The sequence below is a fragment of the Panicum hallii genome, chromosome 1 (assembly GCF_002211085.1).
Source record: "Panicum hallii strain FIL2 chromosome 1, PHallii_v3.1, whole genome shotgun sequence".
Taxonomy (NCBI): Eukaryota; Viridiplantae; Streptophyta; class Magnoliopsida; order Poales; family Poaceae; genus Panicum; species Panicum hallii.
The window spans coordinates 24,734,363-24,876,601 of record NC_038042.1 but is presented as its reverse complement, the minus strand read 5'-3'; the positions used below and the strand labels follow the sequence as shown (position 1 = coordinate 24,876,601).

Here is a 142,239-nt window from a genome sequence, read left to right as displayed (position 1 = left end):
GGCCCCCTTCTCCCGCGCGTCGCCGCCATCCGCCATTGCGCTGCCGTTCGGCCTCGCCGTCGGCAGCTCGATCCCGAGCCTCCCCTCCCCGACTTCTTGCTCCACCAGCACCACATCACCCTCCTGAAGCTCATAGTGCCGGCCATTTTCCATTTCCCCCACCGGAACGCCCTGCCCACGAGCACGCCGCCGTTCCTCCGCCACCGCAGCTCGGCCTCGTCGCCGTCCCACTGCTCCGCCGTCCCCCAGCCCCTGCCAAGTAGAGCAATAGCACCACATCAACCTCACGAAGTTCTCCAGGCACTTGTCGTCCACTCCCCAACCCTCCGGCCACCGGAACGCCGTTCCCAAGCTCCCAGCCGCCGCCGCCGCCGCCTCTGTCCGCCGTCGCGCCGCCGCCACAGTGCCTACCCAGCCCAACTCCGGTCACCCCTGAGTCCGCCGTAAGCTCCTGAGCATTTCCCCTCCCTTTGTCCTCGCCACCGACGAGCTATCTCGCCAGAATTGGTCGCCGGTGATCTACCCCGAGAGGAAAACCGGCCAGGGACCTGATTGCTTTGTTTTAGAACTTTCCAGGGGCCTTTTTGTGAAGAATTAGTACCTTTTTCCAATGCAAATTCAGCCAGCTTTGAAAATTCATAGGGAATTGTAGAAAAATCCAAAAATGGCAAAACCAGTTCTGTTGTGTTCATAAAAATGAGATCTGCAACTTTTGTTAATAAAGTGTAGTTTGAAATCAATTATTTTTGAAGTTATTTAAATGTTTTCAAAAAGGGATCTTTTGTGTATAACTTGTGTGATTTAATTTTATTTCCTGTAATTCTTGGTTACTAGTTAGCTTAACTAGTGTTCAGTTTTGTGTGAAAAATTCAAGACCAGTACAAATTTGTAATTTGAATAATTTCAAATTTGGTCAAATTAAGTTCAAATCAAGATATATCTTTATGTTAGAATCTTATGGCCATAATATGATTGCTAAAAATATTTGAAGAATTTTTATCCATGTTTGAATCAAGTTTTAAATTTAAACTTTAAATTTGAATGCAATTCTTTCTGCTTTAGGAAATATTAGCCAAAAATTAGGAAAAATTTATGGTAGGCTTATTTATTATTAATAAACCCACTTAGATAAATTTTGAGGTTACTTTCCATATAAGTTCAAATAACTAAGCTTTGGGTATAATTAATGCTAAATGTGTTTAAACCTATGATTAGGAATAACTTGCCTTAGCTTTGTGATACTTACTTAAGGACAAATACTTAGCTGCTTAATGAGTCTGTCAATTTGTTGTTGATGATGGGTGTGTGTTGATTTGTTGAATTACAACTTTATCGTGAAGGAAAGGCTTAACATGTTTGTCACTAAGCACCAATCCTTGCATATCATGTAGACTCGCCGATACTTGAAGACGGAGACTATGAGTTGATCTTGGAACCCGAACCCGGGTTATCTGAAGACTCCGTCCAAGTTACTGAGGAAGTGACTGAAGCCCCGAACCAAGGTTCGGAAGTTTTTAACTCGTCTGACCCTAGCTTCGCTTCCGAAGGCAAGCCCCGTGGCATAACCCAGTTTTCAAATTATGCACTTACTTATTATTTCAGTATTGTGCATTTAAGTTCTAGGAATTGAAGTGAAACCCTAGATGCATGTATCCTAGAACCTTTGTAATGCTTATCCCGAGTCCTATCGCATAGATGCCTTGCTAATAGGACCGGTAGAAGTCGAGTGATTTCCTATCGCTCGCGCGATATAGGAGTTGATTGTTTATCAATTCTGTCAATCATTATAAGGATGACAGACGGGGTTATGGTTATGGTAGAAATGATAACAACATACCCGTCTGTGTTGATGAAATTTGTTAAGGTCGGAAAGTGTGGTAGTGGTAGTCAAGTGTTTAAAAGTACTAGCCGCATGCCGTAAAATATGGTACACGGTAAGCCTATTACCTGATTGGCCCGGCAAGTGGACTTACCCCACCACTCGACGTTGACTTTCGTTGCACGCACCGACGGGCGGGAATACGTTCTGCATGGCAGATGGGAGTATGGTCCTACAGTCGCGCTGTAAGAATACGTCCCGCACAGTGATGTGCGTATGGTCCTGCAGTCGCTTGTGGTGGCCCTGTTCCACGACCCGGAATATGATGGAAACGGTTGCCCGAAAAATTGAAGTTTCTGAGCGTGTGAGTTAGGATCCCTTGCAAGGTATTGAAATTCGATTTAGAATCGTCCGTTTCTCGCGGATATTGAGACTACTTGACACTTTTGCAACACGGAGTAACAAGTGTAACATGAGGGATACAACTTGTTGTTTGATGAAGATCTACCTTGCTTGATTAGAAGTAATGCTCACCTAGAATGGATAAAACTACTAGAATTCGATGGCTAAAATATGAAAAGTTAGTTCATACTCTTTGTTGCTTTTCAGCAAAAGAAACTTAGAGCTTCCAACCAAGCATGGTCTAGTTTCTGGGACTTTTCCTAGAACCCGGTTAAGTCTTGCTGAGTATCATTATACTTAGTCTTGCTAGAACTGCTTTCAGGTATGCCGGTTGAGAACCAGGCCGATAGTGCGTCCTGCCCCTTTGCTGTTCCGCCTGGTTGGTCCGTGGAATGGAATCCGTCCCCGGCCAGCATTAACTCCTCGGAGTGACACCATCGACTGGGCTACGCATGGTGCTGCTGATGGCGACGTTGTTAGTCGCGTTGTCTTTCCGCTGTGACTTTGGTCAACGGGTGTTTACCCGTTGCTTTTAAACAACCCTTTGTTAATTTGCTCCAGTCAGGGCTGGAGAAAACTGGTTTGTAATAATGCTACTTACTCTGTGGTAAAGGCTTGCACTGTTATGTACCTGGAGCTCATCTTGTATGAGTATAACCTACTTTGATCCTGTGTAACCGTGGTTGCATCGGGCGGTGACCCGACAGACCCATGGGTTGTTCCGTTTGAAGTGCATTTGAGATCATCTTGCCTTTGTAGCGATGCTTAGTGCGCTTGAACCGGAATAATTCAGGCGGTTCTGCCACATAAAATTTTTATTAAGTTGTAATTTGTTTTTATAAATGCAAATATGAAATGAGTTAATTATAATTAGAAATATTTCTCTTTTATATTTTTTATATTAGTTTTCTAAATTAAAATAAATGAAAGCATATAGTTCTTTTATTTCTTTTATAATATAAATCTTCCGATAGATGTTTCTTTTCAACCCTAGCTCCGATTTCATGTTTCTTGCGTTCTTTTGACCGTAGCAACAAGCCCTATCCTTTTGTACGCCCTTTTAAAACTTTATTTTGTTTGGTGTACCTTTTCTTAGTCACTCTTGTTTTTTTGCTTGCTTGTATGCTTGGGCCCGATGCTTGTGTGATGTTAGGAGTGTGGTCCAAGAGCTTTGAAGATTTAGAGTTTCAAGAATAGGAGTTGAAGACTCTGAACAGCTATTCTCTAAAAGAAAGGCAAGTGTTTCCTTGATCATGCTTTTGTCCTAATAATCACAATAAATATAACTTTTACTTTATATGCATGCATGTGACCTAATTTTGATGGATCTTAATTAAGGATATGCCTAGTCTTTATGATCATTCCTTATCAACATGGATTTTACCTTTATGTTGGGTAGCTATTGCTTAGTTGCTATAACTGGTTATGGTTCGGGAATAATATATAATACTGATGATAACGATGAAGATGCTACACCTGTTTTATCCATGTTCATGCTTTATGTGTTGTTAATCACAAGATTATATGTTTTAATCGGAACATGGAGAACCACCCAGGAAAATAGTACAACCACAATACTATATGACTCTGGTCTTGGCTCATTAATTAGAGAATCTAGCTTATGACGATCTTACCAAAAGGGCAAGAGGGGTTGCATCATCGGGATATAGCTCGGTCCTCTTGAGGCATATTGATATATGTGGTCCTTGGCTAAGGCGTTTCCTCATTAGGGAGAGTTATGACCGCTTTAACTTGAAACCTTAGCAGATTGTCATAAGTTAGGAAATCTTTGTAAAGGCCTCGTACTGAATCCCTTGCCACTCACCTCGAAAGTGTTTAAGAGGTTAGCTACCTCGGACAAATCGGGAGACACGAATTGTGGGTAAAGTGTACAACCTCTGCAGAGTAAAAATAGATATATCAGCCGTGCTCACGATTAAGAGTGGCTTGGACCCTCACATGATTAATTGAACTTGAAGATGAATTAAATCGTGGACCATGGTTATGGTTATGGTTATTGTGGCAGAACTAACCTGAATTACACCGGTTCAAGTGCATTGGTCCTTTCTCGGAAGTCAGTAAAGGCTCGACTGCACTTCAAACGGTATAATCCCGTGGTCTGTCAGGTAAAGTCCCGATAAAACCACCTAACTCAGGATCAAAACAAGGTACCTCGCACGAAGGCGAGACCAGAGGTACAAGCGCCAACAATTTTTACATCATAAGCATAATATTACATAAGTATTTTAACTTTTAAAGTAGCGAAACCTAACTAGTACGAATTTATACAAACTGTTCAAAGTTTTGGGAATCTGCAGCGGAATTTAAGATGCGACACTACCAGACGTCACGGAACGGATGTGGAGCTAAGCCCAAGCTCAACATCATTTGAAGGGACCTGTGTTGGCCGGGGACGGATCCCACTCCACGGACCAACCATCAGGAAGAGTATAGGGCCATGGCAAACGTATGGTAGAGTCCTCAGGGGGATTACCTGGAACAAAAGTTACATTGCAAGACTGAGTATGCTAATACTCAGCAAGGCTTACCCGTTTCATGGTATACTTAGCCATGTAACTAGACTATGAAGGTTTGTAATAGTTCTGGGTATAGTTTCAGCTGAAAAGCAACAAAGAGTAGATCCTTAATTTCCAATTTTAGCTTTCAGGTTCTAGTTGATTATCCATTCTAGGTAAGCAACTATAACTATTCAAGCATGGTATAATCCTTTAAACAAACATCATCTTTGATAACCATAAGGTTTCTCTTGTTACTCTATGTGACAAAGGGATCAAGCAGTCTCAATCTCCGCGAGAAACGGATGATTCTGAATCGAATTTCACAACCTTGCAAGGCAAATCTGACTCACACGCTTGGAACATCTCATGATAGTTCCGAAGCAACCATTTGCCTTTCATTCCGACTCGTGGATCAGTGCCACCACAAGCGACTGTAGGACCATACGCACATCCAATATGCAGGACATACGTCTGTAGCGCGACTACATGATCGTACTCCTATCCGCCTATGCGAAACATACTCCTACAGTGTGCGTGACTGTAGGATGTACTCTCATCCGCTGCGGAACGTACTCCCGCACGTCGGTGCGTGTGCGAAAAACCAAATTACGAGTGGTGGGGGGTATGTCCACTCCTCGGGCCAATCGGGTACTAGGCTTACCGCTTACCATATTTCGCGGCATGTGGCTAGTACTTTCAAACGCTTAACCACCGCTACCACACAGTGCGACCTTATCAATTTTTCATCAACATAGACGAGGTTCTTACCAAGGTCATGAATCATAATCACAACCCTGTCCGTCATCCTTATAGTGGTTGCAGGAATGTAAATATTGCAACTCCTATAAAGCTCACGAGTGACAGAAAATCACTCGACTTCTACCGGTCCTATTAGCTTAGCAACTAGTCGGACTCAGGTTCTAGTATTCAATACATAGGTTCCTAGGATTATGCAACTAGGGTTTCATTGCAATTCCTAGAAATTTAAATGCAAAAGTAGATATATATATATATAGATATATAAATTGCAGTGTAGTAAATAGCGGTTTATGTCCGGAGCTTGCCTTCGTTGGTGGGGTTGGGGTCAGAGATGTTAATATTAAAACTTCCCGAACCGGGATTCAGGGCTTCAGTTATATCTCCGATAATGTTCCCGGGGTCTTCAGAATTATCCCCTTCTGCTTCCGGGATCAATTGGTAATCTCCGTCAGCGAGAGTGGTCGAGTCTATATGATATGCAAACATTATAATTGAGGAATGTTCATGCTTTTATTTCACGATAAAGTTGCAATCCAACCAATTGACAAACATAATTTCATAAAGCAGGAAGTTTGAAGTCAAACTTACCATGTGTACTTTGATTTAATTATCAAATGAATTGATTTAATTGAATTAAGTTAACAAGTTTGATTTTTATTTTGAAATCCACAAAGGCAATGGCCTTGAATTTTTGTGGGTAGGCTTACTTCTAGCAGGTAAGTTTACTATGAATTTTTCATAATTTTCTCTAAACAGAAACTAAAGTATTTGAATTAAGCTCACACTTCAAGTTTAAATCTAAACCTTAGGCAAATCAGTGCTATAAATCTTGAAAATTTTACTATGAACTATTCAACTACAAAACCTCATATGGTAAAAAGATTTAAGCATAAAAACCTTAGTAGCATGTTTGAATGAATTTAAACCATTTCAAGCTTGATTTGTATAAGTTTAATTCAATTCAAACTAGAGTTCAGTATTGTATTTGAAATTTGCACACAAGCTTATTCATACCTTAAATAGGCTACATACCAAAAATCACAAACACTAAAGCTAGCATACACAAGTTATGCTTAAAATACCCTTTTGTTAAGTTTTAAAATAACTCAAAAAGTATTTGGTTTCAAACCAAACTTTATTAACAATAGTGGTAGAATTTACTTTAAGGATTCAAACAAAACTGGTTTGACATTTTTCTGAATTTTCTACAAATTTCTAAAGATCACTGATTTTGAAATGAGGGGAGGGACTGAAATCTTGCAGCCAGCCCTCCGGAAGATTCAAATCAACACAATTGGGTCCTTGCTCATCGGGACAGAGAGGCTGAGATGTGCCGGCCAAATTCCGACAACGGCGGTCGGCGGCTGTAACACCCTAATGTAATTTTCCCAAATTTTAATGAATTTATTTTGGCTTAAATAAAATTTCCAGGGCTTTCTCTAATTTATCTTGCATTTAAAGTAATTTTATAACACAAGAAAATAAAATTTATTATAGGATCAACTTGTTTGTGCATTCATGCTGGAGCATTGTTTTATTTGTGTTGAGTGTATAGGGTTTGAATTCAAATTTATTTGAATTCAAATAGAATTGTTTGAATAGTTTGAGTGTGGAAAAGAAAAAGAAAAGAAGAAGAAAAGGAAAGAGCCCAGCAGCCGGCCCAAAACCACCTCTCCCTCTCCTCTCTCTCTTTTCCCTGGCCCAAGCTGACCCCGAGGCCCCTCTCTCCTTCTTCCCGCATGGGCCACGGCCGGCCCATTCTCTTCTCATCCCGAGCGCGCTCTCCTCTCTCTTCCTCTCGCTGCCACCCGGGCCCGCATGTCGGTGCCACTTCTCTCCCCGCCCACGCGCTCGCTCTCCCTCCTTTCTCTCTCTGGCTCCTTGGCCCCACTTGCCAGCTGCCCCGTCTTCCCCCTTCTTTCTTTCTTCCCCGACGTGCACCAGCCACCCGTGATCTCCGGTGAGGCTTCCGCGCTGGGCCCGCACGCCAAGGGTGCTCCGCCTCCCTACAAGTAGGATCCCCAACCCCCTCTGCCTCCTACCCTCGCCGCTACAGCCGCCACCGAAGCCCTAGCGCTGCCGCCCGCTTGCTCCGTCGTGCAGCGCCTCTGCTCCGTCGTGGGCCGGCCGCTCCGGTGCATCCCAGCCTCGGCTGAGGCTCGCAACAGCTTTGCCGTCCCGCCAAGAAGCAACTCGAGTCTTCCCCCCTCGACCCCGAGCCCTGCCGTGCGGGAATCGAGCCGAGGACCGCCACCGGTATCCCACTCCGCCCCCGCAATTCTTCGCCGCCGGTGGTACCCGAACCTCCCTAACCCCTGTAGAACCTTCGCAGGATCTCCACGCGTCGATCCTCAGTGACCAAGAGCCCGGGGACCCTCGGCAGCAGCCCTCCCCACGAACCCCGACCGCCTCCGCCGCCTGCCGTTGTCGACGATCACACGCCGTCGTGTCTAAGCCCACCTCAAGCCCTCGGTGAGCACCACCCCTTTCCCCTGGTCGTCTTACGCTAGATGTCGTGGACCCAAACCCGCCCCTGCGGCCAGAACGCGAGCGCCGTGACACGCCGCCGTGCCGAACCGCCCCGTCGCCATGCGGTCCGCCTGAGGCCTCCCCGAACCCCGCTTTAGCCCTAGGTGAATTACCCGTGTCGCGCTCTACCTCCAGGGCCTGATCTCGTCCAAAATGGGACCCGTACGGCCGAGATCGGCCATCTCCGGCGAGCCGCCGCCACGGGAGAGACCTCCGGCGAGCCATCGCCGCCGCCCAGACCCCCTACCCCCATTCCCTTTGATCAGAGCCACCCGATTGAGATCCAGCGGTTCTGATTAGAAGATACCGCTTCAGCCTGGTATTCTTGCTAAAGAGCCCCTGCCCTTTTGAGAAAACAACCCGCAGTCCACCTGTAGTTCAAAAATATTTGCGGATAAGTCCTGTTTTTATCTTTTTGCCCCTGAGCTTCCTGGAATTAGTGCCCGCCATCCTAGCCTTGAGTTTTAGCAAGTTAGCCCCTGTGTCTATAGTTTAATTAGGTTTAGGCCCTTAGTTTTTGCACAGAACCCCCTGGTTTTCCTTTTTTCTTACAGAAAGGCCCCTGGACCTTGTTTTTGCCCTAGATTTCACGTCTTAGCTCCGTTTTAGACGGTTTTCGCGTTCACGCGATCGTTGTAACGCGTAGAATAGTTCTATCATAGTTTTGTGTGCTATTTTTACGTAATGTTGTACTGTTTCTTATCTTTTGTCTTTGTTTGTATGTATGTGTATGTGCTGGACCATGTTTTGGCGTTGCGATCGTGAGTAGACGCTGAGCCTTTGGACGAGTACTAGGAGCCCCTCTCTGCAGAGCAGTTTGAGCAGCAGCAGGAGAACTTTGAGGAAGGCAAGTATAACATGAATATCCTATCACTTTTAAATACAAGTTCATACTGCATTTTAATATTGTATGCCTATAAGGATTTCCTAGCCACTGTTATCCTTTATATAATGCCTTGGGTTGCATTTTGGTTAGTTGTGCTAGGTGCTGCACTCACACACATCTTGGTCCTTTTTAATTAATTTGATTAATGGTTATATGCAACTTAATTCTGAGAGTGGCCCTGCTTGAGTGGCTCAAGTCTCCTTAAAATATGTTTTTGTTAGAAACATGGTTTAGGGGGCCAGCACGGTGCTTAGTGCTTGGTTGGCCACTCTCCATAAGGACCGGTTCATAGAGCGATAACCTGGGACAACCGCGCAACCACAAGACTGGATTGGGACGGTCTTGACTTACTAATTAGGTCATTTTGGTTCGGGAGTAACTTACCTACGGGGCAAGAGGGGTGGTACGCTTCAATGGTCCCTGCTCCTCCGGCTTGGTCTGTGCTGTGTGCTTGTACCCCTGTGAGGTGGGCCCCATCATAGCTGATCCAGAAACCTTAGCGGTTACACCTTACTAACGTGATCCTTTGTAACGGTCTCATAGTATGCTTGCTAGTCATCTCACCTAATGAAGTGTGATGAACAACTAGCGTAGCTCACGACTTGTGGGTAAAGTTGTGCAACCTCTCGAGAGTGTAAAACTGATATATCAGCTGTGCTCACAGTCATGAGCGGCCCAGATCCTCCGTCTGATTAGTGGGTTGTACCTTGGTGGTTTGGCTTGGTTTCTCAGTAGTCTTATGCTTAATCTTGATTAATTATTATGTAACTTGGGTTATGGTAATTCATCCACTTGTAATAATTAGCTTTAATAAAATTTGCCAAGATTAAAAGCTAATGCAGTTGAGTCAGCTAACCCTAGAGCCTCATAATTCGTGTTATACTTGTTGAGTACAAATTGTGTACTCACACTTGCCTTCTCTACTATCCTGTTCTTTCTGGGATATCTTCGACTGCTGCTCAGTACCAGGCGACGTGGAGGACTACATCAGCGGACTCGACGATTTCTAGGCGTTGTCTCCCAGCCGACGTCCCTGTGGTGCCCTACTTTTCATGTATTTATTTTATGCTTCCGCATTCCTTGAACTGATTCTTGATTCAGTTGTAATAAAGATATTCATTATTAATTTATACATCTTTTTATTTCGAGATACATGTTGTGATATCTTGATGATTCTGTTGTATATATGCGTGACTTGATCCTGGCGCATATATGATTGCTCGATTTATGTTCTTATAAATCAGGTGTGACAGCGGCAGCGAGGGGGAACCGGCCAGGAAGGTTCAAGGAACTAGGGCGAACCTTGCTGGGGGTAATGTGCAGGTTAGGCGTGACCGGAGGGGGTGGAACGGTGGTGAACCGAGGCGGCGGCGATGGAGCTTGATCCCGGCGGCGGTGTTCCGGCGTGGCGGCTCACCGGCGGTGGATCAGAGGTAGGGGGAAAGCTTCAGGGGGTCGAGGCGGTTCTCCTAAGCGGCTTGTCGGGAGCTAGGACGGTCGGAAAGACGCGTTCCCACGGCGACCTGAAACGGCAGCAAAGGGGGAGCTCGTCGGCGAGGTGGATGCAGTGCTTAAGGGCGGCGATGGAGGTGCTGGTGAGCTTCACTGGATCACAGCAAAGCTAGAGGAGGGGCTGTCGTGGATCAGGAGGAGCTGGGGTGGTCTGCCCACGGTGAGCAGAGAGGTCGCCGGAGAAGAACTCGAGTGGCGACAGTGGATTCAAAGCTCGGTGTGGAATGCGAGTGCCAGAGAGAGCAAAATGGAGGGAGGAGAAGCTACTAAGTGTTTTATACCAGCAAGGAAGGGTGGAGAAGCATGCACGGGGGCTAGGTACGACGACGGCAAGGTGGCGGCCGGGCAGAACTCGAGCAGAGGCGGGGCGGCGTGGCACGCGCAGGGAAGAGCTAGAGGGGAGGAGCTAGAGTGGCGGCCGGCCTAGAGGCGACGCAGGGGAGCTACCAGAGTAGAAAATGGCGCCGACAGAGTGGCAGCAACGGTGAGCGGCGGCGGCGACGGCAAGCTGCTGCTGGCGGCTCGGGCGGCGGCGTGGCGCGCTCGGGAGAAGCCAGCAGGAAGGAGAGGAGGCGGTGGGCGGGCTCGGGGGCGACGCGTGGGGGTCAGGGGTGGCAGGTGGGAGCCTCGGGCAGCGCGGCACGATGACCTGCGGTGGCGCAGTCGCGCAATAGACGGGAAGCAGAGGCGGAAGAAGAAAAGGGGCGGGCGCCAGGGGCTGTTGTGAGATTTTAAAAATTCTAGGGACCTCATTGTAAATCAAAATTTCCCACTGTTCTAAATCTTAAATAGGAAAATGGTCAAAATAAAAGTTGTAGAACTTTTCAAACCCTACAACTTCTATTTAAGGTTCAACCACAAAAACTCAAGGGTTGGAGCTTTATTTTAAAACTTTGGACTCAACTTAAATTTTTCAAAGTTTTTGTCCTAAGTTAGATAAATTTCATGAATTTTTGGACTTAATTGCAAGTTTAGTAATGTAATGATGACAAACATTTTTACACTTTGACCCCTAGTGAAATTTAAGAGTTACCTTTGTAATTCAAACATTTTACACAAAAGGACTCATATTTTTGAAATAATTACACACAAGTCCTTATTTTCACATATACACTCAAATTTCACACATTTTAATATATATACATTTTACATCCTTTCCTAATATTTTACGATTTTACACCTAGAGTGTCACAACCTTCCCCCCTAAAAGGAATCTCGTCCCGAGATTACAGGAATGGTAGATATGGAATGTGATTACCTAAGGATTCTTAAGAAACTCGGGAAAGTTTCTCTGAAGATAATCTTCAGTCTCCCAGGTAGCTTCATCAATGGTATGGTGGTCCCACAAGATTTTATACATCTTAATCTTCTTTCTCCTAGTGACTCTTTCTTTGGTATCTAGAATTTGAATGGGCCGTTCGACATAAGATAGATCAGGCTCGATCTCTATGGTTTGTTGTTCAATGATCTCAGTAGGCACTTTGATGCATTTCTTGAGTTGAGATAGATGAAATACATCATGAATGGCGGCCAACTGAGAAGGAAGATGAAGTCTGTAAGCCACTGGGCCATAGGCTTCAGTAATTTCGAAAGGTCTGACATATCAGGGCGCTAATTTTCCCTTTATGCCGAAACGTTGAACACCCCTAGTAGGAGATACCCGAAGATAGACATGATCTCCTATTTGGAATTGTAAGGGTTTTCTTCTTTGGTCTGCATAACTTTTCTGTCTAGATTGGGCTGTCTTAAGGTTGGCTTGGATAATCTTGACCTTATTTTTGGCTTCGGTAACTAAGTCTGGTCCGAAGATTTGGCGTCCACCGGTCTCAGACCAACTCAAAGGAGTTCGACATCTTCGACTGTACAACGCCTCAAATGGAGCCATTTGGATACTGGACTGATAGCTTTTGTTGTAAGAAAATTCAGCCATGGCGAGACATTTGTCCCAGTTTGTACCATAATGAATGATACAAGCTCCGAGCATGTCTTCAAGAATATAATTAACTCGCTCAGTCTGTCCTTTAGTTTGTGGATGGTATGCAGAGCCTCGAATCAGCTTGGTTCCGAGAGAAGACTGCAATTGTGCCCCTCGATCAGAAATGATTGTATTAGGGACACCATGCAGACGAATAATTTGATCGAGATAGACTTCGGCATACTTCTTAGCAGTATAAGTTGTATGCACGGGAAGAAAATGAGCAATTTTGGTAAGTCTATCAACGATTACCCAGATACAGTCATGTTTCTGAGATGTGTTGGGAAGACCAACGATGAAATCCATATTGATGTCTTTCCACTTCCACGATGGAATGGGTAGTGGTTGGAGTGTACCAGATATCTTTAGATGACTGGCTTTGACTCTCTGGCATGTATCACATTCGGATACATACTTAGCAATTTCTCTTTTCATCCTGGTCCACCAAAAGTTTTGCCTAAGATCTTGATACATTTTGGTACTACCAGGATGAATAGAAAATTTGGACAGATGTGCTTCATCAAGAATTTGCTTATGAAGTTGATGATTCTTAGGTACAACAATACGATTGTTGAACCATAGAACTCCTTCATGATTTATGTGAAAACACCTATACTTTGCTTCTCCTTGAGATAGTTTCTATTTGATAATTTTGATACCTTCATCATGCATTTGCGATATGATGATTCTATCTTGAAGGGTAGGTTCAATAGATATGAGATTCAGACTACCTTGAGGAATAATCTCCAGATTGAGTTTTCTCATTTGATAACAGAGAGTTTCACTAAAAATTTCTATGGATAAGCAATGACAATGTGCCTTGCGGCTTAGTGCATCCGCAACCACATTAGCTTTGCCGGGATGGTAGTGCACCTCAAGATCGTAGTCCTTGATTAGTTCTAACCAACGCCTTTGCCTCATATTTAGGTCAGCTTGAGTAAAGATGTATTTGAGGCTCTTATGGCCAGTGTAAATGTTACACTTGGCACCCATAAGATGATGTCTTCAAATCTTGAGAGCATGAATAACAGCTGCTAACTCAAGATAATGGGTTGGATAATTTTGTTCATGATTCCGGAGTGCTCTGGAAGCATAAGCAATAACCCGGTTGTTTTGCATAAGCACATAACCAAGTCCGGTTCCGGAAGCATCACAATAGACATCGAAAGGCTTGGTACTAGCTGGTTGAGCTAACACTGGAGTAGTGGTTAAAAGCTTTCTCAGTGTGTGAAATGCTTCTTCACACTTATCATCCCAATGAAATTTAATTTCTTTCTTGAGTAGCTCAGTCATGGGTTTGGCTATTTTGGAGAAGTCTGGAATGAATCGACGATAATATCCTGCCAATCCAAGGAAACTACGGATTTGATGGACTGAAGTTGGAGGTTTCCAATCCATAACTTCTTGAACTTTAGTGGGATCAACCGATATGCCTTCACTGGAGATAGTATATCCCAAAAATTTCACACTATCAAGCCAGAACTCACATTTAGAGAATTTGGCATAAAGGCGATGATCACGTAGTCGTTGAAGAACGACACGTAAATGATTAGCGTGATCTTCTTCAGTCTTGGAGTATATCAAAATATGGTCGATGAAAACCACGATAAATTTTTCAAGCTCCGGCATGAAGACTGAATTCATAAGATACATGAAGTATGCCGGTGCATTAGTGAGTCCAAAAGACATAAACAGATATTCATAAAGGCCATATCTGGTCGAGAAAGCTGTTTTTGGAATATCGCTAGGCTTGATTTTGATCTGATGGTAACCAGAGTGTAGATCAATCTTAGAGAAGACTTTGGCTCCAGCTAGTTGGTCAAATAAGATATCAATGCGGGGAAGAGTGTACTTATTTTTAATAGTGATCGCATTGAGTGGACGATAGTCGACACATAGCCTTAAGCTATTATCCTTTTTCTTTACAAAGAGAGCAGGGCATCCCCAAGGTGAAGCACTTGGGCGTATGAAACCCTTGTCCAGAAGATCTTGAAGTTGGATTTTTAGCTCGGCCAATTCAGTGGCGGCATTCAACTTGGTCTCTTGGAAATAGGAGTTGTGCTAGGTTGGAGCTCAATAATGAACTCGATATCCCGATCTGGTGGCATTCCAGGCAAATCGTCTGGAAAGACATTGGGATACTCACAGACTATAGGTATATCTTCTAATTTGATGTCTGTGGTTGCATAAACGCAAGAGTGAAAATACTCTTGTTGGGGTAGATAGAGGGTAGTGGCTCCATCATATGGTGAATCAATCTCAATAACTCGGGAGGCGATATCTAACAACACCTTATGTTTGTCATCCAATCCATCCCAAGTATGATATCCATACCCTCTAAAGGGAGTAAAACCAAATCAGTTTTTATCACCATACTACCCAACTGTATTGGCATATATCTAATCAGTTGATTGGAATCAATCTTTCCCCCTAGGGTAGAAATCATGTACGACCCCTTGGCTTGACAAGAATCAAGTCCCACTCGGGCACCACATTTGTTGCTAATAAAACTATGGGTTGCACCGGAATCAAATAGGATAATAACGGGTTTATAGTCGATAGAAAATGTACCCGTCATTATGGGGGCTCCTTCTGGAAGTTCTGCAAGGGTGGTGAAGTTGACTCGCCCTTGCCGGACTTGCATTACTCGCTTCTTTCCCTTGCCCTGGTTGTTCTGATTAGAACTCTGCCCTTGATTAGGCTTCCTGGGCTAAGGACAATCTTTGATGAAGTGGTCCGCACTACCGCAATTGAAACAGCGATTGGTGCTGCTCCTCTGCTGAAACGGTTGATTATTTGGCCATAGGCCAAATGTTGCGGAGGCATGGGAAGTCTATATCCTCCTTGCTGTTGGGGCGGCTGGAAGACAAATCTGCCAGGTGGGGCATTCCGCTACGGTGCTCTGATCTGTACGTTGGGAACCACACGATGTGCACTCGAGGGTCCAGTGGGGGTCTTCCGTTTCTTCTCGGCACGATATGCCGTGATGCAATCCTCTTGAGTTAAGGCCATATTAACCAGCTCACCGAAAGTATTAGCCTTCACAAGGTTCAGGCGTTCCTTGAGTTTGGTACTTAGGCCATGACGGAAACGATCCTGTTTCTTGGCATCATTGTCCACATAATAGACTGCATATTGGCACAGATGATTAAAAGTCTGTGCATACTGCAGTACCATGCGAGTGCCTTGGGTGAGTGCCAAGAATTCATTCAACTTTCATTCCAGCAGTCCTTCCAGAATGTAATGTGCCCTGAAGGCAGTCCAAAATTCTTCCCAGGAGATAACATGTCCCGCGGGCTGCATGGCGCAAAAATTATCCCACCATATGCGGGCAGCACCGCGTAGTTGCTGGGCGGCGAAGTGAGCTTTGCTCGAGTCCGCACATGGTATAGTAAGAAGGGCGAACTTCGATTCCATGGTATGAAGCCAGGCGTCGGCATCCAAAGGTTCTTCAGCCTTACTGAAAAATGGGGGCTGAGTACTAAGGAAATCCTGATAACTTGCTACTTGGGGATTAAGATCATCACGGCCTCCTCGTGATTGCTGATGATGCTGGTTCTGTTGCACCTGTACTAGCAGATTGAGAAGCTCAGTCTGCCGAGCCATAACCTCGATGAGATTTGGGGGTGGTGGTGGCGGCTGTTGGGAATTGCTAGCCTGGTCTGGCCTGAAACCTTCAGGAGTTCCACGCGTAGTGCCAACCATCTGAAAAACATGGAAGATGTCCATCACATCAGATTATCCTTACTTCCATTTTCAGAATATACCGCATAGAGAGAAAACATATGAAGATAGCATAACAGATTGACAGATCGATAGATAGTTGAACAGAAACTCGAATTTATAGATCATAACTGGTGGTCTGTATATTACAACTTGGTAATCTACCCATTACCATTCAACCATACCTACTCTTGCCACATATAGTACAACAAGTGGCCCTTAGGTCAAGCTAGTTTACTCACTTCCTATGTCACACCATGGTACACTAAACACATCTAAGATATCGACGACAAAGAGGAACTAGAATTCATTGAGGTTGCCCACAGAAGACTGGCTACCAGATGAAGAATGGCTGCCAGATGAAGAATGATTGAGCTGAGGATTGGGTTCTGGATCTCCATGTTCGGAATCTATCTCCAACACGCCTTCTATTTCCTCAGGTTCTTCTTCTGAATCTTCTTCTTCTTCTAACTCATTTGGCACAAGAGGAGGCATTTGTTGTTCTTGGAGCATCTCAATATGTCCAAGGGCATCACCTAATTCTTGGTTCAAGTTATGGACTTGTTCCTACAAAAAGTCAATTACGGTGTTGCGCTGGAGAATCTGAGCATCACCCTCCAAGATCTGCACCTCCAAATGTCCAATGGGAGTATCCCTTCCGGCAATCCCTTGACCAAGCGAATGAATCTGGTCATCTTTCAGAGTAAGACTCCTATGAAAATCCTGGGCCAGATTCACCACATCGTCCATACACTGTTGCTTAAGTGACTGAAAACGGTACTGAGCGTTCATATATCGGATCACCGTCTTGAGGGTCTCTTCGGCGAGACTTCCAACTAAATGTTCGAAATGATTTGCTCTGTAGTTCCACTCAGCATCATGTGCAAAGACTGCTGGAAATAGTCCAATAGGATATGCTGTGACTTCCTCCGGATGTTGTTCACAAAAGGTAGTAATAGCCTTGAGGGCTGCTGGTTCAAAAGCATCCACAAGATGATATCCGACAACCTCTATCTCAAGAGATTGCCACCCAAGGATAGGATGTTGGGGAACAGTAACAGTAGCGTGGCATCGAGGGACTCCGACCCCCGTAAACTCACGACCCTTATATTGGGGTGGGTACCGATAGTGAAATATACGAAGTGTATCCCACAAAATTTTCGGAAACCCTTCCCAATGTAGGCAAGCGGTGTGAGCATATCCCTCAGCATCCCAATAAATCCTCTAAGCATCTGCCATCTGAATCAAAAGGATTCCAATGTTAGATAGGATGTAAATTTCCTGAAGTTTGATAAAGGTTGTGGAAAGATGTGAATCAGACTTATGGAAATGTTGGAATGCACCAAGATAGACATCCAATTGAGAACTCTCAAGGTAACTAAAACAAGATATTTGATCCTGGTTATAGCAAGGACTGGAGATCAGATAATTATGATAGATTTGGCGGATGAAACAAGGATACCGAGATACTAAACCCTATCGCTGTGTGATCATTTCGATACTGCACGTATGGATCACTACACCCTAAACATCCTCATCACAACATAGACATGAGTTTAATTTACATTCAATTCAAAGATGTATGCACGCACTAACGTCCTCACAAACCAAAATAACTGCCAAATATCTTTGGACTTACGCCGTTAGTTACGGTGGCACAATACAGATACGTCTCTCCCTATAATATCTAGTCAACAAATCCTAACCGTTCAGAACCTATCGATTCGTGGTTAGCGTACCTGCAGAAAACCACAATATATATCATGAACCTTTCATGCCAGCATATCATGAAAGCGTTCCCAAATATTACTGTTCACTATAGAAACAGCATCTGTACAATTACCGCCGTACAAACAACATTAACATACGTTATCGAAACAACGTATTCACGGGGGTACCGCAAAATACGGGGGTATGAACAGCGATCACCATACCCTGCGCCGAACCATATACTCCCAATATATTCAACCTAAGTTGATATATTGGCAGCATCTCAAGTAGGCCACTGCTTGAGAAACAGCGTTCGGTTCGCACCACCGACGGAAAGGCTAACTCCCCAGTTAGTTGAGGATCCTTACCTTCTTACCTCACCATCGAAAGTGTCGTTACAGAAAGTAAAGTTGGGTTGTCCATGAATTTAAGTTTTGACAGGAAGGTAATGCTGGTAGTTAGAGTTATATACTATAGCCACCTCTAATTCTCTTAACAAACATTACCCTAGGCTATACGTACTAAGCACAATCCTTAACGAACCCAACGTAGTTTTGCCAAATACTTTGTTGGTCAAATTTTATACTAAAAACATTTCTAAGGCAATTTATATCTCCAGTCTACACTTGCTAGCTCTGATACTAGCTGTGGCAGAACCAACCTGAATTACACCGGTTCAAGTGTATTGGTCCTTTCTCGGAAGTCAGTAAAGGCTCGACTGCACTTCAAACAGTATTATTCCATAGTCTGTCGGGTAAAGTCCCGATAAAACCATCTAACTCAGGATCAAAACAAGATACCTCACATGAAGGCAAGTCCAGAGATACAAGCGCCAACAATTTTTACATCATAAGCATAATATTACATAAGTATTTTGACTTTTAAAGTAGCGAAACCTAACTAGTACGAATTTATACCAACTGTTCAAAGTTTTGGGAATCTACAGTAGAATTTAAGACGTGACACTACCAGACGTCGTGGAACAGATGTGGAGCTAACCCCAAGCTCAACATCATTCGGAGGGACCTGTGTTGGCCGGGGACGGATCCCACTCCACGGACCAACCATCGGGAAGAGTATAGGGCCATGGCAAACGTATGGTAGAGTCCTCAGGGGGATTACCTGGAACAAAAGTCACATTGCAAGACTGAGTCTGCTAATACTCAGCAAGGCTTACCTGTTTCATCGTATACTTAGCTATGTAACTAGACTATGAAGGTTTGTAATAGTTCTGGGTATAGTTTCAGCTGAAAAGCAACAAAGAGTAGATCCTTAATTTCCAATTTTAGCTTTCAGGTTCTAGTTGATTATCCATCCTAGGTAAGCAACTATAACTATTCAAGCATGGTATAATCCTTTAAACAAACATCATCTTTGATAACCATAAGGTTTCTCTTGTTACTCTATGTGGCAAAGGGATCAAGCAGTCTCAATCTCCGCGAGAAACGGACGATTCTGAATCGAATTTCACAACCTTGCAAGGCAAACCTAACTCACACACTTGGAACATCTAATAATAGTTCCGAAGCAACCATTTGCCTTTCATTCCAACTCGTGGATCAGTGCCACCACTGTGGCAGAACCGCCTGAATTTTTCCGGCTCAAGTGCGTTAATGATTACTATGCAGCTGTCATCAACTTAACGCACTTCAAACGGAACAATCCATTGGTCTGTCGGGTCTCCGCCCGATACAACCATGGTTCAACAGGATCGAAGCAGGCTTACCTCGCACGAAGGCGAGTTTACAATCATAGAATAGCTCATCAACTTTTAATCTACATATATCCAAACATTATTACAAACTAGATTCAAACTCAATTATACTTATACAAACCATGTTTAGACTGACAAGCCGAACAGCTTGTCCCAAACTCACAGCGGAAAGAAAAGATTACACGACTACACACGTCGCGAAAATGGACCCCAAGCTCAGCCCAAAGCCTGGGGTCACTCAGGAGGGTCACTGCCAGCCGGGGACGGGTCCCATTCCACGGACCAGCCAAAAGGTACAGAAGTTGGCCATGCAGGGTTGTCCATGGAATTCTCGAAAGTTATACCTGCAATAGACACCAGCAAGGCTGAGCATTCTAATACTCAGCAAGACTTACCCGTGATTGGGTATACTTTAACCCGTAGCTAGACTCATGAAGGCATTGCAAAGGTTCTGGGTTATTTTTAGCTAAAAAGCAACTAAGAGTATAACCTACTTTCAAGTTTTAGCTTTTAGATTCTAGCTTGATTAAACATTCTAGGTAAGCACCTATACTAAACAAGCAAGGTAGATATTGGCATTCATCAAGATTAATCCATCAATAATTACATTCTTACTCGGTGTGGCAGAAAGAATAAGCAGTCTCAATCATCGTGAGAAGCGGACGATTCCTGAATCGAATTCAACCTTGCAAGGTAAACCTAACTCACATGCTTGGAACGTCCAATGATTGTTCCGAAGCAACCGTTTGCCTTTCATTCCAGGTTGTGGAACAGGCCACCACAAGCGACTTGCAGGACCGTACGCACACCAATTGTGCAGGACATACGTCTGTAGCGAGACTACAAAACCCATATTCCTGTCTGCCACGCAGAACGTACTCCCACAGGTCAGTGCGTGAGAAAAACCAAATTAATCGAGTGGTGGAAGGTATGTCCACTTGCCGGCCCGATTGGTTACTAGGCTTACCGCTTTACCATATTTCGCGGCATGTGGCTAGTACTTTCAAACGCTTAGCCACCACTACCACACATTTCGACCTTAAAACTTTTATCAAAACAGACAGGGTATCTTCAGGTCATGATACAGCACATGACCCTGTCCATCATCCTTATAATGGTTGCAGAATTGTAAACAAGCAACTCCTATATCGCGCGAGTGACAGGAAATCACCCGACTTTTACCGGTCCTATTTAGCAGAGCATCTAAGCGATAAGGACTCAGGTACATTACATAGGGTTCCTAAGATCTTATGTAACTAGGGTATCATTGCAACTCCTAGACGTAATGCAAGATATATAATACATAAGTGAAATGGTAATAATTCGAAATACTGGGGTATGCATCGGGGCTTGCCTTCTTGAGCGGGGTTGGGGGCAGGAGTGTCAGGGGCTTCCGAACATTGGTTCGGGGCTTCAGTTAGTTCCTCGACGGCTTGCGTTGGGTCTTCAGAAAACCCTTGGTCTTGTCCTAAGACCAATTCGTAATCTCCGTCATCAAGCGTTGTTGATTCTATATGATATGCAATAAAATAAATGAGATGAAATTTATACTTAAGATCTTATGTTACAACAAAGTTGCAAGCTAAACAAGTCAACACACAAGAGTTCATGAAACATAGGGGTTTAGACTTGAATTACTATTTATAAACAAGTCATGATCATAATACTGAATTTATGACAAACAGAAACTAGAACATTTGGACTTGAATTTAAATTTTAAGTTTAAATTCAAAACTTAGGTAACAGGATCATAAAATTTTGTAACTCTAAATATACACTAAACATCAACACATTAGAGTATGGTAAAAGGATCTTAACCAATTAGGTTTAAAGAGTATGCTTAACTAACCTTAAAACATTTCAAATTTGAAATGTCTAAAGTTAAAAGAACTTATATAATCAAACAAAGTTAAGTGTAAAACCTTAACATAAGACCACATAGGACTCATAGCAATTGTATACCAAAAATCATAAGCAACAAAGTTAAGGTGTATAAGTTACACACAAGAATACTCTTTAACTTTAGATTTGAAAAAGACATAAAAGCATTTAGTTTCACACTAAACTTTACTAACAAAAGTTGTAGGGTTGAAAATCTAGTTTCCAACGAAACTAGTTTTGCAATTTTTCATTTTTCTACAATTTATACGGAATTAAACATATTTCAGCCAAAGAAAAGAAATCAAACAAAAGCTTTTTGCAGAAAACCCCTTAGCAACTTTCCCCTTTCACATATCCACCCCTCCCTCTCTAACCTCCCCTTACAGGTGGGACCTCCTGCTTCTTCTCCCTTTCCCCCTTCTTCTGCTCACGGCCACAGGCCAAGCGCCGGGGCAGCGCGGTGACCTGCTCCCGCCGGCGATCTTGCACACGGCCGAACCTGGCTACACGGCGTCACTCACACGCAGACCTGCACAGAGCATCCCCACTCCCCCCCCCCCTCCCTAATCCCTCTGCTGACCGGGAACATCACGACCGGCGGCGCCCCATGGCTCGGCCATGGTGGCCGGCGATGCCAGGGCCGCAGGTCTCCCAAATGGGTGGCCAGGGAGCATCACCAACGCTCCCTGAGCAAGCCCCAGCCTTAGCCACGTCTCGAGACGGCCGGAGCTCGCGGCTCGATGGCGGCGCCCCTCGGCCGCAGCTCGGCCATGGTGGTAGCGCGCGTTCCGGTCGTTCAAGACATGGAGCAGGCGTTATTCTACCTCTGCTACGATCTATCACCTGCCCTTGTCCCCCTAAACCACCCAAAACAGACCCAAGGGGTCGGGAGGAGGCTGCCCACCGGAGCCGATGGACGGCGGCACTCGAAACCGAAAAGAAGAGCCAAAATCCGGCGAGGGTAGAAGCGAGGGTGGCCTGAGAAGTGAAGGGATGGGTAGTGGATGGCGTCACACAGCTCGGGGCACAAGCAATTGAAGAGGGATTGAAGGGCGGCGACGGGAGCTCGCCGGAGGTGCGTGGCGGTCATGCGGGGGGGTGTCTGCCGACGTGGAGAAACAAGGGATGGCCAGCGAGGGGAAAGCGGGCACCAGGAGGGAGGGCCGAGCGACGCGTGGAGAAGGCGAGCAGGAGGTGGAGGAGGCGCTCTGCACGGCGGCGGCCGGGGGATGCACTGCATCGGCGGCAGAGCAGAGCAGGGGAGCAGAAGAGCTCAGAGGAAGGAGATGAGAGGGAAAACAGTCAAGGACTTAAGTCTAAATATAAAAGATCTAAGGGCCTCTCTGTAAAGTGAAAATCCCCGTTGATTTAAATCTCAAATGAAAAAGTGCCCAAAATCAAAGTTGTAGAGTTTTTCAAACTCTACAAAATATGCTTTAGGGCTCAAGTTCAAAAACTCAAAGTTTGCAGCTTTACAAGATAGGTTTTGAATAAAGGTAAAATTTGAATTACCTTGGTCCTTACCAAGGTGAATTTGATCAAATTTTGAACATATATGCAAAAACTTATGGAAGGTCATGATGACTTGCATTCTTACACATTAGTCCTCAAGTAAACCCAAAAGTTACTTTTATACAACACTTACTTTACATAAAAGCCCTATAGTTTTTATTTTACTTACACATAGATCCCTACCTTTCCACCACAAACCCATTGTTCTTAAAATTTAACCTCCCTCACACACTTCCCTTCCTATAAAGATGCAATCTAGCACTTGGTATTATTTTTCCCCTAGGTTCCAGTGCTACCTTCCATTTAACCCAAATAACACTTAAGAGCCTATATTTTATAGAAATTACAGATATACCCCTAGCTTTTTGTACTATCCCGAATATACCATAGTAAGCATACACACAAGCATACATATATCATACCAAAGCCTAGTGTCCATGTTTTCCTATTACCTGAATGTCACAGCCTTCCCCCCTAAAAAGAATCTCGTCCTGAGATTCTAGAACAGAAGAAATTGGATGATCAATGTCGAAGATTGGCTTGGAAGAAGTCTGGAAAATTATGCTGAAGATAAGACTCAGTTTCCCATGTTGCTTCTTCTTCTGTGTGATGGTTCCACTGAATCTTGTACATCCTAATAGTCTCTCTTCTAGTACTCCTTTCTTTGGTGTCTAGCACTCTGAGTGGATGTTCTGTATAGGTCAAATCAGGTTCGATTTCGATGGTTTGAGAATCGATGATTTCGGTAGGAAGCTTAACACACTTCCTGAGTTGGGACACATGGAAGATATTATGAATGGCCGCTAACTGAGAAGGAAGTTGTAGACGGTAAGCTACGGATCCACAGATTTCCAGGATTTCAAAGGGTCCGATGTATCGAGGAGCAAGTTTCCCTTTTACGCCGAACCTTTGAACACCTCGGGTAGGAGAGACTCGAAGATATACGAAGTCTCCGATTTGAAATTGTAAAGGTCTTCTTCGTATATTAGCGTAGCTTTTTTGTCGAGATTGAGCTGCCTTCAGATTCTTTTGTATAATCTTCACTTTATCTTCTGCTTCAATGACTAGATCGGGTCCAAAGATTTTACGTTCGCCGGTTTGCGACCAACTTAAAGGAGTTCGGCAGTGGCGACCGTACAATGCTTCGAATGGGGCCTTCTTGAGACTGGTCTGATAGCTATTATTGTAAGAGAATTCTGCCAGTGACAAGCATTTGTCCCAATTCTTGTCGTACTGAAGGACACAAGCTCTGAGCATATCTTCCAAAATTTGATTCACCCTTTCAGTTTGTCCATCTGTTTGAGGATGATATGCCGAGCTTCGAATTAACTTAGTTCCAAGAGCATCTTGAAGTTGCTCCCAGAACCGAGCGACAAATTGTGCTCCGCGATCAGAAATGATCGTTTTGGGTATGCCATGAAGACGCACAATTTGATCCAAGTAAATCTCGGCATACTTCTTGGCATTACATGTAGTGTGTACCAGAAGGAAATGTGTAGTTTTGGTTAATCGATCAACAATTACCCAAATAGAGTCATGTCTCAGAGAAGTATTAGGCAGACCAACGATAAAATCCATACTAATATCTTCCCATTTCCAAGAAGGAATAGGTAGAGGTTGAAGAATACCAGCAGTTTTTAGATGACTGGCTTTGACTCTTTGGCAGATATCACACTCTGAGACATATTTGGCGATTTCGCGTCTCATACGAGTCCACCAAAAGTTTTGTTTCAGATCCTGGTACATCTTTGTACTGCCAGGGTGTATAGAAAATCTAGATAGGTGGGCTTCATCCATTATTTGTTTACGGAGTTTATGATCCTTAGGTACAACAATACGTTCGTTGAACCATAAAACTCCTTCGGGATCCACTCGGAAACATTTATATTTCTTCTCTCCTTGTGTCACCTCTTGCTTAATGATTCTAACTCCTTTACTGCGCTGTTGAGCTAGAACAATGTCATCCCTAAGCGTGGCCTCAACTGAAAGATGGTTCAAGTCACCTTGGGGAATGATTTCTAGATTAAGCTTTCTCATTTCCCAACAAAGAGTTTCGTTGAAATCTTCAACAGATAAGCAAGAACAATGTGCTTTGCGATTGAGGGCATCCGCAACGACATTGGCCGTGCCTGGATGATAATGTACTTCTAGATCATAATCTTGATCAGTTCTAACCAGCGTCTTTGCCTCATATTCAAATCTGCTTGTGTAAAGATATATTTGAGGCTTTTGTGGTCGGTATATATATGACACTTTGCACCCATTAGATGATGTCTCTAAATTTTTAAGGCATGGATAACAGCTGCTAGTTCAAGATCATGAGTGGGATAGTTTTGTTCCTGAACTCTGAGTGCCCGTGATGCATATGCAATCACTCGGTGGTCTTGCATAAGTACACAACCGAGTCCAGTCCCTGATGCATCGCAATAAATGTCAAAGGGTTTCGACACATCTGGTTGAGCCAAGACTGGAGCAGTAGTGAGATGATCTCTGAGAATATGGAATGCATCATCGCATTTTTTATTCCAAGAGAATTTAACACCTTTCTTCAGTAGTTCGGTCATAGGTTTGGCTATTCTGGAGAAATCCGGGATGAACCGACGATAATAGCCTGCTAGACCAAGAAAAGTACGAATCTGATGGACTGAGGTTGGGGGTTTCCAATCCATCACTTCTTGTACTTTACTGGGATCGACGGATATTCCGTCACCAGAAATGGTATGGCCCAGGAATTTTACTGTATCCAACCAAAACTCGCACTTGGAGAATTTGCCGTACAGGTGGTGGTCTCTTAATCGCTGAAGGATAACATGGAGATGTTTGACATGATCTTCTGGGGTTTTAGAGTAGATCAAGATGTCGTCAATGAAGACCACAACAAATTTGTCGAGTTCTTGCATGAAGGCAGAATTCATGAGGTACATGAAATAGGCTGGAGCATTAGTGAGACCAAATGACATGACGAGATACTCATATAAACCATATCGGGTGGAGAAAGATGTTTTTGGAACATCACTGGGTCGGATCTTAATTTGGTGATAGCCGGAACGAAGATCAATCTTAGAGAATACCTTAGCTCCGGCTAGCTGATCGAAAAGAATGTCAATGCGGGGTAGGGGATATTTGTTTTTGATAGTTACCGCATTGAGAGGATGATAGTCCACACACAGCCTTAAGCTATTATCTTTCATTTTTACAAACAAGGCTGGACAACCCCAGGGTGATGCACTTGGACGGATAAAACCTTTGTCTAAGAGGTCCTGGAGTTGGATTTTCAACTCAGCCAACTCGTTAGGAGGCATACGATAGGATTTCTTAAAGATAGGGGCTGTGCCCGGTTGAAGTTCTATGATGAACTCGATATCTCTATCTGGGGGCATTCCAGGTAAATCATCCGGAAAGACATCTGGATATTCACAGACAATTGAAATATCCTTTAGCTTGATCCCAGATGCAGCATAGGTGCAAGAGTTGAAGTATTTTGATTGTGGGAGATAAAGAATAGTAGGCTCATTTCCGGGTGAATCCATTTCCACGGTTCAAGAAGAAATATCTAAAGATACATGGTACTGGGTCATCCAGTCCATACCTAAGAGAACATCCATTCCCTTTAGGTCCATTACTAACAGATCTGTTTTGATTGGGTAACTACCCAATTGAATGGGTACCTTTCTACAGATTTGATTGGATAAGATCTTACCACCAGGAGTTATGATTTTATAGGCTTCATTTATAGAATAGACATCCAAGCCTACTTTAGTCCCATATTCCTTACTAATAAAACTATGGGTGGCACCAGAGTCAAAAAGAACAATAACGGGGTGATGGTTGATAGAAAAGGTACCCATCATTATCGGTGTTCCTTCGGGAAGCTCGGAGAGTGTGGTGAGGTTCACCCTTCCTTGACGGACCTAGACCACTTGTCTCTTGCCCTTACTCTTGTTGATCGGATTAGATGTCTGCCCTTGGAAGGATTTTCTAGGTTGAGGGCAGTCCTTGATGAAGTGGGACGGACTTCCGCAATTGAAACAACGATAGTTGCTGTTTCCTGGAGTGGCGGGCGGAAAGCTCGGCCGTGGACCTTGTCACAGTTGCTGTTGAATTTGTGGCGGTGGTGGTCGGTTGAATTGTGCCTGTTGGGGTGGTCAGGCTACCCATCTGCCAAGCAAATTGCCTCGAGGTGGGGCTCGAGGGGCGTTACTCGAAACCAACCGATATCTTGACGATTGTGGAGTTGCAGGCCCTGTAGGTGCTTTCCGTTTCTTTTCTGCTCTGTGGGCTGAAATACAATCTTCTTCAGTAATGACCATGTTGACCAACTCATTAAAATTGTCAGCCTTTACCAAATTCAGCCACTCTTTAAGTTTGGTGTTTAGGCCTCGACGGAAGCGATCACGTTTGCGGGCATCAGTGTCCGCATGAGACCCTGCATACTGGCACAAGTGATTGAAAACTTGTGCATACTGCGTAACGGCGCGGGTACCTTGGGTCAAATTCAAAAATTCATTGAGCTTTCGCTCAATGAGTCCCTCCGGTATGTGATGCGCTCGAAACGCAGTCCGAAACTCATTCCAGGTGATGACATGATTGGCAGGTTGCATAGCATGAAACTGATCCCACCATAAACGGGCAATGCCTCGGAGTTGTTGAGCTGCAAAGAGCGCCTTATTCTCCTCTGAACATGGAGCTGGTAATAAGGCAAACTTGGACTCGATAGTTCGAAGCCAAGCGTCTGCATCCAAAGGCTCATCTGCCTTATGGAATAATGGTGGTTGAGTGCTGAGGAAGTCCTGGTAACTGGCTGACAGGGGTTCCTCTCGGCCTCGGGGTTGCTGATGGAAGTGGCCCATTTGAGCTTGTACCAGTTGGTTAAGAAGCTCTGTTTGCGGGGCCATGACCTCGGCCAAATTTGGAGGTGGCGGTGGCGGTTGCTGAGAACCACCGGGCTGACCTGCCCGGAATCCTTCCGGGGTTCCTCGAGTAGCTCCAACCATCTAAAATAAAGGAGATATCCATTATCAACCATAGTCTTACTCCAATTTCAGATAATATGCAGTTATTAGATGGTAATGTAATTCATATGCTCCATTCAATCCACTCAGAACAGATGCAAGGATATTAAGCAGAGTAACAAAACACAAGATTTAGATTGCTATATAAACACTGATAATCCTTACACCTTATATCAACACACTCAAACCACTACAAACCTTTGCCTAAAAGCACATGCCACATATACCACAAGTGGCTCTACATCTAGATAAACTACACACTAACTATGTCACATCTTTGTACACTAGTTACAACTAAATTACCACCCACTCAACCACAACTAAAAGTCATCAAAGTTGCCCACTGATGACTAACTACCCAAAGAGGAATGATGGGGGCTAATGACAGGGTCTCCGTGCTCAGAGTCAATCTCGGAGACTCCCTCAATTTCCTCAGGATCTTCCTCTTCTTCTTCAGGGGCCGGTACTGCAGGAGGCACAGGCTGCTATTGTAGTTCATTTATATGTGCATTGGCATCATCAACTTCGAGGATGAGGTCATGAATCTGCTCTTGAAGAAATTCAATGATTGTGTTGCGTTGGGTGATCGTCGCATCACTTTCATTGATTTGGTCTTCCCTGTGATGAATAGTCTCATTTTGGGTAGCAATGATTCCATCCTTCTCAATCACCAAAGCTCGAAGTTGATCCACTTGGGTGATATGTCTAGTAGCTTCCCTATGGAGACTTCGCACAGCATTAACCAATTGACCCATCTCACGACGCAGTAACGATTGGTAATGATACTGCACATTCGTGAAACGCATCATCCCTCGAAGTGCTTCTTCCGGTGACCCTTCCAGTCTGTGACTCTCAGGAATTACCTTGAGATTCCACTCTGACTCATTAGGATCTGTTGTAGCAAATAAACCAATGGGTTGGCCTGCGACTTCCCCAGGATGTTGATTACAGAAGGCATAAATAGCTTCTAATGCTGCCCCTTCAATGGTATCCACAATTCGATAGCCCATCATGTTGATTTCAATGGGCTGCCATTGCGAGCGAAAAGGATGCTGAGGAATGGTCATCCTGACTTGAGCTCTGTGAACTCCTTCTTCCAAATACTCAACAGCATCATATTGGGGGGATCCGTATAGTGGAAAGACTGAAAGGATTCCCAAAGTAAACGAGGGAAACCCTCCCAATGAAGGGCATTGGTATGAAGATGCCCTTCCGGATCCCAGAAGACATTAGAAGGGGCTGCCATCTGTGACAAGAATGCAAATGGTGAGACTTTTTACCTTGTTAAGAAAGTACAAGATAAATAGAACGGGGTAATCAATTCTGATAACAGCAAGGACTGTAAATCAGATGAAAACCTAAGATACCTTAAGATACCCAACTTAAAACCATCATCAGAACTCTACCAGCCCATTTCAAAGACAAACCACACATCATTCATCTTTAGCAACATCAAACATATATTACATTCTTTTGGGTAACAACAGATTATGCATGCACGTACTACTCATCCTCACAACCAAAACAACTGCCGAATATGTTCGGACTTACGTAGTTAATTCCGGTGGCATATCCATACGTCTCTCACTATATATAACTAATCAATAAATCCTACTCATCCTAACCTCGAAATCGTGGTTAGTGTACCTGCAGAAGAACACATATATATGTATATCCTGAACCCTTCATGGCAGCACGACATGAAAGCGTCCCCAAATAGTACTGTTTACTATAGAAATAGTATCTGTACAATTACCGCCGTACAGACAACGTTAGCATACGTTATCAAAACAACGTATTTACGGGAGTACCGCAAAATGCGGGGGTATGAACAGCGATCGCCATACCCTGCGCCGAACCATATACTCCCAATATAATCAACCTAAGTTGGTATATTGGCAGCATCTCAAGTAAGCCACTGCTTGAGAAACAGCGTTTGGTTCGCATCACCGACGGGAAGGCTAACTCCCCAGTTTGCTGAGGATCCTTACCTTCTTACCTCACGATCGTAGGTGTCGTTATGAAAAGTAAGGATGAATTGTGCAGGAATTTAAATTTCGACAGAAAGTAGTGTTGCAAGTCAGAATTATCTATACATATATAGATACCAATAGCCACCTGATACTTCCCATATAAGTCCCTAGGGCTTTACGTTCTAGGCATCGACCTTAACGGATCCAACGTACTTTGTAAACTCATCTGTTGGCAAATTTTATCCCGAAAACACTTTTTAAGAGCTTTTCCAGATGTAAGAATAAACCTACAGCTCTGATACCAGCTACGGCAGAACCGCCTGAATTTTTCCGGCTCAAGTGCGTTAATGATTACTATGCAGCTGTCATCAACTTAACGCACTTCAAACGGAACAATCCATTGGTCTGTCGGGTCTCCGCCCGATACAACCACGGTTCAACAGGATCGAAGCAGGCTTACCTCGCACCAAGGCGAGTTTACAATCATAGAATAGCTCATCAACTTTTAATCTACATATATCCAAACATTATTACAAACCAAATTCAAACTCAATTATACTTATACAAACCATGTTTAGACTGACAAGCCGAACAACTTGTCCCAAACTCACAGCGGAAAGAAAAGATTACGCGACTACACACGTTGTGAAAATGGACACCAAGCACAGCCCAAAGCCTGAGGTCACTCAGGAGGGTCACTGCCAGCCGGGTAAGGGTCCCATTCCACGGACCAGCCAAAAGGTACAGAAGTTGGCCATGCAGGGTTATCCATGGAATTCTCGAAAGTTATACCTACAACAGACACCAGCAAGGCTGAGCATTCTAATACTCAGCAAGACTTACCCGTGATTGGGTATACTTTAGCCCGTAGCTAGACTCATGAAGGCATTGCAAAGGTTCTGGGTTATTTTTAGCTGAAAAGCAACTAAGAATATAACCTACTTTCAAGTTTTAGCTTTTAGATTCTAGCTTGATTAACCATTCTAGGTAAGCACCTATACTAAATAAGCAAGGTAGATATTGGCATTCATCAAGATTAATCCATCAATAATTACATTGTTACTCGGTGTGGCAGAAGGAATAAGCAGTCTCAATCATCGTGAGAAGCGGACGATTCTTGAATCGAATTCAACCTTGCAAGGTAAACCTAACTCACACGCTTGGAACGTCCAATGATTGTTCCGAAGCAACCGTTTGCCTTTCATTCCGGGTTGTGGAACAGGCCACCACAAGCGACTTGCAGGACCGTACGCACACCAATTGTGCAGGACATACGTCTGTAGCACGACTACAAAACCCGTATTCCTGTCTGCCACGCAGAACGTACTCCCACAGGTCGGTGCATGAGAAAAACCAAATTAATCGAGTGGTGGAAGGTACATCCACTTGCCGGGCTGATTGGTTACTAGGCTTACCGCTTTACCATATTTCGCGGCATGTGGCTAGTACTTTCAAATGCTTAGCCACCACTACCACACATTCGACCTTAAAACTTTTATCAAAACAGACAGGGTATCTTCAGGTCATGATACAGCACATGACCCTATCCATCATCCTTATAATGGTTGCAGAATTGTAAACAAGCAACTCCTATATCGCGCGAGTGACAGGAAATCACCCGACTTTTACCGGTCCTATTTAGCAGAGCATCTAAGCGATAAGGACTCAGGTACATTACATAGGGTTCCTAAGATCTTATGTAACTAGGGTATCATTGCAACTCCTAGACGTAATGCAAGATATATAATACATAAGTGAAATGGTAATAATTTGAAATACTAGGGTATGCATCAGGGCTTGCCTTCTTGAGCGGGGTTGGGGGCAGGAGTGTCAGGGGCTTCCGAACTTTGGTTCGGGGCTTCAGTTAGTTCCTCGACGGCTTGCGTTGGTTCTTCAGAAAACCCTTGGTCTTGTCCTAAGACCAATTCGTAATCTCCGTCATCAAGCGTTGTTGATTCTATATGATATGCAATAAAATAAATGAGACAAAATTTATACTTAAGATCTTATGTTACAACAAAGTTGCAAGCTAAACAAGTCAACACACAAGAGTTCATGAAACATAGGGGTTTAGACTTGAATTACTATTTATAAACAAGTCATGATCATAATACTGAATTTATGACAAACAGAAACTGGAACATTTGGACTTGAATTTAAATTTTAAGTTTAAATTCAAAACTTAGGTAACAGGATCATAAAATTTTGTAACTCTAAATATACACTAAACATCAACACATTAGAGTATGGTAAAAAGATCTTAACCAATTAGGTTTAAAGAGTATGCTTAACTAACCTTAAAACATTTCAAATTTGAAATGTCTAAACTTAAAAGAACTTATATAATCAAACAAAGTTAAGTGTAAAACCTTAACATAAGACCACATAGGACTCATAGCAATTGTATACCAAAAATCATAAGCAACAAAGTTAAGGTGTATAAGTTACACACAAGAATACTCTTTAACTTTAGATTTGAAAAAGACATAAAAGCATTTAGTTTCACACTAAACTTTACTAACAAAAGTTGTAGGGTTGAAAATCTAGTTTCCAATGAAACTAGTTTTGCAATTTTTGAATTTTTCTACAATTTATACGAAATTAAACATGTTTCAGCCAAAGAAAAGAAATCAAACAAAAGCTTTTTGCAGAAAACCCCTTAGCAACTTTTCCCCTTTCACATATCCACCCCTCCCTCTCTGACCTCCCCTTACAGGTGGGACCTCCTGCTTCTTCTCCCTTTCCCCCTTCTTCTGCTCCCGGCCACAAGCCGAGCGCCGGGGCAGCGCGGTGACCTGCTCCCGCTGGCGATCTTCCACACGGCCGAACCTGGCTACACGGCGTCCCTCACACGCAGACCTGCACAGAGCATCCCCACTCCCCCCCCCCCTCTTCCCTAATCCCTCTGCTGACCGGGAACATCACGACCGGCGGCGCCCCATGGCTCGGCCATGGTGGCCGGCGACGCCAGGGCCATAGGTCTCCCAAATGGGCGGCCAGGGAGCATCACCAACGCTCCCTGAGCAAGCCCCAGCCTTAGCCACGTCTCGAGACGGCCAGAGCTCGCGGCTCGACGGCAGCGCCCCATGGCCGCGGCTCGGCCATGGTGGTAGCGCGTGTTCCGGCCGTTCAAGACATGGAGCAGGCGCTATTCTACCTCTGCTACGATCTCTCACCTGCCCTTGTCCCCCTAAACCACCCAAAACAGACCAAAGGGGTCGGGAGGAGGCTGCCCACCGGAGCCGATGGATGGTGGCACTCGGAACCAAAAAGAAGAGCCAAAATCCGGCGAGGGTAGAAGCGAGGGTGGCCTGAGAAGTGAAGGGATGGGTAGTGGATGGCGTCACACAGCTAGGGGCACAAGCAATTGAAGAGGGATTGAAGGGCGGTGACGGGAGCTCGCAGGAGGTGCGTGGCGGTCATGCGGGGGGGGTGTGTCTGCCGACGTGGAGAAACAAGGGATGGCCAGCGAGGGGAAAGCGGGCACAAGGAGGGAGGGCCGAGCGACGCGTGGAGAGGGCGAGCAGGAGGTGGAGGCGGCGCTCTGCACGGCGGCGGCCGGGGGATGCAGTGCATTGGCGGCAGAGCAGAGCAGGGGAGCAGAAGAGCTCAGAGGAAGGAGATGAGAGGGAAAACGGTCAAGGACTTAAGTGTAAATATAAAAGATCTAAGGGCCTCTCTGTAAAGTGAAAATCCCCGTTGATTTAAAGCTCAAATGAAAATGTGCCCAAAATCAAAGTTGTAGAGTTTTTCAAACTCTACAAAAATGCTTTAGGGCTCAAGTTCAAAAACTCAAAGTTTGCAGCTTTACAAGATAGGTTTTGAATAAAGGTAAAATTTGAATTACCTTGGTCCTTACCAAGGTGAATTTGATCAAATTTTGAACATATATGCAAAAACTTATGGAAGGTCATGATGACTTGCATTCTTACACATTAGTCCTCAAGTAAACCCAAAAGTTACTTTTATACAACACTTACTTTACATAAAAGCCCTATAGTTTTTATTTTACTTACACATAGATCCCTACCTTTCCACCACAAGCCCATTGTTCTTAAAATTTAACCTCCCTCACACACTTCCCTTCCTATAGTACTAGACTTACCGCTTACCATATTTTGCGGCATGTGGCTAGTACTTTCAAACGCTTAACCACCGCTACCATACACTGCGACCTTATCAATTTTTCATCAACACAGACGGGATTCTTACCAAGGTCATGAATCATAATCACAACCCCGTCCGTCATCCTTATAGTGGTTGCAGGAATGTAAACATTGCAACTCCTATAAAGCTCGCGAGTGACAGGAAATCACTCGACTTCTATCGGTCCTATTAGCTTAGCAACTAGTCGGACTCAGGTTCTAGTATTCAATACATAGGTTCCTAGGATTATGAAACTAGGGTTTCATTGCAATTCCTGGAAACTTAAATGCAAAAGCAGATATATATATATAGATATATAAATTGCAGTGTAGTAAAATAGCGGTTTTTGTCCGGGGCTTGCCTTCGTTGGTGGGGTTGGGGTCAGAGATGTTAATATTAAAACTTCCCGAACCGAGGTTCGGGGCTTCAGTTATATCTCCGATAATGTTCCCGGGGTCTTCAGAATTATCCCCTTCTGGTTCCGGGATTAATTGGTAATCTCCATCAGCGAGAGTGGTCGAGTCTATATGATATGCCAACATTATAATTGAGGAATGCTCATGCTTTTATTTCATGATAAAGTTGCAATCCAACCAATTGACAAACGTAATTTCATAAAGCAGGAAGTTTGAAGTCAAACTTACCATGTGTACTTTGATTTAATTATCAAATGAATTGATTTAATTGAATTAAGTTAACAAGTTTGATTTTTATTTTGAAATCCACAAAGGCTATGGCCTTGAATTTTTGTGGGTAGGCTTACTTCTAGCAGGTAAGTTTACTATGAATTTTTTCATAATTTTCTCTAAACAGAAACTAAAGTATTTGAATTAAGCTCACACTTCAAGTTTAAATCTAAACCTTAGGCAAATCAGTGCTATAAATCTTGAAAATTTTACTATGAACTATTCAACTACAAAACCTCATATGGTAAAAAGATTTAAGCATAAAAACCTTAGTAGCATGTTTGAATGAATTTAAACCATTACAAGCTTGATTTGTATAAGTTTAATTCAATTCAAACTAGAGTTCAGTACTGTATTTGAAATTTGCACACAAGCTTATTCATACCTTAAACAGGCTACATACCAAAAATCACAAACACTAAAGCTAGCATACACAAGTTATGCTTAAAATACCCTTTTGTTAAGTTTTAAAATAACTCAAAAAGTATTTGGTTTCAAACAAAACTTTAGTAACAAAAGTGGTAGAATTTACTTTAAGGATTCAAATAAAACTGGTTTGACATTTTTTCTGAATTTCCTACAAATTTCTACAAATTTCTAAAGATCACTGGTTTTGAAATGAGGGGAGGGACTGGAATCTTGCAGCCAGGCCCTTGGGAAGATTCAAATAAACGCAATTAGGTCCTTGCTCATCGGGACAGAGAGGCTGAGATGTGCCGGCCAAATTCCGATGATGGCGGTCACCGGCGGCGAGGCAGAACCGGCCAGGAAGGTTCAAGGAACTAGGGCGAACCTTGCTGGGGTGATGTGCAGGTTGGGGGTGACCGGAGGGGGTGGAACGGCGGTGAACCGAGGCGGCGGCGATGGAGCTTGATCCCGGCGGCGCTGTTCCAGCGTGGTGGCTCACTGGCGGTGGATCGAAGGTAGGGGAAAGCTTCAGGGGGTCGAGGCGGTTCTCCTGAGCGGCTTGTCGGGAGCTAGGACGGTCGGAAAGACACGTTCCCACGGCGACCCAGAACGGCGGCGAAGGGGGAGCTCGTCAGCGAGGTGGATGCAGTGCTTAAGGGTGGCGACGGAGGTGCTGGAGAGCTTCACGGGATCACGGCGAAGCTAGAGGAGGGGCTGTCGTGGATCGGGAGGAGCTGGGGTGGTCTGCCCACGGTGAGCAGAGAGGTCACCGGAGAAGAACTCGAGCGGCGACGGTGGATTCAAAGCTCGATGCGGAATGCGAGTGCCGGAGTGAGCAAAATGGAGGGAGGAGAAGCTATTGAGTGTTTTATACCAGCAAGGAAGGGTGGAGAAGCACGCACGGGGGCTAGGTACGATGACGGCAAGGTGGCGGCCGGGCAGAACTCGAGCAGAGGCGGGGCGGCGTGGCACGCGCGGGGAAGAGCCAGAGGGGAGGAGCTAGAGCAGCGGCCGGCCTAGAGGCGACGCAGGGGAGCTACTAGAGTAGAAAATGGCGCCGGTAGAGCGGCAGCGACGGTGAGCGGCGGCGGCAATGGCGAGCAGCTGCTGGCGGCTCGGGCGGCGGCGTGGCGCGCTCAGGAGAAGCTAGCAGGAAGGAGAGGACGCAGTGGGTGGGCTCGGGGGCGACGCGTGGGGTCAGGGGTGTCAGGTGGGAGCCTCGGGCGGCGCGGCACGACGGCTTGCGGCGGCGCAGTCGCGCGGCAGAGGGGAAGCAGAGGAGGAAGAAGAACAGGGGGCGCCAGGGGCTGTTGTGAGATTTGAAAAATTCTAGGGACCTCACTGTAAACCTAAATTTCCCACTATTCTAAAGCTTAAATAGGAAAATGGTCAAAATAAAATTTGTAGAACTTTTCAAACCCCACAACTTCTATTTAGGGTTCAACTACCAAAAACTCAAGGGATGGAGCTTTATTTTAAAACTTTGGACTCAACTTAAACTTTTCAAAGTTTTTGTCCTATGTTAGATAAATTTCATGTATTTTTGGACTTAATTGTAAGTTTAGGTAATGTAATGATGACAAATATTTTTACACTTTGACCCCTAGTGAAATTTCAGAGTTACCTTTGTAATTCAAACATTTTACACAAAAGGACTCATATTTTTGAAATAATTACACACAAGTCCTTATTTTCACATATACACTCAAATTTCACACATTTTAATATATACATTTTACATCCTTTCCTAATATTTTACGATTTTTACACCTAGGGTGTCACAGTTATCGTGGACCATGGTATTGGTTATGGTTATCGTGGATCATGTTTATGGTTATGGTTATGCTTGTGCTGTATCTATTATCTCTCTTTTAATGTGGGTTTTGGTATGAACTTATACCTTAGTAATCAGGTGCTAATAAAACTTGACCAATTAAAATTGCTTATCGCAGTAAGCCAGTCAGCCTTTCCTTGATTTTGGCCTTCATGTCATATAATTCCCAACGCTTGTTGAGTACCAATCATAAGTGTACTCACGCTTGTTATAATTGCTGCTCAGAGGAGAAAGTTATGTGAAGTCTTTTGAAGATGATGCTGACTTCTAGGCCTGCGCAACCCCCGGTCGATTGCCTGTGAAGTTTGGAGTCTTCATTTCCAGGATAAGCTATATAACTCTAATAATCTTTATAGTCTTTTAATTCTCTTTTCGTGATACCGTTGCTGATTATTCACTGATAAAGTCACTATATGTATGGAACTTGATCCTGGCATACATATAGATACGCATTCGGTTTTGTCCTTAAAAACCGGATGTGATAAGTCCCTAGGGACTCAGCTAGATTATAGCACTGCCTTTCACCCCCAAACTGATGGACGGACTGAGAGAGTGAATCAAATACTCGAGGACTTGTTGAGGGCATGTGTGTTAGCCTACGGGACTGATTGGGAAAAGAGTTTGTCCTATGCAGAGTTTACGTACAACAACAGCCATCAGGCCAGTTTGCAGTTGTCACTCTTCGAAGCACTCTATGGCAGAAAATGTAGAACCCCGCTGATGTGGTCAGAAACAGGGGAGAGATCGTATTTTGGTCCAGACTCAATCGTGGAAGTCGAGGAGAATGTCGCCAAGGTCTGGGAAAACCTGAAAATAGCATAAAGCAGACAGAAGAGCTATGCCGACAAGAGGAGGAGAGACCTCTCGTTTGACGTCGAAGATCATGTGTACCTAAAAGTGTCACCATTTTGAGGCACCAAGAGATTCCATGTTAACGGGAAGCTAGCTCTGAGGTTTGTTGGGCCGTACCCGATCATTCAAAGGATCGGCGAGTTGGCATACAAGTTGAAACTACCAGAAGAACTTGCTAGGATACACCCAGTCTTCCACGTTTCTCAACTACGCAAATGTTTGCGAGTGCCAGATGAGACAATACCGCCAGAGGCAGTGGACTTGCAAGAAACACTTGAGTATGTGGAATATTTCGTAAAGATACTCGCTCGGGCACACAAAGAGACCAGGAGGACCTCTATCCCCTACTGCAAGGTCCTTTGGAGTAATCACACAGAACGTGAAGCCACCTGGGAAAAAGAGTCCGATCTAAAGAACAAGTACCCGCACCTTTTCGAGGACCAGGTAAACCTCTAATCTCGGGGATGAGATTCTTGTGAGGGGGGGAGTCTGTAACATCCCGAATTTTTCCAGAATGTTGTCCACGTGCAAAAATGTGAATTTTTCAAAAACTTTTCTTGCAAGTGCCTTAACTAGTTCCAAATAGTGGTATAAGTTCTCTCCATTTCGAAATCGTAGCAAATTCAACGCAACTTTATTTAAACCAAGAACTATTGAGATGTTGGTGTGATTATTTGAAGTCTCTTGGTTTTAATTACGAATTATCTTGTTTGAATTTGTTGATTGGACTTTACTTGAATTGCTTCCAAATTTGTTTGATCCAACTGAGTGGAATTTGAATTTGAATGGGCCATTCAAATTTAAATTCAAACCCTAATCACCTTAACCACCATGCGCCGAAACCCAACACACACTCAGCCCACCGGCCGACTTGCGCACGGCCCAGCCCACCTCCCTATTTTCTTTCCTCTCCCACCGATGCAGCCCGCATAGCCCATAGGCCCCAGCCGGGCCCAGTCGGCCGGCCTCACCGCATCGCGACCCCTCATCTTCCGCCCGGGGCAGCTGACAAGCGAGACCCGCTTGTCAGCTTTCCCTTCTTCCTCCTCTAGCCGCTCGCCCCGCAGCGCTCCCCGCTCCGCTCCGCTCCGTGATAGGAGAGCCTAACCTTCGCGCCCCCTTTTCCTCTTCCCCTTTCGCTGCGGTCCCGCTCGCCTGTGTCACCAACCAGCCGCGCACACCACCCCCACTCCGCAACAGGAGAGCGCAACCGCCTACACTTCCCCCTTTCCACCTCACCCTGACCATCGCGCGCCCCCGCGAACCCCTAGCCGCACTGCACCGCCGCGATGCCGCCACGCGTCCCAGCACGGACGCCAAAAACCCCCGACCGTAGCCGCGCCCAAGCCCTAGCTATAAATCCCCCTCGGCCGTCGCGAGAAACCCTAGGGCCCTAGAGATCTTTCCCTTCCGCCGCCGCCGCACCAGAGGAGGAGAAGAGGGAGGAAGAGGAGGAGAAGAGGAGCGCAAGGAGGAGAAGGCCATCGCCGCAAGAGCGCCTTCACCACGCCCACGCCTATACGATGACCACGACGAGGCCGCGTGCCCTGCACAGCCCCGACCCGCCTGCACCGGCTCGTCACCATGGCAAGAACCTCGCCAGCAAGCCAACGGTGAGCATCGCCGCCGTCTCCCCCTGTCCCTTGCTGCTGGCGTGAGCCACGAGCTGCCGATGAACCCTCTTTAGCCCGGCCCTTAGGATCCCCTTTCCCCATCCGGCCTTGTGCCGCTCTTGTGCAGGAGCCCACCACGCCGCTCGTCAAGCTCGCCGCCGCCGTCGCTCTCTCCGCCATCGCGTCGTGCCACGGGCCCAGCATGCCGGTGCTCCGCGCACAGCACGGCCACGACGCGGCCCTGGGGAGCCACGACCCACGCGCGTGCATGCACACCCACACCGCGAGGCCGAGCCGTGTCCCAGCCTCGTCGTGCCACACCACGACCCCGCCACGACCTCATCGTGTGCGGCGACCACGCGATGCGGCCGCGACGTCGCATTCCAATCGCGGCCAAGCCGTTCGGGCATATCCTCAAACACACCTTGGGTGCCTATGCACACACACGCACAGCATCTACACATGCGCACACACACCACTGCCTGCCACACTGGATCTAGCAGCCACACCAGATCCGGAGTGAGACCGACACGCGGGCCCCGCCTGTCGGGGGAAAGTGCGGGGCACTGCCCCCAGGCCCGCTTGGCGCAGAGAGAGAGGGGGAGGCGGAACGCGGGCCGGCCTGTTAGGCCGAGCTGGCCTGCACGCCTAGCCAGCCCAGGACCCGAGCCGACCTGCTGAGCCGCAGGCCGAGCTGACCCATGGAGCCAAGCCGAGCCTGGTTGGGCCTTGAGCCGGTCGAGTACCTTTGTGCCCCAAAACCGAGCCAGGCCCCTTTTTTCTTTTTCTTTTTAACCGGCCTGACCGAGGGCCCCACCTGTCAGCCTCAGGGTGAGACTAACCAGTGGGACCCACTGACCCCTTGACCCGTTGACCGTTGACCGGTCAACGCTGACATTAGCTGTGACAGTTCGTGTACTTGAAATGCTAGACATATATTTTATTAGTGTGAAGTATGTGCTTGTGAGTGTAAAGCTCATGTGTGTTTGTGTGAAGTTTTTGAAAATTTAAAGTGCAAGTAAAAAGGTCATTTTTGTAATTACAGAAAAACCTAGGGTTGTTTTTGCAAAATATATTTGGATTAGGGTAATTTCAAAATAAGTGAAATGTGTTTTTCTTACTTTATGTCTTGTAAAAATATATATTTATTCAAAAGTTTAATTTGAAATGTATGTGTTGAAGTGTGTAAAAATTTTGGGTAAAGTGGTGAAAATAAGGGTATTTATGTAATTTTATAAAAGTACAAGTCCTTTTACGCAAGTATTTGATTTACAAAAGTAACTTTCAAAATTTACTCAGGGCTAAAGTGTAAAAGGTGCAAGTCATTATGACATGTCTATCCAATCATTATGACAAGTCTATCCCGTCATCATAACATGTCATAAATGCTTGCATTTAGGTCCTGAATTTTATAAAGTTACGCTCTTTAGGACAAAAGCAATTCAAATCCGACTTTTATTCAAAGATTCACGTGTAAAAATATAAGCTTTAAGTTTTTGAACTTGAGCCCTAAAGCAATGTTGTAGAGTTTGAAAAACTCTCCAACTTTCGTTTTGGGCATTTCTTCATTTGGGTTTTAAATCAACGGGAAATTTTGTTTTACAGACAGGTCCTTGCAATTTTCTGTAATTACGCATAAGTCCTTGGGAAATAACTTTTCCCCTTCTCTGTTTCTTTTCTCTGGCGCCCATTCTTTTTCTTTCACCAGCGGCAGCAGCATCCGAGTGGTTCTTTTCTTCCTCCTCCTCCCTCTGTTCTTCCTTCCGCTGAATCCCTCCTCCACTCACAGGCGCTCGGGATCCAGCAGCCAAGGGCCCGAGCGGCAGGTCAAGCGGCGCGCGCTGGTGGGCGGCCCCACGCGGGGCGCAGCGCGGCCGGCGGCACGGCTCGGCGCAGGCGCGCGCGAGCGCGCGCGGCTCGGGCGGCCGGCCGCGGGAGGAGCGGCGGCTCGCGGCGCGCGGGACGCGCGGACTGGCAGGACCAGGCGGGCGCGCGCGGCGGGCGCCGAGCCAGGTAGGCGCGCAGGCGGAGTGCGGTCCAGGCGAGCGGCGCGCGGGCTCGGGTAGCTGGCGGCCCGAGCGGCTGGGCGAGCACGAGCACACGCAGGCGCCAGGCGCACAGGAGCGAGCGGCAGTTGCTGGGCGCAGGCGGGGGCAGCGGCTGGTGCGGGCCGTGGTAGGCGCAGGAGACGTGGAGGCGCGCGGCAGGGGGCAGTGCTGGGCGCTAGCGCGTGAGCCGGGCGAGCCGGAGCGGCGAAGCGCGCGGGAGCAGGCGGCCCGGGACTGGAGCAGGCGAGGGCCGGCGCAAGCAGAAGAGGCGGCCGCGGTAGGAGCTGGGTGAGCGGCGCCTAAGAGCTGGCAGAGCGTGGATGTGGAACGGCACAGGCGGAGGCAGGCGCTGGAGGATGATGTGCGGAGCGCGCGCGGGCAGCAGGCGTGCGCGGCGCGGAGATGGCGCGCGCGGGCATTGTGCCAGGCGGCGGCGTGGGAGGCTTGTGCAGGTGAAGCGCGGCGCTGGCGGCCCCTTGCAGCGCGGAACGCGGAGGTGGAGCAGTAGCACTGGGCTAGTGTAGGTGTGCGTTTGCGGCTAGGAGTGAGCGCGCGTGACGTGGGAACAGGCGTGTGCGGGCACTGGCGTCAAGCGAGCACGGGAGTGGGAGCGACATGGTTTAGACGATGCAGGAGCTCGTGTGTTGGAGAGCCGGTGCAGGTGCTAGAGTGACAGGAACGTGAACGGCGCCGAGCGGGTCGCGCGAGCGTGCGCGCAGTGACGCGCGGAAGCTGGCAGTGTGTGCAGGTTTTGGGCGGCCGGAGCAAGCAATGGCACGCAGAGCGGATTCAGACGCGTGAGCGGCAGCGCCATGCGGGCCAAGAACGTGCGCGGTTCGAGCGTGCGCGGGAGCAATGCGGCAAGGCCGAAGCAAGCGACGCCGAGCCCCTGCGCAAGGACCGGCAGTGCGTAGCGGGGCTTCCGCGCGAGAAGCGAAAACACGGTGGCATCGACCCTGATTACGCCACAGTGATCTTTGGTAGTGCAGGGGTGGCAGTATCGAAGATACAGTTAAAGTGTTCGACGAAATGCTAGCCGCGGGAGAAGTGATGCCAACTGCGGTGATGTGCAATGCATTGATCGAAGGCCGTCAAGGAGAGGGCAATGGGAGGCACAGCCCTAATGCAAGCAGACCACGGTCCTCGCGAAGATGGAAGTATGATTATGGCGTGGCGAATCAGAAAGAGAAGCCGCGAAGCGAAGACAGTGGTCGGGCGTGACGAGCTCGGAGGAGATGCGGTGCAGTCAGGTTAAGGAGGATTTCTTCTTGTGCAAGCAGGGGTGTTCGGTCGGCCATGCTTTGGCATCGCATGTGCGTGGGCAGAGGAAGCTCCACCCGTGAGCAGGAAAACCCTGAGGTTCGTGGAGGAGTCAACATAGCAGACCAATCCGGCTATTCTTCCACCACTACAAATTCCCGGCAAGCTTCTTCGTCAACCACGGAATCTCGTCAGCGTCGAGCTCATCTTATCGCCAATCCTATTCACCGCGGGAATTCACTTTCCGCGTGTTCTCCTCCATAACCAAGGCTACCCCAAGGTTTGCCCTGATTCACTGAATCTTCTTAATGCTGGCGATTCCTTTGCCGGGATATCGTCGTTAACTTCCTGTTATCTGTTTTCCCGACCAGGGACTTAATTGCTTTGTTTTAGAAAGTTCTAGCATGTCATTTGTAAAATTTCCAAAGCTTTCTTTATTTCAAATCAGTGAACATTTACAAGTTTTATGTTGTGCTCTTGGATTGAAAGTCTTGAATTGTGGTCTAGGTTAAATCTTAGGAAATGAATGCTTTATTTGTATCTTTTGTGATATGCATGTGTTGTAACTGAGTATAGATTATAGGATATATGCTTCAAGTGGAGAAGTGTGATAATTAGTTAATCCATCACACGAACGCCCATATCCCTACGATCAAGACATTGTCCTCGTCTTGATTGCTGTTTCCTTAAGTTCCTTGTCGTATAAAGATCCTTGTTAGTTCTTGTGTATCTGCTGCTTAGCCACTACATCTCTGCAGCTATGTTTTAGCGTCGACTTTTAACTCAGCTGCTAAACATCCGTTTCCTTTGAATCTATGATGTTTCATTGTAACGGCTGTCCGCCGATACATTTCTTTCGATATGTTTCTACCATCGGCTGGTTAGTTGATACGGTCGTTACCTTTCTAGTATCGGCTACTGCCGATACAGTTCTTTTGTTCTGTTCTACATCGGCTGTACATAGTCGATGTATCGGAGATGCACACACAATCTTAGGACTTTTGCTATCGGCTGATCTAAGCTGATTCTAGTTATTTTCCGTATCGGTCAAATATGGCCGATCAATTCTTAGTTTTCCCATCCTTATCCACACCCTGCTATCAGCCGATTTATCGATAGAGAGATCGGCTATATATATATCTATCGGTCACATACCCTCAATCACACTCCAATCGGCTGTACGTCACTCAATGGTTGTGCTGACGTAGTCGAGCCGATAGAACTACACCTAGTTACCTAGGATAACACTTAAGCACATCTCAGTTAAGACATAGTTGCTTTAGGAATCATCCCTCTGCTAAAGTAATCGATGCTTTCATCGATCAATTAGGAAACTGATGCACCTTTCAATCGAATAAACGTCTGTTGTTTCCAATCGGCTCTGTTGTAATCTTCAACAAGTAGCCGATTCTAATTAGATGTCCTCTTAAAGCTCTATCTAAGTTTAGTCTCAGATCTTTTGGTTGTTTTGTGAGTAGTATGCTAAATGAGTGTTGGATTGCAACTTTATTGTGAAGTAAGATAGTTTTATGTGCACACTTTGAATGTAATATTGCATTGCATGTAGATACGACTACTTCCGCAACGGTACCTACGAGATCTCCCAGAAGTCTGCGGAGGATGTTCCTGAAAACCAAGTGAACGTCACCAAGGGATTATTGGAAGCCCCGAACCAAAGTTCGGAAGACAACAATACTAACATCCCTGACTTCAGCCCCACCAGTAAAGGCAAGCCCCGATGCATATCCCAATATTTCAAGTTATTACCATTTCACTTATATACTATATATCTTGCATTACGTCTAGGAGTTGAAATGAAACTCTAGTTGCATAAGGTCTTAGGAATCCAATGTATTGCCCCCGAGTCCTTATCGCTTAGATGCTCTGCTAAATAGGACCGGTAAAAGTCGGGTGATTTCCTGTCACTCGCGCGATATAGGAGTTGCTTGTTTACAATTCTGCAACCACTATAAGGATGATGGACAGGGTCATGTACTATATCATGACCTGAGGATTACCCTGTCTGTTTCGATAAAAGTTTTAAGGTCGAAATGTGTGGTAGTGGTGGCTAAGCGTTTGAAAGTACTAGCCACATACCGCGAAATATGGTAAGCGGTAAGCCTAGTACCCGAATGGCCCGGCAAATGGACGCGTTTCCACCACTCGACTTTTATTTTATGTTTACACGCACCGACGTGTGGGAGTACGTTCTGCATGGCAGATAGGAATACGGGTTTTGTAGTCGCGCTACAGACGTATGTCCTGCACAATTGGTGTGCGTACGGTCCTGCAGTCGCTTGTGGTGGCCCTGATCCATAACCCGGAATATGAGGGAAACGGTTGCTTCGGAACGCCCTGTTGGTATTCCAAGCGTGTGTGTTAGGTTTACCTTGCAAGGTTAAATTCGATTCGAATCGTCCGCCTCTCACGAGGATTGAGACTGCTTATCCCTTTTGCCATATCGAGTAAAAAGTGTAATTGTTGATGGAATAATCTTGATGGATGATAATCTATATCTTGCTTGTTTAGTATAGGTGCTTACCTAGAATGGCTAATCCAGCTAGAATCTGAAAGCTAAAACTTGAAAGTAGATTATACTCTTTGTTGCTTTTCGGCTGAAAATAAACCCAGAACCCTTGAAATGCCTTCATGAGTCTAGTTACGGGCTAAAGTATACCCAATCCCGGGTAAGCCTTGCTGAGTATTAGTATACTCAGCCTTGCTAGTTTTATATTTTTCAGGTAAAGCCTTTGAAGATCCTACTCTTCCCCTGCCTTGGCCCTGTGCTCTTCCAGAAGATTGGTCCGTGGAATGGGATCCGTCCCCGGCCAACACTGATGATACCGAGTGATGTCGTTCCTGGACTTAGCATGACATCCATCTTGACAGCGTGTTGTGAATCGTCACGTATGTTTTCCGCTGCTAAAAACCATAACTTTAACAGTTTGTAATGTTTTTTCTAAATTTGGAACTTTGCACTATTGTTGGAAACTCTTGTAAAGTAATTTCCTTGTGTCGGTGTTTAACCGGCTGCCCACCGTGGGATATACCCAAGGTGGTAAGTTTTGGGTGAGGGGACGCCGAGATCAGGAACTCGAAGGTGCAAGGAACACAAGACTTAGACAGGTTCGGGCCGCACGGAGCATAACACCCTACGTCCTGTATGGCTTGTATTGCCTTCTGTATAGAATGAATGACCTAATGATCTTCTGTTTCGAGGGGGTCCCTGACCTCCCTTATATATCCGAGAGGCCAGGGTTACAAAGATGCCAACCAACCTTTGCCGAGGGATCCTACCATAACATGTCTCGGATAGATCCTCTCCGTGTTGGTTAGCTCTATCTCCTATTTAAACGGGATAAATAAAAGATAAACAAAATGAATAAGAGATAAGACGAACTTAATCTCTTAAACCTCCGTAGACTACGCTACATGCCCAGCCCGGTAGCCCCGGGTCTGACAAGCCCCCGAGCTCTTCGTAGCTGAGTACTGCAGGCTTATCGAGTACTTTCAAAGCAGTCTTCGACTTCTTCTGAAGCTTCGTCTTGAAACCCTGCTTCGAGTACTTCCTTGGCCGCATCGAAGCTATGAGGTGCTCATGCCCCGAATTTTAGTTCTGTTATGGTGTGCGATTGAAAAATCGCACTCCATATGGAGTAGCCCCCGAGCCTCAGGTTGAATTGGAGAATCAGGCTGAGGGTCCCATTAATTTGTAATCCTCCTTATCCTTCAAAGAAACTTGAAAACTAAGTAGTCGATGCCACGTACCCCGCAGCCCCCGAGCCTTGAATCCAAATCCCACGAAATTGGAGATAAGGGTCCAAAAAATCGTGGCATACAGGCTAAACGATGACACAGTAAGGGGGGACCAAAGTGATGGTACAAATGATGCAATTAGACCAAAGATTCGAAAAACCCCTTCTTTCGGGCTAATTGGCCCTGAAAAAATGATTAATCAAATATTCAATCTAATCAGACCACCAAGTGACCCCTCACCTTCGGAATATTCCACAAAACGACTCTTGGTCTTCGGAACAGTAACTTTTCCCCATCCCGCAGGTTACTTAACCCCGCGGCCATAGGAGGGAAAATTGTGCTTTCAGTCCGCATTCCGCCAAAAACCACCAAAAACCCCAATCTGAGCCGAACGCCGCCGCCACTGCCCAAGGAGATCCGCCTACTCCAACTTCCCCGCCCCTCTCCCTGCAGCCCCCGAGCATCTCGTGGCGTAGCGCATTGGAGATGGCGCCTAAGAAGTTGGAGATCGAGGGGAAGAAGAAAGCGGCAGAACCATCAACCGAGGAATGGTCACACAGTAAGTGCTCCCTTAACAATCTGAACAAACTGGTTTCCGAGGGGTTGCTCCAAGAGAAAAACCTTGTTAACTGGTGCCCCTCTTTCCGTGAACCTTTCCCCATGGAGAATGTCGACGAAATCGTCACATTCTTCCATTTTGCCGAACGGGGATTGGCCCTCCCCACTTGTTCTTTCTTCCGCGGCCTTCTTTACTACTACGGGCTTGAACTCCATCACCTCAACCCGAATTCCATCTGCCACATCGCCATTTTCATCCACTTTTGTGAAGCATTTCTCGGAATTGAACCCCACTGGGATCTATTCCGCTTCCTCTTCCGTGTGAAACCCCAGCCAACCACGAAAAAACTCGCCGTGGTAGGGGGCGCCGGCATCCAACTGCGACAGCAGGCCGGCGAGAAATACCTTGCATATAGATTCCCCTCCAACCTTCCTGGGTGGAAAAACCTCTGGTTTTACATCGAGAACCATGCTCCCCCCCTGCCGACGAAGTCGAGCAAACCGCCCGTGGTGAGGGGGGAGTGGAACCTTGAACCCTCCGGCATGGAAATGATTCAAGTCAAGGAGCTGCTGGAGGCCATCGATGCACTGAAGAAGGAGGGGGTGACCGGCGCCTCCGTCATGTTCTCCTTTTACAAGCGCCGCGTCCAACCCATCCAGCAGCGCTGTAATCTGGGCTTCGAGTACACCGGCCCCGCTGACCCTTCTCGTATGTGCACAGAAGAGGTACCGACGAAGTCGCGCTCCAGCGAGTTCAGCGGGTGCTGCTAGACGTGAACGCCATGCCATACGTGCCCACTCTGTTCTCCGCACAAAATCCGCCCCCGCCGGTGAGTGTTCACTTCTTTTACTGAAGAAAATCTGTTACTGCGCCGATGGTGTACTGAGAAACTTTTCTGCAGGGGCACTCGCAGTTGTACTGCAGCTACCCGCCGCAGCCGGACCTACCCCGAGCGTATCACCTCCTCCCCTCTGCGGCCGCGGCCGCCAAGAAGGCTCGCCTTGCTGCGGCTCAAAACCGCAACGAGCCCGCCGAATGCGCAAGCCCGCGGGCGGGGGAAGAAGCCGAGAAGGACCGCGCCCGGCCGCCGCCGTTGCCACCAAAACAACTCGCCCTGCTACGGTTCGAGGCAACGGCGAGTCCTCCGAGTGCGTGGACTCGCCGGCGAGTGAAGGAACCGAGGGGGAGCGCACCAGGAGAGCTCTTCCGACCAGAGCTTGGAGTTGGCCGGCGCTTTGCCACCGGTGCCGAAGGGCCAGCGGCAGATGCGCAAACGCAAGGCCGAAGAAGTCGAGTCCTCCAGGTACGGAGTTGCTGTTTTGGCCAGTTACCAAGTTCCAATGATGCCAAACACTAACAGCACCCCCTTGCAGTCTCCTGCTCCACCACCCGGATCTGAACCCGAAAGGGTGGGGACAGGCCCCTCCGACGTCGCGGCGGTGACAATTGCCGTGGCGGAAACCCCTCCATCGGCGGCCAAGCCTCGCCATCAGCGACGAGCGTTCCTCGGCGGGCCTGGCGGGTGAAGAAGGCTGCCAAGAAGAAGTCGACACTGTAAGTTTTGCTTCAATCGCTTGAAAAGCTTGATCGCGCCTGCGTGGATAACCATGTTGTCGATGTCGCCAGGGCTGCAAGTGCGGTGCAACTCCAGCTGGGACCGGGCAGGGCTGCGGCGCCTGCCACAACTGCAGCAGCCCCCGAGCCCTCGGCGCCTGGGGGCCTGTACTCGCAGAGGTGGCCCCTGAAGCAGATGCGGAGCTCCCCGACTTGCCGCCTCCCGAGTCCCGACAAGAAGGAGCCGGACCCGGTGGCGATGAACAAGTCGTGGCCCCCGGAAGCGGATGCGGGGCTCCCCAACTTGCCGCCTCCCGGGTCCTGGCAAGAGGGAGCCGGGCCCAGTGGCGAGGAACAAGTCGTGGCCCCTGGTGCCGCTCCTACCAGTGGTACAGGTACGCGCTTACCCGCCCGCGGCTTGATGCCAGGGTCCGGGGACAATGTGGTGACTACTTCGTATGCTTGCAGGTGTCCAGCCGCCGCCGTCCGGGGATGCCGCCGGGCCCTCGGAGAGTCCTCGTGAGGTGCTGAGGACCGGGCCAGGGTACCAGAACATCATCACCACCGACCTGGTGGATGATCTTCTGCTAACGGCCGAGAACCTGAAGACCTTCAAGAGCACCTTTAAGGAGTTATACGACTTCTCCATGGTAGTACGCGCGTAAAGTTCCAGGTGTGTGCATTGGTGAGTTGTTTAGTACTCATTCTCCTCCTTTGGCGCAGCATGTGATTACCAAATCCCAGAAGAAGTCGGAGAAACTCCGCGCGGTTGTGAGTGACGCGCGAGAGTTAGATGCCCTGCACAAGCGCATCTCCGAGGAGAAGACGAAGAACTGCTATCTGCAGCGCGAGCTTGATATGCTGAAGCAGGAAAGGACTCGAGAGACCTGGCTGCTCAAGAATGACCTGAAGAACCTTGAAGAGGCCAACTCCGAGCTCCAACAACGGGTCAAGGAGCAACAAGCAGAGTACCAGGAGCAGCTCAAGGCAGAAAAGAAGGCGCACCAAGGTAGGCCCCCGCTTCCCTCGAGTACTTTTCCTTAGTGATTTCACTTGCTTGCTGAAACATCTTCACCACAGAGCTTAGGAAAGTAATAAAACACAAAGAGGAGCTGCTTACTGACGTGAAGAATATGCTGTATCGTCGTACAGATGAAGTCGAAAGGCTGCAGAAGGTGATCGACGACACCGAACGTCAGTTCGTCGACTGCCTTCAGCAAGTCAAAGCGCTGGGCGAGAGGGACGAGCAGCGGCGCAGGGAGCTGGAGGACCTCCAGGGAGCCGCCCAGGAACTGGTGGACATGGTGGACCCGCCAGAAGAAGGCGAGGCAGGCCCGCGGCCCCTGCTGGGACGGCTCCGTGAAGCCCCGAAGAAAATGCTCAAGTTCTTATCCGAAGCTCCAGTCGCTTGCGTAAGCAACGCCCTTGCATATGTAAAGTCCTTCGTGCCCAATGCGCAGTTAGGCATTTTTGCGCAGGGGATGGCGGCAGACTACTCGGACGAGCGTTTTGAAGAGTACCTGCGTGAAGCCCAACCTGTAGCAGAACAAATTGTACACAGTGTACTGCAGGATTAGGGTATGAGGAACAAGTACTCGTTCTCTTGTATATATGTTTATGTCGATGTCTCTACTTGTGTGTGTGTGTCTATGCTGAACGAATGTCCAGGCTTACAAGGCGCAAGTAGTAGACACTACCCCGGGGTGCAACGTCCCTGAAGGTAGCCGTAGCTCCGTGTAGGAACTCGTCTAACAAGTGACCCACAACCCGAAATTGTAGGCCTAAACTCGTTAGGAAGGAACGCGAGCATCGTCACGGGATTGCCGTGCGTAGGGCAAAAAGTTAGGACTAGCTCGAGTGCGGCGACTCTGAGTGTAGTCGAAAATCGCTCCTGCTTATGAGCGTGCTCCGTAAGCTGTGTAAGACCCGGGCGGACGGATCGGGCTTGTTAGGAGCAGGTGCGGTCGTTGCCGCGTTTTGGCCATTCTTTTGGCAAAAACATGACTGTTCTGAGTGCCGCCACTCAGGATGTAGTCGAGGTAGCTCTTCATGCGAGCCTGTCCAACGTGCTGTTTTTGAGCCAGTCGAGCGGATCAACTGAGTTGGACAAAGTGCGACTTCGGTCGCGTGCGACCACCCAAGGTCGCGGCGGAACTCGATATATCGAGGAGTTTTAGCCAGTGCAGATGGTTCGACAAAAAGTAAAGTCGATAAGTTGTGAATGTAGTCACAACTTTATTCACGACGAGCGGCCAGTCTACGCGAGTGTTGGTTCGTGGCCGTGGCTGTCGTGCGCCGGAGGATGAATGTTCAACCCGAATATTGTGGCTCATAGCCTCCAATATGCATCGAAGAAAGGAGATCTTCCAATCCCCTGAGGAACTCGGATATCGCCAGGTATTTGCTTATGGGTAGAACTTGCGCAGGTGTTGGACGTTCCAGGAATTTGGGATGTCCTGGCCCTCGGGGCATTGTAGTCGATACAACCCTGGCCGTGTGACCTGCTTGACGACGAACGGGCCCGCCCACCTTGAATTGAGTTTGTGTAGGCCAGATTCGTCCTGGATACGACGCAAAACCAGGTCGCCAACGCTGAATGACCGCTCCTTGACGTTGCGATCATGGTATCGGCGGATCCCCTGCAGGTACCTGGCTGACTGGACAAGGGCGGTGCAACGAGCTTCTTCCACAGAATCGAGCTCTAACTGCCTCGCTTCGTCCGCCTCGCCTTCATTGTACATTTCAACCCTTGGGGACTTCCACATGATATCGGCTGGTAAAATGGCTTCAGATCCATATACAAGGAAGAAAGGTGTTTGGCCTGTGGCTTTGGACGGCTGAGTCCGAAGCCCCCAGACTACATGCGGCAGCTCGTGTACCCATTTGCCTCCCTTCTTGCTGTTTTCATCGTATAGTCGCTTCTTGAGACCGTCGATTATCAAGCCGTTCGCCCGTTCGACTTGTCCGTTGGCCCGCGGGTGTGCAACTGTGACATATTTGACTTCGATGCAAGCGTTCTCGCAGAATTCCCAGAAATAGTTGGCCGTGAAATTTGACCCCAAGTCCGTGATGATAGTGTTGGGGAAGCCGAACCGATGCAAAATATCTGAGATGAAGTCAACAACCCGGTCTGGCGTGAGCTTGGCGATTGGCTTGTACTCGATCCACTTCGTAAACTTGTCGATAGCCACCAGAACATGAGTAAAGCCGCCTGGCGCCGTCGTGAAGGGCCCGATCATGTCGAGACTCCAACAAGCAAAAGGCCACGATGGTGGTATAGTGATGAGGCTATGAGCAGGAACATGGGTCTGTTTGCCGAAGAATTGGCAGTTTTGACACCTGCGCACGAGATCCTCCGCGTCGGTGACTGCAGTGGGCCACCAGAAGCCGGCCCTGTATGCTTTCCCAACCAGCGTTCTTGACGCCGCATGGTTGCCGCAGACGCCTTCATGGATCTCTCGTAGTATGTCGTACCCATCTTCCTTCGTGACGCACTTCATAAGAACTCCTGACCGAGCGCCACGCCTATAGAGCTTGCCGTTGACCAGGACGAAGCCCTTGCTTCTTCTTAAGACGCGCGCCGCTTCCGCACTCTTAGCGTCAATTCCTGCTGGTAGCCGTTGGTCTTGAATGAAGTCGATGAAAGCCGCTCGCCAGTCCTCCCCCAGCATCAGAACCTCTCGATCGGGTTGTTGGGAACCCGAGTCGATGGTTACTTGCGGAGAAGGCTTGATGGATGGCTGATCAAGCTCCTGGACGAAGACTCCCGGCGGGACTTGAGCGCGCGTTGACCCTAACTTGGACAGGATATCCGCGCCAACGTTGTGCTCCCGTAGCACATGGTGAACCTCCAAGCCAGAAAACTTGCCTTCCAGCTTGCACACTTCCTGGACGTATGCATCCATTGTTTCCTTGTTGCAGTCCCACTCCTTATTGACCTGCTGAACGATAAGAAGAGAATCGCCATACACAAGTAATCGCTTGATCCCTAGTGATATCGCCAAACGAAGCCCGTGAAGCAAGGCTTCATACTCGGCTTCATTATTAGATACCTTCCATAAGATCTGAAGGACGTACTTCAATTGTTCGCCTCGTGGGGAGATGAGCAAGACACCAGCGCCTCCGCCGTCGAGCTTGAGGGACCCATCAAAATACATGGTCCAGTGCTCTGGCTTGTCCACTGGGGTTGGGACTTGATTCTCCCTCCATTCAGCCATGAAGTCGACTAGAGCCTGTGACTTGATGGCAGTGCGTGGCTTGAAGTCGATTGACAAAGCCCCCAGTTCCACTGCCCACTTAGATATGCGTCCCGTGGCATCTTGATTATGGAGAATATCCGCCAGCGGGAAGTCCGTAATCACAGTGATCTTGTACTCGTCGAAGTAATGGCGCAACTTTCTTGATGTGATCAAAATTGCATATAAGAGCTTTTGAACAGCTGGGTACCGTACTTTGGACTCGGAGAGGACCTCGCTGACGAAATAGACGGGCCTCTGCACTCTGAACGCATGGCCTTCTTCGCCTCGCTCGACTACAATAGCGCTGCTGACAACATGGGTTGTTGCCGCAATGTAGAGTAGTAGATCCTCTTCCGGTAGCGGAGCGGTAAGGATCGGAGGCGACTGGAGGTGAATTTTCAAGTCTTGTAGAGCTCGCTCGGCCTCCTCCGTCCATTGAAACTTGTCTTGGCATTTTAGGAGCTTGAAGAAAGATAGTCCTCTCTCCCCGAGTCGGGAGATGAACCTGTTTAGGGCCGCCATACAACCTGTCAGCTTCTGCACATCCTTGATTGTGGCCGGAGCCTCCATATCGGTGATGGCCGTGATCTTGACAGGGTTGGCCTCGATGCCCCGGTTGCTGACGATGAACCCAAGCAATTTCCCAGAAGGTACTCCAAAGACGCACTTGGTGGGATTGAGTTTCCACCGATATCTGCGTAGACTACTAAATGTTTCTTCCAAATCTTCGATCAGGCTATCGGAATCCCTGGTCTTGATGACCACATCATCCACATAAGCCTCAACATTCCGGTGCAGCTGATCCGCGAAACACATCTGGATCGCGCGTTGGTATGTTGCTCCTGCATTCTTCAACCCAAAAGACATTGTTTTGTACGCATAAGTCCCATACAGGGTGATGAATGCAGTCTTGATTTGGTCCTCCTCCTTGAGCGCAATCTGATGATACCCTGAGTAGCAATCAAGAAAACAAAGAAGGACACACCCAGCCGTTGAATCGACGACTTGGTCAATGCGCGGTAGCCCAAAATGATCTTTTGGGCAATGCTTGTTGAGATCGGTGTAGTCGACACACATTCTCCATTCATTGTTCTTTTTCTTTACAAGCACGGGATTCGCTACCCACTCTGGATGAATTACTTCTTTAATGAATCCAGCCGCGAGGAGTTTAGCGATCTCTCGTTTAATGGCCTCATGCTTGTCGTGAGCAAACCTCCGGAGGCGTTGCTTTTTGGGCATGGCCTTCGGGTCTACATTCAAAGCATGCTCGATCAACTCCCTGGGCACCCATGGCATGTCCGCAGGTTTCCATGCGAATATGTCTCGGTTAGCCCGAAGAAAGCTGACGAGCGCGAGTTCCTATTTGTCGCCTAAGCCCGCGCCAATGACGGCGGTCTTAGATGGATCTCCCTCCTGGAGCTGGATCGACTTGAGGGCCACGCCTTCAGTCGACTGGATGCTCGACTTGCTGGCCTTCTTGGAGGGAATTTCCAGCCCAAACTGGGAAAGCTGCTGCGCGGCCGCGAGTACTTCTCCCGAAGCATCTGGCACACGAGTAGTCGAAGCATATTGGATCGCCTCCTGGTTGCAGTCGTATGACTTCTTCAAGTCGCCACGGAGGGTGAGCACTCCACCGAGTCCTGGCATCTTAAGAAGCAGATAAACATAGTGCGGCACTGCCATGAACTTAGCTAGTGCCGGACGACCCAATATTGCATGGTAAGAGGAATCAAAAGTAGCCACCTCAAACTTGATGAACTCGGTACGATAGTTCTCCCGCGTGCCAAAGGTGACTGGGAGGACCACCGTGCCAAGCGGATGCGCCGCATTACCTGGGACGATCCCGTAAAAGGGAGACCTGCTGGGCACCAGCATATCCTTGAAATCCAGACCCATCTTCTTCAGAGTACTGACGAAGATGAGATTGAGCCTGCTTCCGCCATCGATGAGGATCTTGGTAAGCTTGACCTCTGCCACCACAGGATCCAGGACCAATGGGAACTTACCGGGCTCCGAGAAGCTCGTCCACTGATCGTCGCGAGAGAATGAGATGGGGACCTCCGACCAACGGAGCGGCCGTGGTACCGCTGGCTCGACGGACAAGATCTCCCAAAGAAGCAGCTTCTGGTCCCTCCTGGAACCGAAATCCTCATCACCGCCGAAGATAACGTTGACGACCTTCGAGGCATCCTGAAACTTCAGATTACGCCCCTGGTCATCGTGATCGTCATCCTCGGGTTCTTTGTCAGCAGGCTTCTTATTCTTTTTTCCACCACCGGTGTTGCTGAACGTCCTCCGAAGGTGGTAGCAGTCAATGGCGGCATGGCTGGCGCCCAGATGCCATGGGCACTTCTTCTGCAGGAGTTTCTCGAATTCCTCCTGCGTCGTCGACTTCTTGCCCCGCGAAGGACGATCGATAGCCACGATGACATCATCTGGCTTCCGTTTCCGGGGTGGCCCGGAAAAGTCCCGCTGGCCTTTGTCGCTGCGGTTGTCGTTTGGGCGCCGCAGATTGCTGTCATGGCGCCGCGGGAACCGCTCCCGCATCTTCTCCTCCTGCTCGGACCAATCGTGCATCATATCACGAAGGCCCGCAACGGTCTTCGGCCTGTTCCGCCCGAAATCTCTGTATATGCTCGGGTCGGTGATGCCGTTGTAAAAGCAGTCGATGATGTCCTCCTCCGAGATGTTCGCGATGGTGGCGCGGACGTCGAAGAAGCGACGCGTGTAGGACCGTAGAAGCTCGTTACGTTCCTGCTTGCACTGGGCAAGATCGTGTCGAGTACCTACACGGGTAATTGCTCCCTGGAAATTATCGATGAAGACCTTCTTAAGTCGTTCCCAGGAGTCGATTGTGTTGCTGCCGAGGCTCTCCAGCCAAGTGAGCGGCGCAGGGTCCAAAGCCATCGGAAAGTAGATGACTTTGGTGATATTTGAGCCCCCCGCAACGTCAATGGCCGTGGAGTAGCAACGAAGCCACTGCTGGGGAGCCTGCTTGCCGTCGTACTTGGTGATGCCGATCGGCTTGAAGCCCTCCGGGTACTTGTAGCTGCTGAAACGAGCAGAAAAAGCAGGAAATCGATCGCTACAGTCAGTACCTTCATTCTCGACTTCTTCACGGGTCTTGCGCCTGGAAGAAATCACGGTGCGCGCATCGCAGCCTTCATTGATGTGTTGGCACAGATCCTCCGGAGGGAGTCGATGATGGGCTTGTCGTGGCTGACCCCCTTGCGGTGGCTGCTGCCTCCCGCCAAGGGTCTGGCTCCCGCAAGCGTTGTCGTTGCTGGGTTGACGTCGAAGACGGCCGCCAGCCGTTCGGCTGTGGGTCTGACTTCGACTCTCGCCCACGCGCTCCTCCCTGATGGTAGGCGTCGGGTTGTGTTGATCCAACTGGATCCAAGCCCTCTGCGCGTACAAGAGTGCTTGACGTACCTCCGGGTCATGGCTGCGCTCGAGGATGGCCGTAACCCTGGCGATGTTGGCCACCGGAGTCCGAAACCCCCGTTCGCTGACGGCGGCGAACACAGGATCAAGCTCGCGATGCATAGATCGCCTACGCTCGTTGGCCCTCCTCCGCCGGATTGTGCGGGCCCTATTTCTGGCCCTCCGCGCTTCACGATCGGCGTCGTTCTCGTCACCAACATTGGCCGTGATCTCATCCTCGGAGATCGCTTCAAAATTGTCGATGAGAAAATGTAAAATGTGATGTAAAATGTGATGGTGACTGTATCTCTGGACTCACCTTCGTGTGAGGTAACCTTATTTGATCCTGTGTATCGGTGGTTTATCGGGACGTTACCCGACAGGCCAAGAGATTATACCGTTTGAAGCACGTTGGAGCCCTCTGGAGTGGACTCGCGTACTTGAGCCGGTATAATTCAGGTTGGTTCTGCCACATTAGCAGGGCCCACTGCTGGGCCCCCAAGTGACGTCATGCTGACATCAGCATGTCACGTGGCATGCTCTGGTGCTGCCATGTATCACTGACTGAGTGATTTTCTTTTCCGAAATTCTTTTATTAATTTCAAAAATAGGTTTTCCTTAGAAAATTCATAATAAATCGACCGGACCTCCGAACATTATGAAACCAATTCCATAATTCCTCTAAAATCATGAACCACCCGTTAGAGTAGGTTTTGTGGTGATTTAGATCTTATTTGGAGAGTTTTGTATGTTTTTGCACTTTGGTCCTTGTCCTTACTCGTATTTACGAATAGAACCCGACTACGAGGAGTTGACCGACAGCCAGGACTACCCGGAAGCTCAGGAGAACTTCAAAGAGACGCCAGGTTCATGCCCATCTATGATCTGAATACCTACTAGGCATTGCTTGCTAGATGTGCTATCGCTATTTGTGTAATTCTATCGAGATGAACCTGCATAGCCTATTTTATGTACCCATACTCCTTGAAATCCTATCACACTTGATTAATATATGAAATACCTTGCCGTACCTTGAATGTGTATATGTGAGAATGGATGGATAGTCTTGGTGTGTGTGGAGATATACTATTCAGGAGTTGGTGTTTAGGGCTTTAGCCGGGAGTGGGCAAACCTAACTCGATCATGGATCGAGGGCTTGGGTGTGTATCTTGGCACACCCTACGGAGTACCTGTGGTGGGTACAACTTTTTAGTTATAAGGTTGAGGTGTTGGAGGCACCCATCAAGGGTGCAATCGCGGACCACTGTGGTGGAGACGCATATGACGAAGATACCCTCTTCGGCAGATAAGGACTGGGTGAGAGTAACTATGACTTATGGGAATATGATAAGCGCAACCCATTATGAGGGTGGGCCCGGTCCGGGGCTAGCAAGTGTGTTACCAAGCCGGTAGGAGGATCGAGTATCGGTGCAGGGGAAGGGGGTGCTGACCTCACGTTCCTCGAGACGCATGGGAGGCTTCACAGTCCCGGGGTGACCTCTTGTGGGAGGATGCGCCCAAGACCCGGGAAAGCCGAATGGTGCCGTGGCTCCTAGTCCTATTTCAGTAGACCGGTGTTTCGTCCATTAGTCGGCTGACTCCGACTGGTGTTGATTCGAGTGGGTCCAGGTGTACAACCCCTGCAGGGTGAAATCTATGCATATAGCCGCGTCCTCGGTCATGGACGTCCCTACTCTTTTGTTGCTCTTATTAGTTAGTGCTGCTCGTGATTTCTACCTCCCTCTAGAATGATTTCCTACCAGGGGGCAGCTGAGATGCGAGGAGAGGGAGTTCTCACATCGACTTGGTGGTTTTGGAAGGTATGCGTTGACCGGGAGTCCGGAATGCCGGAAGGGCCCGAGTCGAGAATGGAAGAAGATATGTGTACTTATATATATGTTGTTGCACACATAGGAAACCCCAGCTTTATCCCTTGAATTTTGTTATACCCCTAGTATAGTCCGCGATAAAGGTTACACTCGGATGGCGACGTGAACCTATCCTATATCTTGGGGATAGCCTGGTACGATGCAGGATCTGACCCGGAGTTCGACCCCAACGACGACGGTTGGTACGACTGAGGCCCGTGCTACGCTCGAGTTGCTTGTGGAGGAGGTTCCAGAAGATGAAGGACGGCCGGAGGCCTAGATACCGTTTTCCCTTTTTTGCTTGTTCGCTCTAGCCGAGAGGCTTGTAATGAATTCCGTACTACAAATCCTCTGGATTTATGTAACAATTAAACCCGTGTTTGACCTCATGCGAAGTATGACTATGATATTATGCCTGAAATGAGTTCTATATGTGATAGCGCTTGATTCAGGGACTATCACAATGATACAGGGAGTCGGATTCCTCGATTCGGAAATCCGGTTCGTTTCAGCGTTAGAGGTCAAACCTCTAGCATAAGGACAGGTGAGGGCACGCCTTGATGTGACCCTCAGAGGTGACAGGCCATTGCGGCGAGCCCCATCACCCGCCACGCTGGGGCATAGGCCGCAAGACGCGCCGGGGGCTCACGTCGCCTGTCTTGTCGGAGCGCACGTCGCCCACCAGACACGTCGGGGGCCTGCACCGCCCATCCTATTGGAGCGCACATCGCACATCGCGCCAGGGGGCGGCGCAGGGACACCCCCATTGTCATCTATAGGGCCAGTGGGGCCGACGCGCAGGGAAGTAGAGTAGCAGGATCCCGACGACCTCCTTTTTTCTGGTTCTTCTCTCTCTTTCTCTCTCTCTTGTGTATCCGACCCCTACCCCTTGGCTTATAAAAGGGAAGGGGAGGACCTCCACAAGGGGGACACTGATTTCTTGACTCCGAACTCTCAACACTCACGCACTCGCACGACACTTTGTCACCAGAGACTTGGGAGCCCGTTCCCTCTGTCGACCATTTGCAACCCCTACTGCAAACCAATGTAATAACACGAGCAACTCTAACTGGACATAGGGATGTTCCTCCTGAACCAGTATAAACCATTGTGTCTCCCTTGCACACCATCCGAACCAAACGCACAAGTACAAGTTTACTAGTCGGCGATCCGAAACACCAACAGCTGGGCAGCGAGATGGGGAGAGCCACCAGTGGGCTGCTAGGGGGGCGGCACAGCTCAAGCAGAGCGGCGACTTGGCGGCACCAGCATCAACGGCTTGATCCAATTGCTTGTTCCGACTCGCCGCACTAGTGCTAATCCTTCGTTCACTCTCTCCTCGTTTCACTTGCATCGGGCTTCAGCGAAAAATTGAGCTCGGACTGGATGTTTCTTTTCCTGCATTTTGCAAAGCGGCGGAAACCTTTCCAGAGGAACGGCGAGCTCTATTCCTCTGTTCCAAACACTTGGTGACGTCATCATAATGTGAAGTTTTTTTAGAAATTCTTTGCTCCAAACAAGCTCTTGATCTGGGCTTGACTAACAGATCTTTGGCCCAAACAACAAACAACAACACACGGGAAGTGAGCGGAGGAGCTCAAGCGATAAAAATTAGGTGCCGTTTGGATCCCGCGGATAAAAATTTTAGTGTCGTCACATCGGATGTTTGGACACCGATTAGGAATATTAAATGTAGGCTAATTACAAACCAATTGCATAAATGAAAACTAATTCACGAGATGAATCCATTAAGCCAAATTAGATCATGATTTGATAATATTGTGCTACAGTAAACATATATTAATCATGAACTAATTAGCATCAATAGATTCGCCGTGACTTATAATATTAGTTTTACTATTAGGTCTTATTTATGCCCCGTTTGGAAGCCACCGGATTTTGAGAATCCGAAATTCAAAAGGCAGGTGGCTTCCAAATAGACCAGATTCTCCGAAGGATTATTCTCGGATTTTCAAAATCCTGGAAGCCGGAGGGGACTAGCTTTCACCAGCTATTGAATGCCAAAATTACAGTTTTACCCTCGTCCTTCCAAGGAATTACATCGATTTGCCCTCGTCTCCCTCCTGTCCTACCGCAAGACGGCCGGCCTGGCGCCGCAGCTCGCCTGCTCCCGGCCGCTTCCCGCCGCGGCCGGCCCCGAGGCACGACCCCGCTGCTTCTCGCCGCAACCGGCCATGAGGCGCGGGCAGCCGGCCGGCGCCGACGCTCCCCGCCGCGGCCGGCCCGGGGCGCGCGCAGCCAGCCCGGCGCCGCCGCTCCCCGCAGCAGCCGGCCCCGAGGCACGACCCCGCCGCTTCTCGCCGCAGCCGGCCCAGCGCCGCCGCTCCCCGGCGCGGCCGGTCAGGAGGCCCGGCGGCAGGCACGGCCCCGCCGCTCCTCTCCGCGGCCGGCCGAGGGAGCGCGCGTCGGCAGCAGGAGAAGGCCGCCGTCGTCCTCGGCGACGGCGACGCCAGGTTGGTGTTCGTGGACGAGGCGGACATTGCGGCCTACACGGTGCTGGCCCGCGCGGCGAGAACAAGACGCTGCACATCAGGCTGCCGGCCAACACGCTGTCGCACAACGAGCTGCTAGCGCTGTGGGAGGGGAAGACCGGCAGGCGCGCGAGCTGGTGCACGTCCCCGAGGACGCCGTCCTCAAGCAGATCCAAGGTACGCTTCCAACGTAGAACATTGCTTCGGTCTCACTATGAAATCTGAACTGAAATAAACTATGAGTGATTCACAAATCGATCCGCAGAGGCTGCGATTCCGATGAACCTCATGCTGTCGATCGGGCACGCAACGCATATCAAGGCCGAGAGCGCAGCCGGGAGCATGAGAGCGCGGCGGCAGCGGGGGATGACCGCCGGAGCGCGAGGCCGCGGATGTGGCCGGGAGGGCCGGCGATTGCTGGCTTCACCGCGCGCGGCCCTGCGGCGAGCACGCCGGCCGGCCGCACGACGGCAACCTGGAGGCGAGGGGACAAGGGAGAAAAGATAAGGATGTGAAATGGATAAGAAAAATGAATGGAGAAGAAAAACCAAGAGCATGCAAAAATGTATGAATTTTGTTTCACAAAATCTGATTCTAGAATTCAAGAATCCAAACTCCCAAGATTTCAAAATCTACATAGGCTTCCAGGACCTTAGTCCATGTAAGATTAGTCTATGTAAGATGTAAAAGTATCTTCAAAGTTTTTCTAAATTTCACTCTCTGCTTTCTGCATAAAAATTATCTTCTATATATTTTCATCCTCCAACAGCTTTTTTATATTTTACGTTCATTTTAGAATTTTTAACTAATAAAAAATACGGAAGGGAGAATGTTAGAGAGCTTTCTATATAAAAATTATTTTTTTACTTTTCAACAACTTTTTTCTATATCTTGCATATATGCTTTTCTATATCTTGCATATATTCTAAAATATTTAGCTAGCGAGAAATACAGAATGGAGGATAGCTACCTACGTCAGCTAGAGAAGTTATTGGCGGATATTTTTTTTTAAAATCTTTATTATTTGAAATTGCTCTAATCGGTGTTAAAGTGTTAAACTATAGGACTAAAGTTTAGTCACTAATTCAAATGGGCCTTACTTATCATCTCAGTCGGGTGGGGCCATGTCGTGCATGCGCCCACGTGGCATCCCAGGGCGCTGTCCCGTCAGGCCCTCCTTTCCAGGTACCTTTTTGGTCTTTACGCTCCTTGCTCGCCATGATAGAGCTGCCCGCCTGCCCCTAAACAGCGAGCGAGCTGCGCGGCCTCGCAGAGCTAGCAGCCCATTGTTCTGGCACTCGCGGCCATGGACCCCACCGCCGTGGAGCCCGGTCCCACCCACCGGCGCGTCGCGGCGACGCCGGCCGGAGTGACCGGAGGAGAAGGAGGGGGAGTTGGCGGTGATGGAGCACAGGAGGTGGTGATCGATGTGAGCAGCAGCGACACCGACTCCGACGACCCCGGCGGCGGGGGCGGGAAGAGGCCGCGGCTTGCGGCGGGACGAGGCAGGGGCGGGGATCGAGAGGAGAAGAAGGCGAGGATCTTGGCCGCGGCTTCTGCGGTCCCAGCCGGCTTCCTGGAGCCCCTCCCGCAGGGGATGTTGCTCCCGGCACCGCCGCCGGAGAGGACCGTGACGAAGCAGTTCTGGAAGGCCGGCGACTACGACGGCAATCCGCACCTGCTTGCCGTGGAGGCGGCGCAGCATTCTGGTAATAATCGTCCGTTCTTTCTTCCGCTAATAAGCTCCCAGCGTTATCTGCACAGTAGAGGAGCTGCAGAGCAGGGTGGCGGAGAGAAGTTAAATGTAGTTGGAGCTCTGCTACTGCACTGCATGCCGATTTCTTTTCCAGAAAAATAACTTTATAAAAAGGAACGTGCTTGTCTGTTCTTTCTTGGATATTCTTCTAAGCATGCACGTAGTTTATCATGACACGCTCTGATTTGAAACTTGGCGTGGAGGCTCTTTTATCTTTTGTAAATTATATGACCTGCGTGCATGACTTTTCATTTGTTCTGTAATTTTCTATGATCAGATTCTGGAATGGAGCATGTCCGTGTGCATCCCAAGTTTCTACATTCCAACGCGACAAGCCACAAGTGGGCTCTAGGAGGTACTTGCCATTTCACCTCTCTTGAAATGCATGCCCAAGCAGGAGGCAATTTTTTCATCTAACATTGTTTGTTATTACTGCTAAATTATGATGCCCTGGCTGATTCGCAGCTTTTGCCGAGCTTCTGGATAACTCTCTTGATGAAGTATGTATACTTGACAGGAAATGGGGATCTGTTCTTGTTTAAGGTGTTAATTAGTCGATCCTTGTGTGCTTACTTGGTGCATGTTTCTCTGCAAGGTCATGAATGGAGCTACATTTGTGAACATTGACATGATAGAAAATAAGAAGGATGGAACTCGGATGCTTCTCGTTGAAGGTCTGAAGCTATCTCATCTTGCACGGTTGAATTGACGATTATATGATCTGATTTGATAAGGTTTTGGATGCGCACAAATAGTCTAGGTAGCAAAAACATCTTTTCATTTAATAAACCATATGTCTTTCTGTCGCATTCAATTCAAAATGTGCTTCACTAAAGATTCATACCTAAAGATTATTAATGTAGCGATGATGTTGCCTATAATTGTCTATCTTTTACCTGATATATTACTTTTATTTTAAATTGTTGATAGACGATGGTGGGGGAATGAACCCAGATAAGATGCGGCATTGCATGTCCTTGGGTTATTCTGCAAAGAGCAAAGTTAAGAATACCATTGGACAATGTAAGTTTGGAGGGAGGAATAAAATATGATTGTTTGAATCTGCATTTTGGTCTGTTGATCACAGCATAGATTCAGTTTGCTTACTCTGCTCCTTTCAGATGGAAATGGTTTTAAGACAAGTACAATGAGACTTGGTGCTGATGTCTTAGTGTTTTCACGTAGTCGTGGCACTGAAGGAACAAGGTTGTATTCATTACCTTGAAATATGACAGAAGTGTATCTTATCACTAAGTTTGTGTTACCATACCCACATGCGACCCTGGCCTATGTCGATTTGAAGTAACTGCAGTAAAATATTGTTAACTTTGACTAGATTACTTAGATCGAGCATGCTAGGTTTACCATTGAAGTTTTCATAACAAGTATGACTGAATTTCGCTTCAGTTATGTTCTTGATATGATATCTTGATTTATTTTCCTTGTAAAGCTGATAACGACATTTCCCCCCTTCCTTTTATTTGCATAAAAGGCCTACACAAAGCATTGGGATGCTATCATACACCTTCCTGAGAAGCACCAACAAAGAAGATATCATTGTTCCTATGGTAAGCTCGATTTTACCATTGCTTTGTTACCTGCTTCGTCTTTACGTTTATGATAGTTGCTGTTGCCTTGACAGCAGCTTCTTTTGGAAATGCTTGAGTTAGATGATTTTCTTATTTCTAATATGAATAGTCTACTGGGTAATTGTGACAGCATCAAGTTTGAATTTACAACAATATGGATGGATTGTTATTGTGTTGCTTATTGAACAATATGTAACTCAAGGTTCCAAATTAATTCAAGATCTGACTCAACCCTTAACTGAAGAGTGCAAGTAGAGCTGTCGCATGTGCATGGTTTAATGACCTTTCACTGATGCAGTGGTGCTTGTGCAAAAATCTTGCAGATCGATTATGAAAAGGAACATGAATGGGAAAGGAAGGTGCGCACAACATGGACTGATTGGCGTATAAGCTTAGAGACTATAATACAATGGTCTCCTTATTCCACTGAAGCAGAACTTATCCAGGAGGTATATCCAATGTTTTATGATCATTTGATGGTTGTAGATGTAGCTGTTGCAACTATTTTAGTCTTCCCAATGTCATGTTTTCTTCTTTGGAGAATAATTATTGCAATGAATGGGGCGTGTGGGGAGAAGCTTTTATAGCCTCTTCCATGTCCTTTGTACATTTTGTGCATCTTCTTAATGAAATGTGACGCAGCTCTCCAGCATCGTTGGAGAAAAAATATTGTAGCAATGAAATTTATACAATCATATTCCAGCGGAAGCATTTATACATGTTGTTGATGGTTGTATGCTGCTTTTTTGTAGTTTGGCTTCATAGGGGAACAAGGAACTCGAATTGTTATATACAATCTGTGGGAGGATGATGAAGGAGAGTTGGAGCTTGATTTTGATGCTGACGCAAATGTAAGTGACAACTAGTTGACAAGTTCATATTGACAAAAGGTGGATAACTGTAATTCTTGTTGATGCTTGAATTGCAGGATATTCAAATTAGAGGTGTTAATCGAGATCAGAAAAATATCCAGATGGCAAATCACTTTCCAAACTCCAAACACTTCTTTACTTATAGACATTCTCTAAGGGTAAGTTTCAGATGTACTTGTGCATTTGTGCCAGTCAGTTTCATTTATGTGGAAACAATTACTGTAGTTGTGTGTCATAAACTCATAATCGGTGTAGGGACCCTTAGCAACAACTGTTAGACTGAATATTTGGTCCACTGTACAGCATTTTACATTTTTACTGCATTGTGCAAACAGTTAAAAAGGAAACAGGAAAACTTTTATACGAAAGAAGAAAATGAGTGCTATGGTTCTGCAAACACTAAATTTTACTTCTTCCATGCAGAGTTATGCATCAATTTTATATCTTTGGCTCCCGGATAACTTCCGAATGATTTTACGGGGAATAGAGATTGAACACCATAATATTGTCAATGATCTGATGCTAAAGAAGCAACTTACTTATAAGCCAGCAATGGCCAACGGATTTCCAAAGGATACACATGTAAACACTACGAGCTTTGTGTCATAGTTTTTTGTATAAAGATGTATGAGGATTGATTTAACAATATGTCTCTCAATTTTTCAGATGGCTGCTACTGTGACAATTGGTTTTGTTAAAGATGCCAAACATCATATTGACATTCAAGGGTTTAACGTTTACCACAAAAACCGCCTAATAAAGGTATTCTATTACCATTCCCATATATATGATGTTTACACAATGAAGAGATTGAGCTTTATATCCAATTGAAAGAAGAAGCAGGCGAAGTATCTTTTTTTAGTGGTCTTGCATTCACTCCTCCAAGGGTGTTTCCTTTCTGGTTTGCATAATGACATCTTCATGCACAGGGGATTACAAATTTCGTAGCTAATTAGTGGAAGGGTGTTTCCTTTATGTGTTTATGAGCGTTCTTGAGTGGACACCATTATGCTCCCTTGCTTAATGCCTTTGCTACAGTTGACCTTTTTTTAATCCCTTTTGTTTCTTCTTAGTGTGCAACGACTGTCACATGGTGCTTGTTCTAATTGGATTCCTTTTGTTCCAAGAACGCTCATATGTTCCAAGAATACACTTATGATCGTTTTAGAAAAAATACTTTCTCTAAAAGAAAACGTTATTTTTTTTAGAATTTATGATAAGTACATTTATTTCTTTTAGCCTTTCTGGAGAGTATGGACTGCTGCTGGATCTGGTGGCCGTGGTATTATAGGTATGAAATCCTGTTGTAGGCCACCTTTTAGGGAAACGATATTTCGTATTTCAGTGATTGTTCTTGTATGCAGGTGTACTAGAAGTAAACTTTGTAGAACCAGCTCATGACAAGCAGGACTTTGAGCGCACAAATTGTCTAGCAAGACTAGAAGCACGACTAAACCGAATGCAGAAGAAATATTGGTTTGTTTTGTTGTCATTTGTCAATGTCCGTTTTGTGATCACCTAGCACATCATATGTTGTAGAAAAACTTCTGTAATCTTCATATGCATTATGTTTTTCAGGTCAGATCATCGCCATCGAATCGGTTATCATATTGATAGTGATAGCACAAGTTCTGGGACAAGAAAAAGAGGTATGTTTATGTCCCTGTTGTGTGCATTTGGATGGTGCGTCCAGGTCCATGTGTCGTTCTTATCATTAGATAATCCATAACCTAATAAACAGAGTGGTTTGAAAAGTGGCAAAAGCATTCATATGATTGTGGAATATGGATAGATCAATTCTTTTTTTTTCTTTTGCGAAACACGGTACAGATGTGGAAGCTCATATACATGCACGCACACTCATCCCTATGAATACATGTACATAACCCTACCCCTATGAGCACCTCCGAGAGACTACTCCATTAGGTCTTGAGATTGACGAAGTCACCATAGGCGCCTTGTTGTTGATGGATACGTTGTCTATCACTGAAAGGATACGCCGGTTAATTCCTAGAATAAATCCAGGAAAATGCGAGCACCCATGCCGCGCTAAGGACTCGAACCTTGGCGTTCAGGTTCCACCACAAGAAACCTTACCAGCTAAGCTACGCTTAGTTCGCATTTGGATAGATCATTTCCACTCACCACATTTCACATGCCGTACGCATATTCAACGGTGTAATCATTTAGTCATCTGCATTCTGAATCTTCATGGAGAAACCAACTTTATGTCATAAACATGCAAAAATGGGAACGAAGGTGATGGAGACGAGGCTGAGGTGGACCTTTTCGGCAAGCAGAAGCAGGTGGCAAGAGAATCACGTTGGGCTTGCCGAGTGCACATGCACCAGGGAAAAAACAAAGATTCAGTGATTAGCATCTAAATTTTACCAGGGATAAGGTTCTTTTTACATGTGTATATTGGGGTGTGCACTCGGGTCCTCTATGCTCTATCTTCGCCCCTGGCCGCAGTGCCAGATCTTGCCCTCCTGCCAGTGGCCACCTGAGCTTGCCCTCCACTCATGCCCACCACAGCTCGCCCATGCCCTGGCTGCCCGCGGCCACGATCATGCAGCAAAGGAGGCGGAGAGGAGACGTTGTTCAAGTGGGTTCAGCCAGATTCTTCGTTTGGGGCAGACGGGACTGACTCGGATATCAAGGGAATATTCCTTTGAGGGATGAACCCAACCCCTCTGGTTTTTAGAACCAAACACCCCTAAAATTGGGTCTGACCCGACCCAACCCAGTTCAACCCTAGAATGAAATACATGCTTGGTTTCATACCAATGGAATGCCGAATGACCATCATGTGGTAGCAGCCAGATATTTCTTGACCTTACTGTTACACACCGATGATTTTATCCAATATACAACCCAAGAGCCTTTTTACCATCCTTCGAGATACCACTAATAATTATAAGTTGGGGAGTACTGAGATTTAGTGCCACAGGTATATGGTGTATCAATCTCAAGTTATGATTTGGTATATCATGGGAACCTAAAAATTGCTCACAATGCTAAAACAATATGTGTAGGTCACTACCATGGGAGAGAATGTAATATCAAAAGCTTAGTATTATACTAATGGCCTGGAGTATCTGGACAGTGAGGAATGGTCAGATCTCCAATCACATTGCTCCAACCTTGAGGCGGTGAAGGCCAAATTCATCTATGACTTTGCCATGCTGATGTACAGGGCAAAGACCAATACTTCCTAGATTTACCGAATAATAGGGGCTGTTTGATTGGGTGGCTAACCCCCAACCAGGCTTCCGATAGCCACCTGATGCGCATTTGGATGCCTGTATAACGCCCTTGGCCTGTCCCCGGCTGTGCAGCGAAGGGCTCTTGGCCTGGCTCCGCAGAAACGCGAGGAATGACCGTTCACCGCAGCTGCTCAGTGCATGTTTGGATCCACCTTCAAATGGTAGAAGAGCAAATGGTAAAATTTTTGCTCCTGTCACATCAGATGTTTGGACGCTAATTAGAAATATTAAATATAGTTTAATTAAAAAACTAATTACATAGATGAGGATTAAATGATGAGACGAATCTATTAAGTCTAATTAATCCATAATTAGCAAAATTATAGCAAAATTACGGTAGCATTTGCCCTTTTGCACTTTGAAGTGTTTGGATCCAAAAGTGTAAAAAAAAAAAAAGCAAAAGTTTTGCACAACTCTTTCTCTTTCCCGTTCATCCAAACAGGCCCTAACTTCCCGTATCGATTCACCTCCCGTGCTTTCACCGCCCACCTCCTTCCCTCGCCTGCGGGTGGTCCGGCTCGGGCGCGGCGGCGGAACTCGCCCGCAGGGACACGCCGCAGCTCCAACACCGCCGCGGGGACCGGCGGAACAGCCACGCGCGGCGGCGGCGGCGGGGGGGGGGTGTCAGGGAGGGAGCCGCGAGCTCCGCCGGCGGCGGCATGCGGGCGGGAGGGAGCCGCATGCAAGCGCTCTGCCGCCGGCGTGCGGGGTGGAGCCGCACACGAGCTTGACCTCCGAGCTCCGCCGCCGCCAGCTTACGAGCGCTCCTGCGCGAGGAAGATCCGCGCCAAGCCGTCGCCACCGTCTTCCATCTCCTTCTCGCTTGGCTGCTTCGCCGGTCCGCGTGGGGTGCGCCGCCACCCCCCCCCCCGCCCCCGGGGTGGGGGGGGGGGGGCTCTACCCCGTCCGCATGTGGCTGCTCTGCCAGCCCATGCAGGGGTGTGCCGCCGCGCATGACACCTCCGCCGCCGATCTGGTGCGCCGCGGCTCCGCGCGCCAGGCGCCGGCGGAGCTCGCGGCTCTCGCCCGCGCCGCCCGTGCCAGCGGAGTACACGCAGCTAGTGCCCGCTGCTCCTGTGGCGCGGCACCGGCACGGCGGCGGCGGAGCTCGCGGAAATCAGCTGCGCAGGGAGCACCTGCCTTGTGTGTGGAGGAGAGGAGATCGTGAGGTGACCGCTCACTGCAAGAAGGAAGAGGTGATGCTACTCCAGTAAACCAAGCAACCAAATACAAACTTGCATAGACCAAGCTTATCTAAGTCATGTAACCAAACATGCAACATTGCATCTCCAAAGCCAGGCTTGAGCTAGCCAGGTTTAGAATTTCAGCCAGGCTAGACTTAGTTCGATAACCAAACAGACCCATAGTCTTCTCATTTCCTTTTCTTTTGTTTTGTTGTTTTTTGCTCCTCTGTACTCTTCTTCTTTTAAATCATGGGGTTCACGCAATGGCTGTTGTTTGATTAAGCATATCATTTGTCCTTAGGTGGGACAGATAGCTAAGCTGATGATACTGTACATGCAGGACAGTCTTCACGCCGATTTGAGAAAGGTTCCCAGAAGTCAATTTCTTTACAAAGAATCAAAAGTGCTGACAGATCATGTTCTGACACAACAAATAAGAATATTGATGCAAGAATCTCATCCCCAGGAATGACCAAGCCTATGGCTCCTAATAGGGAGTTCTCTTCAAGAATGATAACCCACCAGAGAGCTGAAATGTCTGCAAGTACCATAAGACCTGAAAGATCAGTTTTGCATAGTTTGTCAAATACAAGTGATGGCGATACTGAGATTGCAATAACCCCATCCAGATCAACTTCCCCTACCCTAAGGACACCTGAAAAATCTTTTCGTAAGGTGAATACTAGTTTGCTTTCACCATCGCTCGATGGAGTAAAACGAAGTGAGAGGATTGCAGCGAGATACCAATCAAAGGTAGTTTTTCTCTCCCACTGTTATCTTCTTTTACTTCAATCCTTGGCAATCTTAAGTAAGCCATGGCGCACACTTGCACGCTAATCTATCTTTCTATTCCTAACATGTACAACTTGTGAGAGTGCCTGGCCTGATATTCAGTAGCTCTAGTACCCAGGAAAAAAAGAAACAACACTCTATATACAGCTTTGCTCAGGACCAGTCAAAATAAAAGGCAACAAATAATAAGGACTAATTTTCTTCTACAGTCATTTACTGTAAGATGGAAAATAATCAATTTTAGGTAATATGAGGTCTTGGTTCTGCTCTTAGTTTTACCACCTCCTATGTAACAAACTAATAATATTTTCGAGATACCCTATGCTAGCAGACCAATAGGCGGAAGATGGTAAACTTGTTCAGACTATGGAAGCAAATACTTCGTGATAAAACTATGGAAGCACTAAGCAGGTTTAGTAAAATATATTCTATATTAAAGTCAGGACTTGTAGGAATAGAAAACTTAGTCCCCATTAATTTCAATAATGCATTAATGTCGCTTGCTTGATTTGAAAGTTTTTAGTTGTTTATGGTAGTACCAGCATATAGTAATACCTAACAGATCATTGTTAGCGCAAATTGCATTGATCTATTCTTAATTACGAAATCAATCATTTATTCATACTTTCTGGTGTCTGCATTCCAGGAAGCAAATGTAACAACTAATGGAGATGGTCAATCTAGTATTGACACTGAAGCTGTTATCAATCAGCTGAAGGAAGAAAATTCATCGTTGAAGGAGAGGTAGATGTTAGAAGTGCTTTTATCACTTTTATTCACTCAAAATCTAGTCAAACCTTCCCCTTAACTTGGTTAAGATTAACTGGTTGATTATCCCTTTTTTTGTCATTGTTAACTTCTCATATCTTATTCACATAACTTTGACTACTATTTCGAATTTGGTTTTTTGGTGTTCTTGCCCCTGATTTGAACTGTAATTGTGGTTTTACCGTCATTTTTTTAACTTTGGGATTTTGCCTTTTGTTTTTCACAAGTCATTGCGATTTTGCCCTTGGTCTTTGCGTACTTGCCCCTATTTTGACCATTGACTAGGGGTAAAATCGCATTGACTTGTGAATAGTAAAGGGTAAAATCACAAAGTTAAACAAATGAGGGCAAAATCACAATTACACTTCAAAATAGCGGTAAGAACACAAATGCCCCTTAGAATTTTGTATTAATATCATAATATGTATTAACATAATTGTGCTTTCTCTAGAAAAATATCATAATATAGTTCCCGATGGCCCATCTTTATAGATGTATACATATTAGTGGCTTTGAAAGTTGGATGGCATGGGTTCAAGGATGACAAATGAAATAAAAAAAGAATGAGAGCTTATGTTTTATGCCTAATCTACCCTATGCCGCTTGATAGTTTTATTTATGTCCTGTGTTAAAATCGTCACATGATCAGTGACCATTGAAACTATCATTACCATCTAAATTTCTCTAAAAATCCCTAAATTCAACCCTAATATTTCTCAAAACTAAACCAAAAATTGCCTAAAATTTCATTTTCCCTCGGTAAGTCTTTTGTGTGAACTGATCAGTGGATCGTACTCAATATGTCAAATCAACCTTTGTTGGTTTTGGTTTCTGGTGAGTTGTTTTTCCTTTTTTTTTTCTTGAATACACAGGAGAGTTGTTTTTCCTGAATGGATAGGATAGGATGTGCTGTGCTAGAATACTGAATAGGAGCTGGGTGAACAGGGTGAGCTTGCTCGGTGGTGTTTTTGTTTGGACTGAACTTGTATGGACCCTTTGTCATGTTGCAGTGCATTGTCCCCGGGCTTCTGAAAAAGCAGACCGGATTAACACAAAAGTATTAACAAATAATTGCAACCCAACCTGCGCCACATACATACTTGAGGATATTGAAACTACTTTTAGTGCTTCATGGTACATAAAACTAACCCAAGCCATGGAGTCGGTGTATATTTTGGACCGTTTCTTTTCTATTTATTAATACAACGACGTGCAGTTCTCTTGTGCAATCGAGAAAAAAGATAAAATAGGAGTTATTTACGATTAGTAGATGAGGGAAGTGATTGTGAACTGTAAAACATCTAACTGTATTGCGATAGGCCCAAAGGGGCAAATATATTACATGAGAGAAGACTCTAGACCATATTGGAGAGTACCTAAACTACCCTTGACCCATACATTATATTACACATTTACACTTCTATGCTTAACATTTAACAAGAACATGAACATGACATATCCTTTTAATTCTGTTCCTTTGTAGAATCTTGATGGTGCAGGAATCATTGTCAAGGGAACTGCAGATCGAGCGGGATAAGAATAAGTATCTTATCGAGAGGGTAAGAAGCTTTAAGATTTGTTAGTTCCAATTCATGATAGTATACACCTGATCTCTTTCTCTTGTATCTTATGTGCATTACCAGTTGTCTTTGAGTCTATTCATACTATTGTGTTGCATTAACGTGTTGATGGTATACTCATTTAAACAAATCTTGGAGGTACTGTAAGATAAAAAAACAACAGATGTAAGTTTTGGTACCTAGCAACAGATAAAATTGTAAGTGCTTATCGGACGTAATCCAATGTAATTTGTCAGACCCCTCTATAATTTCTTTACACCATCCCTGATTGCCAGATTCTACCAGCTTGTCTAGCAAGTTTCCGGAGTTGCATCTTGTTTAACGATTGCATATCGCTATGGAGTATGATGCTAGTATTTTGGGGAGGGCTTGAAGATCACCTAGCACTCTTTAGTAACGTGAGGAAGTTTCTGTTTCCAGCTCGAGGATGTGGAGAGAAAACTTGATACTGCAAAGAAGGAGCAAGAAGCAACGATAGAACTCTTTGCGGAAGAAAGAAACTACCGCGACCGAGAGGAGGAGAACCTAAAGAAAAAGCTCAGGGTTAGTTGTCGGAACTGTGCATTAAATGGCGGAAATTAAGCCACTCTGCATCTCGCCTATAAGCCACTCTTTATCTGTATGGTCTGTTGCAGGATGCCTCCTCCACCATTCAAGACCTGACGGAGAAGCTCGATGCTGCTCAGAACTGCCACAAGAGATGAAGGAGCAGAGGAAGTAACTTCGCAGCAGTAGCGCGCGTGTATCGGCATGCCATCTCTTCTGTGAAGCATGGTAGCACAAATAATGTCGAAATGGTTGTAGCCGGAGCAGCTGTTAGCAGTAGCAGAATAATGTCCTGTATATGTTTTACACCCTGTTGCTAGATGTGCATGTATATATGATATATGTGTTGTATGTACCAGTGTACCACGAGAGCTCAAGTGCTACTAGCTAGGTGCGAACGAATGGGTTCATGCCTTCATGGTAGAGTTCACCCGGCGCGTGTGGTTGCGGTCTTGCTGAGTTGACTAGCCACTCCCCGGCTCATGTACTGCTGTACATCTTCGCAACTGCTGTCCAATTTGTTGTAATATATGCTGTTCTGCGTGTCGTGCTGACTGCTGTGTGCTGTCCCTGTACTAAAATTGCGCCATAGGCCCATAGCATAAAGGTGTGGTGATAAATTGATCATGTCTGCAGTGTCTGCACAAAGGTGAGGGACAGGTTCAAAAATCAAAACACAACGCACCTTGTTTTATGAAAAAATTGGGGGGGAATAACGCTAGGAGTTAAGGTTTGCCAAAATACCGCTAGTCCTAGTGTCAATTTGACTTTATCCTCTTTTTTATATATAATCGGTAGCTTTTAAAACACGTTTGTCACCCATAAATTTCATGTTGGGGAAAAGTTGGTTATGCCACGTGCAATCACATTGATAATGAAGAAAAATAATTGGCTCTTATTTTTCTTAAACATAATACAAAAATCAAAAAATTATGCACCAAATGCGCACCCATCTGGATCTCTGAAATATTTGATTTTAAAAACAATAATATGGAGATATATCTTTTTAGCTATTTTAAAACGGTATAGGCTGACTCCAACAAGAGAAGCCATTCGGAGTAGACAAATAGACGTTTTGCCTATCGTGAATGACATAGCTACGGTAGTCATTTTTCGCGGCCTCCAACAGTATAGGCAAATAGCGTAATGCATTCCGCTGGTAGTTGGCTCCCGCCGGCGGCAAGAACTCTCTCCCACGCCGCTTGCAACCTCCTGCAGATCCGTCGAATGGGTTGAATCATTTCAGCACATCTTTGCACGCGAGGCATGGATCGTCTCGTGGACGCTTTGGAGTAGGCGGAGGTCATCGGAAGGTCACGGATTGCAGGTGAGTTCAATGGATTCTTCTTCTTTGCGACGGCAGCCACCTGTTACAAATGGCAACTTGACTTCTTGTAGAAGGGCCTTCAATGTTCTCAACAAAATATTTATGTATCCTTTGATAATAACCGCCACTGGATTGACTTGTTCCTACATATTTACAGGTCATAGATTCAAGTAGCAGTATAATGATATAACTCAAGATTGTTCATCTACAAGTGAAAGGGACATACCAGTGATAGGGTCTTTGCTCACATTGAGGAAGGCAGAACATATAATTTTGTCTTCTTCTTTGCTAAAGGATTTACCTCTTTGTGACACCCTCTTGCCACTGAAATTACCAGCGACTTTGGCTTTGCCCTTGCCTTTCCCATCTCTTTTAGACTGAGGCACAGGAATCTGTAATTCGGGAGTTTGTCCAATTACCTCCGTGTGCTCTTGGATGGCTTCCACATTAACAGCTGCAGGGTGTGGTCTTTCAGGATGAAATGGAATTGGCCGCCGCAGACCTATGGCTTGCCGCATCTAAACCATTTGCAGCAACGGCAAAATACAATAGCATCATTTAGTAGCCAATGCAATAGCAGCAAAATACAATAGCAGCGTGGCAAACCTGAGGAATTGTAAGATTATCCAAATTTTCCAATGAATCAGAAAGAGGGAACTCCCATTCCTGGCCTTCAAGATAGGCCTCAGAGTTACCATCATTGTTTGCACAGGGATTCAAGTTGTTTTCCATCCTGCAGCAGGTTGAATTTTGATTGGAATGGTTAGCAAGGGACATGAAGTCAACAAGCATTCACCACGGATTCGTGACCCAAAGTGAAAAATAAATGCAAATCAGTCGATGCAACCAAAATCATTGTACTGGAACAACGGCCGCAAACGCCGCACGCTACAACCGGCCACTGACTCCACGGATCTGGAGAGAACCCACCGATCCTCAAACCGGATGCAGATATCAACCCCCACGACGTACGAACTAGCAGATCGAGCGATTCCAAGTCGGGAATGGAACGGGATGAACGGAAGGGGACCAACCTTGACTTGGGACTCGCCAGAGCTGACCTTGGCGGGGAGGAGCTAGCCGGGCGCCACCGCTGCACAGCCCCGAACCGGCGATGTCTCCCTTGCCGCACAACCTTCTCTCTCGTCCCGCCCAACGGACCGTTGCTCGAGCCGCGGATGGCTTGGCCTGAAGGAGCACGCATTTTACCTTCCCTCTCCCCTCCTATCCAAAATGCCTTGCCTTTATACCTACTCTGTTGGAGACGGATTTATGGTGCTACAGTCTCCCACGTTAGCCATATTGCCTTTGCCTAGCCGGATGGCTCGCCTGTTGGAGTCAAACATGTGGGTGCAGGTATCCGCGGGCGCTGCAACACTAGGGTGTGGGTGCAGGTGCCAAATTGCACCCGTGGGTCTCTGTAGGTTGGGACCCGAGTTACATGCGGATCGGTATGAAGATTTTTCTTGTCATCTGTTTTTGTCTCGTCGGTCCTGAAATAAGAGTTGTCTGACATTTCTATCTACACATTTTGACTTAAAAATGCATCCAATCGAGCTAACCCATCAAAGCCACGTGAGCATTCCAACCATGCTGTAAGTTGCTCCTAACCTTTGCTTCTGTTCAATATTGTTATACTTTCGTAGTATCCATGAGTTCCTTCCGTTGATAACTTCATATTATATAATTATTTATATACGGTGAATTGAATGTAGTTCACTGAATGTAGCTCAGCTGATAAGATTCCTCGTGATGGAACCTGCTTAATCAGATTTGACTGCTTAATCAGATTTCTCGACTCAGTATGGATGCTCGTATTTTTTTAATTTATTTTAAAATTTAACCGGTGCCATTATTTTGCGATGTGAAGCTTTTTTTCTTCAGAAAATGTAATACCAGAATAGTTTCCTTATCCGTCCTTGCTCGAGACGGTACAAAACTCGGATAGTCCAGCCCTCATCCACTCGCCCGTTGTTGTCACCGCGCGCGCAGCCGCTGAAAATGAGACACCCACCTATCGCCGCCGGCACCACCTGCTCGCCGTCTCATCCCGCCGCTGCCGTCTCTCCGCACCCCTTCCCTCCGACGAACCACAAGCCTCAGCGCACCCGCATCCGCCTGGCCGCTGCGGCAGGCACCTCCAGGTGGGTCAACCCGCGCGCACCTGCGCCCCCGCCCCGGCGCGGCGCGGGCGGGGGCGGGGCAAACCAGCGGCTGAACCACCTCGTCCGCCTCGGGGACCTCGACGCCGCGCTCCTCCTCGTGGAGTCCATGCGGGACCCCGACCGCCCCGCCGTGGTCCCCTGCACCCTCCTCATCAAGAAGCTCTGCGCCGCGGGCCGCCTCGACGACGCCGAGCGCGTGCTCGGGGCGTCCGAGCGCGCGGGCACCGCCGACGCCGTCGCGCGCAACACCCTCGTCGCGGGGTACTGCCGCGCGGGGAGGCGTCTCGCCGACGCGGAGCGGATGCTGTCCTCCCTCGCGGCGTCCGGCGCCGCCGACGTCGTCACCTACAACACGCTCGTCGCGGGTTACTGCCGCGAGGGCCGCCTCGGCGACGCGCGGCGCCTCGTCGCCGGCATGCCGCTCGCCCCCAACTCGTACACCAACAGCACCCTGCTCAAGGGTCTGTGCAGCGCCAAGGAGTGGGACGACGCCGAGGAGCTCGTCGCCGAGATGATCCGGAGCGGGTGCCCCCCAAATCATCTCACGTTTGGTATGGTGATCCATTCCTTATGCCAGAACGGATTGGTCGACCGTGCAATGGGAGTTCTTGATCAGATGTCCGAGTGCGGGTGCACGCGGAGCGTGATTGTTTACAATGAAATCATCAGTTGCCTTGCGGAGCTGGGGCGCGTGGAGGAGGCTCTTGATTTATTCAACCGCATGCCGTGCAAGCCAGACATCTTTAGTTACAACGCCGCGGTAAAGGGTTTGTGCAGAGGTGAGCGTTGGGAGGATGCTGGAAAGCTTATTACTGAGATGGTTAGGAAGGATTGCCCCCCAGATGAAGTGACATTCAACACAGTGATCAGTTACTTGTGCCACAGAGGGTTGGTTGATTGTGCAATGGAAGTTGTCGAGAAGATGCCCGAGTATGGATGTAAGCCTGATAATTTTACTTACAGTGCCCTCGTTAATGCCTTTTCTGAACATGGGTGGGTAGATGATGCTCTTGAGTTACTAAGAAGCATACCATGGAGGCCTAACACTGTTTGCTACCGATCTGTTCTGAAGGGACTGTGCAGAGCTGATCGATGGGAGGATGTCGGGAAGCTTGTCGCTGAGATGATTAGAAACAACCTGACCATTGATGAAGTCACATTTGGGTTGATCATTGACTGTTTGTGCCAAAAAGGACTAGTTGGTTATGGCGTTGAAGTTCTTGAGGAAATGTCAAACTACGGATGCTCACCTGACATTATCATGTATAATTCTCTCATCAATGGCTTTGTTGAATATGGGAGTGTGGATGATGCTCTCAAGCTATTCAAAAGCATGCCATGCAAACGAAATGTTGTTACCTATAATTATATGTTGAAGGGTTTGTGTAGAGCTAATCAGTGGGAGGATGCTGGGAAGCTTGTAGCTGAGATGGGTAACGATGAGTGTCTCCCAAATGAAGTAACATTCAGTACCCTAATCAGCTACTTGTGCCAAAAAGGGTTGGTTGAGTGTGCAATTGAAGTTTTTGAGAAAATGCCAAAGTACAATTGTTTGCCTAATGTTATCATCTATAACACCCTTATCAATGGCCTTTCTGAACAAGACTGTGTAGATGATGCTTTGAAGTTACTAAACAACATGCCAAGCAAGGCTGACACCATTTGTTATAGTTCTGCATTGAAGGGTTTGTGTAGGGCTGAGCGATGGGAGGATGCAGGAGAACTTATACTTGAGATGATTCGAAAGAACTGCCCCCCAGATGAAGTCACGTTCAGTATACTGATCAATAACTTGTGTCACAAAGGGTTTGTCGAGTATGCAATTGAAATTTCGGAGCTAATGCATAAGTATAAATGCAAGCCTAATATTGTCATTTACAGTTCTCTCATCAACGGATTCTCTGAACAAAATCGTGTGGAAGAAGCTCTCAAGTTACTAAGAAGCATGCCATGTGAGCCTGACACTATTTGCTACAGCGCTGCACTGAAGGGTTTGTGTAGAGCAAAGCGATGGGAGGATGCCAGGGAGCTTATAGCTGAGATGTTTAGAAAGCAGTGCCCACCAGATGAAGCAACATTCAGTATGCTCATTGGTTTATTGTGCCAAAATGGGCTGGTTGAATTGGTAACTGAAGTTTTTGAGCAAATGTCGGAGTATGGATGTAGCCCTAATAGCATGATACGCCATTCCCTTGTTAACAGCTATTCTGAGCAAGGATGTGCGGATGAAGCACTCAAGCTATCGGGCAGTATGGCAGGAAAGCCGCCAATCTCTGTTGTACTGCATTGAAGAGCTTTGAGTTGTGAGAATGCTAAGGAGCTAAAATGATTAGGCTGAAGATGATCCCAGATGATAAGATGAATTGACATCGATCCCGGATTATAAGATGAATTGACATCTAATACTTATTAATTACTTGTGCCAGAAGAAAGTTTGGTTGAATTCTTGATTAATGCGATGGATGATGTCATCTGCTCATCATCAGCTTTTTGGAGATAAGCTGCATGAATGATTTTTTTGGGAATGGAAATATAACAGGTAATTGAGATGGGTGTTTCTGGTAATTATTTGGCTGTCATCAAACAGAAGAAAGAACTAAAATTTAGTTATACAATAGGTAAGAATCTTATCACGGTTGCGTAACAAGGGATTATGAACAATAATTACTGAAAAACTCATCAAGTATTCAACCCACCCTTTCACTATTGTGCTCATAGGTTGTTGAATTCTTTCAATGTAGGGGTGTAGTGACTGCTAGAACCTGCCGCTTGCCACCCTTTTGTATCTACTTTTTTTTTTCGTTTTGTATAACTTAGTTAACTTTTATATGTGATGTATGACCCACTTCAATTTTGTCCCGAAGTTCTCAAAACTTGCTATAGTCCAAAGTCCTAACTTGGTATACATGCTAAACCTTGTCTTGCTTGCTTCTTCGACGGCTGCCCCAAGTTGACTATGTTTGTACTCCCTCCGTCCTAAATTACAATTCGTTTTGACTTTTTTAGATACATAATTTTTTATGCATCTGGACATAGTATACATGTAGATGCATAGCAAAATAAATGTATCTAGAAATGTTGAAACGAATTGTAGTTTGGGACGGAGGCAGTAGTTAGTATTTTTTTTGGAGGAATCATTGATCTTAGTTGTTTGTATTTATCGTCACAAAATTGGAACGGGTGGAACAACTAAAATCGGCACATTTTCTTGTTAACATAATATTGATGGTGGGTATGTTTCTATGTGGAGCCAGATCCAATTGGTTGGGTTGTTGGTACAAGGCCCTTTATGCAAATACATATAATTTGGTGAATTTTACTCCACCTCAGCACAGGTTCTATTGTGTTTTTTTCTTCTTCTGATGTAACAGTTTGCTAGTTATTAATAAAAAAACTATGAATTGTTTCCAATTCAAAAAATCAACCATTGCTTGCTTTCAGGGTTATCTATCTATCTATCTATCCACAAGTGAGATGGAGACTATCGCTTGGAGACCTGAAGCGTTTCTTTTTAATCCGCAAGGACTCTCTGTTGCATTGGCTTCCACTCCGTAGCAGCCGAGCCAGGCCGCAAAGAAAGATTTGAGTTATGCTGCGGTGTGAAGAAAAAGAAGCACAGAATTCAGTACTGAGCCAGACCATCAGAACCCTCTTCACAAAAAGGAAAAAAAAAAAGATCATCAGAACTCTGCCACAAACCGACAGACTAACGGCGCGGGCGAAGAAAATATCTGTAGCTGCAAAAGGTAGCATTAGTAGGAATCTGACGATGCTTCAGTTGAATGAATCCAGCGGCCTGCTGACGGGTGCGCTGACGTCAGGGCTGGTCTGTTGGTCGTCCCATGGCGTGGAGGGCAGCCGCACCGCCCGTTCTCTCTGCATCAACCGCGACGTCCGTGAAGTTGCGGTCAGTCAGAACAAGCGATTCGGTGTCGCCGGGCGTGACGGCATCTCCACTGTAGAAATTCTGCTCCAGGCTGGTTCCATTGGCGAAACGACGTCTTCTTCCATTCGTCCAACGTCCCCGTCGCGGGGTGGACGAACAAAACGAAGCCATGCCGGCACGGATGCGTGGTCGCTTCACTGGTTGGAGTAAAGCGTGGTGCAAGGAATCGTGTAGCAGAGGTCAGGGAGTGAGTCGAGGACACATGCTACTACCGTTCTGCTCCCTCCATTCTAAACTATATTTATAAATTTTAATATGCATCTAGATATATATTTTAAATATAAATATGCGAACTATGAAGAATCCAAAAGCTTAGTTTCTTTATTAGTTTCTAGTTACACGTCTGTTTCAGTTTTCCGCTGGATTTTATACTGTTCCTGCCAAGAGCAATAAAAAAACCTTTCCTTTTCCACTTCTTTTTTGCTGCTCTATATAAAAACTGCGGATGAATGCTGCTTTTCTGGACCGAGTGGGACGCTGTATTCCTGTACCAGTACTGAACATGGTGGTTTCAGATCTCCGTCGCAGCAATAAATTAGGAAGAGGGAGCTCAGCTGCTCGGTGTTGGACGGCGACACATGCCTCCACGACACAAGCGTAGTAGAACTAGAATATCTCTACCACTAAAAAAGCACGTATTGTGCATGTCGCTCCGGCAGAACCATGGGGGTCCGCCCCCATCCATCCCCTCCCACCCGACCCCACCTCTCGCTCCCCCACCCGACCAGGAAACACGCCGCCCCACCGCGAGGGGCGCGGTGGCCGGCCTCGCGAGGAGCGGCGGGCTCTGGGATGGTTCCGGCTCCAGCGGCTTTAGCCCACGGCGGAAGCGAACGCAGCGGCCTCGGCTCCGACGACACACTCGCTGCCGCTGAGCCGGACCTCGATGATGTCTACTGCTTCCGTAGCCGGAGGAGATCCTGCCACCTCCGCGCCGGGATCTTGGGCTCCTCACCACCGACTACCACCGCTCCCTTCGCCTCCTCCGTCCGAGGCATCTCCGGTTGCTGCGCAGCCACCGACACCGGCGCCGGCGCGTGTGTGCTTTGGCGGCCACGTTGACTGCACCGTCATCGCACCCGCTGCCGCTGCCGCCACCGCCTCATCCTCCGCCGACGGTGCAGGGATACGGAGCGGGATGAGTTTGCCCCCGGAGAAGAGCTCGTCGGCGGGGAGCATGGACGCGGCTGCACGCCCGCCGAGGAGGAACTTGAAGTCGGAACTTTCATTTTCAATTTGACACTCCGTCCATTTCATTTCCAATTTGACACTCCGTCCATTTTTCCATCATCTACCATTAAATGGCATGCCGAAAAACTATTTTGCTCCCCTTTAAATCTTTCTCTTACCTCTCCTCCCCATCCCTCTCGGGCCGTGCGTCTGTTAAAACTTTGGTCAAAGCAAGAGTCCTGATTAAAATCCAATCAAATTTCTGTTGTTTTTCGAATGAAGTTAACCAAAACCATGTTCGCCCAACGGCGTCCTTTGCTAAACAATTGATTGTTTCAGTCTACTCTTGTAAGCACCAGTACTGAAAAAACGTGGTGTTGGCGTTGGCAAGCTGCTGCCTGGCGTCGTCCACCTCGAGGAGCCACAGCCGCAGCCGGGCTTCCTCTTCGCTCCCGAGGACGGCGATGTCGTCGCGCGTGACCTCCTCCCTGCGTCCTGGGCCAGCCCCTCCCGCTGGACGGCCTCATCCTCGACGAAGACCCGCTGAGCGCGCCGCGGTCCTGGAGGCTATTCTAACGTCGCCCACGGCGGACGCCGACGCCAAGCCCACCATCACCGACAGGCCAGAGCTGTTCCCGGACCTCGTGCGGATCCTCCGGGACGCCACGTCGCCGGCAGCCATCTGGTGCATGGCCGCGGCGGTGCAGGTCCGCGGCCGCCCGGCGCGCGCGTCGTTGGTGCGGGCCGAGGCCATTCCCGCACTGGCGCTGGCCGTGGCGGCCGCACCCATGGCGCTGCGGCTGCGGGCGGAGGCCGCCCGCTGCGGCGACGGCAAGGCAGCTATCGCGGCCGAACGCGGCCGAGGTTGCGGCCGCCGTGATGGGGTGGATGATCCGGTTGGGCCCAGCGGGGAGCAGCGGATGCGGGAGGCCGTGGCGTCCGCGCCCGAGGCCTTGGGGAAGCTGCTGGTGATGATGCAGGGGTACTGCGCCCCGACCACCTCGCGGATGGCCGGCGAGCTGCTGCGGGCGGGGTGCGGCTGGAGCAGGAGCGCAAGGGCATGGCCGCCGCCAAATCCAATCGACAGACGCACGGGCCGAGAGGAATGGGAGGAGAGGTAGAAGAAAGGTAGCTGAGGGTCCACATCCTTAAGAGGGGTAAAATAGTCTTTTCGTATGCTATGTAATGGTGGATGGATAGTAAATATACGGAATGTTAAATTAGGATGAAAGTAAAATCGTAATTACATACGGAACGGAATCTTTAGAGTTGGAAAAAAAGAAATCAATAAATTTAGTGGTATCAAATAGAATTTTCTCAATATAAAATCTGCCGTGCGGCGCACGGGCGGGCGGGGCGGGGCGACCGTCGGCCTCCGGCTTTGCCGTCGTGGCCACCGGCAGCCGAGCTCTCCTCTTCCCGCACGTTTCCTTCCTCGTGCCCGTAGTTAATTTTACCCCGTTACCTGGACGGAACCGCGGCCAACCGGGCGCGGATGATTCGAGGAGGGACGGGCCCACATGCCATCCACACGGACTCGCCTAGGAGCGGGTACTGAACTGGGTGGTATGGCGTCTGATTAATGCTGCCGCTCTGCGCAGTGGGTCGGCACTTTCTTTTGACGCCGAAAGGGGCGACCTTGGGGTAGGGGTACATCACCCTTATTTTCCCAGATGGTCCTCCAAAGACTGCGTAATCACGTATGGGGACATGTGGATGATGGCGGTTCTTTACTTGCTTGCTTGGTCGGTTGGTACTTTGTCAGTTGTCACTTAAAAATGATCTATGACACATGAAAACGACAAGGAGCTAGGTACATCGCAAATACAAATCTTTAACTTTTTTAAATAAAAAATTGTAGGACTTCTTGATTTCATCAAATTTTTAGCAAATGAAAACCTAGTCCGTAAAGAAATTGGCATAATATTTATAGGGCCAACTAGCGGGTTCACTAACGTGTCTGTCGGTACATACAGACAGGGGTACCTCCTGCTAGGATGTCCAGGCCCTTGGCGTCTCACAATCCGTAATCTCCCTCTCGCCTTCTGAGTGACGTGGCATACGGCCCGAGCCTGACAGCTGGGACCACGGTCTCCGGACCTTCCCCGAGCTTTAAGAGGCCCGGGGCCTCCGCGCACCAAGGAGGGCAGGAGGGCTCTCGAGTTGCCCCCGCGGACCCGGGTCCACCAGGGAGTCCGGGGCCGCCGCGTGTGATGGCCGGACCATCACGGGCCTGACCGCTCCAACCAGCCACGGGGGCTCGGACCTCCCTCCCTCCGGGGAGGGGTCCGGTGCCGCCACGTGCCGCCCCTGCAGAGGGGTGGGGCTGGCCCTGCCACGTGCCTGCGGCTGGAGGCCCTTCGTGCGTCTCCAGCCCACCTACCAGCGATTAATGCGGTAGCTGGGCCGGGCACTGTCAGACCCGGGGCCACGGGACCGGGTACATGGCGTAGTTTAAAGAGGTTTAGGAGATTAAGTCCATCTTATCTCTTATTCATCTTGTTTATCTCTTATTTATTCCGTTCAAATAGGAGATAGAGCTAACCGATACAGAGGGAATCTACTCAAGATATGTTCTGGTACGATTCCTTAGCTAGTGTTGGTTGGTATCTTTGTAACCCTGGCCTCTCGGATATATAAGGGAGGTCAGGGACCCCTCTCAAAACAGAAGATCACTAGGTCATTCTACACCAAAGGCAATACAAACCACCATACAGGACGTGGGGTGTTACGCATCTTGCGGCCCGAACCTGTCTAAGCTTTGTGTTCCTTGCACCTTCGAGTTCCTGATCTCGGCGTCCCTTCACCCAAAACTTACCACCTTGGGTATATCCCACGGTGGGCAGCCGGTTAAACACCGACAGCTGGCGCGCCAGGTAGGGGAGCGCGTCGAAGATCCACTGGCGAGCTCGATGGCATCTTTCAATTTCATCAGGTCAGTTCCCTCTCAGGGTACGACATTCGTTTTTGGCTCGTGGGTCTGCATCGCAGATGGTGCGGGCAACTTTCGGCGATTCCTCGTCGACATGAGGCCAAAAACCTTCGCTGCGGATCCTCGCAGCGGCCTCGACAAGTTCATCGACGAGCTCGACAACTTGCCGCTCCATACTTCCGCAGCACAGATCGAGATGGAGTCTGCTCCAGGCTCGACTTCTTCTGGTGTTGTGACAACTCCCCCTGGTTTGGACTTGTTCCAATCTAGGGATCCGCATGGCCGATCTCAACTCGGCTCATGCAAACCGGCCACTGATCTTCAGGAGGCCAATGTCTCTGGGTCCCTCTCCATGTTAGAGAAGGATCTGGACTTGCTGCTCCAGGACGGAAAGCCTGAAGCCACCGCGTGTCAGGGGGCTTCGGGTTGTTCTAGTCCCGGTGATTTGGTGATCACCTCTTTGCCGGAGGGGCGTGTTGTGCATTGGAGGGGCATGAGGCTCTCTGATCTACTCGAGGCAGAGGGTCGACTTGTGGCCCACCTTGAGCCCTTGCCTTTTCAGGAGGGCAGGCCATTGGCCACCGTGGCGGAGGGGTCGACTGAACTAGTCGATGAAAGTTCTCATGAGCTTTGCTCCCGCAAGGTGCTGATGGCCGAAGAAGGCGAGGGCGATGGGGACCTTCCCATCAACAACTTTGAAGCGATCTCCGAAGATGAGATCACGGCCAACGCCGGCGACGAGAACGACGCTGATCGTGAGGCGCGGAGGGCCAGGAACAGGGCCCGTGCAATCCGGCGGAGGAGAACCAACGAGCGTAGGCGATCTATGCATCGCGAGCTTGACCCTGAGTTCGCCGCCGTAAGTGAACGGGGTTTCAGGACTCCGGTGGCCAACATCACCAGGGTGACGGCCATTCTCAAGCGCAGCCACGATCCGGAGGTGCGTCAAGCACTTCTCTACGCGCAGAGGGCTTGGATCCAGCTAGATCAACACAACCCGGCGTCCACCATTAGAGAGGAGCGCGTGGGTGAGAGTCGAAGTCAGGCTCACAGCCGAACGGCTGGCGGCCGCCCTCGACACCATCTCAGCAATGACAACACCCGCGGGAGTCAGGCCCCTAGCGGGAGGCAGCAGCCACCGCAAGGAGGTCATCCGCGACAAGCCAATCATCGATTTCCTCCAGAGGATCTGCGCCAGCACATCAATGACGGCCGCGACGCGCGGACTGTGATCTCTTCCAGGCGCAGGACCCGCGAAGAAGTCGAAAACGAAGGTACTGACTGTAGCGATCGGTTTCCTGCTTTCTCTGCGCGTTTCAGCTGCTACAAGTACCCAGAGGGCTTCAAACCCATCAGCATTACCAAGTACGACGGTAAGCAGGCTCCTCAACAATGGCTCCGTTGTTACTCCACGGCCATCGAGGTAGCAGGGGGTTCAAACAGTACCAAAGTTGTCTACTTCCCGATGGCTTTGGATCCCGCACCGCTCACTTGGCTGGAGAGCCTCGGCAGCAACTCCATCGACTCCTGGGAACGACTTAAGAAGGTCTTCATCGACAATTTCCAGGGAGCGATTGCCCGTGCAGGTACTCGACACGATCTTGCCCAGTGCAAGCAAGAACGTAACGAGCTTCTGCGGTCATATATGGGTCGCTTCTTTGACGTCCGCGCTACCATCGCGAACATCTCGGAGGACGACATCATCGATTGCTTCTACAACGGCATCACCGACCCGGGCATCTACAGGGATTTCGGGCGGAACAGGCCAAAGATTGTTGCGGGCCTTCGTGATATGATGCATGATTGGTCCAAACAGGAGGAGAAGATGCGGGAGCGGTTCCCGCGGCGTCAGGACAGCAATCTGAGGCGTCCAAACGACAACCGCAACGACAAAGGCCAGCGGGATTTTTCGGGTCCACCCCGAAAACGAAAGCCAGATGATGTCATCGCGGCTATCGATCGTCCTTCGCGGGGGCAAGAAGTCGATGACACAGGAGGAGTTTGAGAAGCTCCTGCAGAAGAAGTGCCCGTGGCACCCAGGTGCTAATCATGCCGCCATCGACTGCTACAACCTTCGGAGGACGTTCAGCAATTCCGACGGTGGAAAGAAGAACAAGAAGCCTGCGGACAAAGAACCCGAGGACGATGATCAAAAGGACCACTGGCGCAACCCGAAATTTCAAGATGCCTCAAAGGTCGTCAACGTCATCTTCGGGGGCGATGAGGATTTCGGTTCCAGGAGGGACCAGAAGCTGCTTCTTTGGGAGATCTTGTCCGTCGAGCCGGCGGTACCACGACCACTCCGTTGGTCGGAGGTCCCCATCTTGTTTTCTCGCGACGACCAGTGGACAAGCTTTTCGGAGCCCGGTAAGTTCCCCTGGTCCTGGATCCTGTGGTGGCGGAGGTCAAGCTCACCAAGGTCCTCATCGACGGCGGGAGCGGGCTCAATCTCATCTTCATCAGCACTTTGAAGAAAATGGGTCTGGATTTCAAGGACATGCTGGTTCCCAGCAAGTCCCCCTTTTACGGCATTATCCCAGGTAACGCGGCACACCCGCTTGGTACGGTGGTCCTCCCAGTCACCTTCGGCACGCGGGAGAATTATCGTACTGAGTTCATCAAGTTCGAAGTGGCTGCCTTCGAATCTTCTTACCATGCAATATTGGGTCGTCCGGCTCTTGCCAAGTTCATGGCAGTGCCGCTTTATGTTTATCTGCTTCTTAAGATGCCAAGGCTCAGTGGAGTACTCACCCTTCGCGGCGACTTGAAGAAGTCGTATGACTGCAACCAGGAGGCGATCCAATATGCTTCGACTACTCGCGTGCCAGATGCTTCGGGAGAAGTACTCGCGGCCGCGCAGCAGCTTTCCCAATCCGGGCTGGAGATTCCTTCCAAGAAGGCCAGCAAGTCGAGCATCCAGTCGACTGATGACGTGGCCCTCAAGACGATCTAGCTTCAGGAGGGAGATTCATCTAAGACTGCTGTCATCGGTGCCGGCTTAGGTGACAAATAGGAATTCACGCTCGTCAGCTTCCTTCGGGCTAACCGAGACATATTCGCATGGAAACCAGCGGATATGCCAGGGGTGCCCAGGGAGTTGATCGAGCATGCTTTGAATGTACACCCGAAGGCTACGCCTAAAAAGCAACGCCTACGGAGGTTTGCCCATGACAAGCGTGAACCATGTATTTTGATGATGGGTCCCTCAAGCTCGACGGCGGCGGCGCTGGTGTTCTGCTTATTTCTCCACGAGGTGAACAGTTGAAATATGTCCTTCAGATCCTATGGGCGGTATCCAACAATGAAGCCGAGTATGAAGCTTTGCTTCACGGGCTTCGTTTGGAGATATCACTAGGGATCAACCGACTACTTGTATATGGCGACTCTCTTCTTGTTGTTCAGCAGGTCAACAAGGAATGGGACTGCAACAAGGAGACAATGGATGCTTATGTACAGGAAGTGAGCAAATTGGAAAGCAATTTCTCCGGCCTGGAGGTTCATCATGTATTGCGGGAGCACAATGTCGGCGCGGATATCCTGTCCAAACTGGGGTCCACGCATGCCCAGGTCCCGTCAGGAGTCTTCGTCCAGGAGCTCAAGCAGCCATCCATCAAGTCTTCTCCGCAGGTAACCATCGACGTGGGTCCTCAACAACCCGATCGAGAGGTTATGGTGCTGGAAGAGGACTGGCGAAAGGCTTTTATCGACTTCATTCGAGATCAACGGCTACCAGCGGGAATCGACACCAAGAGCGCAGAAGCGGCACGCGTCTTACGAAGAAGCAAGGGCTTCATCCTAGTCGACGGCAAGCTCTATCAGCGTGGCGCTCGGTCAGGAGTTCTCATGAAGTGCGTCACAAAGGAAGATGGTTACGACATACTGCGGGAGATCCACGAAGGTGTCTGCGGCAACCATGTGGCTTCAAGAACGCTGGTGGGGAAAGCATACAGGACCGGTTTCTGGTGGCCCACCGTAGTGACCGACGCGGAGGATCTCGTGCACAGGTGCCAAAATTGTCAATTCTTCGGCAAACAGACGCATGTTCCAGCCCACAGCCTCATCACCATACCGCCATCCTGGCCTTTTGCCTGTTGGAGTCTTGACATAATCGGGCCCTCCACGACGGCGCCAGGCGGTTTCACCCATGTTCTGGTGGCTATCGACAAGTTTACTAAGTGGATCGAGTACAAGCCGATAGCCAAGCTCACGCCAGATCGAGTCGTCGACTTCATCTCAGATATTTTGCATCGTTTCGGCTTCCCCAACACCATCATCACGGACTTGGGATCAAACTTCACGGCGAACCAGTTCTGGGAGTTCTACGAGAATGCCTGCATCGAAGTTAAATATGTCTCAGTCGCACACCTAAGGGCCAATGGACAAGTCGAAAGGGCGAACGGCTTGATAATTGACTGCCTCAAGAAGAGATTATATGATGAAAACAACAAAAAGGGAGGCAAGTGGGTGCATGAGTTGCCGCATGTCGTCTGGGGGCTTCGGACCCAACCGTCCAAAGCCACAGGGCAAACACCCTTCTTCCTCGTGTACGGATCTGAGGCTATTTTACCAGCCGACATCATGTGGAAGTCTCCCAGGGTCGAAATGTATAACGAAGGCGAGGCGGACGAGGCGAGGCAGTTAGAGCTCGATTCTGTGGAAGAAGTTCGCTGCACCGCTCTCGTTCAGTCAGCCCGGTACCTGCAGGGGATCCATCGATATCATGATCGCAACATCAGGGAGCGGTCGTTCAGCATTGGTGATTTGGTTTTGCGTCGCATTCAGGACGAATCCGGCCTGCACAAGCTCAACTCAAGATGGGAAGGACCGTTCATCGTCAAGCAGGTCACACGACCAGAGTCATATCGACTACAATGTCCTGAGGGTTATGACATCCCGAATTCCTGGAACATTCAGAACCTGCGCAAGTTCTACCCATAAGAAAATGCCCGGTGATGTCCGAATCCCCGGGGGCGTGGAAGATCTCTTTTCCTCGAAACAATTTGGAGGCTGTATGCCACAATATTCGGGTTATACATTCCTTCACAGACGCACGATGGCCGTGGTCACGTGCAAACATTTGTGTAAATTGACTACTTGTCATGAATGATACGAAGGTTATGGCCACATTCATAACTTATCGACTTCATTTTTCGACGGAACCCTCCGCTCCGATCAAGTCCGCTCCATATCAGTTTTCGCCGCGACCCTGGATGGTCGCACGTGACAGCAGTCGCATTTTCCCAACACAATCGATCCGTTCGACTGGTTCATACCCAGGTTGTTGGATAAACTCATATAAAGAGCTACCTCGACTACATCCTGTGTGGTCGTACCAAAGTAGTCTCGGTTCTGCCAAGAGCACGGCACAACAGCGGCGATGCCCGCATTTGCTCCCAACAAGTCCGATCCGCCCGTCCGGATCCCACTTAACTTGCGGAGCACGCTCATATAAGGAGCGACCCTGACTATGTCCAGAGTCAATGCACTCGGAGTAGCTCTGCCTTAAGCATGGGAATTGCGCGATGATGCTCGCATTTCTTACTAACAAGTTGAGACCTGCTCGATCGAGTTATGGCTAATCTGTTAGACGAGTCCTAGCTACCTTTAGGGTCGTTGCACCCAGGGTAGCATCTACTACTTACGCCTTGTGAGCCTGGATGCCAACTCAGCCTAGGCACATACACAAGTAGAGACATCAAAGGAAACCATATATATACAAGGAAGCGAATACTTGTTTTCAGTACCCTAATCATGCATTACACCTTGAACTATGTGTTCTGATACAGGTTGGGCCTCTAAGAGGTATCTGTCGAATTGCTCCTCAGTGCAGTCCACCGCCATGCCTTGAGCAAATATCTCCAGCTTCGCACCCGGCAGGAAGGACTTCACGATTGCGAGGGCATTGTTGACACACGTGACAGGTGCCTCGGATAGGAGCTTCATTACTTTCTCTGGGGCCTCACGGAGACGCTCTAGCAGGGTCCGGGGGTCTGCTTCGACTTCTCCTGGTGGATCCACCACGTCCACCAGCTCCCGTGCGGCCCCCCTGAGGTCTTCGAGTTCCTCGCCTAGCGTCTTGATTCGCTGAAGGTTGTCGACGAACTGTCGCTCAGTGTCACCGATCACCTTCTGCAGCCTCTCGACGTCATCTGTACGGCGATACAGCATGTTCTTCATGTCAGTAAGTAGCTCTTCTTTACTCATTAAGGTTCTCCTAAGCTCTGTGGTGGAAAGGTTTTCAGAACCCAGGGTGAGTCATACAGTGCAAAATACCCGAGGGAAGCAACGGTTTACCTTGGTGCGCCTTCTTTTGCTCCCTGAGCTGCTCCTTATGCGCCTCGAGCTCCTTCTTCTACTCCTCAAGTTGTTGCTGGAGCTCGGCGTTGACCTCCCTGAGATGCACGTTCTCCGTCTCTTTATTGTCAAGGCGCCTCCTCAGGACAGCAAGTTCCTTGCGGTCGCAGGCAATGGCCTTAAATTCCTCTGCTTGCTTCCGGGAGTGAGCGATCATACTCTGCAAAAAGGGGAAGTCCAGATAAGCAATTCGATATATTCCCTGGTAGTACAGTCTTCAGGCCTCACCATGGCAAGGTCATGCGCATTCTTGAGGATCTCTATGTTGCCGTCTGACAACAGCTGGTCACCTGCCAGGTCGGCGGCGACGGCATCCTGATAGCCTGACTCAGCCAGCTGCGGCTCATCGGGTCTCCCAGAGGTGCCCACGACTTCTTCAGTTGTCAGATGCTGCGCACCTGCAATCACAAAGGTTTTCAGCATACAGCGTGTTGACCCCGGCAGCTAGTCGGGGCGGTCAGTTGCTCACCTGCGCCATCCGTTGGAGCGGCGCCATGGGCCTCGACCTGCTTCTCGCCACTGGCCACGGCCTCGACTTGTTGGAGCTCGGGAGGCAGCAGGTCGGGCAGCCTTGTGTCTGTCCCAGGGACTGGCTCCACGGGCCCTGACCCTTCGGGGGCATATGCCTCGGGGCCGATGCAGCGGCGACTGGCCCAGCACTTGATGATTCCTCCCGGGTCGAGGACCCGGGGGCTGGGGCAGTCGAAGCTGGCGTCAGATGGAGGTCCGCGGCACTTGCAGCACTAATGAAGTCGAAGTTAGTCAACACATAAGTAGAAAGATCAAATCGTTTGCAGTGCAACAAGAGGCAGACTTACAGTACAGATTTCTTCTTAATGGCCTTCTTCATTCGCACGGCCCGACACGGCGTCCCCGTTACTGGCGGCGGGGTTTCACCAGCTTGTGGCGTAGTCCCTGCCACAGCGATGGTGACGGCGGCGGCGGCCGGGGGGCTCGTCTCTTCTTCTTCGGGCCCGGCTCGGGCGAGGGACGCGGAAGGACTACAGGAGGATGTCATAAGTACAACTCAGAATTAAGGTACCGCATTACAACAGGCCGACAGACTCTTACCCGGTGGATTCTAGTTCCTAAGCCTTGCGCTTGCGCACCAGTCGATGGCCTTGCGGCACCGGCGGCCAAGCGCCGGTCAACTCCACGCTCTGTTCGGAGGAGTTGTCCCGGCGCGTTTCTCCTTCGGCTCCTTCTCCCGCCTGCGAGCCCACACCTTCGGTGGACTCGCTGCTGCGTTGAGCTGCAACAAGGCGAGCCCTCTTGGCTTCAGCGGCAGCAGAGGGGAGGAGGTGGTCCGGTCGGGGGACGTCAGGTCGCGGCGGGTAGCTGCGGTACAGCTCCGTGTGTCCCTGCAGAAAGTTCTTCAGTTAAGTAACGGAGCAAAAGTGGTTATCTTCAGCAAAAAGAAGTCGAATACTTACTGGTTTGGGCGGATTCCGTGCGGAAAACAATGTGGGCACGTATGGCACGGCGTCCACGTCTAGCAGCACCCGCTGAACTCGCTGGAGCGTGACTTCATCTGGCAAATCCTCTGCGCACATGCGGGAAGGATCAGCGGGGCCTGTGTACTCGAATCCTAGGCGATGGCGCTGCTGGATGGGTTGGACGCGACGTTTGTAAAATGCGAACATGACGGAGGTGCCGATCACTCCCTTCTTCTTCTGTGCCTCAATGACGTCCAGCAGCTCTTTGACTTGGTCCATCTCCCCACCGGAGGGTTCAAGGTTCCATTCTCCCCTCACTACAGGTGGTCTGTTCGACTCCATCGGCAGATGGGGAGCATGGTTTTCGATGTAAAACCAATGGTTTTTCCATCCAGGAAGGTTGGAGGGGAATTTGTATGTGAGATATTTGTCGCCGACCTGCTGACGCAGTTGGATGCCGGCGCCCCCCACAATGGAAAGGCTCTTGGAGGTGGGCTGTGGTTTGATACGGAAGAGGAAGCGGAAAAGATCCCAGTGGGGTTCGATTCCAAGAAAAGCCTTGCAGTAATAGATGAAAATTGAAATGTGGCAAATAGAATTTGGGTTTAGATGGTGAAGCTCAAGCCCGTAGTAATACAGAAGGCCTCGGAAGAAGGAACAAGAGGGGAGGGCCAATCCCCGTTCAGCAAAATGGAGAAATGTGACGATTTCGTCAACATTTTCTATTGGAAATGGTTCGCGGTAAGAGGGGCGCCAATTGACAAGGGTCTTTTCTTGCAGCAACCCCTCGGAAACTAGGTTCTTAAGGTTGTTGAGGGAGCACTTACTGTGTGACCACTCTGCGGTTGAAGGCTGCGCCTCCTTCTTCTTCTCTTCGATCTCTGCTTTCTTGGGCGCCATCTCCGATTCGCTGGCCACGAGATGCTCACGGGCTGCGGGGAGAGTGGCTGGGAGGTTGGAGCGGGAGGATCTCCTTGGGGGGATGGCGGCGGCGCTTGGCTTCGATTTGGGATTTTGGTGGCTTTTGGCGGAATGCAGATTGAAAGCGCGGTTTTTTCCCTACTGTTGTCGCGGGGTTAAATAACCAGCGGGGTGGGGAAAAGTGACTGTTCCGAAGTTCAGGAGTCACTTCCGAGAATATTCCGAAGTCAAGGGGTCATTTGGTGGATTGTTTGGATTAAATATTCGATTAACCATTTTTCAGGGTTAGTTAGCCCGAAAAAAGGGGTTTTTTGAATTAATAATCTAATACCCATCATCTGTACCATCATTTTGGTAATTTCGCAAGTTGTCATTTTTTGCCTGCATGCCACGGCTGTTGGATCCTTATCTCCAAATTTTGTGGGATTTGGATTCAAGGCTCGGGGGCTGCGGGATACGTGGCATCGACTACTTATTTTTCAGATTTTTGAAGGATAAGCAGGATTGCAGATTAATGGGACCCTCAGCCTGATTCTCTGATTCAACCTAAGGCTCGGGGGCTACTCCATATGGAGTGCGATTTTTCAATCGCACACCATAGTAGAAATAAAATTCGGGGCATGAGCACCTCATAGCTTCGATGCAGCCAAGAAAGTACTCGAAGGAGGATTTCAAGACGAAGCTTCAGAAGAAGACGAAGACTACTTCGAAAGTACTCGATCAGCCTGCAGTACTCAGCTACGAAGAGCTCGGGGGCTTGTCAGACACGGGGCCACGGGACTGGGTACATGACGTAGTTTAAAGAGGTTTAGGAGATTAAGTCCGTCTTATCTCTTATTCATCTTGTTTATCTCTTATTTATTCCATTTAAATAGGAGATAGAGCTAACCGATACAGAGGGAATCTACTCGAGATATGTTCTGGTACGATTCCTTAGCTAGTGTTGGTTGGTATCTTTGTAACCCTGGCCTCTCGGATATATAAGGGAGGTCAGGGACCTCTCTCAAAATAGAAGATCACTAGGTCATTCTACACCAAAGGCAATACAAACCACCATACAGGACGTAGGATGTTACGCATCTTGCGGCTCGAACCTGTCTAAGCTTTGTGTTCCTTGCACCTTCGAGCTCGTGATCTCGGTGTCCCTTCACCCAAAACTTACCACCTTGGGTATATCCCACGGTGGGCAGCCGGTTAAACACCGACAGGCACGCCCAAGTCAAAAAGGGTGGCCTGCCCCTGACACACGGGGCAGGTAGGCTGACACCACGGTAAGTCCGCCCGTTTCCAAGGCGGCGCGTCGTGTCACCATGCTCTGTACGTCAGCGGCGTGCAGTCCCGTCACAGCGCCACGCGCGGCGTAATGATGGGCTGTAACAGGAGAGCCGAGGCGTGCGCGCTGCAACTGAAAGCGCAGAGGCATCGGCGCGGCAGGTCAACACTGCCGCGTCGCCTGTCAGAATCGCGCCCAACAGTGGCAGCACAGCACCACTGTTGGACAACACTGACAGCGGTCATTGCGCCTGCAAGGCAGCGCACGACCATATCCAGGTTGTGGATACGCACGCTATCTTCCCAACCATGAAAGCTACAGCGGGGAGCGGGGGATGGAGATCTCCATATCTCATAGAACAGGCTCCTGTTAGCCGGGCCCACCTGTCGGGGCCCCGCACAGTGTAAGCACCTCCCTTGAACTATAAAAGGGAGAGTGTACTCGTTAGAAGGCAGGATTTAGAAAAAGTTCCAGATTACACACACACAAGCTTATGCTGCTTTTCATTCAGGCTCACGCAGCCAATACAACACCAAAGTGGACGTAGGGTATTACGCTCCGGCGGCCTGAACCACTCTAAATCTTCGTGTCCTTCCTGCGTTCATCTGTCCACCGATCGAGGACTCCTAAGTCTCCTCCAAACCCATCCTTAACTAGGATTAGGCGGGTGCTTTCCGCCACCCGGCTGGAGAATTCCTCCGACATTTGGCGCGCCAGGTAGGGGACTTAGGTTTGGTTTGCGCTCGGTCGACCTTCATGACCTCAATGGCGTAGGAAGATGGTCACAACAACCTCCTGTTGGGTGAGGAGGTGGCGTCCACGACGCCACATGTTTCCCGTCGTCCAACATCCAGGGCGGCGCGAGCAGCTCTGCAATCAGGGAGTTGCTCTGCAATCCCCCTGGTGAGGCGGCCTCGCCCGATGCCCAGAGACAATGGCGTGACGACGTCGACCGCCTCCTCAACCTGGCACAGGCTTCCCCATGTTCAGCGGGGGGGTCTGCCTCCAGGCAACGCCGTCGTCAGGGCGGCGCATCCTGATTTGTGCACTCGCCGTCAGTGAGGAGTGCACGAACCGAAGACCTCTGGGCGGAGCTCAACCGCAGGCATGCGGGAGAGGATGCCCGGATCTCCATCAGCGAGCACGCAACCGATGGCTCAACATTGAGGGTCGGGATCTTGCGCCCGAGCTCGATGCGGCTGCGGTCACGCCGCAGGGGGTCGCTCAGTCGCCGGTGTCGGGCGTGGGCTGCGCGGCGCTCGCAGACCACCTTCGCGCGGTCGCCTGGCCGTCCAAGTTCCAGCCTCACCTGCCGAAAAAGTATGACGGGACCACCAACCCGTCAGAGTTCCTGCAGGTCTACATTACCGCCATCACGGCGGCTGGAGGTAACGACGCCGTCATGGCATGTTACTTTCATGTAGCCTTGACCGGGCCAGCTCGGACCTGGCTCATGAACCTTACTCCAGGATCCATCCGATCCTGGGGGGAGCTGTGCGCACAGTTCATGGCAAACTTTGCCAGTGCGTATCAGCAGCACGGTGTGGAGGCCCACCTCCACGCCATGAGGCAACAGCCCGGGGAAACCCTCCGGACCTTCATCTCCCGCTTCACCAAGGTACGTGGAACTATCCCACGTATCTCCGATGCATCTATCATCACGGCCTTCCGACAGGGGGTTCGAGACGAGAAGATGCTGGAGAAGCTGGCGACCCATCAGGTGGAAACCGTCACCACCTTGTTCGCTTTGGCGGACAAATGCGCCCGGGCTGCAGAAGGCCGTGCATGGCACTCCGCAACCCAGGCAGGTCCCGCTCAGACGAGTGGACCCAGTGTTGCTGCCCCTGGCAGCGGCAAGAAAAAGAACAAGAAGACCCATGGCTTTGACAAGACGCGGATCGGGGGACCGGCCGTTGCTGCGGCAACGACCGGGGGGCAGAACCCCCGTGGCAAGCGCCCACGGCAACAGCATACCGACCTCGGGTCGTGCCCTGTTCACCCTGGGGCTCATCACAGTGCCACTGAGTGCCGCGAGATCCAGAAGCTCGCGGAGCACCTCAGCAAGAGGCGCGACCAAGCCTCAAGGGAAGGCACCTCCCCTCCGCGGCGGTCCGGCAAGGAGAAGGTCTCCGACGCCGATGCGGCCGCAGCTGAGAGGGAGTTGGGGTACCAAACCCCCAACAAAGACCTCAAGGGTCTCTTCCACCAGTCTGACTCCGAGTCTGGTGGTGATGAGCGCTGCAAGAAGCTGTACATGATGTACGGCGGCAGCTCGGAGCTCGTCTCCCGGCGGGACGTCAAGACCCTCCACCGAGAGGTCCTCTCGGTGAAGCCGGCGACGCCGAAGGTGGCGCCACACCAGCGGTGGAAGAACACCACCATCTCCTTCAGGCCGTCGGATTGTCCAGAGAATATGGCAGGCGCAGGTGTGCTGCCGCTTGTCATGGCACCCACCATCGCCAACGTCCGCCTCCACCACGTGCTGATCGACGGGGGTGCAGGCCTCAGCGTCATCAGCTATGCAGCGTTCAAGCACCTGCAGATCCTGGAGTCCAAGCTGGCTCCTTCGCGCCCATTCTCCGGAGTGGGCCCTGACCCAGTGTACCCGGTAGGGACCATCACCCTACCGGTTACATTTGGGATGGAGGACAACTTCCGCACCGAGAACGTGCAGTTTGAGGTTGCGGAGGTTAACCTCCCCTTCAACGCCATCATTGGCAGACCTGCCCTGTACCAATTCATGGCCATTGCCCATTACGGGTATTTGGTCCTGAAGATGCCTTCTCCGGCAGGCGTCCTCACCGTCCAGAGCGACCGGGCCGCTGCCGTAGTAGCGGTCGAGAAGCTCCACGCGCTGGCAACAGGACTTGCCCCAGCAGCTGGCGCCCAGGGGTCCGACCCCTCGACCTCACGTGCCAAGGCTCTGGCCAAGGCACCGAAGGTCCAACCGTCCGACACGGACGATGTTCCCGTGAAGACCGTCCAGGTCAGAGCGGAGACCTCTAGACTACCCGCATCGGTGGGAATCTGGGAGAGAAATAGGAAAGCGCGCTCATCGCCTTCCTCCGGGCAAATGTTGATGTGTTCGCCTGGGAACCGTCACAAATGCCCAGGATCCCTAGGGAGGTGATTGAGCATCATCTGAAAATCCACCCCGACGCCAGGCCGGTCCAGCAGAAGCCACGCAAGCAGTCCATCGAGTGGCAAAACTTCATCCGTGAAGAGGTCCGCAAGCTACTGCAGGCAGGTTTCGTCGAGGAGGTCTACCACCCAGTGTGGTTGGCCAATCCAGTCATGGTCCCGAAAGCTAACGGGAAGCTTCGGATGTGCATCGACTACACCAATCTTAGTAAGGCATGTCCAAAAGACCCTTACCCACTTCCGCGCATAGACCAGATCGTAGACTCCACCTCCGGGTGCGATTTGCTATCCTTCATAGATGCCTATTCTGGTTTTCATCAAATCAAAATGGCTAAGGATGATAGGAAGCACACCGCTTTTGTAACAGTGGATGGTCTTTATTGTTATATAGTAATGCCTTATGGATTGCTTAATGCTCTGCCCACCTTTGCTCGTGCAATGAACATCACTTTAGGTGATTTGGTTAGAAAAATAGTTGAGGTGTATGTTGATGACATCGTTGTCAAGACTAGAGAATCAAATTCCCTCCTAGAAAATTTAGCTCAAGTCTTCGACAAGCTGCGAGCAACCTCCACCAAGCTTAACCCCGAGAAATACGTCTTCGGTGTGTCGGCAGGAAAGCTCCTTGGCATCCTGGTCTCCCACCGGGGGATCGAGGCCAACCCGGATAAGGTTCGGGCGATCGAGGCAATGAGGCCCCCGCGCGCCTCAAGGACGTCCAGAGGTTGACGGGGTCCCTCGCAGCCCTCAGCCACTTCATCTCGAGGCTGGTGGAGAGGGCACTTCCCTTCTTCAAACTAATGAGGGGGTCCGGTCCATTCACATGGACTGAAGAGGCAGAGCATGCCTTCCAGGAGATGAAGCAGTACCTTACCTCCTTGCCGGTCCTGGTTGCACCGGACCCAGGTGAGACATTGTTTCTTTATCTTGCAGTAACGACCGAAGTGATCAGCATGGTGCTGGTCACCGAGAGGTCTGAGCATCTCCCGCAGGGAGCCCCCGCGGGCCCTCCTGCAGGAGAAGGAGGTCCGGCCTCCACCTCTCCAACGGTCGGTCCTACTTCCGAGGATCCGGCCGGGTCCCGACCCGGACAAGAACCAAGCGACCTGGGGACCAACGGGACCCCAGCTCAAGCTGAAGGATCCAGTCCACCTGGCAGAGTCAGGACCATCCAGAAACCGGTCTACTACGTCAGCGAGGTCCTTCATGAGGCAAAGGCCAGGTATCCTGAGACGCATAAACTTCTTTACGCCCTACTCATTGCGTCCAGGAAGCTCCGCCATTACTTTCAGGCCCACAAGATTGTGGTGGTGACCTCCTACCCATTGAGGGCCATCCTCCACAGTTCCAACGCCACAGGCAACATCGCCAAGTGGGCAGCTGAGCTCGCTGGGTTCCAGCTCGACTTCTAGCTGTGCCATGCCGTCAAGAGCCAGATCCTTGCTGACTTCATCGAGGAATGGACACCTGCACCAAGCGCCTCTGGGGGTCCGGACCAAGGGACGGACCCCCCACGCCCGGAGGTCACGGCTCCGGTGTTCACCGGACCCCACTGGACTCTCTTTTTTGACGGGTCCGCCCGCAGCAAGAGGGCAGGGGCTGGCGTGGTCCTCATCGACCCACGTGGCGAGCAGTTGAAGTACATGGTGCACCTCGATTTTGAGGCCACCAACAACATGGCGGAGTATGAGGCCTTAATCTTTGGGCTCACAGTGGCTCTGTCCCTGGGGGTCCGGGAGCTCCTGGTCAAAGGGGACTCCCAACTCGTCATCAGGCAAGTCCGGGGGGAGTGTTGCTGCAACAACCCCCAGCTCGCAGCCTACCTCATTCATGTGAAGAGGCTGGAGAAGGACTTCGATACGTTGGAACTGCAACACGTTCCACGCGAAGGCAATTTAGCAGCTGATGCACTCTCCACGAGCGCATCGACTCAGGCACCCGTGCCTGAGGGCGTCTTCCAGAGACGCCTGCTGAAGCCTTCCGCCCAGCCTGCCGACCTGGGCGAAGGGGGTCGGACTAGCACCTCGAAGCTAGCGGTCCCGGCGGCGCTCCATCCGTGGAGCCCGCCAAGGGTTGTGTGCTCTCTTGAGGATCCCGAAGTCCACAGGGAGCCAAGCCCAAATTCTCAGGAAGGTCCCGATGCATGGATCTCTAAGGTCCGGAACTACCTGAAAGATAATTTCCTTCCTGAAGACCAAGCATCTGCTGAGCGTATTGTTCGGATGGCTAAGCGGTACACAGTGGTAGAAGGGGATCTCTACCGCCGTGGCGCCAACGGTATCCTCATGCGATGCATCACCCATGAAGAGGGCCGCGACTTGCTCGCGGAGATCCATGGAGGCGAGTGCGGAAGTCATTCTTCATCCCGCGCGCTGGTCGGTAAGGCCTTCCGGCATGGTTTTTACTGGCCGACAGTGCTCCAGAATGCAGCTGAGTTGGTAAGGTCCTGCAAAGCGTGTTAGTTCCATGCAAAGCAGATACACACTCCAGCTCAGGCGCTGCAGATGATTCCTCCCTCTTGGCCCTTTGCCGTATGGGAGTTGGATATCCTGGGACCTTTCCCTAGGGCCGTCGGCGGGTACCGGTACCTCTACGTTGCCATTGACAAATTCACCAAATGGCCGGAGGCAACCCCAGTGGTCAACATCACCAAGGCGTCAACAACCGCTTTGATCAAGTCAATCGTATGCTGGTTCGGGGTCCCGAACCGCGTCATCACCGATAATGGGACTCAGTTCACGAGCCAATACTTCCAGGAGTACTGTGAGGATATTGGCATTCAGCTCTGTTTCGCCTCAGTGGCGCATCCCAGGAGCAATGGCCAAGTTGAGTGGGCCAACGCTGAGATCCTCAGAGGGCTCAAGATCCGGACCTACTATGATCTTGAGAAGCATGGCGCAAGGTGGATTGATGAGCTTCCGAGTGTGCTGTGGGGAAACCGGACCACACCCAGCCGGGCAACAGGCGAAACCCCGTTCTTCTTGGTCTACGGGGCCGAAGCATGCCTTCCCCCGGAGATCACCATGGGCTCTCTACGAGTCCAGTCTTTTGATGAGAACTTGTAGGAACAGCAGCATCGCCAAGACGTGGACCTCGTCGACGAGCGAAGATGGCGAGCTGCAGTCTGAAACGCACGATACAACCAAGCACTCCGGCGCTACCACCAACGGTTCGTGCGGAATAGGGAGCTCCGGGTCGGGGACCTAGTCCTAAGGCGGATCCTAAACCGAGAGGGCATGCACAAGCTCTCCCCCAGCTGGGAAGGGCCCTTCAAGGTAACAAAGGTATGCCGACCCGGATCTGTTCGCCTGGCTACGGAGGAAGGCATGAAGCTACCCAATCCATGGAACATTGAGCACCTCCGTAAGTTCTACCCCTAGGACCTAGTTGAGATGAAATTTTTCCTTTGTAATTGGTAGCATCAATGTGCGGACCAGGGCGGTAGAGGTCCGCCCTCGTAAACTCGGCCCCTGGCGTACATCGCACAACTCTCCTGTACCAATTCGCTAAGGAAAAATTTGTTTCTCAGTGTGTCCTTGAAATCTATGCAGTTCTGTTTATTCCTTGTTTCCCGCTGCGCTAACCCCCCACGTGGTTTTTCACGTCTGTGTCGTATCCAAGGTCCTACCTAAGTTGCTACACTATGTCTCTGCCCGGGACCCCCGTCTCGCGGAAGAAAAGGAACCGGACACCCGGGAACTGCCTTCAGGGAGACGTGCTCGTTCTTTGCTGGGGTCCAGGGCTGTGTAGCCGCTTAGCCTGGTTCCGTACCCTAAGCCTACACGCCCTGCCCCCCTAGGACGAGTACCGTTGTACCTCGAACAATGGACCCGGGGGCCGGGACCCCTTGGATTCCCGAACTGTGGCTCCGGTGCTCTAACTTGTTACGCAACTCAGTAGGCCTTCGCTGGCCGGACCGGGACCTCGTGGGGATGTCTACTAAGCGTCGATCTGAGTCACGTGCAGGACCTTGCTTTTAGATGGCAGCTAGTCCCGACCTATCGCGACTACCTCCCAGGGGGCCACGGGACCTCGGTGTACTCAAGAACACTTTACAGATCGACAACCGGGAAAACAGCTAAGTTTTTCGCAAAAAATAGATGCATGAAATACTTGAATGCATCATTAATAATATGCACAACACTACGAAGTTATATTACAAAAAATAACTAAAAGATACTGGCACTACTGCTCTGGTGGTCCGGAGGCGCTCCCACTTTCGGCAGGTTCGGGACGGCGCCGGAGGCGGGCTGCGATCATGTCCACCACCTCCAGGACCCCTTCTCGCGTGGCGGCCGCTGTCGTCCGGAGGGGTCCGATCAGGACTGGAGTCAGCTGGTGTCACACCCGGTTTAGAAAAGTTAACCGAATGCATCCCATATGTGCGCCAGGATCAAGTTCCGCACATATAGTAGACGTCACAAGCGAATATCCGAACAATGCATTAACGAATAAGAGTATAATAGTACTTTATTACATGATCGACAGTCTTAACCTTAAGCGAATAAATAAACGTCGATAAATAGCAGCGGACTTCAACTTCACAGGCAGTTGACTGGGAGACACTCGCCTAGAAATCTCCAATATCTTCGGGAAACTCCGGAAAGTTGTCTTGTTCTGAGCAGCATTGGTTTTAATAAAGCAAGCGTGAGTACACTTATGGTTGGTACTCAGCAAGTGGAGTAAATTATATGACATGCAAGGCCAAAACAAGGATAAGCTGACATGGTTTGACTGCGATAAGCATTTTAGTTGGTCAAATTTTACTTAGCGAGCATTAACTAGGTTTAAGTTTATACCAACCCTTATACAAGAACTGATTAAATAAATAACATCAACCATAAAGAACAGCAGCTTAAATCATCTTCAAGTTCAATTATCATGTGAGGGTCCAAGCCGCTCTTAACCGTGAGCACGGCTGATATATCAGTTTTCACTCTGCAGAGGTTGTACACTTTACCCACAGCTCGTGTTTCCCTTGATGCCCGGGTTTGCAAGGCCCTTAAACACTTCCGAGGTGAGTGGCAGGGATTCACTACGAGGCCTTTACAAAGATTCCCTAACTTGTGACAATCTGCTAAGGTTTCAAGCCAAAGCGGTCATAACCCTCCCTATTGAGGAAAATACCTTAGCCAAGGTTCACATAGCTATGTGCCTCAAAGGACCGAGCTATACCCCGTCAATGCAACCCCTCTTGCCCTTTCGGTAAGATCATCACAAGCTAAGGTTTCTAATTAATTAGCCAAGACCAGAGCCATATAGTACTGTGGTTGTACTGTTTTCCTGGGTGGTTCTCCATGTTCCAATTCATTCGATAAGCTTCGATAAGCTTGTTTGATTGCCATAACAATATTCCAAAGGACATGAAAAGTATAGGAGGTAACATGGTTTCCAAACATTCAAAAACTATTGATAAGCAACTAGCGTAGCTATAACATAAATAAAACAACCCAGGTTTAAACAAGGAAGTTAAATAAAATCTAGTCATATCCTTAATTGGGTTCCATCATATTCTAGACACATGCATGCATAAAAGTAAAGGTGTAATTGTGACATTAATAGGACTAAAAACATGATCAAGGGCCACTTGCCTTCGTTAGCAAACTGCTGCTGCTCAGGAAATTCTTCAAAGTCTTGCCCCTGCGGATCCTCGAACTGCGCACCGTCTAACGTCGCACACGAGCACATACAAACAAGCAAATAAAATAAAATAAGAACAGTACACCAATCAATGAAAACAGAACAAAATAATATTTTAAAAACATTGTGCAAGTTGTAAGGATCGCGTGAGCGCAAGAATCGACGAAATCGGAGTTGAAACGAAGAAGTTAGGGCTAAAACGGGATTCCAGGGGCTTATCTGCGAAGGTTTGGATCTAAAAGGGTCTAAAACAGAGAAACCAGGGGCTAGATCGTAATTAAACCCTGGACAGAGGGGTTAGAATGCAAAACCGGGGATGATGGACGGCGGGTTCGATTTGGAAAAACCTCAGGGGCCTAAACAGAAGAATTTGGACCTAAACGCGAATACTTTTGAATTGGGCAGGACGGCGGGTTGATTTCGGGGAAACTTAAGGGCTCTTTTGCAAAACTGCCTCGGTTGACCGGTACCCAGCCCTTTTGACCCGAGGCTGGATTTGATTTGGACCGTCGGATGCCGATCCTTCGGTGGATGTGCGAGGGAAACGGACGGGGCGGCGGCGGGGCTCGACGCCGGCGGCCTGAGCGGCGGCGCTCGGCCGGACTTCGCCGGAAAACGCGATATCGCGTTGCCGGCCTCGGTTTTGAGCGGGGTTTGGACGGGAAGGTAGGGGGCGTCGCGGGGAACCGATCTAGGGGGTAGAGAGGGGGAGGCGGCGGCCGTAGGCTGCGGCCGGCGGCGAGAGGCGGCGCGGATCGGGCGGCGGAGCCGGCGGACGCGGGGAAGCCGGGGAGGGGGAGAGGGAAGGCGGCCGGGGTATCCTCACCACCACGCGGTGCCTCGGGGTAGCTCGTGCGACGGCGGGAAACAGCGAGGCGGCGGTGCGGCGGCAGCCCGAGCTCAAGTGGCAGAGGCGGCGATGGCGGGCGCGAGGGCTAGGGTTAGGCGCGAGGCAGCGGGCGGCTAGGGTTTAGGGGCCCGGGGGGTTTGGCGGCGCTTAAATAGGGGGCGGCCGCGGGCGCCTGGGCGTGCGGGCCCGAGGCGGAGACGGCGCGGAGGGGCGGAGATCGCGCGGAGGCGAGCCGGACTCGAACCCGAGTCCGGTGCGGTGGGGGAGACGGGCCTGACAGGCGGGCCCCGCCTGTCAGCGCCAGAGGGAGGGAGAGAAGGGAGAGAGCGGAGACGGGGGCGAGGCCGCGGGAGAGGGAGCGAGCTGGGCCGGGGAGGAGGGGGAGTGGGCCGCGCGCGCGGGAGGGAGGGAGGAGAAGGCCGCGAACGGCTGGGCCGGGAAGGGTTGGCGGCCTGCGCGAGGGAAGAGGGAAGAGAGGAGAGAGGGACTGCGGGCCGGGCTGCAGAGGAAAGAAAGGAGAGGGAGGAGGGGGTGGCCAGCCGAGCTGGGCTGGGCCCAAAGGGGAGAAAAGAGGGGGAAAAAGAGAAAGAGCAAATGTTTTTGAATTTGAAACAAGGAATTGAATTCAAACTTAAATCCAAATGAAATACAACCAAGGAGACAATGCAAAAAGCATGAATGCACATGACATATATTTTCCCTACATTTATTTTATACTTTTAAGAAAATTGCTTATCAAAATCATGTAACCCTTTTACCTACCATGCCATTCAAATTATTCTTGTACTTTGCAAAATTAGGGTGTTACAGCTGGATGGCGGGGTTGTGGCTCCGGAAGCTGGTGAGGATGTACTCTGCCATCCCCCGAGAAACTTCTCACCCCTCTATCTCCAGGAGGTCCTGTATGCCGGCCTCCACGTCCCGCAGCCGCTCGGCGGTGGAGTCCAGTACCTGAAGGGTGGTGCCAAGCGGTGAAGGAGCCTTCGACACCCGGATGGAGTTGGCACCGAGTGCTTCCAGCAGGTGGTTCACTGCACCGACCCATCTTGCGATCCGGTCGACGCTGGCGCTCCGCTCCGCCAGGAGATCCTCCACCTTGGCCTCCCTCTCCCGGAGGACCGCCTCCCGCTCTTGGAGCCGGGCCACCTCCTCCGCTTCGCGGGCGGCTAGCCACTCTTCTTTCTTCGCTGCGGCTGCCGCCAGCGCTGCGATGGAGGCCTCTTGCGCCTCGACCACTGCCGCCGCCTTCTTGGCCTGGTCGGCCAACTCCAGGGCGAACCGCTCCTTGTCTGTTGCCGCCAGCATCCTCTCCTCCGCCGCGATTTGCCGCCTAAGGGCTTCCGCTTCCTGCCGGGTGGCCGCTCCCTCCCGTTGAAGCGCTGCCGCCTCCCGATCACGAGCCTCCTGCAGTTGCTTTTGCAGGAGCTCGCGCTCCAGCAGGAGCTTGGCGCGCTCATTGACGTGGCGGGCAGAGGCGGACTTGATGCGGTCCCCCAGGCGGTCCTCCCAATCAGAGAGCCGGAGACGCTCCGCCTCCAGCTTCTCCCACTCCCGGCGCATGCCAGCCTCCAGCTCCTGCTGAGCTTGCTGGCATTTGGCTATGAGTCGGGGGAGGGGGATCTCCGCTGGACTCGGGTGGAGGCGCCTTCCCAGCACCACCTCTAGCTCCTCCTCCTCCGTTGGTGGTGCGGCGGTGCTGGCAACCTCAGCGGCCTCCGGTGCTGCTGCCTCTGCCGCCTCCGCAGCCTCTGGTGCTGCTGTCCCTGGCGCTGCTGCCTCCGGTGCCGCTGCCTCCGGCTCCGCAGCCTTCGGCGTTGCTGCCTCCGCCGTGGCAGCGGCCCCCTCTGCTGCTGGCTCAGTAGGAGGGGGCCCGGCCTTGACGCTTGGTGCTGCTGCCGGTGTCTCGGTCGCAGCAGCAGGTCTGGCGGCCTTCTCCTCTTGGGGGGCAGCTTCGGGTCGTAGCAGTGTCGTGGCCTCCGGCTCCGGACCCCTGGGTCCGGAAGCTTCTGGAGCTGACCCTGGCGGAGGCCCTGCTGGAGCCGACGCCGAGGACTCCGGCGCTGGCTGGGGGCCGGTCCCCCAGTTGGTGCATCTGAAAATTGGGGCCTGTCGTACCACCGTTATGGTCAAGGCCCAGAAGCTAAGAGGGATAATGAAAAACTCTTAGAAGACTACTTACGTGTAGTCGTACCACTCCCATCAACCCCAGGCTGCAGGTGGGCCTTCCTCCCTGCTGAAGACCCCTCAGACCTCTGGCGGGTGTCCCCGGCACCCGGTGCTTCTGGCAGCGGCGGTGGGGTCTGTGGCCTGGGCTCGGGCGAAGGTGGTGGTGTCGCCGGACGCCGTGCTGGTGGCGGTGGTGGAGGAGTCTGCTGCCTCGGAGGAGGCCGTCGCGCTTCCTCCGGTCTCCTCTCCGACCGCTGCCGTTGTGGCAGAGGTGGTGGAGCCCCGCTCTGCTCCTCCGCCCCCGCCGTCCTCTGGCGCTTGGGCGCCGGCTCCCCCACCAAGGAGCCGTCGCCACGCTGGAGCCTTCGGGACTTGCTCCCTTCAGCTTGGCTGCTTCACGCGGGTACCGCCCCCTGTGCCTCGTCGCTCCTTTGGGCCGGGGCAGCACCCACATTGTCCTTCTGCCGGTGCTCCGGCACCGGCACCCTCTCTTTCCCTTTCCCGCTGGGGGCCGGGCCTCCGGGACTAGGCCCCCCGGGACCTCCGCTGGTACGTTGCTGGCGGTCCGGTGTGGCGCCAGGAATCTGGAGCCCACGATTGGGGTCGCCTCCCAGTTGCCGGTCCGCCAGGCCCCCTCGTCCAGGGTCGGCATCGATGCCAGGACTGATGTCCGCAGCGCCTGGTCCTCGCACAGGGCCTTGACCCCGCTCGGGAGGACCAGGGACTCTGGGCTGAACGCCTCGCCGGTCATCGCCCGGAGCGCCGCCTCCAGCTCCGTCCTGGTGAAGTCGCCGCCTGGCCCGCGCGTGATCCTGCGGCAGTCATTTAGCCCTGTGTACACGTAGGCCATCCGGGACCGCTGCTGCAGGGGAGCAATTCGCCGCTTCAGGAAGTCACCCAGCACCATCATGGATGTCAGGCCGCTCCTCGCCAGCTTCTTGATCCGGTTCAGGACCGGGTCGAGCTCCGCTGGGATCGTCGGCCTGGCCTTCCAGGTGCTCCGGTCACTTTGGGGGGCCTCCGTTGGCAGCTCCAGGCAGTCGTTGGGGTCGGCCACCGCGATGACCCAACCTTCGCGCCAGTCCTCCCACTTGGAGCTGGAGAAGGCGCCAATGTAGGAGCTCGCCACCCCCTACCGGAGCTGGAAGTAATAAGCACCGATCTCGCTGTGCTTAGCCCTTCCAGTTTTGACCAGGGCGTAGAAGTGTTTGAAGATGGTGGTGCAGGGGCGCACCCCCACGAACATCTCCATGAAGTGGGAGAAGACCGCCATGAGGAGGATGGAGTGGGGGGTGAGATGATGAAGTTGAAGGCCGAACTCCTCTAGGAGTAGGAGGAAGAAGGAGGATAAGGGAGGGACCAACCCGCACATAATGTACGAGTTGAAGAGAACGAACTCCCCGGCGGCAAGGTCGTCGAGGGGAATCTTGCCGGCCCTGATCTTCCCGGCCAACGCTGGTGCGGTCCACCCAAGAAGGCGCCGCACTGAGTCCAGCTGAGCCTGGCTCTGGAAACGGGGCGGGAAGGGAAGCGAAGACATGGCGACGGCGAAGAGATTGCAAGGGATGGATCGCAAAGGGGCAGGGAAGAGAAGGAAGCCGAGCGCAAGGAAGCAGATCGCAAGAAAGGATGCGGAGACGAAGAGGCGCTACAGCGTCTGTTGTTGGCAAGAGCGAAAAGGTAGCCGTTTCCTTCGGCGCCTACCTTTTATGCAAAAAGCTGTTCCCTCCTTGCGTGAAGCGTCCCCCCCATCAGGGAAGACTTAAAAGTGATGCTTTATCAGTCCCAGGAGGCTGATAACACTTTTATTACATCAGATGGTACATCACCGTACAGCTCTACGCGGTAATGGGCAGTGAAGCGCCACTATCGCGAGGATTACAACTAAAACCCACACTACTACACTAACTACGAAAAGAGGATCATCAGAGTCTTGCACCATGCGGGGTTCCAGCGGTGGCCTTAACCACAGGCAAGACTGGGTGCAAGACGAAACCCTACTCGACGTCTTCGGGGATGTAGTCCGGATCTTCCACTGTAAAAGTAAGAATAGGGTGAGTACAAACGTACTCAGCAAATCCAATCACACCCACGGAGGGGGTATAACAGAAATCAATGCCAAGGATAAGGTTATGGTTCATTGGCGGAAAACTTAGTTGTATGCAAGGGTTCATTTTAAAAACATTTCCAAAACGAGTTTTCTAGTACCAAGGAGCACACGATGTTGATCCACACAGGATCCAAGTTTTAAACCGCTACCGGACTCCCCGTCCGCCGTAGCACACGGCACAACTGCCGGACACTTTTCAAACAACTCACACCAGCCCAACTATTCCCGGAGAGAAACACTAGTTATGTGACCACACCATAACTTGCCCAATACCGTGGGCACGGCTATTCGAATAGATTTTAACTCTGCAGAGGTGTGCAACTTTACCCACAGGTGGGGTACCACAGCACGATCACCTTAGTGTTAGTGCAGATCCCAACAAAACCATTACCCATTTTAGCTAGACCTGACTAGCCACCACGGGATCCATCAAGGGGTCATTCGACCTATCTCCGAGGTGTAACCGGGGCGTAAGTCACACAGAGCTTATCCCTTCTCCTTGATCACCCGTTGCTCTCAGCTCTCCTGATGGCTATCAGACTAACTAGTGGGGTTTAGGCTAAGCCGTTGCCCATACAACGGTCAAGTGGTTTGCACGACAGGAAGCTAGGTGAGACGACACATCAACTCGGTCCTTAGGGGTGACAAGATGGATATCTCCCTTCCTTGCTCAACCACACAGGTACGAGCACACCACGGCAATTCACACTGAAATGCCATCCATCCCGTCTGACTCATCTTTCAAAACCATATTTTATCCCTTCCCACACGCACACGTTTTCTTTATAAAATCAGGTGGTCAAAGTAGGGTTATCTCAAACAAGGGTGGCTATCCTACCATGTTTTCAACACGCAAAACCATGCAATTTTATAAAATAGGCCACTGGGTTGTGTTTATAAAAACTAGGACTGAAACATGCATCAAAGGGTGGGATTGAACTTGCCATCATCAAATCCTTGCGGGAGGTCCTGATCGAAGCACTGTCCTTCGGGTTCGGGGTTGCAGAACTGGTCCTCGTTCGCTTGGTCACAGTCGGGACCTTCCTCGTTCACTCCGTGTCCTACGACGCAAGCAAACAGGCACACAATCAAGCGAAGGAACTAAAAGCTTTCATCGTTGAGCTTGAATCGGAAATAATTTAGTTACGGAGATAGGGGTAATATTTTTGGGTGGTTTCTTAATAGCATGGCTAGAACTATACTGGAAAGGGCGTGGTAAAGTTTCAGGTCGATCAGAGGTCGTTTGGCGCATAAAATGATGAGGCGAAGGGGGTTTCAGGGGCTAAACAGGGGTCCAGGGGCTTATTCGTATTTATCCGGAGGAAGCAAGGACCTATTTGCGAATTCTAGAAATACCCAGGGAACGCTAAAGGATGTCGAGTAGAATTAGGTTTATGTAATGGAGGGTTTATTTTGAAATAACGGAAGGAACAGGGCCTCTTTTGCAAAAGAGAGTAAGTAGGAGGTTTCTTTTGGGGAAAATATAGGGAAGGGGGGGGCTATGGGCAAAATTGCCCTTCTCCTTCCTCTCCCCCGCACAGAACAGAGGAGGGAGGTGGGGGCGCCGGCGGTGGCCAATTCCGGCTGGCCCGGGCCCGGCGTCGGCCGCGGAGGGGGGAAAGAAGGGGGAGGCGAGGGGGAACTGATTCCCGGCCTCACCTCGGGCCGGGGCGGCGTGAGGAAGCGGGGCGGCGGGCGCAGGCGGCGGCGGTTGCAGGGCACGGCGGGGCGGCGCCGGAGTTTGGGGAGGCGAGGGGCTAGGCGGCGTGGTAGGTTGTGGGGGTGCCGGGGGTGCCCCTCGGCCCTATTTATAGGCGGCCGAGGCGGTGGGGAGGCGGGACCGCGCGGTGGCCGGTCTTCGGCTCGGCGGGCGCCATTGATGGCGTCTTGTCCGCTCGCGGCCGTCGTGACGCGGTGGCGAGGGTCGAGGCGCCGCACGTGGGGGAGCGCTGTACCGGCACAGTGGCGGCGCGCGCGGCGGAGCGGGGCGCTAGCGGCGGGCGGCGCGGCACGCGCGGGACCGAGCGCGCGCGTGCACGCACGGCGCGGCGAGGTGCGGGCCAGAGTGGGGGCGCGGGCGACGGGCGGCACCGTGCGGCGCACGGCCACGCGCTGCGCGTGCGCGTGAGTTGTGGCGTGGCCGGGGCAAGGCAGGCGCACGGCCTGGGCGGCGTTCAGGCACGCGGCAGGGGAAGGAAAGAGAGAAGGAAGGAGGGGGAAAGGAAGAAGAAAAAGAAAAAAGGAAAGAAAGGAAGAGAAAGAAAGAAAGAGAAAGAGAGATTGGGGAAAAAGAAAAGGAATGGGAGAGAGAAAAAAAAGAGAAGAGAGAGGGGGGGCGCGTCGGCGCCGATCACGGCGGCGACCGCGGCCGGTCGGCCACGCGCGCGCGGCATTCGCGCGCTGCGCGAGGAGAAAGGAATCGCGCCGGCACTAATCGCTGCGGGTGATCGCGCGTGGGCGGCAGGCCACCGAGCGGCGCGGAATGGGACGGGGACGAGGAAAAAGAGGGTACGGTCATCGGAAAAGGAGCGGGGTCAACAGCTGGAGCCGAGCGTCTGGTCGGTGTAGAGTCCGGGAGGTGGTTAGGGTTTCAACGTTTTGAACAAAACATCTTAGCGCGTAATTTAATTTGGTAAATTTTCAGGGCGTCACAAGCCTACCCCACTTAAAATGAATCTCGTCCTCGAGATTCGGCTGGCTCCTAAACAGATGGGGAAACTCCTTCTTTAGGGCCTCTTCGCGTTCCCATATCGCTTCTTCCACTCCATGTCTGCTCCATTGAACCCTGCATATCCGTACTTCGGAGTTTCTTGTCCTCCTAGCGACAGTGTCCAGAATTTTGACCGGTACTTCCTGGTATCGCAGGTCCGGCTGTACAACTATTGTTTCCACTGGCACGTGTTCTTCCTCTGGTACTCTCAAACACCTTCTTAATTGTGAAACATGAAACACTGGGTGTATGTCCGACATTTCTTCTGGTAACTCCAGTCGGTATGCCACTGCTCCGACTCTCTTCAGAACTCGATACGGTCCAATGTATCGAGGGGCCAATTTTCCTTGTACCTGAAATCTCCGCGTTCCTCGAATAGGTGAGACCTTGAGATAAACAAAATCTCCTGGGTTGAAACTTATTTCTCGCCTTTTCTTGTCTGCGTAGTTCTTTTGTCGGGATTGAGCCACTTTCAACTTCTCGCGGATCTCCGCTACTTTTTCTTCTGCTTCCTTTATAAGTGCGGGTCCTACTAGTGCACGTTCTCCAACTTCTGACCACATCAAGGGAGTTTTGCACTTTCTTCCATAGAGGGCTTCGAATGGCGACATGCCCAAGCTGGCTTGGTAGCTATTGTTGTACGAGAATTCTGCATAAGGTAGGCTCTGCTCCCAATCATTTCCATAGGTCAGGACGCACGCTCTCAGCATATCTTCCATGACCTGGTTTACCCTTTCGGTTTGACCATCCGTCTGTGGGTGGTATGCGGAGCTGAAATCTAACTTAGTGCCCATGGCTTTATGCAGGCTTTTCCAAAACCTAGAGGTAAATTGGGTTCCTCTATCTGAGACAATTCTGCTAGGCACTCCATGTAACTTTACTATGTTTTCCACATAAAGCTTCGCCAACTTTTCCCCACCGTAATTAGTTCGTACGGGTATGAAATGAGCCGATTTAGTGAGTCGATCCACTATTACCCATATGGAATCGTGCCCCTTCTGCGTTCTAGGTAGACCCACTACAAAGTCCATTCCTATCTCATCCCATTTCCAAACCGGAATGGGTAAGGGTTGCAATAATCCGGCTGGTTTTTGATGTTCGGCCTTGATCCTTTGACAAGTATCACAATGAGCCACAAATCATGCAACATCCGCCTTCATTCCATTCCACCAATATTTTTGCCTTATGTCCATATACATTTTGGTGGATCCTGGGTGGATGGAGTAGGCCGAGTTATGGGCTTCGTCCATGATTGCTGCCTGAAATCTCCATTCTGGGGTACACAGATCCTATCCTCGTACCATAACGTTCCCTTATCGTCTACTCTGAAGCCCGATGCTTTGTTTTCCCCAGTTTGTTTGCGGATCTTCATTAACTCCTGATCCGAGCTTTGGGCCTCTCTAATCCTATCCTCTAGTGTTGATTGGACGTTTAGCACTTGGCTGGAACCTCAAGGAACCATGTGCACATTTAATCGTGCCATTTCCTCGCGCATATGGTCATTTTTGGGCCCATAGGATTTTCGACTTAAGGCATCGGCTACTACGTTTGCTTTCCCGGGGTGATACTCAATTTCCAAATTGTAGTCCTTGACCAACTCCAACCATCTTCTTTGCCTTAGGTTTAAATCCGGCTGGGTGAAGATATACTTCAGACTCTTGTGGTCGGTGTAAACCTCACACTTATTTCCAATCAGGTAGTGTCTCCAAATCTTAAGGGCATGCACTACGGCTGCCAATTCCAAATCATGGGTCGGATAATTCTGCTCATGAGTCCTGAGTTGGCGGGAAGCATATGCAACGACTTTCCCGTCTTGCATCAGCACACACCCTAATCCTTGTCGGGATGCGTCACAATAAATGACAAAGTCCCGATGAATGTCCGGTAGGGTCAGCACTGGGGCGGTTGTCAACCTTTGCTTCAATTCTTGAAAACTTCTTTCACAAGATTCTGTCCAGGCGAACTTCTTTTCCTTCTTAAGAAGTTCCGTCATGGGTCGGGCTATCTTAGAGAATCCCTCAATAAATCTCCGATAGTACCCAGCTAATCCAAGAAAACTTCTGATTTCACTAACATTAGTCGGTCGCTGCCAGTTGGAAACTGCTTCGACCTTCTCTGGGTCCACTGCTATGCCTTCCACGGTCAGAATGTGACCAAGGAAAGCTACTCTCTCCAGCCAGAATTCACACTTGCTGAATTTGGCATATAGCCTATGTGTCCTCAGCTTTTCCAATACTACCCGCAGATGTTGCTCATGTTCCTGAATACTCTTGGAGTAGATAAGTATGTCATCGATAAAGACTACGACAAACTTATCCAGCTCGTCCATAAATACTTTGTTCATGAGGTTCATAAAATAGGCAGGGGCATTGGTTAGTCCGAAGGACATTACGGTGAATTCAAACTGCCCGTAACGGGTGACAAAAGCTGTCCTAGGGATGTCACTTTCTCTAATCTTGAGCTGAAAATATCCTGACCTTAGATCGATCTTGGAAAAGTACTTGGCTCCTTTTAGCTGATCGAAAAGGTCATCAATCCTGGGGAGGGGGTACTTATTCCTAATGGTAACCTCGTTCAGTGCCCGGTAATCTACACACAACCTCATACTCCCATCTTTCTTTTTGACAAACAGAACTGGGGCTCCCCAAGGCGATGAGCTTGGTCTGATGAAGCCAATCCGTTGCAGTTCTTCCAGTTGCTTCTTTAATTCCGTCAACTCAGAGGCCGCCATCCTATAGGGTCTCTTGGCTATAGGTGAAGTTCCAGGGATAAGGTCTATGACGAACTCTATATCTCTGTTCGGGGGCATACCGGGAAGTTCCTCGGGGAAGACATCTGGGTATTCGTTTACTACCGGGACTCCTTCTAAGGACTTGGCTTCCATGCTAAACACCATTGGGTTAAACCCACTTTCCCGGGTATGGCAGATTACTCGCATTCCTTTGGGGTTTGTTAGGTGTATCACTTTGTCAGTACAGCCTATGAGGCCATTGTGTCGGTTTAACCAGTCCATTCCAAGGATCACGTCTATTCCCCCAGACTTAAGTACTACCAAGTCTGCTAGAAATTCTACCCCACTTAAATTGATCCTTACCCGTGGACAACCTAGTTGACAATTGATGTCGCCTCCAGGCGTCCGGGTTAATAGGGGTATTTTTAGTAGTACTGTAGGTATTCGGTGTTGTTCCACAAAATTTGAGGATATGAACGAGTGCGATGCTCCAGAATCAAATAATACTGTTGCCAAAGCTGAGTTGACTAGGTACTCACCGAGTACTACGCCCTGAGCTCCTTGAGCTTCCTGCGCGTCTATGTGATTGACGCGGGCTCGTCCAAACGATTGCTGGGACTGCTTTGCCTGCTGACTGTTGTCATTGTTGCGGATGGGCACTCGGTTGGCACCGGTCAGGGCTGGTCTGGGTCTATTCACCGTGTTGGAGAAGGCTGATGTGGCCGGCTTATTCTTGGCATAAGGGCAATTGGCAATGAAATGCCCTGTCTCACGGCAGTTGAAACAGGCCCTAACATTGGTGTTGTCGGATGCGACTAGGCTGGCATTACTCTGCGGGGCCTTCATAGTACTCTGGCCCCTAGGCTGTGTGTCAGGGGCCCGTGGTCCTGTCACTTGGGACTGAGTCCTATACTGCATTGGGGCCTGAGATTTTGGTGCAGTATAGCTGAAGTTTCTCGGCTTTTGGAAACGGTCCTGTTGGCGGGCCTTACTTTCCAGGAATTTGCGTTTGTTTTCCTTCCTCTCTTCGGCTTTGGCCCTTTCCGTAAGGATGGCCTTGTTCATCAGGGTATTGAAGTCAGGGTAGATCTGAGGGGTAAGCAGGGTCCGGAGTTCTGGGTTTAGCCCCTTCTTGAACATGTCTTGTTTCTTGTCATCGTCGTTCACTTCCTCCGGTGCGTATCGGGCCAACTCGATGAACCGGTGAGTGTACTCTTCCACCGTCATGCTTCCCTGCTGCAGTGCGCGGAATTCATCCGCCTTGCGCTTCATGGTGGCCGAAGGGATGTGATAGCGGCGGAACTCCTTCACGAACTCCTCCCAAGTGATGGTAGAGGCATCTTCGGCTGCGGCACAATAATTTTTCCACCAGGATAATGCTGTTCCGGTGAGTTGGTGGGCTGCCAGAAGGACTTTGTCTCGGTCCTGGCATTCGAATGGTTCGAGCTTCCTCTGTATTACTCGTAACCAGTCGTCTGCATCCAAAGGGTTGCAGGATCCGGCAAAGGTGGGCGGCTTGGTCCTCAGAAAGGCTGTCAGCTTGTCGTTCATGTTCTGCCCTCGTGGTTGCCGGTTAACGAGGGCGTTTGCCAGTGTTTCCAGTATGAGGGTCTGGTTGTGGATTATTTGTGCCAGGTCTCCGAGGGGTGGGGGTGGTGGTAGTTGTTCTCCTCCTTGATTTTCCCCTCGGTTCTGGCTTACTTCCTGTTCTCCCTGAGGAAGATTTTGTCCAACAGGCTGCGCTTCAGCACCAGCGGCTGCGGGGTTCCGGCTACGGGAGGCCCTCGCGACGCTTCGGGGAGCCATCTGTTGATTGGGTAAAGTGGGGTTACGATTACGTGACGTTTAAGTTGTTTAACTCGTATATAAGGCAGAATCTTCCTCCTGCCAGTAATCGCATAAACAAGCAGCACACAACAAACCAGCACACAACATTACAAACAGCAAGCACAAACAGCTTCATTACTGCAAGGGGGGTACAGCTTGCGGGTAAGACTAGATCTCGTACTACTCGTTTGGGGTCAGGCCTAAGGGCACGACTTAAGCAAAAGAGGCAAGGGGTGCATCAGTAGGGTGGCGTCGGTTACTTTACTCACGGGGCGTGTCTTCTTCTGGGGCGGGGAGTGTGAGCAATCCCTGCTCGCTGTCCTGTGGATTTCCATTTGTCAAGGGTTGCGCTGCAGCATCCCTTTCGACGGCGGCAGCAGAACTTTCAGGGTTCTCGGGTGGGGCTTGTGTGTTTCCAAAGAGTGGTCCCCATCCTATAACGGGCGTCCCGAGTAAAACATGGTCTTCTCCTGCCGGGACTGGTGTTCCACTTTGGGTCCACTCTAGCATACGCCGGTCTCGGGCCTGCCTGAGGCTCTCTTGGGCGACCGCTTCGCTGCTGACCGCGGTTGCGGCCCTTGCCTCGGCTTGGGCAGCTCGGATTTGCTGCAGTCTCACTGCGAGCTCCGCTTGCTCGGCCCGATGGGTCTGTTCCCTCAGAAGGTTGGCTTGCTCATCGAAGAGTTGGTCCAAGGCGGCTAGATAAGTAGCCACTTGGTACAGAGGGCCTTCTTCCTGGCGACGACGCTCCAGGCTTCTCATGCGTGCTTCCCAAACTGGGGTTCTGATGGCCGGCGGGAAGAACCTTACTGGTGTGGCGGCGAGGTGTCCTTCAAAAATCCGACATAAATAACGGAGTGCTTTTCTAACGGTCAAGGGGTAGGTGTCTTGGTGTCTAAACCCTGTGGCAGTCACTCGCCAGGGCTGGATGTCGGGGTAGCGGTTGCTCCTGGCGATGACCAGGATCACCCTGCAGCGGAGGGTACCATGGTGTTCGTACTCTCTGCTGAAGTACCTTGGGCGTTCTGTAACGCCAAGGCTTTCCAGGGCGTTGATCAAAAGGCTGGGAAAGCCAGGTGCAGCTTGGCAATCGCCCTGGGTCCATCCTTCCTCAGCCATCTGAAACAAGGACAGGGTAAACAATCTAGCATAGGTACAAAAGGGAGTAGATAACATTTATTATTGCAACATGGGGGTACAGTTTCCATGGGCACGTGGTTATTAGGGTGGGGTTCTAGCTTGGAGTGCTACTCCTATCATGGGGATTCTTCCTCGACTCTGATAGGGCGCTTCTTTATTGGGAGGCACATCACCTCATCTTCGGTCTGAATACCTTTATCCCAATGGGTCTCCTCGGGCTCCTCTTCTTCCTCTATCCATCCTCCTATTCCTCTGCGGTTTTCGTCCTCTTGCATCTGGGCTTGGAGAGCGGCTAAGAAATACTCGGCGCGTGCGGCTCTTATCCGTTGTTCTTCCAGTTCCTGGGTTGCCTTTTCTACCCCATGGATTAGCTGCTTCAGTTGTGCCGCCTACTCGCGGTAGAGTGCATCCAGGCCGGTAAGGTAGATGGATAGGTGGGAGATCGTATCTTCTAGGTCCTCTTCTTCTCTTCCGAGTCCTCTCATCCGGGCGATCCAAGTGCGTCCCCTTCCTTCAGTAGGTGGGTAAAATCCCATAGGAGTCCGCTGAAGGTGGCGTTTGTAGATCACACGCAGTCGTCGCAGGGCTTTATGGGCGGCCTTTCGGTAGGTGTCAGGGAAGCGAAAGCCAGAGGTGGAGATGAACCAGGGGTCTACATCAGGGTAACGAGTGCTTTTTCCCACAAAGACCATCATGTCGCACCGAAGGATGCCCTTGGAGGTGTATTCTCGATAAGCACACTCCGGTGGTTCCATGACTCCGATGCGTTCCAGGCTGAGTATTAATAACTTAGGAAGGCCGGGCTCTGCGTGGCAGACTCCGTCAATCCATCCATTGTCAGCCATCTGGAACAGGGCAAAGACCAGTGGTGAGTGCTTGTGCAGGAAATGAGCTAAGTCAGAACAAGTCCTAGGGCCTGAAAAAGGGTCTCGTTCCTAGGGTCACGTCCTACGGCCAGCCTACGGCTCTGATACCACCTGAAGCATCCCCCCCATCAGGGAAGACTTAAAAGTGATGCTTTATTAGTCCCAGGAGGCTGATAACACTTTTATTACATCAGATGGTACATCACCGTACAACTCTACGCGGTAATGGGCAGTGAAGCGCCACTATCGCGAGGATTACAACTAAAACCCACACTACTACACTAACTACGAAAAGAGGATCATCAGAGTCTTGCGCCATGCGAGGTTCCAGCGGTGGCCTTAACCACAGGCAAGACTGGGTGCAGGACGAAACCCTACTCGACGTCTTCGGGGATGTAGTCCGGATCTTCCACTGTAAAAGTAAGAATAGGGTGAGTACAAACGTACTCAGCAAATCCAATCACACCCACGGAGGGGGTATAACAGAAATCAATGCACAGGACAATCCAAGGATAAGGTTATGGTTCATTGGCGGAAAACTTAGTTGTATGCAAGGGTTCGTTTTAAAAACATTTCCAAAACGAGTTTTCTAGTACCAAGGAGCACACGATGTTGATCCACACAGGATCCAAGTTTTAAACCGCTACCGGACTCCCCGTCCGCCGTAGCACACGGCACAACTACCGGACACTTTTCAAACAACTCACACCAGCCCAACTATTCCCGGAGAGAAACACTAGTTATGTGACCACACCATAACTTGCCCAATACCGTGGGCACGGCTATTCGAATAGATTTTAACTCTGCAGAGGTGTGCAACTTTACCCACAGGTGGGGTACCACAGCACGATCACCTTAGTGTCAGTGCAGATCCCAACAAAACCATTACCCACTTTAGCTAGACCTGACTAGCCACCACGGGATCCATCAAGGGGTCATTCGACCTATCTCCGAGGTGTAACCGGGGCGTAAGTCACACAGAGCTTATCCCTTCTCCTTGATCACCCGTTGCTCTCAGCTCTCCTGATGGCTATCAGACTAACTAGTGGGGTTTAGGCTAAGCCGTTGCCCATACAACGGTCAAGTGGTTTGCACGACAGGAAGCTAGGTGAGATGACACATCAACTCGGTCCTTAGGGGTGACAAGATGGATATCTCCCTTCCTTGCTCAACCACACAGGTACGAGCACACCACGGCAATTCACACCGAAATGCCATCCATCCCGTCTGACTCATCTTTCAAAACCATATTTTATCCCTTCCCACACGCACACGTTTTCTTTATAAAATCAGGTGGTCAAAGTAGGGTTATCTCAAACAAGGGTGGCTATCCTACCATGTTTTCAACACGCAAAACCATGCAATTTTATAAAACAGGCCACTGGGTTGTGTTTATAAAAACTAGGACTGAAACATGCATCAAAGGGTGGGATTGAACTTGCCATCATCAAATCCTTGCGGGAGGTCCTGATCGAAGCACTGTCCTTCGGGTTCGGGGTTGCAGAACTGGTCCTCGTTCGCTTGGTCACAGTCGGGACCTTCCTCGTTCACTCTGTGTCCTATGACGCAAGCAAACAGGCACACAATCAAGCGAAGAAACTAAAAGCTTTCATCGTTGAGCTTGAATCGGAAATAATTTAGTTACGGAGATAGGGGTAATATTTTTGGGTGGTTTCTTAATAGCATGGCTAGAACTATACTGGAAAGGGCGTGGTAAAGTTTCAGGTCGATCAGAGGTCGTTTGGCGCATAAAATGACGAGGCGAAGGGGGTTTCAGGGGCTAAACAGGGGTCCAGGGGCTTATTCGTATTTATCCGGAGGAAGCAAGGACCTATTTGCGAATTCTAGAAATACCCAGGGCACGCTAAAGGATGTCGAGTATAATTAGGTTTATGTAATGGAGGGTTTATTTTGAAATAACGGAAAGAACAGGGCCTCTTTTGCAAAAGAGAGTAAGTAGGAGGTTTCTTTTGGGGAAAATATAGGGAAGGGGGGGCTATGGGCAAAATTGCCCTTCTCCTTCCTCTCCCCCGCACAGAACAGAGGAGGGAGGTGGGGGCGCCGGCGGTGGCCAATTCCGGTCGGCCCGGGCCCGGCGTCGGCCGCGGAGGGGGGAAAGAAGGGGGAGGCGAGGGGGAACTGATTCCCGGCCTCACCTCGGGCCGGGGCGGCGTGAGGAAGCGGGGCGGCGGGCGCAGGCGGCGGCGGTTGCAGGGCACGGCGGGGCGGCGCCGGAGTTTGGGGAGGCGAGGGGCTAGGCGGCGTGGTAGGTTGTGGGGGTGCCGGGGGTGCCCCTCGGCCCTATTTATAGGCGGCCGAGGCGGTGGGGAGGCGGGACCGCGCGGTGGCCGGTCTCCGGCTCGGCGGGCGCCATTGATGGCGTCTTGTCCGATCGCGGCCGTCGTGACGCGGTGGCGAGGGTCGAGGCGCCGCACGTGGGGGAGCGTTGTACCGGCACAGTGGCGGCGCGCGCGGCGGAGCGGGGCGCTAGCGGCGGGCGGCGCGGCACGCGCGGGACCGAGCGCGCGCGTGCGCGCACGGCGCGGCGAGGTGCGGGTCAGAGCAGGGGCGCGGGCGACGGGCGGCACGGCGCGGCGCACGGCCACGCGCTGCGCGTGCGCGTGCGTCGTGGCGTGGCCGGGGCAAGGCAGGCGCACGGCCTGGGCGGCGTTCGGGCACGCGGCAGGGGAAGGAAAGAGAGAAGGAAGGAGGGGGAAAGGAAGAAGAAAAGGAAAAAGGAAAGAAAGGAAGAGAAAGAAAGAAAGAGAAAGAGAGATTGGGGAAAAAGAAAAGGAATGGGAGAGAGAAAAAAAAAGAGAAGAGAGAGAGGGGGGGCGCGTCGGCGCCGATCGCGGCGGCGACCGCGGCCGGTCGGCCACGCGCGCGTGGCATTCGCGCGCTGCGCGAGGAGAAAGGAATCGCGCCGGCACTAATCGCGGCGGGTGATCGCGCGTGGGTGGCAGGCCACCGAGCGGCGCGGAATGGGACGGTGACGAGGAAAAAGAGGGTACGGTCATCGGAAGAGGAGCGGGGTCAACAGCTGGAGCCGAGCGTCTAGTCGGTGTAGAGTCCGGGAGGTGGTTAGGGTTTCAACGTTTTGAACAAAACATCTTAGCGCGTAATTTAATTTGGTAAATTTTCAGGGCATCACATTGCGCTCCGCGGCGACCGGGAAGAAGTCGAACGGTTGCCTGCACTTGCCTCCCCCCTCTCTCACACCCTATGACCGGTGGGCCCGGGCCCGCCAGTCAGCGGCGTGGGCGCTGGAGGATCGAGGGAGAGGCGGAATCCGAACCGCCCGAGCCGCGCGACGGGCTCGAATAAGACAAGAATCTGAACCGTCTGACGCGCACGGTGTGCGTGGAGGACGGGCCCCTCGGGGATCCCGCTATGGGCGAAAGGACGTCCGTGCCCTTACCCGGCGGGAACGAACTGTCCACCCGGCGCGATGCTGGGATTTGGCCCCACCTGCGGGTTCGTCCCTCTCCCGAGGTGGGCCCGGGGGCCTCTGTCGGTACATACAGACAGGGGTACCTCCTGCTAGGGTGTCCAGTCCCTTGGCGTCTCACAATCCGTAATCTCCCTCTCGCCTTCTGGGTGACGTGGCATACGGTCCGGGCCTGACAGCTGGGACCACGGTCTCCGGACCTTCCCCGAGCTTTAAGAGGTCCGGGGCCTCCGCGCACCAAGGAGGGCAGGAGGGCTCTCGGGTTGCCCCCACGGACCCGGGTCCCCCAGGGAGTCCGGGGCCGCCGCGTGTGATGGCCGGACCATCACGGGCCTGACCGCTCCAACCAGCCACGGGGGCCCGGACCTCCCTCCCTCCGGGGAGGGGTCCGGTGCCACCACGTGCTGCCCCTGCAGAGGGGCGGGGCTGGCCCTGCCACGTGCCTGCGGCTGGAGGACCTTCGTGTGTCTCCAGCCCACCTACCAGCGATTAATGCGGTAGCTGGGCTGGGCACGCCCAAGTCAAAAAGGGTGGCCTGCCCCTGACACACGGGGCAGGTAGGCTGACACCACGGTAAGTCCGCCTGTTTCCAAGGCGGCGCGTCGTGTCACCGCACTCTGTATGTCAGCGGCGTGCAGTCCCATCACAGCGCCGCGCGCGGCGTAATGATGGGCTGTAACAGGAGAGCCGAGGCGCGCGCGTTGACACTGAGCGCGCAGAGGCATCGGCGCGGCGGGTCAACACTGCCGCCTTGCCTGTCAGAATCGCGCCCAACAGTGGCAGCACAGCACCACTGTTGGACAACACTGACAGCGGTCATTGCGCCTGCAGGGCAGCGCACGACCATATCCAGGTTGTGGATACGCATGCTATCTTCCCAACCGTGAAAGCTACAGCGGGGAGCGGGGGATGGAGATCTCCATATCTCATAGAACAGCTCCTGTTGGCCGGACCCACCTGTCGGGGCCCCGCACAGTGTAAGCACCTCCCTTGAACTATAAAAGGGAGAGTGTACTCGTTAGAAGGCAGGATTCAGAAAAAGTTCCAGATTACACACACAAGCTTATACTGCTTTTCATTCAGGCTCACGCAGCCAATACAACACCAAAGTGGACGTAGGGTATTACGCTCCGGCGGCCCGAACCACTCTAAATCTTCGTGTTCTTCCTACGTTCATCTGTCCACCGATCGAGCGCTCCTAAGTCTGCTCCAAACCCATCCTTAACTAGGATTAGGCGGGTGCTTTCCGCCACCCGGCTGGAGAATTCCTCCGACAATGTCAAAGCCCCGTATAAATACAATTTTCTCAAGACAGTAATTTAAAATCTAAAAGCATTCACATTAGTCTTGTAAGAAGGTTGTAGAGCTAGAGCTAAACCCGTTAAACAAAAAAATATAGAGCATGCATATGCAACCCAAATTACCATGCAAATCCTATTGTCATAATGTTGACATATTTTTACCCAAGAAACCTAACGACATGTGGATAGAAAAACTCATATATTTTTAACTTTGACACTAACATACAAAAACTTATATTTATGGACAACAAAATATTTAATAATTTCTTAAAATATAATATTATAGATCTTCCTAAGATATTAATCTTTTGCACACTAAATAAAATGTGTCAGAATTTTAACGTAGGAATATATTTTATTTGTACTAGCACAGTGTCCGTGTGGTGCTACGAGTAATATAAATTTTATCCGGATCTACATGAGACCACCAATTTTATATTTTTTAATTCACTCCATGTATAGGCCGTGACGCGATCGCGCGAGGTATTGATTGTCCGGATTCCGATTGAGATTTTGATTAATTTGCTCGAGTTTCGATTAGGATTCTGATTTATCTGAATTTTGATTAGAATTTTGATTGACGGTCTAAGAAATCATTGCTTACTTTAGAAACACATAGATATAGATATAGAGATAGAAATTTGAAAGAGAAGAAAAAACAAAATAAACTCGACCCGGCTCTCACAAAATATCTTTGGATTATAGCTCATATTATCACCCCAAACGAGGGTTTACATGAAAAAACAGCAGCACCTAGAACTCTAAGTCGAGAAAAATATCCAAACAACTCCCTATATAGTGGGTAGTGGGGAGAACTGAGAAGCCCGAAGCAACCAATCCAAACAAGCAAGGAATCGCCAATGGCTCATCGCGTCCTCCTCCTCCTCTCTCTCGCCGCGGCGGCCGCGGTCGTCGCCGCCGCCGTCGACGCCGAGGACCCCCTCATCCGTCAGGTGGTGTCCGGCGGCGACGACAACGACCTGGAGCTGAACGCGGAGTCCCACTTCTTGAGCTTCGTGCAGCGGTTCGGCAAGTCCTACAAGGACGCCGACGAGCACGCGTACCGGCTGTCCGTGTTCAAGTCCAACCTGCGCCGCGCGCGCCGCCACCAGCTGCTGGACCCGTCGGCGGAGCACGGCATCACCAAGTTCTCCGACCTGACCCCGGCCGAGTTCCGCCGGACCCACCTCGGCCTCCGCAAGTCCCGGCGCGCACTCCTCAGGGAGCTCGGGGACTCGGCGCACGAGGCGCCCGTGCTCCCCACCGACGGCCTCCCTGAGGACTTCGACTGGAGGGACCACGGCGCCGTCGGCCCCGTCAAGAACCAGGTCGGGTTCCCCGGAATCCGTTGACCATGGATCCGCCGATCGGAGCCGTTCTTTTGATGGTTTCTTGATTGATTTGATCTTGTACTTCGCGTCGAAGCGTTTTGTTAATTTTTTCTTGTTGATGTCTAGGGTTCATGCGGGTCGTGCTGGTCGTTCAGCGCGTCGGGAGCGCTGGAGGGTGCGCACTACCTCGCCACCGGCAAGCTGGAGGTGCTTTCCGAGCAGCAGTTTGTCGACTGCGACCATGAGGTGAGGATACTTCTTCCCTTGCGTACTTCCACAATTTCCTACTACTTTGTCTCTTTCTTTTGTGATTGGTTGATGGTTGCTGCAAGGAAGGTTGGATTTTTGCGGCCTTTTGCCCATGTTTTGGCAGTTGGTGTGATGTTTTTTTTCCCTATTTTTCTTCCTAATCTGATTGCGCGGCAGCGCACATATCTTGGAGCGGGGAAAAGGGGGGACTTGGGAGGACAACCTAGTGCCAAAAATTTGATGAGAAAATTTAAACATGAAATTAGCTGATAAAAGAGTGGCTTACGATTGAGATGTCACTCCTTTAGAATCGAACTGTTAGAATCGAACTGAAAGTGTTTTGAGTGTTATCAAATATAGTCTAGACAGCCCAAGTTGTTGGCTTAGTTGAGTTGATGGATAAGAAGAAGATAAGAAATGTTAGGTAGAGTGTAAGTGTATGTATATGCTGATGGCATAGTCAGGTAGGCTTGACCTTGGAGTGTATAGTGTTTTGTTTTGTCTATGCACTCTTAAGTCTCTACAGACCAGTACAGATTGTCTAGAATGACTGCTCAGACACTTGGATACTAAGCTCTTTTGATTCTTGAACTCGCAGGAGAACTGCACATCAATATATTAAGAAGAATAAAAGGGGGGTAAAGAGCCCCCAAAACAAAATTGTTACAGAATTGAAGGGTCTGTGGCACACCCTGAGATTACACTCTTAAGCTGTCTTCTAGCGAGTCTTTTGATCATCCTGAGTGAGCTCAGAAAGCTGATGATCTTGTAGAATTTGACTTAATAAAGTTCTGACTGAAGAATTCAACAAGCAAGGAAATCTTTGGGCTTTAGCGCATCTCCAAGAACCTTTCTAAAATTTACTCCCTAAATCATCATTTAGAGTCATTTGAGTAAAAATCGTTTTGTATATCTTTGTACTCTCCAACAGCGTTTCTATATCTTGTGCGTAGTCTAGAGAGCAATTCTCGCTCTTCATCTTTGGCTAGCGAGAAATCCGGAATAGTTCAATTGAAGAGCCTGTTGGAGGGTAATTTTTTAACCAGAATCTCTGTTCCTAAGATATAAAGAGTCTCTTGGAGATGCTCTTAGTTGACCAAAAGCATTGCCAAACATACCACAAATCCTACTGTTTGTCATTTCATTTCTCATGTGTCAGCTACTCTTCATTACGAAAGTTTATTCTTAATTAGGTTGCTTACAAAGTATTCCCATGCTCCTATGGCATGCCTGCAAAAGAGTCCCAACTTGGTAATAATCAGCATCATTCAGGCTGCATAAGGGAACTTTGATATGATCATCATAGATTATGTCGCTTGAACTGGGTATTGTTTTCAGAGTATACATAGACTATTTGTATGTTCTCTCAGAAGTAATTTTGTCTTCATACGACAAATATAACCAACATTCATTCCAGCATAATGAATTTTCATTTGGCAAGATGCCTGTGTTAACCTTTAATTTTTGATATGTGAGAGGGTTTTGCTAGTGTTCATTAGTGATGAGCTGCGACACTAAAGTTGTGAGCTTCGTCACATATGTTTGTAGGTTTTCATGGTAGAAACTGTGTAAATTGAATTTGCTGCTGTCTGTGGATTCATTAATACCTCAACCCACTGTCCTCCATTCAGATCCTGCAGTGTGATTCATCAATCTTTCAACTCACTATCCTCCACTCCTGATGTAAATTCTGCAGTGTGATTCATCAGAACCTGATTCATGTGATTCGGGATGCAATGGTGGGCTGATGACCACGGCCTTCAATTATCTCCAGAAAGCTGGTGGCCTTGAGAGCGAGAAGGATTATCCTTACACTGGGAGAGATGGCAAATGCAAATTTGACAAGTCGAAGATTGTTGCTTCCGTTCAAAACTTCAGTGTTGTCTCTGTGGATGAAGGCCAAATTGCTGCCAACCTTCTCAAACATGGTCCATTGGCAAGTAAGTACATGGATCTCTCACATTAATGGGTCTATGGATTGTATTTAAATATGTTATAGAATCATCAACAGAGAACAATGAAATCACTTATGCTGGTCCTCTGTTCCACGCAGTTGGTATCAATGCTGCGTACATGCAGACATACATCGGTGGCGTGTCATGCCCATACATCTGCGGCAGGCACCTTGACCACGGTGTTCTCCTTGTCGGCTATGGTGCAGCTGGTTTCGCCCCCATCCGCCTGAAGGAGAAGCCCTACTGGATCATCAAGAACTCATGGGGTGAGAACTGGGGTGAGAATGGGTACTACAAGATCTGCAGGGGCTCCAATGTCCGCAACAAGTGTGGCGTCGACTCCATGGTCTCCATGGTGTCCGCCATCCATGCCTCTAAGGAGTAGACTGATCAGTGGTCCTCCCTGACAATTTCATATATGCTAGAACTACAATACCCTGCTAGTATTTATGCTCCATCTGTGTGCTGTTATATATAAGGCAGCAAAGATGTGAAGCTGCAATGGGATGCTTGCTGGAAGGTTTATGTTTGCTATGCATGCTACACGCTATTTGGATGTAGCAAAGTTATCACCAGATCTGTATACGCTTTTTAAACTGCAGAACTTTTGAATAATTGTGTACATAAATATATGGTGTGCTCCCATCTAAATTGTGTTCTGTTTGGTGAGCTTATGGGTTTGAACGGTAATTTTGCTCAATCTCATTGGGAGATTCGCACGACTCAAACTGCCAAGCTGCAGCTGCTTGTTATCAAGTGAGATCCTAGAAAGAGGGCATAATCGAAGAGCTTTAGGATTTAATGAACCAGAACCAAGCCGGCCAGCAAATGTCAGTCTGTTCTATGCGAATTCATGTTCCGATTCGTCTAGGAAAACAAATACTCCTTTCAAAACAAAAAAGGAAAACAAATACAATTGTGGTTTTGATCTCTGTTCCATTCGTATTTGATCCCTTTTCACCCCTAAAACCATTTGAGAATAATATCTCTGGGCCCTACCATTCGTCGTAACTTTCTCCATCGATCTGCTGATATTGTTTTGGACCCTACAGTCACAACTGGGCTTACACACGAGTTTGTTCAGTCAGGGCCTATATAGCCAAGGAAAAAACTCGGCCTGTTTGTTCCAGGAAGCGAATCTCTTTCTGTGATCCAGCCCAAAAAGGGCCCACAGTTTCTCATGGCGAAGCGCAAAACTACGAACATCTCTAGGGATGGGGGCATGTTGAAACTTCAAACCATCATAGCCATATATATTCACATTTATATCCATGACTAATACTCATACCTGTATACACTTTTCTTCTGTCCCTAGCTGAGGTCACCAAGAGCCACAAGTGTCAATTAACCTGAAATGATGGCGAGCCAAGCAATAAAGTTCCTCGTTGAATTGCACAACAAGAGAGAATAGAGATAAACTTGGCCTTTCGTTTTCACCTCTTCAATTCCTGGGCACATAAGTGGCACTTTGTGGACCATACAACATCACATGCATGACCTCATTTTGCTTGGTATAAGTATGAGTGATGGCTATATATGTGTGTGATTTTTCCCCCAACCATTCATTTATTTTCTGGTTGTCTCGACCCACCTAATTTAATTAGCTACTAGAACCGCAAAAAATAATCCTGGATCCTACTTAGTATTTCAAAGAACTACGATAACTACTGGTCAGGGTGTACATTGAATGTTGTAATGCTGAAAACACTATTTTATATTTTCCATGGTCATTGAGGTGCAACTCTAACCACTACATTTATTGGAATAATTTCGTGAAATATATATGATGAATCAGAAAGTCATGTGAGTACTTTTCCAGACAAATGCATGCATATAGATTTTATATTTTCAATCTAAATTTCAAAAGTTATTGGTAATCAAATTCTTAAAAGTTTGATGGAACCTTATCCAAAAGTCAAGTATTATGAGGGAGTATTTTAAATAAGTATTGGACAAAAGAAAAACTATGTCAGCCTCATGTGAAGGACATTGGTGGAGAGGTAGATAAGTAACGACTTCATATGTCGAGAACATACCCTGTACTCCCATATCTGTAGGTGCTCCCGTAGTCCCACACGAAAAAAGGAACACAAAATGCATGAAAAATCCAACCAAAAATTTGGATGGATAGATGACGCAAAGATCTATTTCACCTTTTCGTATTTTCTTATACAAAATTTTTTTGCATCTCAAATTTTGTATGGATATTGATATTTGAATAGTTGCGGGTTGTGAATCATGCATGAATAGTACAATCCGTTACTATTCAAGTGCTTATTTCACTTATTTATATCTCCTTGCACAATTTTGTGTTGCATCTCAAATTTTACACGAACATAGATCTTTGCATCTTCTATCTGTTCATGTTTTTCATTTGATTTTTCATACATTTTTTGGTTCGACGAGAGCATCCAAACACATGGGAGCACAGGATACATTCTCTTCACATGTCGTGGCCTAGAAAATAAGCAATTCGAAACATGAGTACAAACTTCTACAAAAATGAGAATGGCGAAACTAATTAATATTTACATTGTACCATAGTCATATCTCTTGATATATTGGCTTGTCTGCACACTTGGAGCCTGGACTTTGAGAGAGAGAGAGAGAGAGAGAGAGAGAGAGAGAGAGAGAGAGAGAGAGGGGTCACCTCTCACAGCAGGCTCTGCAGTCCCCAGGAACAGTGCTCCTACACGGCTCCGTTGAGAGCGATGGCCGTGAGGAAAACCTAGGAAAGCCACGGCTCGAATTATTGTCCATACAAGATGAATACTAGATCCTACTCTTATTTTTGTACTTTCTGTTGATCCACGTCCATTCATAATTATCACTACCACATCAATTCCAATTGATGATACAGCAAGCGATGGTGGAAAACAGCTAATATTTGTCAAAAGGATTTAGTTTGGAATGGCTATAACTGCAATTTGTACCATAGACGTTCTCTTTGCTATCTATACGAGGTGTCAACGATACCACGCTACTGCGATTATGTTGAGGTATCGAATCACTGTTGCCCTCATGCTTTCGTCTTTTGTATGAATGAAATTTTGCTTGACAATGAGAGTTATAGTCACTACACAAGACAACCCGCTTTTGATTTTATTCTACAAATTATGATAAAGTTGAATTCTCTGTTTGTCGGACATTAATTCTAGGCAGAAGGCACTATAGAAGTTTTGTACGACTAAAATAGCTATTTCATTATTAGAAAGTATGCATACCATAAAAATCATAGTTCATTTTAATTCGAGTGTTAATCCTGGTGATGTCCTGCGCCACACCTTTCAAGCATTAATAATATTATAATATATAATTTCGAGCACCCTATGCATATAGGCTCGTACTCGTCCCTCTCACCTATTTATTTCTTGTTTTTTCAGGAAAACCATCGATATATTTTCCATATCCATGGGTGTCTATTATTACTAGCATACTCATCCCGATATAAGTTTGCATCCATCCATCTTTATCTCCCCTTTATTTGACGGTAACACATATGGCTCTCTGCCTCCACCCCACAGCAACCTTAGGTTATAACGTTATCTCTCTCTCTCTCTCATCCTTCTCTCTCTCTACCAATCCGTTCCCAAGTATAGTAGGAGGTGTATAATTTTTTAAGAGATCGATAACCTCACAGTAATCCCTCCTTCCGGCCAAAACCTAAAGTTGGAGCACCAAAATATTCCCCGCCGCGGCATAGTTGTGGTTGTTTAGGAGGAGAAGACGAGGTTAAGGTAAGCAAGCGCATGGATCATACTCTCGCACTACCACATGGCATGGCATGGCATGGCGCCTTTCTTCTTTTACAGATTCATTCACAAAAAGATTATATCTTTGAGAGAGGGAGAGGAGGAGGCGGGCGGCCACCACCACCTCGTCTCCCTCCACGCGTCTCTGCCGCCGGGGCAACGATGACGACGCTCCCGCCGCGTGTGTGCAGGGGAGATGAGCGCGCCGGCACCGGCGGCGGCGGAGGAGAAGGCCGCCGCCAACGCTGCTGCGGCGGCGAAAGGGAAGGAGAAGGCGGAGGTGGCGGCGGCAGCAGCGGAGGCCGGGAGGGGGCTGTTCGTGGCGTACCCGGCGCCGGTGGCTGAGCACGCGGACGTGGTGGCGGACGCCGCGCGCTTCAGGGCGGCGCTCGAGAGGCTGCACGCGCACATGGGCACCAGGCTCAAGTAAGCTTTCTTCCAACTTCGCATCCGCACTCAGCCCTGCCGCCGGCCGCCGATCCGGCCGCCGCATTTTAATTTCCCTTCCGCGTTTTCTCCTGCGTCTGATGCGGCGGTGCGGTTACACTTGGTATTCTTCGTTGCTGTTTTTATTTTTTGAATTCAATGCTCGAAAATTGCAACTTGATAAAGATGCGTAGTGGGGAAAGATAAGTTTGAGGAGCGGTGGCGATCCTGATGTGCGATGCTAATGCCTGCTGGTTTCATCGGTTTTGACTAATCAACCCGTGCTTGTGTTCCCTTTAATATTTATGTGTGGCCCAAATCCGCCAACACGGGATTTGGATTGCAGCCATTAATCTTTTTGATAGGCAACGTTGGTGGCCTCTTAATACCCGTTTCCCCTTTTTAGATTGAGGTGGTTTCTTCGCAAATCATTTGTTGCATCTAGGATTATTTTAATTTCAGTTGAGGATGAAATATGATTATTCTACTTTGGGACCATTCCGGGAAATTATACTGATCATGTTTTCATTACGTCGACGTATGTATTGAATTTGGATCGTGTATGCATTATTTTGTTTTTTCCTCTTATTTTCTGGTATAACAATATATTTGTCAGGCTCTGAAATTCTGGTGTTTTTTTTTAAATAGAGTCATCCTTCTGTATGAAAATGCTGTCTGATATATTGAACAAATAGGTTGTCTTTTCTCAGCAAAAGAACTGATCAGCCTTCTGATTTGTTGCTGCTTGTTGGCTTGTTTTGTGAGGTTCTTCAAAGTTGCAAGAGTCTAACCATGTAAGGTGTATTGGGCTTCGAGCTTTAGTGTCCTTTTCACATGTATGGCCATCCCAATTTGATTTCCAGGCAATGAAATGAAGTTCTCTTTTAGCCTATTCTTTGTATCTGGCCGCTGTTTCACACAACTATGTAAGGAAATATAACTGTTGTGTTCCTATCATCAACTGGATTATCTATGGAGATGAATATGTGCTACCATGAAACAGAGCTCGGAGCTTCTCTCATTAATCCACCTTTCTTAAAATATCGAGGACAAACTTTCTTTTCTATTTTGAAGAGCTTGACTAACTGATGGCTTTAGATTATTAAACATTTTATGTCACTGTTCACTCGAAGTTGACATTTGTCTTAATTGAGTTATTAGTGTATAAAAAACCAGCGTACTTTTGCCAAAGAACTTCAGCTGATTTGTATAAAAGATTTGACTGGCATGTTAGACAAAGTTACTTAAATTTATCTCTGTTAATACTATATCATCTGATGATTTGTTGTATTGGTAGCTTGTTCTGAGTTCATTATTTATTTTTTTAATTTTATTATTTGCCATGCTTCTATCATATTGTTTTTTTGTAAGGGTGCCAATTATTGGAGGGAAAGATTTGGATCTTCATCAGCTATATAAGGAGGTCACATCACGGGGTGGTATTGATAAGGCAAGAAATGAATAGAATGCTGTAGATTCAAACTTTAAATTCCCTTAACAAAGTAGTTTATCTGGTCAATATATTAACTTGGCTGTGCTTGTTTGCGACATTTATGTAAGATCCTTCAGGGGCATATCTAACTTGTGTTACTATTTTTACTAGATACAGTTATTGCTAAAGTGGTCAGTGGGCCCATATTAACTTTTTATGAATACGCAAACTGCTGTATTTGTGAATGTAATGAAGGTATTCATATCGGGAATCATGTAGTAATAGTTTTCATGATGTACATTGTCATTAAGCTTTTGTTTGAATAGCCGAACTCTGCCATTTGTTAGTTGTTGATGTTTTTTAACAGTACTTCGTTTCCTTAAATTACTCACTCTTTGTTAAAAGAAGTACAGGAACCCAGCTTACATTTGCACATGTAGCTAGCGTGGAACGGATCCTTCCTTGAAACCCAAGAACATATCATAAATACCTAACTTATTATATATGTAAAAGTCCACCCTATTAATCCCTTAACAGTATATCATGTTTCCATTTAAGCCTTTAAAGTATCTTTTGGACCCTGGCCTTGTAATACCGCTTCACATTGCCCCTGTGGCTGGTTTGTTGTACTAGACTGGCATGGATACCAGCTTTATGTCATTTTTAGCAAGCTTAGTTGTTTTGTTGTTATGAAAAGTTAAGTATAATCTTTGTCAATAAAAGCTAAGTTGAAGACATGCTTGTTCAAATAGTGTGGTGTTTTCATTATCTCATTGTTAGTTCACTTGATTTGCAAACATTCAAACTCAGACTGGGGGATAAATAACTAAATATTGTTTCTCTCACAGGTGAAGGCAGAGAATAGATGGAGGGAAGTGACTGCATCATTTATTTTCCCTGCCACTGCGACGAATGCTTCTTTTATGTTGAAGAAATACTATATGTCACTCTTATATCATTTTGAGCAGCTATATTTCTTTAGAGTGCAAGGCTGGTATCAGCGAGATATAGGTCTGTTTGATCTGCAGAGTTTTATATTCTTGTTAATTAGCTGATGCAATCTTGCTAACAAATACCCCTGTTGTCTCTGCAGATTCCAGAACGAATTCCTCCATTGAAGTAAAAACTGAAGCCCAAGCTTCCCATAAAAGAAAAAGGGGCACAAATGCACCTCCTTCAGGTTAGTTTCTGTTAATTATCAAGATAGTGACCATCTTCATACGTTCAAGGTATTTCAATCTTCATGGAACCTTAGCTTATGAGTTCTTGTCGAGCACATTTTACATGTAGATTGTTCTATAACCTAACCCACTTAGCAATTGATAAAATTATGCTATCCCTTGCGCTGTCAACAGAATGGAAAATAGATTATGGAGAACATTGTTGCAACTTGGATAGTTAACAGACTGAATGCTTGTTATGGAAAGCTGTTTACAATTATATCATTCACACCTTGTCGCTTCAACTGTTTCAGATCCAGCTTCGCCTTCAGATAATGTTGATGTAGATGTGATAATTGATGGCAAGTTTGAACATGGTTACATAGTAACTGTTATTATGGGATCAAAATCCACTAAAGCAATCCTCTATAATTGCACCGAAGAACCTGCTCTGCCAACTCCAGTACCACCTGTTGCAAGTAATAGCACTGATCTGAAGGGTGGACGTCGCCTTCGGAAGCGACGTAGGAAGAAGCTAAGTACAACAGACCCCAGGCACCCCAAACCAAACAGGAGTGGCTATAATTTCTTCTTCCAGGATCAGCACAGAATCCTTAAGCCACAATATCCTGGAAAAGACAGACTGATCAGTAAAATGATTGGTGAACGATGGAATAATCTAGGTCCTGAAGATAAGGCTGTAAGAGTAGACAAAATCTTTAATATTCACTATGCTGAACCAGCAGCTATAGGTCATGCTATATATATGTCTTTTCTGATTCTTACCGGTATTTCAGGTATATCAAGAAAGAGGCGTACAGGATAAGGAGCGGTACCGGACTCAGTTGGCTGCTTATAAAGAAGAACAGAGGACAGGTCAGCCTGTTAGCAATGCTGTGCCTATCCAGCAGAGACTCCCAAAGACAGAAGTGACGATTGATGAAGTAGACTCCAAGGTGAGCGAAGGCGATATGCTGCTGTCGAACCAAGGGTATAGCAGTAGTGAAGAAAGTGAGCATTCAGGATTAAAAACTGTAGAAGATGAGGAGCTCAACACTGACACATCCCCTGAGATGAGCATGGAAACAGCTGGTTCTCCTGGACACCCTGATCCCTCTGCTGACGGGGACCGCTTTGAATTGCGGCGGAGGGAAAACCCTAAGGCAGATGAGAAACAGAACGTGCCACCGGATTCATGATTGAGGTGATTTGAATGGTAATTTCCAAGTGGTACCAAGCTGCTGGATTATGCAGTTGCCTTCTTTGCAGTAACTGGTTACCTATTTCTGCTTCCACTATACATTCTCATTGCCTTAGAAGCATAGGCTATGCGCTAATGTTGTCAATTAGCGCTCTACCAGCAGTTGAAATACCCTTCATTTTGGCAGTTCTGAATTTGCATTGATCATTTTCCTTCGAACTTCAGAAGAGGAGGGGTATTATTAGATTTTGAAGGTAAATTTCCCACACAATCTAGGGATGAGATGAGTGGATGGACACTGGATTGATTTTCAGAGAAAATATATTCTTTCATTCAATATCATTGCTAAAGTTTGTTGATCCTAATCGTGCCAGGGAAAATTCAAACATGTGCTTCCTTTCTAGTTGCACCTATTTGCTGGTTGAGATTTGTGCCTGAAAATCTTTTGGAAATGAATAGTGTCCGATCAAACAATTTTTTTTTCTGGTTCCCCCTCGCTGAACATTTTTGAGCTAGCATCTCTGGTTCTCTGTAAAATTTTCGGTTTCTGCAGAACCCCAGAATACTAAAAGTACGAGACTTTTGCTCCTTGTACTAAAAGTATGTATGCCAATACCGCTGCACCCCCCCCCCCTCCTACTAGTAATGTGCCGTATTCCATTATACACGGCATACAAATCCTATATCTGTGTACATAATACCTGCTGGGACCAACGGTTCAACATCAATGCTGTAGAAACGGGTCTACCAGGCCAGTAAGCTGTATACTTGATCATGCACAGGACGCAGACGCCCCTACTGTTACCGTATAATCTGTAGTTTGGACGTAACCGCCAAGTTATGCCCCGGTTATAATCTGTGGGTGGGGTGATCAGTTGAGTATTGGTTACCGTTTTTTACAACCTGGGTCAAATCGGAAGCAGATATCTTATTCTATGCATGAATTTGAATCAAATTAGGGAAGTTGTAAAAATCCCATTAGAAGTAACTGGATTTTGGATTCCTCTCAGAACTTTTTGATCAAGCTCTACAAATGTGCCATGGTCTGAAAATGCCTCCATGCGCTGGATCGCTGCTCGTCTGCTACTGATAACACCATGGCTTAGAGGATTGCGTTGCAACAATGTATGTACGCAATTTTAAGAGTATATTTGAATTAAATTTTGATGCACTGTACTGGTATCATATATCAAACACACCACTATGTATCCTGAACTCATTGAAAAAATGTATTCTGAGCTGCTTTTTCAACAAGTATGACCCTATCCTTTGGGGTTTAGTCCCAAATTTTGGAAACAATAATTTTAAGGGAAACAAAAGGAGGGAATTTAATACCACAATTGAAGGAAGCATTTTCCTATTCTGAGAAAATGTGCTTCACAATGGAGAACCTACAAATGAGCCATAGTGCGTCTCCATAATAGTGTATTAACAGGGGAAGGGAAAAAGAAAAAAAATATGTGAACCAACCTTTCCAGGAATAAAGATTTTTGATGTTTGAAATGAATTTGATGGTGACCAAATGAATTGAGAAGCATCAGCAAGGTCACTAAAACAAAATATGGACAATAAAATTGCATGACTTATCATACACAGCATGTCCAATTCACCATTCTATATCAGCTTCACGCCTTTTGCCAATATATCAAATACCTCCTTTTTGGCCTTAATGTACATGTCCTTGTATGGAAAATAATAATATTATTCCTACAGATGTGCAGGAGGTTCTCCAGAGAGAAACATGCTGCACAATGATAAAGCTTAACAGAAAACTTAGCATGTGTTGGTTTGGAGACCACGTGGGATGGGTTACATCGTAGGCATAGCAAAGATCTTTCTAAATTCTGATCCATTGACACAAAAATCTGCTTCATTGATGATGTAAAACCTGATCATGATATAGAATGCACTGGGTAAAATACTTGCATCCAAGGAAATGGTAATAAAGCAATGATAGGTCACCACGACAGTTCTGGCATAGTTAAACATCCAATCGGAATATAAAGGATGTACTACTCAGACTCCTGTTTTGGCGAATTAAAAAACACAAAAATTGTGGCATATAATTAACAGTAAACAAAGATTAATATGGAGGAACATTCAAAAGAAGACAAACACCACAGATTAAATTGAATAGTCCATGATGTAAAATCTAGGCTCAAGCATTCAAACATTTCCATCACGTCACCGTAATAACCACAATATTTGAAAATTTGTTACATATAAATTCAAAATAATGTAAGCGCTTAGCTATAATAACTTGCAAGTTCAAAATATTGTTACACCTTGCAGACTAGTTGTCATCGACGGGATATCTAAACATCTAAAATTAGAGGAGTCCACAGGGTTAGTTTGCAGATTAATAAGCTCAAGAAATTTTCTGACATTACTAAGGGGTAACCCTTATATACAATCGATTTGGATATGTACCATTTCATCAATCAACTCTACAAATATTCATAGTACGACTGCATATTTAAGAGCATCATACAATATGCTATGAAATCCAAATTTATCGTTTGGCATTTGCCCAGTAATTTTGGTTGTACCTTAACAATTCTTAAAATAGCATGAGATCAGAAGCATTCTCTAATATTTGCTGTTGCGTAAAACCGATCTTTATCTTTTTGCTCAAAGAACGAATCCAAAGGTCTCAGCCAGTGCTACATATCAACGCGCATGACTAAGATCACCCTTGGAGTCATATCTTGCAGACAGCCAGGCACCATCTACAAACCTTGTTCTGGCATTTGCTAATGAAGCAGATTCAACTGCCTCTTACCAGTACACCGAGTAACACTTCATTTTGGAGCATGAATTCATGTCCATCACAACCGCAAACTCCTGTGACGCTCTCATTACCACTGTTTTCTATGAGCTTTTGAATTCTCCTGTTGTTCATTTCTACTACAAAAAAAGCCTTCAATGCAGCATACACGAAAACTGTGCTAGGCTTGCACAATTATGCTGCTTCTTAGCTCAGAGGATAATCAGCAGAGCTCAAAAGCTATCAATGAAGGCAGCATACATGACAAAAGTCAGCCACCCATACTTTGGTATATGCTCAAAGAATTGAGTTATGCATTCAACCAGTCCTATTCGACATAAATAATTGATTAGCATACTTGAATGTTACTTCATTTGGAACGCAACCCTTTCTAAGCATCTCAGTAGCAAGTTTCTCTGCATCTTTCCATCGCTCAGACCTACACAAACCCTTCAATACAGAATTGTAGGAAATGGTGTCAGGCTCACAACACATGGTGTTCAATAACTTGAGGGCATCATCCAAACGGCCTTGTTCAGAAAAGCCATTGATAAGGGCATTATATGTGAAAATATCAGGTGTAATTCCATACTTTGGCATTTGCTCATAAACTTCAATTGCACGATCAACTTGCCCTTTTTGGCACAGGGAATTGATAAGTATATTGAATGTCACTTCATTTGGGGTACATTCTTTTCTAACCATATCAGCTATAAGCTCTCCAGCATCATCCCATCGTGCAGCTGTACACAAACCCTTCAACACAGCATTGTAACTAAAGATATCAGCCTTGCATGGCATGCTTCCAAATAAATCAAAGGCCACTTCATCAAGTCCTTGTTCAGAAAAGCCATTAATAAGGCTACTGTATGTGACAATATCAGGTGTACATCTGTACTTTGACATTAGCTCAAACACTTCAATTGCATCGCTGACCAGACCATTTTGGCATAGTGAATCAATGAGTATATTAAATGTCATTTCAATTATAGGACAATCCTCCTTAATCATCTTAGCTATAAGCTGCGTAGCATCACACCATCGCTCAGCTCTACATAAACCCTTAAATACAGCATTGAAGCTAATCGTGTCAGGCTTGCATAGCATGCCATTCAGTATCTTCAGGGCATCATCGACACACCCTTGTTCAGAAAGACAGCTGATGATTGTGTTGTAACTTACAACATCAGGCTTATATCCATACTTGTGCATTTTTCCTAGAACTTCAGTTGCATACTCAACCAATCTGTTTTGGCATAAGGAATTGATCAGCGTGCTAAACGTCGCATCATTTGGTGGGCAATCCTTCCTAACCATCTCAGCTATCAGCTCCCCAACTTCCTCCCACCGTCCAGCAATACACAAACCCTTCAATGCAGCATTGTAACAAACCGTGTTAGGTTTGCATAACATGGTGTTAAGCAGCTGGAGCGCTTTGTCGACGCGTCCATGCTCCGAAAATCCATTGACCAGGGTACTGTAGATGACAACATCAGGAGTGCATCCATACTGGGGCATTTGCTCAAGAAGCTTCACAGCACGGTCAAGCAACCCGTTCTGGCAGAAAGCGCGGATCTGCGTGGCAAACGTCACTTCATTTGGATGGCAATTGTTCCGGATCATCTCTGCCATGAGCTCCTCGGCTTCCTCCCACTGCTTAGCAGCGCACAAGCCCTTCAACACAGTGTTGTAGGTGTAGGTGTCGGGCGCCACGGGCATGGAGGCGATGAGGCGCAGTGCATCCGCGAGGCGGCCCGAGCGGCAGTACCCATCGATGAGTGCGGTGTAGGTAACGACGTTGGCGGCGCCGGAGGCTTTCGCCGCCTCGAGCACGCGCTCCGCATCGGCGAGGCGGCCGTCACGGCAGTAACCCGCGACGAGGGTGTTGTGCGAGACGGCGTCGGCGGCGCCCGAGGCCTTGAGTGCCTCAAGCACCCGCTCCGCGTCCGCGAGGCGGCGGCGTGCGCAGAGCTTCTTGATGAGAATGTTGCAGGTGATGACGGGTGGCGGCTCGGGCACCGAGTCCGAGGCCGCAGGCGTGGAGGTGGAGGAGGGCCCGCCGAGGAGCAGCCGCAGCGCGGCGTCGAGGTCGTCGAGCTCGACGAGGCGGCGAAGCGTGCGGTTAGCGGCTCCAGGGCGCGGCGGGGCGCTCGGATTGACCCAGATGGAGCCCGCCCCGCCGCGCCGCCCGTGTGGGGTCTGGCTCTGGCTCCGGCGGTCTGTCCTCCGCGTTGAAGCGGCGACGGCCGCGGCGAGGTGATGACGGCGGGGCTTGCTGTGTTTCAGATATATCCGTAGAGGGGAGAGTCGATGGGCCGCGACGGCGGCGGGTGGCGGCGCAGGCGAGGAGGAAGGGGAGGACATTCTTAGGGTGTTCGTCATGCTCGGGTTCGAAGCAGTTACGGTCCTCCGGATAGTGTGTGCGGCTGTCGTTGTCTGTGAAGTCACTAGGTGGCTAGCAGCTGGTGGCTGTTATTAATGGGTGCTGTCTTTCTAAATCATATCTTTAAAATATTTTACCACCTACTCCTTTCATCCTATAAAAAATAAAATTATAACATTTTAAAAAAATCTCATAAAAAGTGCAACCCTAGAAATTAGCTAATTAAATGATCAGATTTAATTTATATGCTAAAACTATCTGCATGTGGCCAACCATTAAAGACATGAGAGTTTTTCATATCACCTCTCTGAAAAAAATTAAAATTATACTTTTTATAGGATGGAAGGAGTATGTGTCACGAACTTATAATATTTTTTTAAATTTGTTATTGTAACTATTTTAACTATTGCTATGATGGTGAGAGCCCAAAAGTATTGATAAGTATTGTAACTATTGTCATCTCTACTCTAGAAAAATGATACGTCTTATATACTCGTATTTTGAGTTATGGTTGGTGTTTTATCTGTATTTACATGCACTTCCCACTTTCCTTCTAGTTTCCATATATGACGTTATTTTGTAAGTGAACAAGTAAGGCTCCATATATAATAAATAATATATATCAAATGAATTTGGCGCCTTGCATTTAGCCTGTATCGAAAAAGATAGTTCTCTTTGGATTCCGGCTGAACTAGTGCCCCATAATTCCCCCGTCGGAACGGCATGTATTCTCGATCTTGGAGGGAGTAATAAATAGAGGACGAGGTGCTTAACTGATTGAAGCAAGAATCAATCGGAACAAATTAATCTATTTTATGGTGTATTTTCTACTCTTTCAATACTTTTTCAACCTCTACTTGCGGTTTTCATCTCTTGCTCTTAACGACTTGAAGTGCTGCAGCCTGCACTAGCCTTGTCAGCCTAGGGCAAAATGATAACACAGATCCAGCACCCCCAAACAAGGCTCCTCTTGGACAAACGCTTCAACAGCCTTTTACGATTTTGCTTGAAAACTGGTCGTTCGTTGTTGATAGCCTGTAGGGGCAGACCTACCCTATAGATGAAGTTGGAGAGCCACCCCAGCAACTAGCAGTCAGGACCTAGTTGTTGTGCGTGTCTGTCGATTCCTTTTTCAGTGATAACGAACAGACAAACTTGTTGTGGCGCAGCCGCACCATGGCGAGGCAGGTGGAGGCGGCCCGTTAACCTACTTGGCTCATGTATGGTGTCATTTGCTCTACCTCTAGCTGTGTTACACAATCCCTTTTGTTTTTTAAAGGCCGACAATCTCTTTTGTTTGGTGTGGATCCCTGAAGTGCTTGGTTAGACGAGAGATTCTAGAGCCCGGTGAGACACTCAGTTAAACCAATTTCCATAGCTGTTGTTTAATCTGATCAAGCGGTGAAAGTTTCTATTACAAGTTCCGGGTGCTGACTGGCTATACATTAGATCATTTATATCAGTTCCCCAATTATCCTTTCTGAATAACTAGTATTAGGAGATGTCTCGATACCAGTTTTAGGATAATTGGGGGAGTTGCTTTTGAAGTGCCAATTATGCCTTGTTTGATTCCGCTTATCTGGACCTCGCTTCTCTGTGAAGCAGGATTGCATGAAGAGTGAGCTGCCTTGAGAATTGGTTGTCTGAAAATGCTGGGTGTTTGGCAATGCTTATTATTTTTCAATCAATTCTCTATTATGAATGGTAAAATATTGGAAGTGCCCTTGAGGTTTATGATCATCTCGCTGGCAAAAAATGACGAATTAAAATCATCACGCTCTGGCTAAGGGCCGCACAACTGCTGCTTGCTGATGGCGGTGGCGCGCAGATTCAGGGCACGGTGGGGGATGGGTGCCGGCACATCCACGAGAACCAATGGCGGGCGCAACTGGATATAGGGGCGACGGTGGACCAACCGAACCACCCGGAGGAGGAGGAAGGACGCGGGGGGGGGGGGGGGGGGGGGGGGGGGGGTGGGGGCGGGGCGGCAGCGTGGACCAGGGGGACTGGCGGCGGGTGTGAGGGACAAGGAGGAGGACGGCAACGCGGATCTGCCGCAGCTCGCCTTGTAGGGGCTGGTGGGAGAGGGAGGGAGGGAGGGAAGAGAGAGGAAGAGGGGAGGCACCGAGAGCGGGATACGGAGGAAGGGTGGCAGCGAGAAGAGCAGGAGAGGGAGGGAGGAAGGAAAGGTGGGGCATGCACTACAGGGAAAGGCGTTGGAGCGGAGAGTAGCAGAGGGAGGGAGGGAGGGCGACGGCGTTGGCGGGATTGGAGAGAGCCGGCGGAGGGAGAGGGAGCATGGGGAGGGGAGGACACTAGGGGAAAACAGCCCCGCTTACCAGATGCGTGGGTTCCGGACCGTGTAGGAGAAAATCAATGTTCGTGTTGTTTCTAGGCTTCTCTAGAAAGAGGCTTACCGGGTAAGAAAAAATAAGCGACACGTTTATGTGAGATTATCTCTTATTTGGCTAGTAATCTGATTCTAATCGAAAACAAAAATGACCTAAACTTCCCCAATAATCAATTCTCTTCTATTTGTGCACGTACATGTACATGGAAACTATAAATATTCCATAATGTGCAAATAATTCAAAAAATTATATCAACACGTTACACAAGTTATCAACATTTCAAATTCATAATTTTAATTTTAAATTCAAACATAATATATCGTCCAAATGTATCAAATAGTCCCAAGCAAACATAGGCAAACTAAACAAAGAGCATCACACACTCGTATTGACACTCCCACTTTTACTCCCTCCCATCCTTGATGCTAGAATTTGCATACATATTTGCTCCACATATGCTCTCTTTGTGTTTCTATTATCACCATAATTTAGTCAGGCCAGAAAGGTGGACCGTGGAGCAAGATGGGCTTGAAGGATAGTCATAATGGGTTTGCGAATCGGACCTTATGCAGGAGTTTGGGGTCAAAGTTGGCCGTGTATCTAGATAGGTATATATTTAAACAGTTTAGATAGAGATAGTTAAGATTTGTGTCGTGTTTAGTTAGGATTGGTTAGGAGAGGCAAGTCTACGGACTATAAATATGTACCTTGGGTAAATAATAAGAAGAATCAATTATTCACCAACAACTCTCGACGCATCAC

General features: G+C 48.9%; 6 protein-coding genes across 13 annotated transcripts; 4 read left to right on the top strand and 2 right to left on the bottom strand.

Annotated features, from left to right (window-relative positions):
* The first annotated feature begins 60,266 nt into the window (after nt 1–60,266).
* Nucleotides 60,267–73,570, top strand: LOC112885760 (protein MICRORCHIDIA 7-like). Of its 3 annotated transcripts, XM_025951401.1 has the most exons (22): nt 60,267–60,501; nt 60,540–60,840; nt 60,929–61,144; nt 62,697–62,774; nt 62,885–62,919; nt 63,015–63,093; nt 63,350–63,442; nt 63,541–63,625; nt 63,912–63,987; nt 64,332–64,457; nt 64,761–64,859; nt 64,937–65,038; nt 65,304–65,462; nt 65,547–65,642; nt 66,120–66,171; nt 66,245–66,356; nt 66,459–66,529; nt 69,671–70,083; nt 70,769–70,866; nt 72,374–72,449; nt 72,891–73,013; nt 73,106–73,570. In XM_025951401.1, exons 1-22 carry the CDS (start codon nt 60,367–60,369, stop codon nt 73,172–73,174), a joined length of 2,694 nt encoding a protein of 897 aa, XP_025807186.1. In that variant the 5' UTR covers nt 60,267–60,366; the 3' UTR covers nt 73,175–73,570. The 3 variants fall into 3 exon arrangements, with proteins under 3 accessions (XP_025807186.1, XP_025807193.1, XP_025807200.1); XM_025951408.1 differs by lacking the exon at nt 65,304–65,462; XM_025951415.1 differs by lacking the exons at nt 60,267–60,501; nt 60,540–60,840; nt 60,929–61,144 and adding an exon at nt 61,970–62,372.
* Nucleotides 73,571–76,293: 2,723 nt separating this feature from the next.
* LOC112884394 (pentatricopeptide repeat-containing protein At1g09900-like) lies at nt 76,294–80,873 on the top strand. Of its 5 annotated transcripts, XR_003227110.1 has the most exons (3): nt 76,297–79,047; nt 79,950–80,254; nt 80,330–80,873. XR_003227110.1 is itself a non-coding variant. In XM_025949788.1 (2 exons), the coding sequence occupies exons 1-2, from the start codon at nt 76,345–76,347 to the stop codon at nt 77,595–77,597; spliced, it is 1,119 nt and encodes a 372-aa protein (XP_025805573.1). In that variant the 5' UTR covers nt 76,294–76,344; the 3' UTR covers nt 77,598–77,906. The 5 variants fall into 5 exon arrangements, 1 of the variants encoding a protein (XP_025805573.1); XM_025949788.1 differs by lacking the exons at nt 79,950–80,254; nt 80,330–80,873 and having other exon boundaries at nt 76,294–77,446; nt 77,581–77,906; XR_003227109.1 differs by having other exon boundaries at nt 76,297–79,126; nt 79,950–80,873.
* Nucleotides 80,874–90,908: 10,035 nt separating this feature from the next.
* On the bottom strand, nt 90,909–106,989 carry LOC112896548 (translation initiation factor IF-2-like). Its single transcript, XM_025964568.1, has 6 exons — nt 106,790–106,989; nt 105,831–106,263; nt 105,267–105,719; nt 91,380–91,653; nt 91,139–91,308; nt 90,909–91,070 (listed from the first exon to the last, which is right to left on the bottom strand). The coding sequence occupies exons 1-6, from the start codon at nt 106,987–106,989 to the stop codon at nt 90,909–90,911; spliced, it is 1,692 nt and encodes a 563-aa protein (XP_025820353.1).
* A 16,299-nt stretch (nt 106,990–123,288) lies between these two features.
* LOC112887320 (cysteine proteinase 1) lies at nt 123,289–126,656 on the top strand. The gene is made up of 4 exons (XM_025953464.1): nt 123,289–123,798; nt 123,928–124,047; nt 125,747–125,990; nt 126,104–126,656. The coding sequence occupies exons 1-4, from the start codon at nt 123,331–123,333 to the stop codon at nt 126,388–126,390; spliced, it is 1,119 nt and encodes a 372-aa protein (XP_025809249.1). The 5' UTR covers nt 123,289–123,330; the 3' UTR covers nt 126,391–126,656.
* A 2,860-nt stretch (nt 126,657–129,516) lies between these two features.
* LOC112887775 (high mobility group B protein 15-like) lies at nt 129,517–134,362 on the top strand. 2 transcript variants are annotated; one of them, XM_025954045.1, is made up of 7 exons: nt 129,517–129,742; nt 129,949–130,183; nt 131,555–131,633; nt 132,464–132,626; nt 132,709–132,795; nt 133,090–133,475; nt 133,573–133,974. In XM_025954045.1, the coding sequence occupies exons 2-7, from the start codon at nt 129,954–129,956 to the stop codon at nt 133,972–133,974; spliced, it is 1,347 nt and encodes a 448-aa protein (XP_025809830.1). In that variant the 5' UTR covers nt 129,517–129,742; nt 129,949–129,953. The 2 variants fall into 2 exon arrangements, with proteins under 2 accessions (XP_025809830.1, XP_025809838.1); XM_025954053.1 differs by lacking the exon at nt 129,517–129,742 and having other exon boundaries at nt 129,954–130,183; nt 133,573–134,362.
* A 1,982-nt stretch (nt 134,363–136,344) lies between these two features.
* Nucleotides 136,345–139,174, bottom strand: LOC112882898 (pentatricopeptide repeat-containing protein At1g09900-like). The gene has a single exon (XM_025948126.1). It carries the CDS (start codon nt 139,123–139,125, stop codon nt 137,062–137,064), a length of 2,064 nt encoding a protein of 687 aa, XP_025803911.1. The 5' UTR covers nt 139,126–139,174; the 3' UTR covers nt 136,345–137,061.
* Nucleotides 139,175–142,239: the final 3,065 nt, after the last annotated feature.

Bases quoted from the DNA above. Each gene is read 5' to 3' on its own strand.
- LOC112884394 (XM_025949788.1), top strand. From the start codon at position 76,345: ATGAGACACCCACCTATCGCCGCCGGCACCACCTGCTCGCCGTCTCAT.
- LOC112887320 (XM_025953464.1), top strand. From the start codon at position 123,331: ATGGCTCATCGCGTCCTCCTCCTCCTCTCTCTCGCCGCGGCGGCCGCG. The intron at 123,799-123,927 runs GTCGGGTTCCCC...GTTGATGTCTAG, and splicing joins TCGGCCCCGTCAAGAACCAG to GGTTCATGCGGGTCGTGCTG. The intron at 125,991-126,103 runs GTAAGTACATGG...TGTTCCACGCAG, and splicing joins CAAACATGGTCCATTGGCAA to TTGGTATCAATGCTGCGTAC.
- LOC112896548 (XM_025964568.1), bottom strand. From the start codon at position 106,989: ATGCCGACCCTGGACGAGGGGGCCTGGCGGACCGGCAACTGGGAGGCG. The intron at 106,264-106,789 runs GTGGGTGCTGCC...CCCAATTTTCAG, and splicing joins AGCACCGGCAGAAGGACAAT to ATGCACCAACTGGGGGACCG. The intron at 105,720-105,830 runs GTGGTGCTGGGA...ATGCGCCGGGAG, and splicing joins CGGAGGAGGAGGAGCTAGAG to TGGGAGAAGCTGGAGGCGGA.
- LOC112882898 (XM_025948126.1), bottom strand. From the start codon at position 139,125: ATGACGAACACCCTAAGAATGTCCTCCCCTTCCTCCTCGCCTGCGCCG.
- LOC112885760 (XM_025951401.1), top strand. From the start codon at position 60,367: ATGAGGCGCGGGCAGCCGGCCGGCGCCGACGCTCCCCGCCGCGGCCGG. The intron at 64,860-64,936 runs GTAAGTGACAAC...CTTGAATTGCAG, and splicing joins ATTTTGATGCTGACGCAAAT to GATATTCAAATTAGAGGTGT. The intron at 66,172-66,244 runs GTATGAAATCCT...TCTTGTATGCAG, and splicing joins TGGTGGCCGTGGTATTATAG to GTGTACTAGAAGTAAACTTT.
- LOC112887775 (XM_025954053.1), top strand. From the start codon at position 129,954: ATGAGCGCGCCGGCACCGGCGGCGGCGGAGGAGAAGGCCGCCGCCAAC. The intron at 130,184-131,554 runs GTAAGCTTTCTT...TTTTTTTGTAAG, and splicing joins CACATGGGCACCAGGCTCAA to GGTGCCAATTATTGGAGGGA. The intron at 132,627-132,708 runs GTCTGTTTGATC...TTGTCTCTGCAG, and splicing joins CTGGTATCAGCGAGATATAG to ATTCCAGAACGAATTCCTCC.